Raw genomic sequence first — 103546 nt, 5'->3', positions numbered from 1 at the left:
TTTTCTCCTAGCAGGTGGCTGAGGTGGCACATGCCATGGTGTTGCCAGCCAGATCCCGGGCTCCCACAGAGTGCTGGCTGGGCAAAGGGCACAGCTCTCAGCCCCTCTGCAGTCCACTTGCCAGGTGAGAAGGGCCTGCCTTGTTTTCCCTGTCTCCCCCAATATTTTGAACTCTATAATCAGTTTAGGTGTCTAACGACTCAGTCCTGGCTTAATTGGCCCTTGCTACGAGTTGCTATGGTGATGCAGCCAGGAGCTGTGCTCAGGAAGTTAAAGAAAAGGAAACCTGAGCTGGGAGGGGCGCTGCAGATAGACTGGGCCAGCATGAAGAGCAGAATAGTTTAATTACAGCAATTAATAGCCTTTGGTGATTAAAAGCCCATCAACAAGGACCCCATGGCAGAGGACTCCCCTGAGACAAGCAAACATCTGACACCCAGGAAAACAAAGTCCACTTGAGACTCGGCCAGGAGGTGATCTAGAAGCTAGGAAAAGGCTGCGACGGCTCTAGGTCTCAGGACACGGCTTTCACAAAGACAAGGGCATTTGGGGGATCACGGGCCTTGTGTGGAGCCTCACCCTTCTCAGTCATCACTGACTCACTGGGAAACTGAGGCCCAGGAGAGAGGAGGCAGAATGACGTTCCAAGCTGGATGAGTAGCAGAGCCACGTGGAGTCCTTGGCTCCTGCTGACAGTACAGAGCACCTGATTTTTCAGCAGGTGGCAAAGTTGCTCAGTGACTCTCATTATGGAAGGGAGTCCTTGGCATTCATGGGGGAAGGAGGGTGCAAGAAGGGACACAACGTGAAAAAGTCACAGCCACATCTCCCCATCTAGCGCACGAGTTTCCTGGGAAATAACTTCTTCCTTGAGCACAAGGTGGAAATGTATTCATGGGGTTTCTCACAGGGGCCTTGCTAGAGAACCCTGGGCCTTGTGATGCTAATGTGCAGACTCTCAAGAACCAGCCATCAGGGTATGGGTGGCAGCGGCCTAGCCAGAGTCAGGGAGTGGCATGGCCACCACCAGACCTTGGGTTATTTCAGGGCTCAGCACTTTCAGGAAAACTCCCTTGGGGATGTCTTCTCACCCTTCCATATCAGGGTCTGCACCCCTTGCCCGCTCCTGACAGGACCTGGTGCCCCTCCCTCGGGCCTATGGGAAAAGCTGCATGGCTCTAACCAGGAAGATTCTGTAGACCAGGAGCATGGGGACCGTAGCTACAGGTGACGAGACACATTGAAGAAACAAAGGTAATTTAAAGGGAGAGCCTGCAGGCTGGGAGTTTAGTCTAGTGGTAGAGTGCTTGCCTGGCATGCACAAACACTGGGGTTCAATTCCTTGATACCACAAACGTAGAAAAAAAGCCAGAAGTAGTGCTGAGGCTCAAGTGGTAGAGCTCTGGCCTTGAGAAAGTCAAGCCCAGGACTGGCAAAAAAAAAAAAAAAAAAAAAAGGAAACCCTGCAATGACTGAGCTGATGTGTGGAAAGGACTGTAAAGATGTGCGAGGATTCCCCTGCCTGGCTATGAGGAATCTTGGGAAGTGAGTTAGGGGACCAGTGCAATGCTAGTCTCAGACAAAGTGGTACTGTGTCCCAGGAGGCGCTGCAAGGCACAGCTGGCTGTGGCTGTTGCAGCTGGGCAGTGTGTAGGATGACTGAGAGACACTGTCTGCTGAGACCTGGACAAGAGCAGATGCCACTAAAGAGCTAGAAAGGAGAGAGGGAAGGAGGAAGGGAGAGACATGGAACAGGAGAGAAGACGAATATATATATGGAAGAAGAGCGGGAGTGGAGGAGGAGGAAGAAGAGGACCAGGGAAGACAACGGAGAAGGGGAAAGTAGGCAGAACTTTATTTCTTCCATATTTGTTCCAAAGACTGTACTGTCTTCCACCACAACAGCCAAAGCTAAACAGACTCATAGAACCTTGTTTACTAAGCTGGGAGCAGGTGGCTCACACCTGTAATCCCAGCTATCAGGAGACTGAGATCTGAGGATTGAGGCTCAATGCCTGCTTGGGTATCAAAGTCTAATTAAACACCAGAAAACCAGAAGTGGCGCTGTTGCTTAACGTGGTAGAGTGGTAGCCTTGAGCTGAAGAGCTCAGGGAGCCCAGGTCCAGAGTTTAAGCCTTAAACCAAAAAATAGAAAAATTTAAAATAAAATGAAAAAGAAACCTGTTTACTCAAGTATGTATGTGTATGTATATGCAATGGGTGTGTGTGTGTGTGTGTGTGTGTGAAAAATACTGGTTGAAGCAGGTATGTGTGGTTTATGCTTGTAATTATAGCTACCCAGAAGGCTGAAATCTGGTGATTTACAGTTAGAAGGCAGCCAAGACAGAAAAACTGAGGAGATTATGTCTCTAAGATAACTAGCAAAAATATCAGGATGAAGACATGGCTTAAGTGGTTGCAAACTGCCAATCAAGCAAATAAGCTGAGCTAGTGATAGATCATTATTTCAAACTCAGGTATCAGGAAAAGAGTGAGAACAGGGGAGGTAGGGAATAGGACAGAGAGGAATTGTCCCATTGCTCCCTTAAAATCTTGCCTCAGCTCAAGAACAGGCCTGAAGATCAATGGAATAGAAGTGAGGACCAGATATTGACCCACAGACCTATTGCCACCTAATGTTTGATAAGGGAACCAAATAAACTAGAATGGAAGAAAAACAGACTCTTCAACAAGTGGTGCTGGCAGAACTGGTTAAGCACCTGCAGAAAACTAAAGTTGGATCCTTCTTTGTCACCCAACACCAAGATTAACTCCAAATGGATCAAAGATCTAAAGGTAAAAGCAGATACACTGAAAACTTTACAAGAAGGAATAGGAGATACACTAGGTCTAGGTCTCCTTGGCATAGGTTGAAACTTTCTTAATAAGGACCCAGAAACACAGCAAATCAGAGAAAGTCTGGATAAGTGGGACTGCATTAGACTGCAGAGCTTCTGTATGGCAAAGAACATAGCTAGCAAACTAGCTCATTTGTCATCAGTAGAAACCTTGGGTTCTCCTAGCAGAGATTTACAATAAAACAAAATCTAGATACATAAGGCCATATGGTATGATGCTAAATGAAAGGACCTCCAGGACAGAGAAACAAAAGCCATATAATGAGTGACTGTTGTCCTTAATATATTATGTTAACTCTCATCTCTTTTGCTGTCCCTTGGCTATCTCATATTGTTACAGTATTTCATCCTGTTATCTGATGTATTGTATATATAGGTATTTGGTTATTTGAAATTGGATAGGGAAGGGGGAAAAACAGGATGAGGGAAGGGGGTGGGGGGAGGGAAATGGGGACCAAGACATGAGAAAGGGTATCAATGTATGTAAAGTAATGCACCTTCTATCTGGTGAATATAATGTAACCCTTCTATTAATTACAATAAAAACATATGAAAAAAAAATCTTGCCTCAGGGACTGGAGTTTGGCTTAGTGGTAGAGTGCTTGCCTAGCATGCATGAAGACCCTGGTTTGATTCCTTGGTATCACATACATAGAAAAAAGCCAGAAGTGGTGCTGTGGCTCAAGTGGTAAAGCTCTAGGTTTGAAAAAGAATAAGAATAATGCTCAGGCCCTGAGTTCAAGTACCAGGACTAGCAAAAACAAAAAGGCACTTGCTTGGTGCAAATACAAGACCTTGCATTCACTCCTCAGTCCTGCAGAAACAAAACAAAACGAATCTTGCCTCAGTCTCCCACAAATGTCTGCATACCAATGCTGTCCTGTGTGATCACCAACCCCTATCCTGAGAGTCTGCTGTTGCTTGGAATGAAGGGCTTGGGAGCACTGGCTCATCATGGAATCATCCCTAAGGCTTAAAGACACTCTCTTCCTCAGGCCAGACATTGCTCTCTGAGGGCACCTTGCTTGTCCTGGAAAGGAATACCAGGAAGAGCCAGTCCTACAGCTCCCCCAGGGGTCTGCTCCATCTTCTGCAAGAGGAAGCCACAGCAGGGCCTCTGGTTGGGGGGAGGAGGGGCTTATAGGGGGAGCACAAAGGTCAGGTGAGGGGATCCTCTTAAAGGAAAACAAGCCCCTCCCTCATCAGCTAGAGGAAGCTTTGCCAATCCATGTGACATCTACTCCCCTGTGAGGCTCTGCCAAGTGAACACCAGCTTCTGCAGGGTGGGTTCCCAGGGCACCTGCGGTGTTATTCCAGAGAAGCCAAACCTGTGAGCTCATGACTGTCTGTCTCTAGGAGGCAGAGATGAGTGTTGTTTGAAAAACTCTTACAGCATCCTGTGTCAGAGGGCCATGATGGTTGAGAAACCCAGGAAACGCAATGTTGCCTGGTTCAAGGACAGGCAGAATGCTACAATGCAAATGAAGCCAGAGCCACATTCCACGTGCTTCCAGAAACAGGGCAGCAGCTGTGGAGGTGATGGAGCCTGTCTTCTGTCTGACTGTTTATGCTCTGGATGCCTGTGAGTTGCCTCTAGCCTTGACAACAGACCTCCCACCTGCCGCCCAGGACAGGGTCTCCTGGAAGACTGTCTTACAACAGCAGTAATGTTCCTGCATCTTAACCAAGGCACCAACAAAATCACAAGGGATACACAGCGTGCACAAATGGTACAGGTCACAGGTTCCATCCAAACAAAGTAACTAAATAACAGCCTGGAGCTCTGAACACCTTAGCAAAGTCTAGCACAGTCCTAAGCACATGAGGAGACCATCTAGAGATAGCATGGCTGGCGATGGAAACGTCCGCAGGGACTCATGGGATGAAGAAGAAAGCTTTCAATGAGTCAACAGGGATGTTTCCACACAACTGACCCAAGGTAATTGTTTCTGTCTTAGAACCTAAGGAATATAAATACAATAAACAGTGCAGTAATGAGGTACAGATAACAATTACATGTTCACCGCATGCAGCTTCCTTTTCTGTTGTCATGGGCAGAAACAGTTGTTTTCACTGTCCACCTGTACTGATTTTCTATTTGTCTATTATGCAACTGGTATTCCAAATACTTCATGTGTCAATATATATTGAACTGTGTATGTGACATTTTTAAATGTCAATGTTTTCTTGTCATGGGAGATCTTACATGTTCTTATATATGGGTAGAAGTGGTGAGCTAGAAGTATTGTTTCTGTCCCGGTTAAGTTGCCTAGGCCTGATCCCTCAGGGCTTCTATACATCCTGATCTACTGTGACCTAGTTTGGTGTGGTCTAACAAGGGTGCTTCTGAATTCTATACTAAGATGCTCAGGCTATTGACCCAAGTAGGTATGGAATCTCTGTTCCTGTCTTCAGCTTAACAGTCTTTGTGTCTTGCCTATATCATTTCTTGAGGAAGAAGATACTATTCCTTGCTATCCATTTAAGCACCAATAAGCCACACTTAGGATTCAATCTACTCTGTACTTCCTTTGTATATCCTACTGTTTCCTCACCGACCTCTGACAACTATAATTAGAATATCCCATTCTCTCTATGACTATGGTTATAAAACTTTCAAATGAATGAGACCTATGTGGAATACTCATTGAAGTATATAAATGTAGAGGAATAGAGAGCATGCAGTCAAGCATATATATATATAGTACAAATTTAAGAAGAATGACAGAAGGGGTAAGCAGGGAAGAGATGGATGAGAATGAAAGGGGTAACACTGATCAAGAAGTATTGTGTTCATACACCGCTTTGTTAAATGGCAACTCCTTTGTATAACTACTTAAACGACAATAAAAAGAAAAAAAGGATGGAGGAGGGAAATGGGGACAAAAACATGAGAAGGGGTAGCAATGATTGTTAAGTAATGTACCTTCTATCTGGCAATATAGTGTAACCCTTCTACTAATTACAATAAAAAAGAAAAAATAAGTATAGATTGCTGGCTAATCCATAGTTTCTGATAAAGAAAGCTTGAAATGGGGGTGGGGAGGATCTGTCAATGTGCCTTCGTACTAAATCCACAAGTTAAGATCAGGATGTTGACCAGTGATAACCAGTGAGAAGGGTTTGGGGAGGTAGCAAGTTACAGAAAACAGCCATTTTCTTGACTAGGCAGGTGTCAGTGCACCCATTTTTTACCTGTAAGTACTCTAGACAGTGAAAAGAGTTTGAAGTGATAGACTTTGCTGATAATAATATTACAAATGTGCGTTCAGAGGACCACTCTAAAGGGATCCAATGGCCAACCTGCCAATTATCCTCATGCGCAAACTCAAGCCCTCAATACCAATGGAACAAGAAGAAAGGAGAAATAATGTCTAGCTTCTGCATATCATTCTCCCCCTAGAGACACAGGAAACAAAGGTGAACCAAAGACACTGCATTTGGGTATTGGAATACTTTTCTGTTGATGTCAGAGCTAATTTTGAGGAATAAGAAATTAGCAGTTTAGAACAAATGCAATTAAAGGACATTATATACATGTTTGGAAATGTGACAATGAAGTCCATTTGTACAACTAATATGTGCTAAGGTAAAAGAGGGAATTTATTTTTCTTTTTCCAAAGCTCCACAATTCTACCTAAATGCTTCAGAACTGAAAGTCAGTTTCAGTAAACAATTTTTTTCTCTCAATCTGTGTATGTGTTTATTTTTATAGAGACTTAAACAAGAGTTACATGCTCCTGGTGAAAATTAGAAGGAATTGAGAAGGGATAGGGAATCAGTGTGTATAGGTAAGACAGAGATTTCAAAAGTTAATCTTAATTTCAACAGTGGCCATCAATGACTAAAAGAGCTTCACAAGGAGTAGGGATGGGGAACATCTAGTTCACAGGCCAAAAGGTCTGAAAAATTATTCAGTACATGATGGAACAGACACATTCAAGCTTCTCATATTCTAGTCACCTATCTTTGGCTGCTTGCCTGTATTGATTAGGTTTTTTTTGGAGGTTGTGGAGCTCAAACTCAAGGTCTGGGTGTTGTCCATACGTTCCTTTCCTCAAAGCTAGTGCGCTAGTGCTCTACCACTTTGAACTACGACATCACAATCCTCAGATCTCAGGCTACTGAGCAATTAAGATTATAGACATGAGTCACTGGTGCCCAGCCAGCCTGGCTTTGTAAAAATACCACATTATTAACCTCCAGTAGTTTCATGTTTCAGTAACTAAGTTTGCTACTATATTATTTCTTTCTACATAAAAAAACTTCCATTTAAAGTTTTTAATAAATGTGTATCAAAATGTATGAACAAAAGCCTTAATTAGAATTGAGTTTAATTAATTTGTACTATTTGGCCTTTCAATTAGTAAGCACGGTTTGTTCCCCATTTTTCATACAATTAGATTAAATGTTAACATTTTAGATTTCCTTAGGTTTGTTTTCAGGGACACCAATTTTCAAGCTATAGTAACTAAAACCTTTTCTATTATACTTTATAGTTCTTCATTGCTGTTATTTGGGAAAAGTACTGCTTTTTATATCTTTGTCTTACATTTGACCAATTGTAGATTCTTTAAACAATGAAAAAGTGATCTCTATAGCTTGCCATATTTTTTACCCCAAATTATTTTGTCTTATGGTCTAAGTTATTTAATGTAACTCTACCTGTTTATTTATCTACAAAATATAGTATTTGTAAGACAATAGCAGTGATATTATAGTGAACATTAAATGTATTAACATATAAAAGTCTAGTAATTCTATCCTTTTGTTTAGTCATGAATTTATCAGGAAGACTTCAAATAAAAGTGTATGTGTATTTATAGATTTCTTAGTACATAATTATAATTGTTCTGGGTTCAACTATTTTTATTACTCTGCTGAACTCCACTTATTTCCATTTGATCTAGAACTTGTACATATCAATTTATAAGTGAAGTATAGAAAGATGTGGGGCTTCCTTTGGGTAGTGGGGTATAAGCTTTTTATCCACTAATGGATTCTTTTCTTTTTTTGCCAGTCCTGGGCTTGAGCTCAGGGCCTGGGCACTGTCCTTGGACTTTCTCAAGCCTAGAACTCTACCACTTGAGCCTCAGCACCACTTCTGGCTTTTTTCTATGTATGTGGTACTGAGGAATTGAACCCGGGTCTTCATGCATGCTAGGCAAGCACTCTACCACTAGGCCAAACTCCTAGCCCACTAATGGATTCTTAGATTAAGATATCCTTTATATTGTACAAAATTACAATTCATTATCAAGAAACAAAAATCAGCTGAGTGCCAGTAGCTCACATCTATAATCCTAGGTACTGAGGAGGTTGAGATCTGAGCATTAAGGTTCAAAGCCAGCCCATGCAGTAAAGTCCTTAAGATTCTTAGCTCCAATAAATCACCAGAAAACTGGAAGTGGCACTATGGCTTAAAGTGGTAGTAGAGCAATAGCCTTGAGTACAAAAGCTTACGGATAGTGCCCAGGTGGTGAGTCTAAGCCCCACAACTTACAAAAGAAAGCAAGAAAGCAAGGAAAGATGGAAGGAGGAAGCAAGGGAGGGAGGGAGGGAGGCAGAAGAAGGGAGGGAAACCTAGAATCATTCAAACTAAATAAAGTATTAACATTAAAGGTTATCTCAGGATTCTAGCCTTAAGCACGAAAAGGCTTGGGGACAGTGCATAGGCACAGAGATTACCTCAGGAGCCAGGCACTGGTACCTCATGCCTGTAACCCTAGCTACTCAGGAGACTGAGATCTGAGGGTCAAGGTTCAGAGCCAGCCCGGGAAGAAAAGTCTGTGAGATTCTTACCTCCAATTAATCTCCAGAAACCGGAACTAGTGCTGAGGGTCAAAGTAGTAGAACACTAGCCTTGAGCAAAAAAAAAAAAAAAAAAAAGCTCAGGGTGCGTGCCCAGGCTCTGAGTTCAAGCCTCATGTCTGACAAAAAAAGAAAAAAAGAAAAAAGTTAGTGGGTGCGGTATCTCATGCCTGTAATCCTAGCTACCCAGGAGGCTGAGATCTGAGGATCAAGGTTCAAAGCCAGCCTGGGTACAAAAGAATTTGAGACTCTTACTTCTAATTAACCTCTAGAAAAAAGGGAAGTGGGGCTTGGCTCAAGGGTAGGGCAGTAGCCTTGAGCTGAAGAGCTCAGGGACAGTGCCCAGGCCAAGTTCAAGCCTCATGACCACCCCTCCCCCCACAAAAAAGTTATCGCTGGAGAAATCCACAACAGACAGATATGCCTTACATATATGTCAATATTTTAAACAAAGAATACCCCCCCCTTTTTTTGATGATGATGGTGTTGTTTGTTGCAGTTCTCAACATTTAATGCAGGGCACATACTCTAGGTAAGTTCTCTACTGTGACCTATTATCACTGTCCCAGGAGCAACTATTTCTAAATTAAAAATTATTTCCCCAAACCTAAAACTGAAATTCTCCCAGTCAGTCTTACAAAACAGCCATGACTTCGATGCCAAAATGTGACAGAAAGAAAAGTAATAATTTAGGAGTAATGGAAGCAAATGAAAGAGTAGGCAGCTCACTTATTTCTCCATGGAAATATTTTCTTTAAAAATAGAGACTAGATAAAAAGATTTTACAGAAGCTCTGGCAAACAGTCCAATATACAGTAACCAAGCAAATGCTCAAATACATTGAAGAGCCCACATTCAAAACAGAAGGTATTATGGCATTTATACTCACCATTTCCCCAATCCTATCTGATTATGACACGGCATAGTTCAGAGGAAGTAGCAGCCAGCTCTCAATTCCTTTCCTAAAACCAGAGAGAACAAAGCACACTTCATTTAGAACATTCTAAGTTGTCTCGAGATTGCCTGAAGGACTGGCCTCTCAACTGGAGAAAACAACATAATCCAAATCTCAGCCTAAACAATGCCATGAAAAGTGTGAAGCACTGCTTTTGAAAGCTTGGGGGGGGGGGGGATTGGGTGGGAGACAAGCTGGGAGTATAGACTAGTGGTAGAGTGCTTGCCTAGTATGCATGGAGCCCTGGGTTCCATTTCTTGGTACCACAAACACAGAAAAGGCCAGAAGTGGTGCTGTGGCTCAAGTGAGAAAGCCCAAGGATAGTGCCCAGGCCCTAAATTCAAGCTCCAGAATTGGCAAAAAAGAAAGGAAGGAAGGAAGGAAGGAAGGAAGGAAGGAAGGAAGGAAGGAAGGAAGGAAGGAAGGAAGGAAGGAAGGAAGGGGAAGGGAAGGGAAGGGAAGGGAAGGGAGGGAGCGAGCAAGCAAGCAAGCAAGCAAGCAAGCAAGCAAGCAAGCAAGCAAGCAAGCTTTAGGGGACTAAAGACCTATATATTCCAGAGCAATAAAGTATACATGGAGAAATATGATAGAATACACCTCTGAGGAGAAGCTGAAGTGAGATTTTGGGAAAATAGTTTTTTTTAACCCCTCTTCTTCCTATGTCTCAGTCTGTTTCCTCTCCTTCCCACTCCTTCCTCCCCCTTTAATTCACTCCTCTCCCACCTTTCCCCTCCTTCCTTCCCCACCTCTTTCTTTCCTCTCCCCATTTCCCTCCCATTCCACCTCTCTCCTCTTTTCCCTCCCTCTTCTCTCTCCTCCCCCTTTCCCCTTGCCTCTTTGGAAACTAAGATATCTGAAAAGAGCATATGCTAAGATGAAGTAAGACACACAAAAAATAGCTGAGAAGCCTTTAAGCTTTCACCTCGGGCTAAAGCCCAAGGCTCCTACCACATACTGCTAATTGGCATAGTGAAGGTCTTCCCAGACATTAAGCTAGTCTACAAAGACAAATGTAGTAGCTATCTTTCCAAATAGACAATATTCAACAAACACAAGGCATAGAAACTGGAGACCTGATCATTCAAAGAAAGAAAGTGAAGTATAGCTAGTCTTGGTGACTTAGGTCTCTAATCACGTTAAAGCTAATAAATGATTTTAGTAACATAGCAGGACACAAAATTGACAAGCAAAATGCAATTCATATCTTATACTAACAATGTACAATTCCAAAAAGAAATTAGGAAGTAACTCATTACCGGGGCCAGCCGGCAGCAAACCAGGGTTCGCAGATTGGGGTTCCTGAAATAGGGGGCAAGGACTAGGAAAAAATAGAAGAGAGACAGACACACCGGGTCCGGGATGTCTGCAGCCCAAGTAAAGACTGCCTCATTTATTGTCAACTCCAGCTTATATCCCTTCTTGAAACCAGGGAACCTCCAACTGTTACATTCATATGGTAAATCTCAGGTAATTTAAACAGAATAAGGCCATAAAACAATAAGACAATAAAGCCATGGTCTGATGCAAATCAAGGTACAATTTGATTCTACTCTGGCTCCCAACAACTCATATATAATATTATAAAAAGAAATGAAATACTGGGGAATAAACTGAATTAAACAGGTAAAAGGCCAGGCACTTGTAGCTCCTATATGCAATCCAGGAGGCTGAGATTGGAGGATCACAGTTCAAAGCCAGCTCAGGGCCCATGAAACTTGTTGGTTCAATTAACCACCAAAACACTAGAAGTAGAGATGTGACTTAAGTGGCAGAAAATCAGCCTTGAGCAAAACGCTAAGGGAAAGCACCAGTCTTTGAGTTCAAGACCCTGTTGTGGCATTTAAAAAAAAAAAAAAGTGAAAAACAAACACTAAAAACTGAAAAATGTTGAAAATTTGAAAAGACTCAATAAATGTAAAGGCATTTCATATTTATGGACTAGACCAATTAATATTGTTTAGCTATCTATACTCCCCCAAACAATCTATAGAATCAGTGCAATCCCTAGCAAAATTGCCATGATGTTTTCCATAAGTAGAAAAAAGTATCCAAAACTTATAAGAATCTCAAATAAAACAATTTTGAGTTTGGACATGTTACATTTCTCATTCTAAACTTACTATAAAGCTAAATTAGTGAAAACAGTGTGGAAAGAAAGCCCAGAAATAAACCCTGGTCTTTTGTTAAATGATTTCAATATTCTTGGGACTCTAAGAATAGCCAATGGTTTTCACACGTCAGCAAATAAGTGTTAAGAAATTGGATACCCACACACAAACAACAAGAACAAAAACAACCCTGTAACTCTGGAAATTCCTTTAGACCTTTTAGACTAATCAGTCACTGTTCAAAATTGGAAAACCTGAGCTCCAAGCTGAAGAAAATAGCAGCCCAAATGATAGAATGAATGCAGTAGAGCAGAGTGGCCCACAGGATGTAAGACAAGTATGTCAAGACTATCTAGGCAACAGTGACATAACTTATTATTGTCCTAACTCTGCTTTGAACACTGGGTAGGCAAATAACTGTCAACGCACCATTGGGAATTTATGCTTACAGTTGGGAATCAGATACAGTGGGAAGAGGAATCCCTTAGGCCCTCTTGAAGGGGCCATCTGGCCTGATGTTTAAGGGAACAGGCTATGGTATTAACACCCAGGCTCATGGCTATTCAATTGCCCATTTCTTTCCAGCTAAAACCTGCTTTATTTTCCTTCCTGCAGTCCATCTCCTTGGTTAGTATTCTGGGCTCTATAATCAACTTAGGTGTCTAATTACACAGCTATAACTTAATTGGCCCTAGCTGCTGGTTGCTATGGTGATGCAGCCAGGGGCTCTGATTACTAAGAGGGAACCTGATGTGGGAGGGGACAACATGGGGAGAGGGATGAGGTTAAAATGAAAATACTTTAATAATTCCCCTTGGTGATTGAAATTCCATTTCAAACTCCTGTTACTCTGTCTCTGTGAAATCAAGTCTTAATTATGATAAGATTCTTTCACTGGAGACTATTCCAGGGGTTCACATACTCAGTATGCATGGTGTCCTCACAGAAGAGCTTCGGAAAAGACATTTTAAGGGATAATGACATGATCTTTTTTTTTTTTTTTTTAATTTTGTTGGTCCTGGGGTTTGAACTCTGGGCCTGGGCGCTGTCCCTGAGCTCTTCAGCTTAAGGCTACCACCCTACTACCCATAGAGCCACACCACTTCTGGTTTTTTGGTGGTTAAGTGGAGATGAGTCTCACATATTTTAGTGCCCAGGCTGGCTTTGAACTGTAATCCTCATATCTCAGCCTCCTGAGTAGCTAGGATTACAGGCGTGAGCCACCGCGCCCAGCATCATAATGTTATCGTATATAAGATATTTTGTAGACTGCCTCTCAAGTAATTTTGTATGTGTAGGTGTGTGCGAGGGGGGGAGAGGGAAAGGGAGAGGGAGAGGGAGGGGGAGGGAGAGGGGGAGGGGGAGGGAGGGAGGGAGGGAGGGAGGGAGGGAGGGAGGGAGGGAGGGAGGGAGGGAGGGAGAGAGAGAGAGAGAGAGAGAGAGAGAGAGAGAGAGAGAGAGAGAGAGAGAGAGAGAGAGAGAGAGAGAGCGCGAGCGAGCGCGAGCGTCCGGAGTTGAACTCTGGGCCTGGTCACAGTCTCTGAGTTTCTTGTCTTCAAGGCTAGCACTCTAGCCTTGAGTCTCATGAACATTCCTGTCTGGACTGGCTTTGAACCTCAATCCTCAAATTTCAGCCTCCTAAGTAGCAAGGATTATAGGCATGTGCCCCCAGTGCCCAGTTCCTTTTTTTTTCCCCCCTCATGAGTATTATTAAGGCTATGAATTTGGGATGAACTGCTACAAAGGTAAAGTGCCATTCTCACTATGTATGACACTATCAGTATGATTTAGTGTATTGTATTGAGGGAGAGAGGAGTATTGGGGTTTGAATTTAGAGCTCTGTGCTTGCTAGGCTGGTACTCTACCACTTGTGCCATGTTCCTAGCCCTTATTTTATTTTCATAACAAGGTCTTTTTTTTTTCCTTTTTTTTTTCCGGTGCCAATCTAGGGCCCGGGTTGTCTCTGAGTTTTTTTTACTCAAGACTACATTCTACTACTTGAACCACATAGATCCACTCCTTGATCTTTTGGGGTAGCTAATTGGAAATAATATCACAGATGAACTTTTCTTTTGAGCTGGCTTCAAAGCGTGGTCACCAGCTGTCAAGTAGGATTATAGAGGAGTCATGGGCACCTAGCTAAGGGCTTCCATTTTTGCCTGTGACTGGCCTTGAACCTCACCTACCTAACACCTTTCGTGTAGCAGGGATTACAGGAGACCTCTACCACAGCCACCTTATTTACTGAAGTGTTTTATTAACATTTCTCCCAGGGGGGATTTGAACACCTCCAACCTGCTACCTGAGATTTGTTGTTCTCTACAACACCAGCTATATTGATTCATTACTGATGTTTACATTGACCAACTGACTAAGGGGAAATGTCTGCTAGCTTCTCTAATACAAAGCCATTCCTTTTCCCTTTTGACCCTATACTCTTTAGAAAGAAGTCATTGTGTATAGTTCACATTTAAAGAATTAGGTTTTTTTACTTAATGGCTGGCATCTTCCTAAATTATTCAGAATAAATCTGCATGGAAGATTTCTTCTCAATTTGTTTAATTCAATACTTTAGTTCAGTATGGTTTCATAGATACCTATTTTATAATATAGGCTATCATCCAGTACTTACTTTTTGCTTAAAAATTTTCCAGCTTTAGCTGTTATTATCCCCATAGTTGAATCAACCATTCTTCAAGGAGCTCTTATTCCTTAAGTAGAGAATGCTATTAAAAAGTAAGATCTGATACTTGTTTGTTAAACATGTCATTTGAAATATGATGTAAAAATCAATGTTAAATTCTTTAATAAAAAAAGTTAGATTTGATGGCTAGGGGTGCTGATTACTGCTGGGACACTGTTACTTTTAGACAATCTCTTAGCTAACAAAGCAAGGAAATACTTATCTGTATACTAACTATTCTATAGATGAACATCTGTAAACACTGCCATATGTAGGTACCTGTACCTATGTTAAAACTAAACATCAGTTAATATTCTTGTGTGTGTTACTATTAGTGTTCAACTCAGGGTCTCGGCACTGTTCTTTACAGTTTTTTGCTCAAGACTAGTGCTCTACCATTTCAGCAAGTTTCCTCTCCTGGTCTTTTGGTGGTTAATTAGAAGAAAGTATCCTCTTGGGCTGGCCTCAAATCATAATCCTCGAATCTATCTCCTGAATAGCAAGGATTATAGGAGCAGGCCCCTAGCAACTAGCTCATATCTACTCTATTTTTGTTATTATTTTCTTTATTATTGTTATTTGCAGGGGACATTTCCCACCAGCTAATAACCATTTAAGTTGCATTTAGAGGCTTTCAAGGATCTGACAAGAGCTTTTCAGAATCTCAGGCTAAGCCCTGCACTGGGTTAATGTGGTGCCGATTGACTCTTTTTTATTTCTCCAGTCCTGGGCTTGACTTAGAGCATGGGCACTGTCTCTGTGCTTTTTTTTTTTTGCTCAAGGCTAGTGCTCTATCACTTTCAGCCATAGTTGCTGCTGATGCTTCTTCCTTTTTTTTTCCCCTCCTCCTCCTCCTCCTCTTCTTCTTCCTCTTCTTCTTAACCACCAGATGGTAAGAGTGTCATAAATTTTCTTACCTGGCCTAGCTTCAAACTGCAATCCTCAGATCTCAGCCACCTGAGTAGGTAGGATTACAGGTACCTGGCTAATATTGACCACCATAGGGACTGCTTCCTCCTTTCTCTGCTTATCTGTAGTTTCTAATAAGAAATCTGGTTCCTGGGGTTAGGAGTTTGGCCTAGTGGTAGAGTACTTGCCTAGCACACATGAAGACCCAGGTTCAATTCCTTGGTACCACATACATAGAAAAAGCTGGAAGTGGTTCTGTGGCTGTAGTGGTAGAGCTCTAGCCTCGAGAAAGAACAAGGACAGCGCCCAGACCCCGAGTTCAAGCCTGAGGACTGGAAAAAACAAAAACAAAAAACAAAACAACAACAACAAAAAACCCAACCTGGTTCCCACCAGATGACATAAACTGCTTAAGTGAATACAAATTGAAACTATACTTCCTTAGAGAAATTTGGTACCATCTATGGAATGTATAATCAAAAATACCATACTTTGACAAAGCATTTTCTCAGGAAGAAGAAAAACTGAAGAAATCATTTAGCTGAGCACCAGTGGCTCACACCTGTAATCTTAGCTATTCAGGAGGCTGCGATTTGAGGATAATGGTTCAATGCCAGCCCAAACAGCAAAGTCCATGAGACTCTCATCTCCAATAAACTATTCAGAAAAGGCTGGAAGTGGTGCTGTAGCTCAAGTGGTAGAGTGCTAGCCTTGAGCACAAAGAGGCTTAGGGAAAGAGTGCAGGCACTGAGTTCATGTCCCAGGACTACCAAAAACAAAGAAAAGAAATCATTTAGCCAAATGTACTAAAGTGCATACACAAAGGTATTCGTTACAGCATTGCAAAAATTATACACATGACAAGTTCCATATTGTGAAATACTAGTCATTAACCATGATAGTAAGGGTGTCTACTCCTACTCATGTCTTAACAGAGGTAATCGCTAATTAGTCTAACACAATCACAGCAATCATTTCTTTTCATGGGGACAGATCTGGATTACTCATTTCTATTTTGGGAAAGCTTTTTTCAATTAACTTCATCATAACGATTCTCTTAATCTGTTTTGTACACTCACTTCAGTGGGCTTCATTATATTTTCATAAACATATATAATGTATTTAACCATTTTCAAACTCCCGTGAACCTCTTTTGTCCCTCCTCCTATGGGACTCCTTCCTCTTTATAGACAGTCTTCTACTTTCATGTGCCTTAAAAAAAAATCCAATTTCCACATACAAAATCAAACTTGGAAAGCCAAGTCTGGCTTATTTTTTGCTTAATATGATGGATCTTTAGTTTTCTTCCATTTTCTGGTAAATGATGTAATTTTATTTTGAATAAAACTCCATTTTGTATATGCACATTTTCTTTACTTATTCATCTATCGATAGACATTAGGCTGATTCTTTAACTTGGCTACACTGAACAATGCTATGATAAACCTGAATATACAGGTGTTTCTACTGTATGCCAATTTTAGAAATATAACCAAGAGTAGTACAGAATCATACCATAGTCTATTTTTAGTATTTTGAGGAACTGCTGTACTGGTTTCCTGAGGAATTGGACTAATTTACTATTCCACCAACAATGTATAAAAGGAAGCTTCTTACCCTTAAAAATGAACATGGTGCTGGGTGCTGTTGTCTCACATTGGCCTAGCTAATCAGGAGGGTAAGATATGAGGATTATGATTCAAAGTTAGCCAAGGGAGGAAAGTCTGTGAGACTTTTATCTCCATTAAACTACTAGGAAAAGGGGCCGGGAGTTTGGCCTAGTGGTAGAGTGCTTGCCTAGCATGAACGAAGGCCTGGGTTTGATTCCTCGGTACCACATACATAGAAAAAAGCCAGAAGTGGTGCGGTGGCTCAAATGGTAGAGTTCTAGCCTTGAGAATGCCCAAGGACAGTGCTTAGGCCCTGAGCTCAAGGCCCAGGACTGGCAAACTACTAAGAAAAAGCAAAGGTGAGCTGTGGTTCAAGTGGTAGAGCACTAGTTTTGAGTAAAGGAAGGTCATGGGCTGAGCGTGGTGGCTCACGTTTGTAATCCTACCTACTCAGGAGGGTAACATCTGAGGACAGATCTCAGTTCAAAGCCAGCCAAGGCACTAACTCCTGTGAGACTCTTATGTCCAATCAACCACTAGAAAATCGGAAGTGGCGCTGTGGTTCAAGAGGTAGGGAGGTAGGCTTGAGCTGAAAAGCTCAGGGAAATTGCCCAGGACCAGAGTTCAAGCCCCATAACCGACCAAAAAAAAAAGTTCATGGATAGTGCTAAGGCCATGAGTTCAGACACACACACACACACACACAGGATACAGGGCTGGGTGGGTGCTAGGATCAAGGTTTGAAGCCAGCCCAGGCAAGAAAGTCCATGAGACATATTCTTATCTCCAATTAACTACCCACAAGTCAGAAGTAGAGTTGTGGCTCAAGTAGCAGAGTGCTAGTCTTGAGAGAAGGAGGGAGGGAGAGGGAGAGAGAGGAGAAAAACTCAGAGACAGAACCCAGAGGCTGAGTTCAAGCTCCAGGACGGACTGATGGATAGACACACGAGGACACACACACACACACACACACACACACACCCCAAAACAAAAACAGAACATAAGGACATATGGCTCAAATAGTAAAACAATTTCAATATGTCTCTGAGTTCAATCCCCAATATAAATAACAATAAATAAATAAGATATGGGAAGAAAGAATCTTATATATTCTTTTCTCTTATGCATTGTTAAATAATGTCTTATATGTGACACTTGAATTGTTACAACTTTGCGACCACTAAGAGAGCTAGACAAACCAAAAGCTAATGTGTTCTTGGAGCCTTACTCAGCCAACCCTGGAACTTCCTTCCCTACCTATTCCTCGTATATAAGCAATAAAATCTCTTTGTTGTTTAAAGAAATTTAAGTTGAAATTTTCAGTTATTTTCAATAGAATTAGAACTGATTTACTTTGTAATCACCTTTATATTAATCCAGTTAAGAAGTTAAACAAGTTAGTCCACACCAATAACCCCAGAGCTTAGGAGGCAAAATGATTTTGAGTTCAAGTCTAGCCTGTCAAAAAAATCAACAAAGGAATCAACTGATCATCTTTTTCCTTGCTAAAATCCAGTATAACAAGTAGCTAACACAATACAATTTTCAGAAGAATATATATATATATATATACACATATATACTTATACATACACATATGCCTATATGGACATATATAGCTATATATATGAAAAGGTTCAGTACTAGAAACTACAATATTGTGACCATAAGCTAAACAAATACCAACATGATGTATAAATTTTACCTGGACACTATTTAAACATCTATGAAAGTTCTGTGCTAGCCAAACAGAAAAAAATAAAAATGATAAAGTTAGATTTACTCAAACCAAGCATTAAAGGTAGATTACATAAGGTTGTAAAGAATGGCACTAAAATATATTAGATAGGAAGACACTACAATTTTTAAACAAGGAAATCTATACAAGTAATCAACAATATTAGCAACATTTTTATTATAAAATGTAAGCCAGACACTGGTGACTCATCCTAGCTACTCAGGAGGCAGAGATCTAAGTATCATGATTCAAAGCTAGCCTGGGCACGAAAGTCTGTGAGACTCTTATCTCCGGTTAACCACCAGAAAACCTGAGCTGGTGCTGTGGCTCAAAGTGGTAGAGCACAAGCCTTAAGCTGAAGAGCGCTTAGGGCCAGCACCCAGGCCCAGAGTTCAAGTCCCAGGACAGACCCCATCCTCTCCCCACAAAAAAAGTAAATGTAAATATGCATAAAAAATTAAAAGTAAATAATGGCTTTGTGATCAAGAGAATGAATGTTATCTACACAGCGTCTCTTGTTTTATGGACAAAAGAATGACAGCTGGGCACGTTGGGTGAAAGCCAACTTGCCAGTACTTGGGAGTTGGGTAGGAAGATCTCAACATTTGAGGCCAATGTGAACTGCAAAGCGAGGACCTGTCTTAAAAATATGACAGCTGACCTTAAAAGTTGTGGGAGAACTTGAGTGTAGAGCTGGAAGGAAAACACTAGGGGAAAGGCAGGGAAGGGGCAACACTGTCCAAGAGAAAAATGTATGCCTTAATTGAATTGTGAAATAATAACCCCTTGGAACAACACCTTAGAAACAACAATAAAATTATATATTTTTTAATGCAAAAAAAGGCTGTGGGAGAAAAAAATCAAATAAAGGATGCAGCTAATACCAATTTTTAAACAATAAGTTGGGTGACAGTGACTCATGCCTGTATCCTAGCTGCTCAGGAGGTTGAGATTAGGATTGTGGTTAGACACCAGCCTGGGCAAGAAATTCTATGAGATTCATCTCTCCAATTAACTACCAAAAACCTAGAAGTGGAGCTGTGGCTCAAGTAATATAGTAGTAGTAGAGTATCTGTGAAAACGCTGCAGTATAGCAACCTAGGCCTTGAGTGCAAGCCACAGGATTGGCAAAAACCAAAAATCAAACAATAAACTTTAGCTTGAGATGCAGAATGTATGGGATGGAGGTCAAAGCTCTTAAGAGAATTACTAGTTTGTTACATATTAGAGTGTTTAGGATAATTTAAGACATATAATTCATATGCTAAAGTGAAATGGAGAATTGATTAGGGACATAAAAATTTTTGCTTGTTTGAAAAACCTACAGAGAAAATAAAACACTTTTTTCTGTATATATTTCAGATACATAACAGGATGTTGTGTAACAGGATATTTGATATAAATTCACACAGTAAAATGCATATCACGTTATATAAAGTGTAAAATATGATTTTAAATTATTAGATTTATGAATTAAGTCATAAGCTAGTTAGGCACTAGTGGTTCACATCTGTAATTCTAATCTTATCTACTCAGGAAGTTGAGGTGTGAGGATTGCAGTTCAAAGCCAGCCTGGGCAGGAAAGTCCCTGAGACTCTTATTAACTGGCAAAAAGCCAGAAGTGGCACTGTGGCTCAAGCCTTGAGCAAAAAAGCTAAGGGACAGAGCCCATGCCCTGAGTTCAAGCCCCATTACTAGTACACACACACACACACACACACACACACACACACACACACACACACACACACACACACAAATACCTAAAATGTATGACATGAAAATAGCATAATAAAATCCACCAAAAACTTTTAAAAAGGAAAAAGGAGGAGACAATTAATAAATGGGTGAATTTGATTATATAAGGTAGACTATGTCCACGTCCTTGAGCTGAAGAGCTCAGGCACAGCATCCAGGCTCAGAGCTCAAGTCCCATGACCCACAAAAAAAAGAAAAAACAAAAACAAAAACAAAAACAAAAAAAATAGAATTGACATGCCAATAAAAAAGAAAAATTTACAATATACAAGTTTAACCAAAAATCTAATTTCAAAAACCACTTTCCAGGATGCAGATTGTTCATAATTGATTGGCTAGAAGGAAATAAAGTCAGTAATTACACTGGAAGCACATTTTTGTTTTAATCTATATTTTATTAATATTTTAGAATGTATATAATATAGACACATATTATTTATTTAACAATACATTATCTGGGCCGGGAGTTTGGCCTAGTGATAGCATGCTTGCCTAGCATGCGCGAAGACCCGGGTTCGATTCCTCGGTACCACATACATAGAAAAAGCCAAAAATGGTGCCGAGGCTCAAGTGGTAGAGCTCTAGCTTTGAGAAAGTCCAAGGACAGTGCTCAGGCCCTGAGCTCAAGCCCAGGACTGGCAAAAAAAAAAAAAAAAAAAAAAAAAATTGTTGGTCATGGGCACTGTCCCTGAGCTTCTACATTCAAGAGTAGTGCTCTACTACTTCGAGCCACTGCATCACTTCCAGTTTTCTGGTGGTTGATTGGAGATAAGATTCTCAGGGACATTCCTCAACCTTAATCCTCAGATCTCAGCCTCCTAAGGTAGCCAAGATTACAGGTGTGAGGCACTGATGCCCAGCACCAAGATAACTTTTAATGCTAATAAACTTTTGGGAAAATTCTTAACTCAGTGTAAGATTTAGGGGTAAGAGTTCATTCAGAAAGGAAACAAACTCACTCTCCCACAGTGTTCTTTTGAACAATGGTCTACCTCATGTCAAATACCAGGTCTTTGAAGTAACACTGCATTTCTAATTCATAGGTGTGTGAAAATTAAAATATGTGGTGCATATCAAGCATCAAGCACATACATAGTAATTTGCTGACCATAAGAGTTAAATAAAGTTTTAGTTATCATGACTATTATTAACCTTTGGAGCCATGGATTAAGCATTTTACATGTCTTTTGCTTATTCCTAGTAAATAGTACAATGAAATAATAATCTATGAATATCCCCCCCCCCCCCCAGGAAAAAAAGCCACTTGTGAGTCTATTGGCTGCTGGAGTAAACTCAGGGATTCCCTAGAGACATGCTGAGATAAGGATGACTATAGTTATGGTGAGTTGATAAGCCTTATCTTGATTAGTCAAACAAAGCTGTCTTCTTTGAAGGCTTTCATGTATATCATTTAAAAAATGTCCACAGCAAATTTCAGTAAAGACCCAAATATACTTACTGCTGGCAAGACTGCAAATTTAAACAAACAAACCCCTCTGAAAACTGGCCTTTTTTTAAATTTTCTTTTTTTCTGGTTCAGGGCCCAGAACTTCTTTTGCTTGAGCCACAGCTTTCCACATGTGACTTTTTCTGCTATTAGAGATAAGAGACACATTCCCTCTGTCTCTGTCGTCTCTCTCTCTCCCTCTCTCCCCCCCCCTCTCTCTCTCTCACACACACACACACACACACACACAGAGAGTCTCATAGACTTTCCTCATCTTCAAACCATGATCCTCAGATCTCAACCTCCTGAGTAGTCAGGATTACAGGGGTGAGCTACTGGCACCCAGCAACAACTAGATATTTTATATATACACACACACACACATATGACTATCTCTATATTAAAACATTCTATATACTTAATAGTTATATAATGTGTATATACCTATAAAATATGCCTATGTACATACACATATATGTACAAACTAGAAGTACTTCGCCTAGGTATATAGTTTAATAGCTACTGAACTTGTAGAGAGCCAGGCACGGTGGCTCACACCTGTAACCCTAGCTTCTCAGGAGGCTGAGATCTGAGGATTGCTGTTCTAAGCCAGCCCTAGCACTAAAGAATGTGAGATACTTATATCCAATTAATCATAGAAAATGGGAAGTGTGGCTGTGGCTCCAGGAGTAAGGTGGTAGCCTTGAGCTGAAGAGCTTAGGGACAACATCCAGGCCCAGAGTTCAAGCCCCATGACCACAAAAAAAAAAAAAAAAAAAAAAAAAAAAAAAAAAAAGTAGAGAATGAGTTAAGGCATTGTTTGCAAAAGGAAAGGCATTAAAATAACACATTCCTAAAAACAGAAAAAAATGCTAAAGTATGGAGAATTCCAACAATGGAATATTATAGAACGATATAAATGAATAAACTATAAATGAATGCAATATAGATTAGTTATAGTAAAAACTAGTACTCTATGAGAGAACCAAGTCCCAGAAAAATATATATAGCATAATACTGTTTATCGTGAACTGCTTAAATTCATAAACATGTACCATTATACAAACTTTAAACTTAGGAAATTTGTAGAAAAAAAAAGAAAAGGGGGAAAAAAGCCAAGTAAGGATAATCAGAAAATCAGAAAATTCAGGATAATGGTTTAGCTCCTAGGATGAAGTAAGGAGATAGAACAAGGGGCAATACATTGGTGGTAAGCACTGTAGTACTTGGATCCAGTGGTTGGTTAATTATTGTAAAATCCAATGAAGAAAAAAACACTGATGACTCTCAAGAACTGGAGTCTTGTTGCAAGCTTGCCAGGTATTCACAGCAAGGCCTTGTTACTCTTCCATGGAGAGACACTATTTCATAAAACACCAATACAAGAAAGAAAAAAGAAACTGCTATAGGCAAGGCAGACTAAGCTCCCTGCCCATATCTGGCTCAAACTGTAAACAGGTTCATGTTGCTTCCTTTGTCCTCCTCCCTTTCTCCCCCCGCCTTTTTTCTTGGTGTTTATGTGCAAGCGCGCACACACGCACGCACGCACGCATGTGTGCACATGCACCAGTGCACCAGTATTGGGGTTTGAACTCAGGATTTCAAGCTCTTACTTGGCTTTTGTGCTCATGGGTAGCACTCTTTCACCTGAGACAGGTTCCCCAGTACAACTATTTTGCTGGTTATTTGGAGATGGGAGTCTAGGAGTTTTCTGCCTGGGCTGGCTTCAAACTAAAATCCTCAGGTCTCAACCTCTGAGTAACTAGGAGTATAGGTATGCCACTGGTGCCCAATTCTTCCTTCCCATTTTTTTGCTTCTTGTTTTCTTTTCTTTTAAATAAGGATAGTCTGTAGCCTATGTTGGCTTTTTACTAGAGATCCTCCTACATCAAGCTCCCAACTGCTGGGATTACAGCAGGAAACACTGAACTTAACTCATTTTTTCTTAATGTGGGTGAGCATTTTGGACCCAGAGCTAAGGCCTTATGGCTGGGAGGCACCAGTAACAGGCCCTGAGTAACATCTCTTACACCAAAAAAAAAAAAAAAAAAAAAGTTATAGAGCCCAGGAAAACATCAGACACCAAGCTAAAGCCTTCTTAAGTTAGTTACTTGTGATTTATCTATTTTTCAAACAAAATCTTTCACATTGTACTGGGTAAAGAAGAAAAAGCCTGTGGCCCTGAGGGTATGTACGGTATGGAGGAGTCTAAGTACAAATCCAGTCTATTATAGAAAAAGACAAAGATGGAACCAATTATGAGCACAGCAGTACCATTAAGAGCACTAACTGTCAGTGAAAATAACCTCATGACTCAAAGAGTGGCTTTAGGTCTGAGAAAGACATTCCAGTGGCTCAAGCCACTGCTTTAATGACTATGCTTCTGTTCTCTTACTCCATGTCTACAACTCCCAGGAAGGTTTTCTTTTTTTTTTTTTAAGTTATGATTAAAAGAGAAACAAGTGGGCCGGGAATTTGGCCTAGTGGTTAAAGTGCTTGCCTAGCATGCACGAAGACCCGGGTTAGATTCCTTGGTACCACATACATAGAAAAACCCGGACGTGGTGCTGAGGCTCAGGTGGTAGAGTTCTAGCCTTGAGAAAGTCCAAGGACAGTGCTCAGGCCCTGAGCTCAAGCCCAGGACTGGCAAAAAAAAAAAAAAAAAAGAGAAACGTGGCCTAGTCTGCCTGAGGGGATGAGAGAAGAGGACAGTAAAGATATTGATGGATCTAACTATTGCTTGTTTGTCTTGCTTTCAAGGTTGTCTGGTAAGGTACACTAACAGGAGAAAGAAGGATCGGAAAGCAAAGCATGGAGGCTGTAGGCAGTGAGGGATGTGGCTTCAAATGAAAAACCATGTGAAATCAACTGCTAGGGACAGGAGTGTAGGACTACAAGTATGCTTCATGACACTGCTGTGATCATGGCATGCTGACGTTTACTAAATCTGAGACCTATTTATTAAAAAAAAAAAATCCTCCCTCCAGAAGTTTACACTAGTTTGTTCATTCTGCAGGACAATTCCATTGAGGAGAGATGATAGCACTTGCCAAGGAATAAGGTATATAAAACTGTACATGAAACTTACCTATGTGGCTGGCAAGGGTATGCTATGTGATACCTACCAGTAAATGATCTCAGTGTCCTTTCACTGCGATTTTCACTGTTGCTGGGACTCTTGTCATTGGATCTTTAACCTTCCATCGGAACCAAGAGCCTTTTGATTTGTAATCAGATCTGGTGGTCAGACTGTCCACCACTCCAATCCTAGGAAGGGACAAGAAGGAAGGGTTTTTATTTGGCTCCCATCCCATCCACAGAAAACAAAGCAGTTTTCTATAAAACATATTTTCAAGGATGGGGAAGAATGATGGAAGGGGTAATACCGAGGCATTGTACTCAAATCTGATTTGTGGAATTAAGACCCCTTTGTACAACTACTTAAATGAAAGAAAATTTAAAAACATATACTCAAGCTGGGCACCAGTGGCTCATGTTTGTAACCCTACCAACCGAAGAGTCTAACATCTGAGGATTACAGTTTAAACTCAGCTCCAGCAGGAAAGTCTGTGAAACTTATCTCTAGTTAATTACAGGAAAAGCCACAAGTAGAGCTGTGGGTCAAGTGATAGAGCACAAGACTTGAGTAAAAATAGCTCAGGGACAGCACCCAGGCCCTGAGTTCAAACTCCAGGTCTGGTGCATGCATGCATGTTCTCAAGCGCATGCACGTGTGCATGCACAAACACACACACTTCATTCCAAAAAAAAAGAGCAGGAGAGCAGAGGTATGGGGAGACTACTGAAATACTGAGATCCTCTGGCTGGGAAATCTGGGTTTCCAAAGTCAAGTTGGGAAAAGATTCTTCTTGCTTTTAAAAGTTAAATTTACTGTAACGTATTATAAGCAGAAATGAGCAGGCTAGAACTTTCTGGGAGCGAAGAAGCAGGATGAAAGGGTATAGTAATTGGATAGTAATTGGATAGCTGATTATAAAATGCTTTTTTCTCTAAAAAAAAAAAAAGAAATGAGCCATTTTGAATGATTGTGTGCTGGCTTAGACTCAGGCAAGGAGAGAGGCTTCACTATATATGATTCAGACAAAGTAGCAGGTATAGTGAGTGGATCAAACTATCAGGAAGTTCCCATAGTTCAGCTAATCACTTAGCAGACAAAGAATGAGAAATTGGAGGGTTGTTTGGCTTTGTTAAAGGCAAAAGAGGTCATACCTAAGTCACATGGGATAGTATACTTCTTCAAAATAAGCATTTCCTGAAAAAGAAAGAGGTATGTGTGCGTCTGTGTGTGCTTGTGTTAATATTGAGGCATGAACTCTGGACCTCACTCCCTCACTCAGCATATTTGTACATTGTGGGCACTTTATTATGAGGCACACCTCCAACCTGGCATTCTTTTCTGGTCAATAGGAGATGGAATCTCATGGACTTTTCTGCTTAGGAAGGTTTTTAAACCAAGATTGTCTGATCTTAAACTCCTGAATAGTTACAATTCTAGGTGGGAATAATCGGCCAGTTTTGGGGGCTTGAACTCAGGCCTTGAGCTCTGTCCTTGGGCTTTCTCAAGGATAGCACTCTACCACTTGAGACACAGCACCACTTCTGGCTTTTTCTATGTATGAGGTACTGAGGAATCGAAACTGGGTCTTCATGCATGCCAGGCACTCTACCACTAGGCCAAACTCCCAGCCCCAAAGTATATTTTAGTGTTTTCTTTTGCTTCTTTTGGGGGGGGGGAGGGATGGAGGTAGTGCTAGGAACTGAACTTTAGGCCTTGCACACATTAGGGGAGCACTCTACCACTGAGCTACATTTCCAGTTCCTGGAAGGCTTCATTAATTGGCCCAGTTTTCTAGAAGCATAGGCCTAAGGTAAAATCTAACACTGTCAATCCTTTCTTTTGTTCAAAATGAGTATTATTCGTTGCTGGGCAACTGAGAGGTGATTGCAAACGTCTTGAGTTGTGTGAGACACAAGATCTCCCAGTATTTCACCAGTCATACTTGGCAGTCAAGACAGTGGCTTGTGTGAAAAGCAATCCAGCCTGTGTCCTGTCTGCTGCAGTGACAAGTCTATAGCAAGTCACTGCAAAGATGATGAACTGCAGCAGTGAGAGACCTGATACAAGACTGAGTAAAGAGCCTTTTTTTTAATAATGTGAATGAAAACTGTAATAACAGGTGACATTTACATAGCACTTACTTTATAACAAGCACCACATCAAACACTGTTCCATGTTCCTCTAATTACATTTAAAGAATAACTTCTGAGGATAGGAATATTTGTGAGAGAGACCAGGATGTGAAGCTGATCATTAAAGCAGTTGCCTCGATCTCTAAAGCCCCTTTGTGAGTACTGAGGTTATTCGCACTAATACTTGCTTTTTATTATTATTCAATATAGATTATTATAAAGGTGATATATAGAGGGGTTACCATTTCATAGTCAGGTAATGAGTACATGTCTTTTTTGGACAATGTCACTCCTTCCTTCAATCTCCCTATTTTTCCCTCCCATCCCCACCACAAGTAATAGAGTTCATTTGCAGCAGTGTCTACTGAGTAGCACCACTGCATTTGTTCATCTGTTTTCCCTCCATTTCTGTGCATAGTTGGTTTCTTGATGCCACTTACAACTTGTTTCTTCTTTATGTTTCTTTTTCAATAGTTCAGAGTCCCTGTTCTAAAACTTTATCTTAGAAGACATATGTGGTAGGACATACTAGTAAGCCTAACACTTCAGAGACTGAGGTAGGAGGATTCCAAGTTTGAGGCCAGCATAGGCTACCCACTGAAATCTTGTCTTGAAATTGTTTCTCTTAGGTTTTCTTGCTTTGGGGTTGTTTTTGATTTTGTTTCTATGCCAGCCCTGGAGCTTGAACTCAGGGCCTGGGCGTGATTCCTGAGCTTCTTCAAAGCTCTACCACTTGAGCAAAATCTCCACTTCTGGCTTAGGGCTAGCACCTAGGCACTGAGATTCAATCTCTATGAGTGACACACCCAAACAAATTACTAACAAGTACTCTCATTCAGAAAACAATGACCTGAACAATAAGGATAAAGTTTTATCTCAGAATCTCATACTTCATATTGTAATAATTTTGACTGCCTACAACATTACCAATATTTCTCCTTACTCATCAGGTATCTTTTCTTTTCTTTCTTTCTTTTTTCTTTTTCTTTTTCTTTTTTTTGCCAGTACTGGGCTTAAGCTCAGGGCCTGAGCAATGCCCTTAGACTTTCTCAAGGCTAGAGGTCTACCACTTGAGCCTCAGCACCACTTCCGGATATTTTCTATGTATGTGGGACAAGGAATTGAACCATCGAACCTGGGTCTTCATGCATGCTAGGCAAGCACTCTACCACTAGGCAAGCTCCCAATTCCCGGCTGTTTTTTTTTTTTGTTTTTTTTTTTTTTTGCCACCCTTTGGGCTTGAACTCAGGGCCTGGACACTGTCCTTGAGCTTTCTCTACCACTTGAGCCACAGCACACTTCTGACTTTTTCTGTGTATATGGTACTGAGGAATTAGGGCTTCATACATGCTTCAAAGCATTTCCTGTGTATATAGTACTGAGGAATTAGGGCTTCATACATGCTACGCAAGCACTCTACCACTAGGCAATGCTCTGGCCGGTATCTCTGCTTTCTATGTACTGTTCTCTCTCCACCACCAGGCAGCATCTGTCTAGATAAAAATAATGTCTAAAATGAGATAATCATAAGGTTTGGCCTGTTTTCACACTTGTATTTGAGCAGTTCAGTCTTTGGGATTTCTTTGGTGCTCCAGCCATGCCTCAGTTTCCCCCTAAATAAAATTAAGAGAGTAAAAATACATATTTCACAGTTGTAAAGATTGAATGAATTTATGTAAATTCTTGATTTCATTGCCTGACAGTGAAATTCAGTAAAAATGTTCACTGTTGTTTTTACCACCATAAGGAGGTTCTCTGATACTTATAGCCAATGTGATTTACTCTCATGTCTACATCATTAGGGGCAAAATTCAGTAGGGAGGGTCTTTATGTGAAGCATATGGATCACAAGAAGACAACTTACCACATTACAAAAGAGTCTCAACTCCTAAACTTAACTGTTACCTCCTAGAATTAAACTAGGATTTAGTTCCAATATTTTTTCTGTCTCTGAAACATGGAACGAATACATTTAAATATTAATACTAGTTACTTTGTGAGCTGTTAGTGATTTTTTACTATCTTCTTTAATAAATGTTAAAATATTTTTGGTACTTTAACAATAATGGTTAAATACATTTATAATCAGCCAAATGAGAAAACAAAACTAACGGAAGAAAATTGAATCTAAAACAACTGAGAACAAAATATATCTCTAATTAAGGCTTAATATACACAAAATAATGTGGAAAAAGAATTTTAAAGTGCTATTAGACATAATAAACAGATAAAGTGCATAAAGGATGGAATTAAGCTCCTATTGAGCTTAAAAGTTATTAAAGGCAGGTGCTGATGGCTCATGCCTGAAAGTCAAGATCTGAGGATCACAGTTTGAAGCCAGCATGGGTTGGAAAGCCCATGAGATATTCTTATGTCCAATTAACCACCAAAAAGTCAGACATGGAGTTGTGGCTCAAGTGGAAGAGCACTATCCTTGAGCAAAGAAGCTCAGGGACAGTGCCTGGGCCCTGAGTTCAAGCCCCACGACCAGCATACCAAAGAAAGGTTATTAATAATTTTTAAATTAATACAAATATTAGGATACCATTTTTCACCTTAAAAAGTATATACAGGGCCGGGATATAACTTAGTGGTAAACACTTGACTAGCAAGTATACGATCCTGAGCTCAATCCCCTCAATCCCCAGTACTAAAAAGGAAGACAAAATAAAAGTTTTCATATTTAATTTTTTTTGGGGGGATGTCAGTCTTGGGGCTTGAACTCTGGGCCTGGATGCTGTTGCTGAGCTCTTCAGCTCAAGGCTATCACTCTGCCTCTTGAGCCACAGTGGTACTTCTGGTTTTCTGGTGGTTAAGTAGAGATAAGAGTCTCCGGTCTTTAGTGCCCAGGTTAGCTTTGAACCGTGATAGATTATAGGTGTCATGTTTAATTTTTAAGTTGTTATTATAAAGGCCATGTACAAAGGGGTTACAGTTATACAAGTCAGGTAAAGAGTACATTTCTTTGTGGACAATGTCACCCCTTACCTCACATTCTCCAAGTTAGAAAATAGATTTTGTTTTGTTTTTAAGTATTTAACAACAACAGATCCTTTTACGTAAGTTTATTTCTATGGCATTTTTTAAAATGGCAGTAATATTTTACTCAGTAATTTCACATCAGGAATTTTTTAATAAGGAAAGAATCAGAAATTGAAGACTTTTATATTCAAAATTCCACTGTGACATAGTGTTGAATAATGAAGTAGTAGGGTAATTTTTAATAGTCATAACAATGGATTGCCAAAGAGATTAACAATAAATTAACATATGGCCAATAACAAACATAATCCTTTAAAATAGTTTTAATAGCACATGTAAAATTTAATAATATTATATGTAAAACTGCACTGTATCACAGTAATGATATAAAAATCTATCATTCTTACATAGAAAAGGGGCTGAAAAAATACATTGAAAGATTAAGAATAGTCATTTCTGACTGCAGGATTATATTCTTTTCTTTTGTGTGTATGTGCCAGTACTGGGGTTTGAACCCAGGGCTTAGGCACTATCCTCCTTAATTAGCTTTTTCACTCAAGGCTACTGCTCTACCACTTGAGCCACAACTCTACTTGTAGCTTTTTTGTTGTTGTTAGAGGTAGGAGTCTCCTGGATTTTCCTGTCCAAGCTGTCTATAAATTACAATCCTCAAATCTCAATCTGAGGCATTAGGTTTACAGGGATGAGCCACCAGCACCCAGCAACAAACTGTTTCCCTAAGTAGATTATTTTAGGTTTGTCAAGTTTTGAACAGTACTAATGAAACTCAGGGTAGGAAGCACTGCTCAAGCGGTAGGCCACCTGCCAATGAGTGATAAGCATCAAATACTGAGTTGGAGTCCTGTTCTTGAACAAAAGAGGAAAAAAGATAAAAATCATAAAGACATTAAAAAATCATTAACAGTATAGGAAATATTACCATATAATTATATGAACAAAACATCATAGCAAATTTATGTACAATGTGAATTAGGTTTAAAAAAAGAACAAAACGAAAAAATCACCTACTATTTGACGAATGTAACTGTAACCCCTCCATACATTATTCCAACAATAAACACACACACACCCCCCAAAAAAAACTAAAGCTGCCATCTTTGTCATTATTCATGTGTGCCCTTTAAATTTTCTTTTTAAACTCAGTTGTCTATAGTGCAGGATGTATTTTTCTTTTTCTTTTTCTTTTTTTGGTGGGTCATGGGACTTGAACTCTGGGCCTGAGCACTGTCCCTGAGATCTTCAGTTCAAGGCTACTGCCCTACCCCTGAAGCCACAGCCCCACTTCTCAGGACATATTATTTTTTTAACGAGAGAAAAGTAAAGGCCACAAAATTAAATCTCAACATAAAGGTAAAGGATATAAAAATCATTCAGGGAAGAAGAAAAGCTTTGAGGCATGCAAAAATTGGGTTAGCCTCCCTGTTTATGAAAGAAATACAAATTAACACAATGCTGAGATGAGAGTTTCACCAATCACACTGATAAACAATTGTTTTAAAGATCATAATCAATGGAGAAAGGAACAGAAAAACATCTTATCTTTTCTGCTTGGAAACGTTTTCTTCCAAATCTAAAAGGGGAAAAAAAAACATGCAGACAAATATAATTCAAAGAATACTGCTGCTACCTTCAGGAACCTGGTGGAATTAACACACAGGTTTGTTTTGTTTCTCAGTTGACTTTACTCACAAACATGAAAGCCTTTGTGAAGGCGTTTTACTAGGGGATTTCATGAGTTCTGACTCAGGTGGGGCGCGCTGGTGGCTCACACCTGTAATCCTAGCTACTCAGTAGGCTGAGATCTGAGGATTGCTGTTTAAAGCAGCCCGGGCACCAAAATCCAAGACTCTTATCTTCAATTAACCAGTAGAAAACTGGGAGTGGTGCTGTGGCTCAAGCGCCTAGGCCCAGAATTCAAGCCCCACAAACAAGACACACAGACTGACAGAGAGAGAGAGAGAGAGAGAGAGAGAGAGAGAGAGAGAGAGAGAGAGAGAGAGAGAGACACACACACACACACACACACACACACACACACACACACACACACACACACACACACACACATGAATATGGCTCAGATGATGGGGTCATTAGGATTTTTATGTCAAAAACATGAAGAGAGAGCTGGGAGTGTGGCCTAGTGGTAGATTGCTTGCCTAGCATGGACGAAGTCCTGGGTTGGATTCCTCAGTAGCACATACACAGAAAAAGCCATTAAATGGTGCTGTGCTTTGACAGGTAGAGTGCAGGCCTTGAGAAAGCTCAAAGACAGTGCCTAGGTCCTGAGTTCAAGCCTCAGGATTAGGGGAAAAAAAAAACAAAAACAAAGAAAAACACAGTCATATGCCAGTGGCAAGAAAGCCAGTAAAACTCTTATCTTACCTTCAATTAAACAGTTTTGAAGTCAAGCCCAGGCAAGAAAGCCAGTTTTTTTTTTCTTTTGTGGGTCATGGGGCTTGAACTCTGGGCCTGGACATTGTTCCTGAGTTCTTCAGCTAAAGGCTACCACCCTACCCTAGAGCCATAGTGCCACTTCCAGTTTTCTAGTGGTTAATTGGAGATGAATCTCACGTTCTTTAGTGCTGGGGCTGGCTTTGAACCACGATCCTCAGATCTCAGCCTCCAGGATTACAGGCATGAGCCACCTCACCTGGCCCAATGTAACTCTTATCTCCAAATAAACACCAAAAAGGCAAGAAGGGGAGCTGTGGCTCAAGTGGCAGAGCACTAGCCATGAGCAAAAAAGCTCAGAGACAGTGATCAGGCCCTGAGTTCAAGCCCCTAGGACGAGAGGGAGACAGGGGGATGGGGAAGGGGAAATTTGTTGTATAAAAGGTAAATAATTTGTCTATAATGCAAATTTGTCTATAATGCAAGGGAGATCATTTGGTTGAATTGTCAGCACTGTAACTTCCTTATATTTCTTTTTTTTCTTCCCTGTTCAGTCACAAATTCAGGGTCTGGGTGCTGTCCCTGAACTTTTTCACTCAAGGCTAGTGGTCTACCATTTTGAGCTTGCAGCTCTCATTTCACTTTTGAGTAATTAATTGGAGATAAGCGTCTCAAGGACTTTCCTGCCTGAGCTGGCTTTGAACCACAATCCTCACAACTCAGCCTCTTGAGTAGCTTTATAGGCGTGAGCCACCAGTGCCTGGTTTTTTCCTTCTATCTCACTGAGGATGTTTTCACATGCTCCTCTCCCTCCTCTGCAAAAGTTCATGCTGTTAGGGATTCCGGCCCCCTCCTCATGAAACAATCTGAGGATGATAACATAAGTACAAGACTACAACCACTAATAGCTGGGGAAGCAAAGCAAGAAGGCAGTTGCACTGGAAAGAGTCCAGAGATTGGCTAGTTTTAGTGCATTGTAATAGTAGAGGTATTGAATAGCAGAACAAATTCTGGACTAGAAAGCTCCAGGCTCCGAACCCAGCCCCAGCCTGGAATGAAGCCTAGCATGCACAAAGTCCTGGGTTCGATTCCTTGGTACCACATACACAGAAAAAGCTGGAAGTGGTGTTGTGGCTCAAGTGGCAGAGCACTAGCCTTGAGTGCCTAGGCCCTGAGTTCAAGCCCCCAGGGCTGACACCCCCCCCCCCCCCAAAAAAAGCTCCAGGCTCCCTTCCCTCAAAGAAACATAAAAAGTTATTACAAGAAGGAATAGGAGATACACTAGGTCTCCTTGGCACAGGTCGAAACTTCCTTAATAAGGACCAAGAATCACAACAAATCAGAGAAAGGCTGGATAAGTGGGACTGCATTAAACTGCAGAGCTTTTGTATGGCAAAGGACATAGCTAGTAAATTAATTAGGAAGCCTACAGAGTGGGAGAAGATCTTCACCAACCAAACAACAGACAAAGGCCTCATATCTAAAATATATCAACAACTCAAAAAATTGAATCACTCCAAAACTAATCTCCAAAGTAACAACCATCCCATTAAAAAATGGGCCAAAGACTTAAAGAGAGTCTTCTCTGAAGAAGAAACAAAATGGCCTATAGACACATGAAGAAATGCTCCACATCTCTGGTCATAAAAGAAATGCACGGGTGGGGGGTGTGGGGGGGGAGGGAAATGGGTACCAAGACATGTGAAAGGGTATCAATGTATGTGAATTAATGCACCTTCTATCTGGCAAATATCATGTAACCCTTTTACTAATTACAATAAAAAAAATTAAATAAAATGTGATGTAAACATAAAAAAAAATAAAATAAAAGAAATGCAAATCAAAACAACTCTAAGATTCCACCTCACTCCAGTTAGAATGGCCAGGATCAGAAAAACGAATAATAACAGATGCTGGAGGGGATGTGGCCAGGAGGGATCACTACTACACTGTTGGTGGGAGTGCAAACTCATTCAACCACTATGGAAAGCAGTATGGCAGTGCCTCAAAAGGCTAAACATAGAACTCCCCTATGACCCAGCAATTCCACTACTAGGCATTTACCCAACCATCCAGAATCTAGGGCATACTAAATCCACTAGCACAACAATGTTCATTGCAGCATTATTCACCATAGCAAAGATATGGAACCAACCTAGATGTCCCTCAGTTGATGAGTGGATCAACAAGTTGTGGTATTTGTACACAATGGAATTCTATGCTGCTGTCAGAAAGAATGACATCGCCCCATTTGTTAGGAAATGGAAAGACTTAGAAAAAATCATATTAAGTGAAGTAAGCCAGACTCAAAGGAACTTAGGCTCAATGGTTTCCCTCATTTGTCATAATCAGTAGAAACCTTGGGCTCTACTAGCAGAGATCTGCAATAGAGCAAAACCTTGATACATAAGACCATATAGTATGAAGCTAACTGGAAGGACCTCCAGGATATTGAAACAAAAGCCATATAATGAATGATTGTTGTCCTTAATGTACTATGTTATCTCTCATCTCCTTTGCTGTCCCTTGGGTATCTCATATTGTTACAGTATCTCACTTTGTTATCTGATATATTGAATTTATTTGTATTTGGTTATTTGAAACTTGATAGGGAAGGGGGGAAAACCAATACGGGTAGTGGGTGGTGGGTGGGGGGAGGGTAATGGGTACCAAGACATGTGAAAGGGTATCAATGTATGTGAATTAATGCACCTTCTATCTGGCAAATATCATGTAACCCTTTTATTAATTACAATAAAATATATAAAAAAAGAAACATAAATAGTTAAAAATAAATAAAAGGGAGCAGGGTGCAGTGGCTCATGCCTATAATGCTAGCTACTCAGGAGGCTGAGATCTGAGGATTGAGGCTCAATGCCAGCTCAGGCACTAAAGAACATGAGAATCTTCTCTCCAATTAATCACTAGAAAATGGGAAGTGGGGCTATAGCTCAAGGGGTAGGTTGGTAGGCTTGAGCTGAAGAGCTCAGGGACAGCACCCAGGCCCAGAGTTCAAGCCCCATAACCCACAAAAATAAGTAAGTAAATAAATAAATAATAAAAGGGAGGGGAGAGCAGTTGAAGATGTATCACAAATGTTACAGCATCTGCCTGACAAGTTCTGTGCTCAAATTTCAGTTCTTCAAATCACACACACACACACACACACACACACACACACACACACACACCAAACCAAACCAGAAAAATAAGCAGGAGCTATTTGAAAGAACTTTGCCAGTTTGGAAAACAAACAGCCAAAGATAGCAGACATTCAATCAAAATTTAAACGTTCATATTCAAATTCAAAGTGAAGGTTATGTGCTATTTCGCTCACCTTTGCTCCTGGCCCTCCCCAATGAAGGGGATGATGATTCTGGTCTTGAAGAGATACCAGCTGATCTCAGTTTCTGCCTTTCAATAGGAAGAAGCAGACCATATCTTATTTACGAACTATTGTGTACAATTACTTGGTCCTTCATAGGAGTAGCTAAATGATTGATGCAACAAGGCAAGCTGGGAAAGAAGACACTATGTGCAAGATCTGCAAAGAAAACTAGAGAACCACAGCCCTCTGGGACAAGAGATTAGGAGTACAGACATGGATAAGAATATGAAGACTTGGAAATTAGGGCACTATAAAGCTGCCAAGTTCATGTGGGGATTAGAGAACCAAGGGAATGATAAAAAAGACATATGCTCAGAAATACCTTACAAGACCTCAAGCTTCCATGTGGGGCTGACCTTTTAGGCTCAGCAGAAGCCAAGTCTTGAAAGTCTGCCGGAGCACAGAGCCAATCTGCAAAGACTGGAGAAATCTGAAATCTGTCAAAACATTCCTTTAGCTGACCACAAGGAACAAGATATCATGAACACAAATGACAAGGGATAATCTTTATAAATAAAGTTTGAGGCTGGTGGTTTCTGGCTGTAATTCAAGCTACTTGAGAGGTAGAGATTGGGTAGACCGCAAAATTTTGCTGGGGGGAAAATGTTTGTGAAACTCTATCACAATGAACATCTGCACATGGTGGTATGTGCCTACCGTCCCAGCTCCATAGGGAGCTGACATTGGATTATGGTTCCAGGCAGCCCAAGGAAAAGTTTGTAAGATCTCACGTATTCAATTAAGAAAGTTAGAAGACATATAGGAAAACATGGCCTAAGGAGACAAAATAAACTAACAAAAAATTCTATATCCTAGATATAGAATATAATAAAGACTCCCCCCTCTCCCCCGAGTCCTGGGGCTTGAAATCAAGCTTGGGCGCCATCCCTGAGCCTCTTTGTGTTCAAGGTTAGAGCTCTACCACTTGAGCCACATCACCACTTCCAGCTTTTTCTGAGTAGTTTATTGGAGATAAAAGTCACACAGACTTTCCTGCCTGTGGTGGCTTCAAACTATGACCCACAGATCTCAGCCTAAGTAACTAGGAAGAACTTAGGGACACCAAGCAAATGATGTCCTAAGAACAGAATAAATCTATCAATGGAGAACTTATAAGGAACAAAATAAATTCCAGAAGGGATCTATTTTAAGGAATTGGCTCCACAAAATCTCCAGGTTGGGCTGGTAGGCTAAGAACCAAGCACAAGCTGAGATTATTACAGTTCCCAAGAGAAATCTGATACTACAGTTCCAGCCGAAGGACTGATGACAAAATTACTCTCACTCAGGGAAAGTCAATGTCCCATTGATACAGTACCAGACATGTGTGGCACATTCCTTTCTTACAGCAAAGCCCCATTCTGAATTAAGCTAGAAGGATAAAGTTCTAGGATCCACAGGGCAAAGTCAGGAGGGAACATAAGCCATAAGAGGAATGGGAGCAGGATTTCCAATAATTGCATTTTGGGAAATTTGAAGAAAAGAATAAAACTTAAGTACTTAAGGCTATAACCTAGCAGTTTTTGTAGTCCATGGTTTCAGAAAGTTATTTCTAGATCTTCTAGACCCTGTATTTTCTTTTCTTTTCTGTTCTTTTCTTTATTTTGGACAGTTCTGGGGCTTGAACTCAAGATTTGGACATTGCCCCCGAGCTTCTTTTGCTCAAGGTTGGCACTCTACCACTTAAGCCATGATGCCACTTCTGATTTTTTCTGTTTATGTAGTACTGAGTAATCGAACCTAGGGCTACATTACTACTAAGTCACATTCCCAGGCCTGGATCCTGTATTTTGTAACATAATCTTATCCTTAGCAGCCCAGAAGTACTGGGCTGTTCCTCTGTATTTTAGCATGCAAAATCTATTAGTGAATTATACTGCCCCATAAATGCAGTAAGAAACACTGATTCTCACCAGGCCTGGGGGCTCATGCCTGTAATCCTAGCTACTCAGGAGGCCAAGATTTGAGGACTGCAGTTGGAAGCCAGTCTGAGCAGTAAAGCCCATGAAACTCGTTGCCAATTAATCACAGAAAAAGCTAGAAGCGGAGCTCTGATTTAAGTGTTAAGAGAACTAGCCTTGAAGAAAAGTTGCTCAGGGACAGTGTCTAGGCCCAAAGCTGAAGCCCTAGGGACCTGTGAAGAGGGGAAGGGAAGAGAGGGGAGGGGAGGGGAGAGGAGGGGAAGGGAAGGGAAGGGAAGGGAAAGGAAGGGAAGGGAAGGGAAGGGAAGGGAAGGGAAGGAGGGATGGAGGGAAAAAATACTGATTTTTAACAAGATTCATACTGTTTTCATTCTATGACTCAGAATAATGATTTCATTCTGATCACTTCTTGCAATGTATAATGTAAGTTTTTTACAATGTATTTAACAAAGGAGGTAATAATATGCTGTTATTATTAGAATATACTGACTGTACAAAGAGGTTTCACTGTGACATTTCCAATATTATGCATACAATGGACTTTGATCATATTTACCTCCTCTATTTACTTTCTTACATCCCACTATCTCCCCCCTTTCCCCTTCTCTTTCAGGTCCAAAGAAGAACCCCTTTTACTTAAACAAGAGAGATAACACACAATATTTATCCTTGTTACTGACTTATGTCACCTTAATAGGATCAACAGTTCATCGATTTTCCTACCAGTGACATAATTTCATTTTTGTAGCTAAGTGTGTGTGTGCGCATTACTTTATCCATTATCTGATGGGCACCTAGGCTGATTCTATGATTTGGCTATTGTGGAAACTGTGACAACAAACATGAATGTGTAGGTATGTCTACAGTAAGCTGATTTTGATTAGCTGGATCCTGTGAGAATTCTATTTTTAATTTTTCCATAGTGGCTAAACTAACTTACATTATCACCAGCAGCAAGCAAGGGCTTCCCTTCCCCCTACCCGCCCCCTCCAGTCGCCACACACACATATCCTTGCCAGTCTTCCTGGTGTTCTTGATGACAGCCATTCTCAGGGGAGGGGAGAAATCTCAGTGTTCTGTGATTTGCATTTCCCTAATGGCTAAGGAGGCTGACTGTTAATTCATGTATTTATTGGCCATTTGTACTTCTTGATTTGAATAGTAGCTATGTGGTTTCATTACTCAATTGTTGATTGGATTATTTGCTCTTTTGCTGTTTAATTGAGTTCTTTACATACCCTAGATATCAGTCACTTGTTAGCTATCTGGCAAAGATTTTCTCTCATTGTGTGGGCTATGGCTTCACTGATTGTTTCTTTTGCTTACTGAAGCTTTTTGGTTTGAGGCAATCCCATTAGTTAATTCTTGCTCATCTTTCCTAAGCTACTGGAGTTCTCTTCAGAAAGTTTGCTTATGTCTAGTTTTACCTTAAAGTTTCCAAAAATTATTCTTCTATCGAGTGAACTATAGGGACCCAGCTTCTTTGTGTGTGTGTGTGTCTATGTGCATCCTAGGGCTTGAACTCAGGGCCTAAGCACTGTCCCTGAGCTTTTTTGCTCAAAGATAGCTCTCTACCAACGGAGCCATAGCTCTACTTCTGGCTTTTTGGTAGTTAACTGGAGATAAGAGTTTCACAAGCTTTCCTGCTTGGGCTAGGCTGGAACAGTGATCCTTAGATCTCAGTCTCCAGAGTAATTAGGATTATAGGCGTGAACCACTGGCATCCATTATATTCTTTTTGCTCAGCTCTACTCTTTTGTATTTCCATTTGTATTTTAGGATGATTTTTATACTTGGGGAAAGAATGTCATTAGAGTTTTGATGGTTATTGCTTTTCAGTGATTTAGCCATTTTCACAATATTTATTCTGCTGACCTATGACTGTAAAATAGACATTCATCTCCTAGTGTCCTCTACAGTATCTTTCTTCAGTGTTCTATAGTTTCCACTGTAGAGGTATGTGGTTCTATTATTAGATTCCATTAGCTAGGTGGGCTCTAGTAGTTAGTAAGGAAAAGGTATCACATCATTCCTCCTCTGGTTTTGTTGGGGAGGAAACAAGGTATGAAGGCAAGTTTTTCTCTTGCAACACCTGCCTACTGTTGTGTTTTTTTAAATCAGATTTGCAATATGCATTTAATTGTTGGGGACCGACTGTGGGGTCAATGACCTTGGACCTGACCTTGGACCTACACAACTGTATACACAAGGAAGTAACTCTTATCAGGATAACTTTAAGCAATGTCAATCAGTTCTTATCAGGATGACTTTAAGCAATGTTAATCCTTTCTCATTTATCCTATATGTGACTTGTTTACTATTTTGTATGAATGTAGCCTCTGGCAGTTCCCTAGTTTTAAGAAGAGTATTTAAGGTCGGAACTTGAAATAAACTGGGCTGCAGTCTTTACCTGGGCTGCAGACCTCCCGAACTCCATCTGTTTGTCTCTTTTAATTTTTCCTAGTCCTTGCCCCTATTTCAGGAATCCCAATCTACGAACCCTGGTTTGCTGCCGGCTGGCCCCGGCATTTAACGGCATGAGATTTGCCTTTTATTTAACTTTACAAACATGTACATGTCTAAAACGTCCTTGAAGTAATTTGGTGCCTAACTAGCTGAGTCAAAGGTAGTTATGGCAAGATAGGGGTCAGGGACCAGTAGAGTATAGATGCATTGAAAGACCCCAAGTCAGAATCATAGGACTGCCATTCTAAGTTTTAGCTCATGCTTATAACCAGGTGTTTTGCTAACTAAGGAATTGGAGCCTGCAGGCCATAAAACTACTCCTTGACAACTGAATGAGAACTTCCCATCAGTTCCCCCAGCTTGGGAAGCTCCCTAATCCTTATCTCATTCAACCACCTGATGGGTGTAAACCTGAGATTTAGCCTATTCCAGTATTTTGATTGTTACTTAGCTTACTTTTGTATTCTTTGGCTATTACCAAGTTCCAGGTAAGATCATGCTTGGAAACTATTTCTATGTTGACCACTTTGTCATTTCTAAATTGGAGTAAAGTGGCCTTTTTGTAGGACTCATTGATCTGAAAGCCGCAGTTCTGAGCCAGCCCGGGCGAAACAGTCAGTCCCTGTGAGACTGTGGTGTCTAATCTGACAGGGGAGTGCCATTAAGGCAGAGTTGCTTTGGAGCTCTAAGTGACTGCTAGCTACAGCACTCAAGCACCAAGCTCGGGACTCACAGTGGCAGAGTGCAAGCCTTGAGCTGCAGGGCTGGGGAGCGGCACTCAAGCCCTGAGTTCGGGACTGAAGTGGCAGGATTCTAGCCTTGAGCTGAAGAGCTGAGGGACAGTGCCCAGGGCCTGATTCAAGTCCAGCAACCAAACAAGTATTCCTGTGTGGAGAGACACTATGGGGACACAATGTGGAAAGCCATATCCAAGAGTCACTTGTACATGGTCACTAAAAATTAATCAGAACCAGGAGGTCATAGAATAGTTTGTAAGCATGTCTTGCTAATGCCCGTGCCTTTCATAACTGGGCAAAAACTTGTGTAAAGCCTAAACCTACCCTTTTCCCTTAGTAGTAAAAATGGATTGCAGCAAGAGCCCCTCACCCTCCAAAGCAAGAGCTCACATCTTGCTGAATACCAAGGATTGTTTCCTCATACCAAGGATTGTTTCCTCATACCAGGGGCCAGAGATGTGCAACTTAGCACGAACACTATCTAAATGGTGATTGGTCAAATTGTATGGTTTGTTCTAAAATTATTGGCTGCCTGCGTGCAGACCTTGTTGTAATGCTTTAAACTTATTGGCTAAAGAAGAACGGGCTCTGCTGTATCGGAGTGTGTGGACCTATAAAAAACCAGCCCCAGGACAGTTCGGGGCTCTCAGCCACTGACCCGAACCTTGCGGATCTGAGGTCACGTGTACCTGGGAGCCCGAGCATGCCCGAATAAAACCCTCTTGCTCATTGCATCCAGTGGTCCGTGTGTGCGTCCTTGGGTGCGGGTCTCCGCGGCTCTTTCAGCATAAGGTACTTGGTACTTAGCTAAAACTTCCTAAGAGTTTGGTAAAACTGGTAAGCAATTCTTAGGGTTTGGTTAGAGTGTTACTGCAAGCTTTCAGGAAAATTCATGATGAGCTTTTAGGGGAGAAATAACTGCTTCAAGTAGAGTTGGGGGGTACAGTTGCTTCTAATGATCAAGTAAGATGACAGATGGGAAAGTTTTGTTGTTAACTAAATTTAGAAATTTGGGATAAAACTTGATTTTACTTGCAAACTAAAGTGTCACAGAGATATGCAGTGGCAGTGAGTCTCTCATCTAACACAGCTCCTCTAGCATGGTTTTTCCATGGTAAGCAGAAGTGAAGAGGCAGATTGCAGGAGGCTGTGAAGTAAGATAGAAAGCAATTAAATAGAGATGTTCTCATAGAGGAAGAAAACAGAAGAGAACAAGAGGGGAATATAAAGATCAAAGGATGGGGCCAGGAGTTTGGCCTAGTGGTAGTAGAGTGCTTGCCTAGCATACACGAAGACTCGGGTTCAATTCTTCCATACCACGTATTTAGAAAAAAAGCCAAAAGTGGTGCTGAGGCTCAAGTGGTAGAGCTCTAGCATTGAGAAAGTCCAAGGATGGTGCTCAGGCCTGAGCTTAAGCCCAGAACTGGCAAAAAAAAAAAAAGAAAAAATCATCAAAGGAGGGGGCAGGAGCATAGCTTATTGGTTGAATGCTCATCTAACATGCACGAAGCCCTGGGTTTGATTCCTTAGTATCATATACACAGAAAAAACCAGAAGTACACTTGTATGTTTAACTTGTCATTTAAAATACAATGTAAAAATCAATATTAATAAATTCTTTAAAAAAAAGTATTTTTGAAAAAAAAAAAAAAAGCCAGAAGTGGCTCTGTGGCTCAAGTGGCAGAGCACTACCCTTGAGCAAAAAGTGTCCATGGATGGTGACCAGACCCTGAGTTCAAACTCTAGGACTAGCAAAAAATAAAAAATAAAAAAATTAAAAGATCAAAGGATGTGAACATTTAAACCATTTCTGAGGGAGCTAGGAGAGTGTCCTAAAGGCAGAAGTGGTGCTGTGGTTCAATCGATAGAGTAGTATTGAGAAAGCCCAAGGACAGTGTCCAGGTCTGAGAGTATCCTGCAAATCATAATAAAAGGGGTGAGGAGTTTAGCCTAGAGGCAAAATGCTCGCCTAGCATGCACAAAGACCTGGGTTCGATTCCTTGGTATCACATACGCAGAAAAAACTGGAAGTTGTAGAATGCTAGCCTTGAGAAAGTCCAAGGGCAGTGCTCAGGCCCTGAGTTCAAGCCAGGACTTGCAAAAAGAAAATCATAATAAAAGGTAAATACACTAGATAAACAACAATGCCTTCTGCAAGGGGATTAGGAAAACCCTAAGAGCAGGGGTTGGGGATTTAGCTCAGCAGAAGAGCAAAGCATTACTTTTGTTACTGCTCTTCATGTATCCACCTCTTCTCCTCTACCTCCTTTCCATCCCCTCCCCTCCCCATTCTTTTCTTTTCTTTTCTTTTTTTTTGCTTTATTACTTTATTTTTCCAACTCATAGTAGTAGGATTTAAAAATATAAATCAGGTAAGAAGATAAGGAAGGCTAATACCAATTTCAAAACAACACAATAGTCAAGAATGGCAAGATGGAAACAATAATCATATGATACTAAACCAATGGGGAAATGACATTAGCCCCATTAAAGTAAGGAGTGCCTTGGAATTTCAAGAGCTTCAAGATTCAAGGCAATCTAATCTGGGGGCTGGGAGTATGGCCTAGTGGTACAGTGCTTGCCTAGCATGCATGAAGACCCGGGTTCAATTCCTCAGTACCAAATACATAGAAAAAGACAGAAGTGGTACTGTGGCTCAAGTGGTAGAGCTCTAGCCTTGAGAAAGCACAAGGACAATGCTCCAGGCCCTGAGTTCAAGCCCCAGGACTAGCAAGGAAAAAAAAAAAAAAGGTAATCTAATCTGGGGAATTAATGAGTAAATCATAGAATAAAAAGGATTGATATTCTTTATCAGGAACATAAAAAAAGCACAAGTGTAGTAACCTTTAAATTTGCATGCAGGCCATTTGTAGAAAAGTGTCACTAGACTATAACCTCATGTGAACAGGGCACTTTGTAATGTTCACCTTCACCAATGCCTTCTCCTACCCCACAACAACAAGCACTTAGCACACAACCAACATTCTATCATAGCATCATGAAAAACGTAAAACCCTATAATCAATATGGAGACAGTAGTAATTTTCCATTGCCATTGGATACATCCCAACAACTTTTAGGAAGTAAAGATGTCCTAGGGCTTCTATTAGGTACTATAGGAAATCTATGAAGAACTTGTTCTTCTAAGTATTTCAAAATCCTCATTTGTTGTATAAGGTCAGATGAGAGCTATCAGGGACAAAGGAGCCAGAAAAAGAATAACCAAGAAGTAGGAACATTAAAAGGCCATAAAACAATTTTCACTGGCAGGGGAAGTGGAAAATTTCAGACTTGAAAATGTGTCTCAGACAAATTAACCTGCTTGGCGAAGGAACAGGCTATTAGAGATGTTTTTCAAAATGTTTGGGAAGAATAGCCAACCTTTTCCCTATTTATAGCTATTGCAAAAGGAAGTAATAATTTTATTATTATAGGAAAAAAGAACTCTTAATAAGTACTAATGTAGGTCCAGCTTTCTCTCAGAATTTCTTTTTGTACCAATCCTGGAGCTTGAACTCAGGATCTGGGCACTGTTCATGAGATGTTTTACTCAAGGCTATGTGGTCTACCACTTGAGCCACAGCTCCACTTCTGCCTTTTGGTGGATAATTGGAGATAAAAATCTCACAGACTTTCCTGTCTGGACTACCTTTGAACTGTGAGCCTCAGATCTCAACCTCTAGAGTAGCTAGAACTACAGATGTGAGCCTTGGGAATTTTAAAGGTAGAAACATTTCAGTAGCTACAGGTACACTCACCCCTAGGTTTGGTTCTTAGAGAAATGGACAAAAATAGTATGTTACCAAATACCTAACCAGTATTCTCCAACAGGTCAAGGTAACCAAAAACAAGACCAACACCTGAGTACTGATGGCTCACGCCTATAATCCTAGCAACTCAGAAGGCTAAGATCTGGCCATTGTGGTTCAAAGCCAGCCCAGGCAACCAAACCCAAGAGACTCTTATCTCCAATAAACCACCAGAAAACTGGAAATGGCGCTGTGGCTCAAAGTAAAAAGAGTTTAGGGACAGTGCCCAGGCCCAAAGTTTAAGCCTCAGGGACAGCTGGTGCAGAGGGGGAGAAGGAGAAAGAAAAGAAGCAAATAGACCTTTTGTACTCAACAGCAAAATTATGACTGCAAAGGAAAAATTCTTGAAGTAGTACTAGTCCAGTGAACAGTACAGATAATAAGGAAGTACACACTTCTCAGCCACACTGCTGAGATGGAAAGAGAATTAGTGATCTGAATAGAAGGGCAAACCTGCCACAACATTCCCTTAAGCCAAGGCCTAATCCATAAAGAAGCTGCAACTGTCTTCAACCCAGAGAAGGCTGAGAGGGGGAAAGAGATGCAGAAGTGTGAAGCTAGTAGCAGTTGGTTCATAAGGTTTTTAAAAAGCAGCTCTATCCATAACATAAAAAGTGTCAGGGGAAGAAGCAGCAAAGTTCCAAGACTGTAGCAAGTTATCCGGAAGATCTAAGGGAATTGACAAAGGTAGCTACACTCAACAACATATTTTCAATGAAAAAGAAAATATGGTGGGGCCAGGAGTTTGGCCTAGTGGTTAGAGTGCCGGCCTACCATGCACGAAGACCCAGGTTCGATTCCTTGGTACCACATACATAGAAAAAAGCCAGAAGTGGTGCTGAGGCTCAAGTGGTAGAGCTCTAGCTTTGAGAAAGTCCAAGGATAGTGCTCAGGCCTTGAGCTCAAGCCCAGGACTGGCAAAAAAAAAAAAAAAAAAGAAAGAAAGAAAAGAAAAAAAATATATATGAAGATATCATTTAAAATAAGACTTTCACAGCTACAGAGAAGTCAATGCCTGCCTTCTAAGCTTCAAAGGCTAGGATGCCTCTTGTTAGGATCTGAGGCAGCTGGTGACCTCAAGGTGAAGCCTACATGTATTTACCATTTTGAGAATCCTGAAGCCTTTAAGAATGATGCCAGTTCCACACTGCCTGTAGTCTGTAAGTGGAAAAACAGAGCAAGGGTGACAGCACATTTGTTTACAGCATGGTTTCCTAAATACTTTTAAGTGCTGTTATTTTTAAAAATGTTATAACTTGGTGATCCAAGAGCTCGGGTGGAGATGCACAAGATTAATGTTGTTTTCGTACAAGGTAACACAATATCCATTCTGCAGCCCGTAGATAAAGTAGTCATTTCAATGTTCAAGTCTTATCATTGAAGAAATGTATTTTGTGAAGCTATAGCTGCCATAAACAGTGAATCCTCCAATGGATCTGGCAAAATAAACAGGAAAAGCTTCTGGAAGGTATCCATTCTAGATGCCGTTAAGAACATTTATGAGAGAAAAAGCTATGAGTAAGGCCCTGAGTTCAAGACCCATTAGTACAAGGAGAGAAAAAAAATAAATATTTGTGAGTCATGGGAGATCAAAATATCAACATTAGCAGGAGTTTTGAAGTTGACCTTAACTCTCACAGACATTTCTGAAGAATGTAAGACTTGGGTGAAGGAAGTAACAGCACACACCATGGAAACAGTAAGACTCTGAAGAGGTGGTTCCACTGCTCCAAGCGCATGATAAAATGTGAATGGAAGAAAAAGAAAGTGGTTTCTGAAATGGAACTGATCACTGGCAAAGATGCTAGGGATACTACTGAACTGATAACAAAGGATTCAGAGCAGAACATAAAGTTACTTTCTAATGCAGTAGCAAGCCAGGTGCCACTAGCCCAGGCCTAAAATCCTAGCTACTAAAGAGGCTGAGATCTGCAGGGAGAAGTGGCTCACGCTTGTAATCCTAGCTACTCAGGAGGCTGAGATCTGAGGCTCACAGTTCAAAACCAGCCCAGGCACTAAAGACCGTGACACTTTTATCTCCAATTAACCACCAAAGACTGAAAGTGGTGCTGTGGTTCAAGGGATAGGGCGGTAGCCTTGAGCTAAGAGCGCAGGAACAATACCCAGGCCCAGAGTTCAAGTCCAGCTACCGACACACACACACACACACACACACACACACACACACACACACACACACACGCACACACATGCACACAGAGGCTGAGATCTGAAGATTGCAGTTCAAAGCCAGCCTGGGCAGAAAAGTCTACATGATACTCATATCTCCAATTAACTACTCAAAAACCAAAAGAAGAACTGTGGCACTAGCTTCATCAAAAGAGCTCATGGACAGTGCCCAAGCCCTGAATTCAAGCCCCACAATAGACAAAAAGAAAAGAAAAACAGGCCGGGAGTTTGGCCTAGTGGTTAAAGTGCTTGCCTAACATGCACGAAGACCCGGGTTCGATTCCTCAGTACCACATACATAGAAAAAAGCCGGAAGTGGTGCTGAGGCTCAAGTGGTAGAGCTCTAGCCTTGAGAAAAATCCAAGGACAGTGCTCAGGCCCTGAGCTTAAGCCCAGGACTGGCAAAAAAAAAAAAAAAAAGGAACAGGGAAGGAGGGGAGGAGGGGAGGAAGGGAGGAAGGGAAGGGGAGGGGAGGAGGAAGAGATGGACAGATAAATAAGAAAAAGGAAAGAAGAAAGGGTAAGGAAAAAAGAAAAGCAAGCAAAGCAACAGGGGTCTTTGGGAGGATGGATTCCAATTCTGAGATTCTAGTGTGGGTAAAAATACTACCAAACAGTATTGCATACTACAGAGAAATCTTTTGTAAAAGAGTTAATCAATATAACGAAGCTTATTGTTGCCTTGTCCTAATAAACTGTGTACAGCCACCTTAACTGATTATAAACCAGTGGCATCCAAACTTACACTGCAGACTTCCTGTTTCTTGAGCCTCAACTTTCCATCCTAAGGGTGCTTCTCCTCCAGTCATCCCCATGTCTGTCAGCTTCATGGCCCTGCACACAGCCACTTAAACAAAACACCTAAAAACAATCCAAGACTTTTATCTCTCCCTCATCCTCAACACTTAATTTACTGCAAAGTCCACTCAGCTTTCTAACTATATCATGAAGCTACTTATATTTCAACCATCTCAGCTGCTCCTACCACATCACAGCTATCTAAGGCACTGTCAGATATATTAGCAAGAAGAGCTTACCCCCAGACTCCCTCGCTGCCATCTCTTGGTCACTTCTGTTCTCCGCACTGCAGCCAAAATGATCTTGTAATACATATGACCTGAACCAAGATACTCTGACTTAACACACTTCAAATGATAGGCTTTCATATTGTGGATTCTGGCTGTGGGTTTGCTTTTCTTCCTGCCATTTATTTAGTCCTTGGATCAATATAATTTGGCTACTGTGACTTTATTTCCTGGGAGTATGTCAAATTTACTCTTATTGAACTTCTGCAATTGTGGAATCTCTTACCCCCTGGATGCCTACCCTTTTTGAAGCATATGGAAAAACACTTCAACTTCATCATCATCATCAACAACAACAAATATTACCATTTTCTTAGCTTCAAGCACTTATTATTTGAAATTATCATTTTAACGCTTTGCATCCTTAATAGACTGAAAGTACTATGAAAATAATAATCTTCATTATTAACTTTCCTACACTGAGACAATACCTGGCACTTATAATATAATATATGCTCAATTATTGATAGCTGAATGATTTGCATGTTAGTCCTGTGGTTCCAAGGAGGCAGAATAACCCAATAGAATGTGTGCCAGGATCATAGTTTTCTTCTCACCTTGGTATACATTTCCAGAGTCCAAGGGTGCAAAATCATCTTGCAGACAGTAATTTTAGAAAGTCAGAGTAGACAATTGGAGGTAGTACTGTTTCATTTACTGCTACAATCTGTTCTTCTCCCTTGCCCTATGTGCTTGGATCAGAAAAGCTAATGTAGCACAAATCAAGCAAGAGCTGTCCGGGAACAGAGAGCCACCAGCTTCTCAATGTTCCTTTTTAAACCTCTGGCAATCACTATGAGTACAGAAATTTCAACACTTTCAAGTCTTCAGCATGAGCATGGAATATCTTTCTATTTGTGTCTTCTTTCAGCAATGCTTTGTATTTTTTCCCACTGCAAATGTCTTGTCTCCATGGCTAAATTTATTCCCAAGTATACGATTCCTTTCTTATGCTATTTGATGTTATTCTCTTTGAGATACACCTTTTTACCTAATTATCTTTTCATATTGTTCCTTCTGAGTAAGAAATGCAAATAATTCTTTTATGTTGAATTTATGTCATGAAACTTTACCGGATTCGTTTATTAGTTCCAACAGATGGGGTGTGTGTGTGTGTGTGTGTGTGTGTGTGTGTGTGTGTGTGTGTGATTTAAGATTTTCTACATAAAAGATTATGGGGTGATTTTTTTTAACCTTTACCCTCCCAATTTAGATCATTTTATCTTTATTTTTGCTTGTCTATGTGTTCTGGCTAGGGCTTCCAGTACTATGTAAACAAAAAGCAGCTACAGTAGGCATTCATGTCTCCATCTTAGAGAAAAAGCTTTTGGCTTTATATTGTTAGTTGACACTTTCCTACATGACGTTCATGACAGTGAAGTAATTTTCTTTTATTTCTACTTTGTTAAGTGTTTTTTACCATAAAAGGGCATTGAAAGTTGTCAGATCCCAATCAAAATCCCAAAGGCAGTTTTTACAGAAATAAAAATTCCTATGCCAGGCATTGGTGGCTCACACCTGTAACCTCAGCTACTAAAGAGACTGAGTTCTAAGGCCCACAGTTCAAAGCTAGCCAGGGCAGGAAAGTCCGTGAGACCTTATCACCAATAAACTATTCACAAAAAGCCTTGGGAGAAGCACTGTGGCATGCTTAGAGCTGAGCAAAAAGAGCTCAAGGACAAGGCCCACACCCAGAATTCAAGCCCAGGGATCAAAAAAGAAAAGAAAAAATTCCCATAGCTCACCCCTATAATCCTAGCTATAGGAGGCTAAGATCTGAGGATTATAGTTCAAAATCAGGCCAGGCAGGAAAGTCTTCAGGATTTTATTTATTTATTTTTGCTGGTCCTGGGACTGAACTCTATGTGTGAACACTGTCTCTTGAGCTTCTTTTGCTCAAGGCTAGTGTTCTATCACTTGAGCCACAGAGCCACTTCCAGCTTTTTCTGTGACTAATTAGAAAGAAGAGCCTCACAGAATTTCCTGCCTTGGCTGGCTTCGAACTGTGATCCTGAGAACTCAGCCTCCTGAATAGCTAGGATTACAGACCTGAGTCACCAGAACCTGGCCAGAGATTCTTATCTCTAATTAACCACCAGAAAGCCAGAAGTGGAGCTGTGGCTCAAGTGGTAGAGTACTAGCCATGAGCAAAAATATTCAGGAACAGCAACCAGGTCCTGAGTGCAAACCTTAGGACTGGCATGCAACATGTGCATACACATGCACGTACATACATGCACCCAGATCCAAAGCAAGCTTTGCAGACTCTTGCCCATAAATAACCTTGGCTACTCTGGAGGTACAAATTGAAAGACTTGTGGTTTGAGGCCAGCCTAAGGATGAGAAATATGTTCAGGAGACTCTCAATAAAAAGGTAGGTATGATGGTACCTGTTATCCTAGCTATGTGGAAAACATGGTCTAGCTCAGTCCAAGTACAAATGAAAAATAACTAAAGCAAAAAGAATGAGGATGCTGGGCGAGGTGGCTCAGGTCTATAATCCTAGCTACTCAGGAGGCTGAGATCTGAGGATTGCAGTTCAAAGCCATCCCAGGCAACAAAGTCTGTGAGACTCTTTATCTCCAATTAACCTCTAAAAAACCGGAAGTGGTGCTATGGCTCCAGGGATAGGGTGGTAACCTTGAGCTGAAGAGCTCAGGAACAGTGCCCCAGGCCCAGAGTGCAAGCCCCTTGACCCACCAAAAAAAAAAAAAAAGCTTAAAATAGAAGTATGACTCAAGGGCTAGAGTGCCAGCCCTGAGCAAAAAAGAAAAAAACAAAAAACAAAAACAAGAAGCTGGTAGCTCACGTCTGTAATCTTATCTATTCAGGAAGCTGAGATCTAAGGATGGTAGTTTGAAGCCAGCCGGGGCAAAAGACTGTGAGACTCATCTCCAATAAATCACTGAGAAAAAGCCAGAAGTGGTACTGTGGCTCAAGTGGCAGAGTACTAGTCTTGAACAAAAATGCTCTTGAGACAGGACCCCAGCCTTTGAGTTCAAGTCCAGGGATGGCACGCACATGCGCGTACGTACACGCACGCGCGCGCACACACACACACACACACACACACACACACACACACACACACACACACACACACACACAAAGTAAACCATGTTTAAAGAAGGAAGATATGAAGATAAAGTCCCATGAAATTAATATGAATTTAAAAACTAACATACAAAATGGAAACAATGGAAATTCAAAAGATGAATATTAAAAATCCAAGTGGAGGTAGTACAGCTGTGGCTCAAGTGTACAGTGCTAGTTCTCCGAAAAAAAAAAAAAGGAATTCACCAGGTGCGGTGGCTCACACCTGTAATCCTAGCTAGTCAGGAGGCTGAGATCTGAGGTTCACAGCTCAAAGCCAGCCCAGGCACTAAACAGTCTGTGAGACTCTTATCTCCAATTAATCACCAGAAAACCGGAAGTGGTGCTGTGGCTCAAGGGGTAGGGCTGCAGCCTTGAGTTGAAGAGCTCAGGGACAATACCCAGGCCCAGAGTTCAAATCCCACAATCAATAAAAAAAAAAAAAAATAATAAAAAAAAATAAAAATAGGGCCTGGAGATTGGCCTAGTGGTAGAGTGCTTGCCTAGCATGCATTAAGTCTAGGATTCAATGGCTCAGTATCGCATAAAGAGAAAAAACTAGAAGTGGTGCTTTGGCTCAAGTGGTATAGCTCTAGCCCTGAGACAGTCCAAGGACAGTGATCAAGTCCTGATCTCAAGCCCAGGACTGGCAAAAGAAAAAAAAAAAGAATGTGCAAGGAGGGGAAGGGAGAGTGACAGAGGTTTATGCTGATATATTTATACAACAGTGGAAATATCAAAATAAATTCCCTCTTTGTACAACTAACATGCTAATAAAAAAGAAAACATAATTTCTGGAAGCTTCCCACATTTTTCAGGATTCTGGAGGGTTTTTTTGTTTTGTTTTGTTTTTTTGCTTTTTATATAGTGCTAGGGATTGAACCTAGGTCCTCACACTTACAAAATATATGCTCTTCTATTGAGCCACACCCTCAGGGGCTTCCCACATTTTATGAAAGAAGAAAAAAAAGTATTAATATCCAGAAGGGAGATTTAGCTTCATGGAAATCACTTCCTTGCCTAGAAAATGCAAGGCACTGAGTTCAGGCCTCAACTCTGGGGAAAGGGGAGAACTAAAAAGACCTAAAAACAAAACAACACACACACACACACACACACACACACACACACACACACACAAGCAAAATATGAATCTCTACATCCTAGAAAATCAAATGAAATAAATCCACATCCATGTATCATATAGGACTGCGGTGTGAACTCAGGGCTTTACTCATGCTTCCACTCGGCTTTTTTGCTCACATCTGGTGCTCTAGCACTTGATCCATGCCTCTAGCCCACAAGAATTTTTTAACAAAATAGCAAAAAGTACTTACTGTTTACAAGAGAGACCTACACAAATCAATAACTATCAGAAACAATGTGGTCCAAGCTGACTTCAAATCCATGATATTTTTTCTACCTTAGCCTCTCAAATACTGAGATTATAGGCATGCACCATCATAGGTGATTGAGCATGTGGACTTATCAAAATGGACAACTTTCTAGAAAGGCAAAAAGAACTGAAACAAGAAGAAATGGAGAGCTGAGAATGTAGCTGAAAATAGAGCTCTTCCTTAGCACACTGAAGCCCTGGATTTAATTGGCTCTTCATAAGAGACACAAAAATCCTCAAAAATGTAACAGCAAACTGAAACAAAGAATATATAAAGAATTATTTAGCTAGGCACTGATGACTCAAGTCTCTAATCCTAGCTACTTAGGAGGCTGAGATCTGAGGATCTCCATTCAAGGCGGCCTGAGCACTAAAGACTATGAGACTCTTATCTCCAATTAACCTCTAGAAAAGGGGAAGTAAGGCTGTGGCTCTAGCATTAGGGTGGTAGCCTTGAACTGAAGAGCTCTCTGGACAACGCCCAGGCCCAGGAGTAGTACGTAGCCTTGAGCTGAAGAGCTCAGGAACAGTGCCCAGGCTCCGAGTTCAAGCCCTATGACTCCCACAAAAATTTAAGTTAAATCAAATAAATAAACAATGAGTCTCCCATTCTTTAGTGCCTGGGCTGGCTTTGAACCACGATCATCATATCTCAGTCTCCAGTCTCCTGAGTAGCTAGGATTATAGGCAAGCCACTGAGCCCGGTTAAACTATATATTTTTAAAATCTAAACTAAAATATTTTTCCTTCAAAGGAAAATAAATGCTGGGTAGAGCTAGGAGGGAAGTACTAGGAGAAAAGAAGACACTGTATGAAAGGAAAAGCACTCATTACCTGACTCATTTAATTATAATCCTTCTGTATATATCACCTTTAAAATAATAATAAAGTAAAAACAAAAAAGAAATGATGTGGTAAAATGCACATATAAAACTTACTTCTTAATTGTGTTTTTTCTTTGACCCAGTACCAATTAATCAAAAAGCGCCAAGCCTTCAGTCCTACCACTTTATGACTGCGATCTTGACCCCCTGTAAGTAAAGACTATCAATAGAGTCATAAGGTGTTTGTCTCTCTGAGGTTGGCTTGTTTCACTTAGCATGATCTCCTAAGGTTCACCTACATTGTAGCATGTCATAGTATAGTTTCTTTTGAGGCTGAGTAAGATTCCACTGCTTATATATATGTATATATAATATTGCTTGTATATTAGTCTACTCATGAATATTTGAGCCATTCCTATGTTTTCGGTAAAGTCACGCTGCTAGAAACATGGGTGTACACATGTCTTTTGTCTTTTTTTCCTTTTTGCCAGTTCTGGAGCTTGAATTCAAGACCTAAGCATCGTTCCTGAGCTTTAATTCAAGACTAGAGCTCTACCACTTTGAGCTACAGTGCCACTTCTGGTAATTTCTGTTTATGTGGTACTGAGGAATTGAACCCAGGGCTTCATGCATGCTAGGCAAGCACTCTACTACTAAGCCACATTCCCACAGTGCCAGCCCCAGTATCTGTGTGTGTTTGTCTTTCTTTCTTTCTTTCTTTCCTTTTTTCTTGGCTGTAACTGGGTTTGAACCCAGAGCCTGGGCACTGTCCTTGGACACTTTTTGCTCAAGGATAGCACTCTGCCACTTGAGTCACAGCACCACTTCCGGTTTTTCTCTGTATGTGGGTACTGAGGAATTGAACCCAGGGCTTCATGCATGCTAGGCAAGTATGCTACCACTAGGCTATGCTCCCAGCCTCTGCTATGTTTTTGTTGATCATGGCTAGGGCTCTACAACTTGAGCCAGCCTCGCACTCAGCTTTTTGCTTATTTTATCCCTCCTCCTGCCCCTCTCTACCTCTCTCCAGTCCTGGAGCATAAACTTAGGGCCTGGGCACAGTCCCTGAGCTTCTTTTGCTTAAGGTTAGTACTCTACCACTTGAGCCACAGTGCCACTTCTGGCTTTTTCTGTTTATGTGGTACTGAGGAATCAAACCCAGGGCTTCATGCATGCTAGGCAAGCAGTCTGCCACTAAGTCATATTCCCAGACCCTTGTTGGCTATTGTGATGATGGAGTCTTGAGAACTTTTTTTTTATCCAGGCAGGCTTCAAATCACCAACCTCAGATCTTAGTTTCCTGAGTAGCTAGGATTGCAAGCAGGAGCCACTGGAACCTGGCCAATATGTCTTTTTGAGATCTCAATTTCAGTTCTTTTGGGTATATGCCCAGAAGTACAATTTTTGAATTATATGATAATCCTATTTTTGCTTTTTGAGGAGCTACCATACAGTTTTCCACATCAGCTGTACCATTTTATATTCTCAGACCCCACTGCCAAGTGTTCAGATCTCTACACCCACAACAACACTTCTTTTCTTTTTTTTTTGTTCTGTATGACATTCATTCTTAAATATTACATTTTATGTTCATTCCAAATCTATGAAATCTAGGATCATCTTGGAGCCTAGGCTCCAAAATATAAGGACAATTCATAACTAGTATGTGGCCACTATAAAGGTCAAACTGTTTCTTCTTGACATTAAAGCATATCTTCTTAATGACTAGTATACTTACTTAAAACCATATGGATCGGGGAATTTCTCTATTTGCAAGTATGTATGAATTCTGTATCTATTCCAGCATCTCAATTACCTTACAGAAATAATAAGATAAATAAACATTACAGATTTTACTCTTAAAAAAATGAAGTGAAAGACACCTCACAGGAAGGGAGTATTTCCAAATCATTTATCTCATAATGTATTTATATCTACATAGACCTCCTAAACTTATTAATAAAAACAACCCCCTGTTTTCATGTGTGAGACTTGAATAAACATTTCTCCAAAGATTTACAAATATCCAAAAACACACATGAAAAGATAAACACCATCATTTAGTCATCAGAGAAATGCTAATCAAAACTACAATCAGATACCACTTCTTACTCACTAAGATGGCTAGGACAGAAAATACAAATACAATAATTGTTGGCAAGAGTGTGGAGAAATCAGGAATCTTTTAGCTAGTGGTGAGAATGTAAACTGGTATAGCTGCTTTAAAAGCAGCCTGGCAGCTTCTGGAAATGTGAAATATTTGGCCCAGCAATTCTACTTCTAGCTATAAACCCCAAAACAAATGAAAATATATATGCACAAAGAAGAATCACAGAAATGATCAGAGTACCATTATTTACAATAGCTGAAAGGTGAAAAGCTACCCAAATATTTCATCAGATGGTAAGTGGTATGTAATTACTGACCCAAGCTACAAGCTGGATGAACCTGGAGGAGATTATGTTAAGTGAAACCAAACTGTCAGGAAGGACCAAATGTTGCATATTCCATTTATCTTAAATGCCTAGAATCAGCCGGGTGCTCACACATCATGCTTGTAATCCTAGCTACTTAGGAAATTGAGATCTGAGGATCAGGGTTTGAAGCCAGGCTGGGCAGGAAAGTCCATAAGACTTTTATCTCCAACCAACTATACAGAAATAGACAGTGGCACTGTGGATCAAGTGGTAGAGCGCTAGCCTTGAGCAAAAGCTCAGGAACAGTATGCAAGTCCTAAGTTCAAACTCCAGGATTGGCACACAAAAAAAAATAAAGGCTGGGAACATAGCCTAGTGGTAGAGTGCTTGCCTAGCATGCACAAAGCCCTAGGTTCAATTCCTGGTACCACATACAGAAAAAAAGGTGGAAGCGGTGCTGTGGTTCAAGTGGTAGACCACTAACCTTGAGAAAGCCCAAAGATAGTTCCCAGGTCCTGAGTTCAAGCCCCAGGACTAGCAAATAAAGATGGAAGGAAAGAAGGAGAAGAAAATGTCTAGAATGAGCAAATACATAGACAGAAAAGAGATTAATGATATCATTAGGCCGAAAGTATGGTCAAATTGTACATGGGATAGCTAAACTTGATGGATTATCTTGTGAGGACACTAAAAGTAGCTGGGCACCAATGGCTCATACCTGTTGGAAACTGTGGTTTGAAGTCAGCTGAGCAGAAAAGTCTTTGAGATTCTGTCTCCAATTAACCATGTGGTAGACATTTGAATTGTTTCCTCCCAAATCTATAGAACAAGTAGGAAAAGCACAATAATTAGTGGTAACAAGAATCTGAATAGCATAATTATAAATATTAATAGCTAATGCTAAACGGGCACACAATGCATTCTCTTCATACAAATATGAAAGACTCAAAAATAACTAAGAGGATAGGCGCTGGTGGCTCATTGTCTATAATCCTAGCTACTCAGTAGGTCAGGATCTGAGGATCATGATTCAAAGCCAACCTAAGCAGAGAAGTCTATGAGACACTGATCTCTAATTAACCAGGAAAAAGCCAGAAGTAGTTACAGCTCAAGTGGTAGAGTGCTAGTCTTAAACAATAATAATCAAAAACACAAAAAACAAAAAACATTCTAGAGTGAACCATGATGAGTGAGACAAGTTAAGACTAAAAGAACAAAAGGCACATGGTATCCTTAACATGTGGCTATTAGATCCAAACAGTACAAGAGCAAGAACTCAATATTTGCATACCCGATGCTATGGACATGGTATTGGAAATATAAACAACTACATAGACATAAAAATTTATGACTCTATTACATAGATTAATATGTATCTATGACATACAAACTCTCAGCCTAATTTTAATTTTGTTCTAAAATCTAAGTGCCAGTGATTATATAGATTCCCTCCTTGAACATTTGTTTGTTAAACACGTCATTTGAAATATGATATAAAAATCAATGTTAATACTTAAATTAAAAAAAAAAAACCCAAAACAAAAAACACCCTCTGGAACAGTGCCTAGGTCTTGAGTTCACACCCCAGAATTAAACCATATAGTGTATGTGTGAGAGACAGAAAGAGAGACAGAGACAGACCACCACACCCCAGAACTAAACCATAGTGTATGTGTGTGTGTGTGAGAGAGAGAGAGAGAGAGAGAGACAGACAGACAGACACACACACACACACACACACATACAAGTGCACGCATGCATGCACACATGAGTGGGGTGAGGGAGAAAATGCTACAGAGGGCCAAGTAAAGTTGCATATTTAAGTAATGAACTGTTAGTACTAGTTGTCTGGTTCCGGATGGGGCTACTAAGAATTAAATTTGTGAAAGGCAAAAATCTGTACTTTTTCTTTTTATATCTTGACACATTTTCTACACTGATTTTTTTTTTTAATTTACTGCATGTTGGTCCTGGGACTTGAACTCAGGGCCTGAACAATGTATCTGGGCTTTTCTGCTCAAGGTTAGCACTCTACCACTTGAGCCACAACTTTACTTCAAGCTTTTTTGGGGGGGAGGGGGAGGAGTGTTTAACTGGAGATCAGAGTCTCACAGACTTTCTTGCACTGGCTGGCACCTGGTGGACATTTTTTTTTAGAAGCATGTTTCCATTTATAACTACATTACTATGAATATATGTATTATCTGTGTGTGTGTGTGTGTGTGTGTACGTACACATGAAGAAACCCCAAAAGAATACAGAGGAATTATATAGTTTCCAGTTGACAGCACGTTGGAAATCAGTGATGACCATTTTTCTTCTTTTCCCTTCTCAGCATTGCCCAATATTTCAAAAATAAATGATTATTACTAAAAATATTATAATAAAACAAGTTTCAAGCCAGGTGCTGGTGGTTTATGCCTGTAATCCTAGCTATTCACAAACCTGAGATATGAGGATTGTGGTTCAAAGCCAGCCCAGGCAGCAAAGCCCACAAAACACTTATCTCCATTAACCACCAGAAAAGAAGTGGCACTGTGGCTCAAAGTAGTAGAGCACTAGTGTAAAGGAGACAAAGCTCAGGGACAGCACTCAGGCCCTAAATTCAAGCCCCAGGACTCCCCCCCCCCAAAAAAAAAGAGTTCCAATAAAGTGAGTACTAAATTACAAACTGAAGACATATTAATCATTTCATTCAGTACAAGAGCAAATTAATGGGCAGTCATTTCCCCACTCCTTGTCAAATCATTTTCTAGCTACTCTGTGGGAAACAGAAAATGTTAAATGTATTTACGAAGAAATACTCTGTATTTAAATACAGGAAATGACAAAAGTTTACTGGAGAGAATAAAGGTGATAAATCAATAAGGAAAAGAATAAGTCTTGGATGGGAAAACTAATTATTTTACAGAGGTAACTTCTTCCTAAATTAATATGGATTTCAAGCAACATACATCTAAAAAAGTCCTAAATGGGAGAGGTATTGTCAAAATTATTCAAACATAATTTGGAAGGATAACTATAATCAGACAAAGGGTAAACAAATACAGCAGTGGTACTCACTAGACGCTATGTTGAAAATGAACTATACAAGCCAGGGGTGGTGGCTCACGCCTATAATCCTAACTACTCAGGAGGCTGAACTAAAGACCAGGAGACTCTTACCTCTAATTACTCACTAGAAAACAAGAAGTGGGGCTGTGGCTCAAGGGGTAGGCCTGTAGTCTTGAACTGAAGAGCTCAGGGACAGCACTCAGGCCCAGAGTTCAAGCCCCATGAGAAAGAAAGAAAAGAAAAGAAAGAAAAAGAGAGAAAGAAAGAGAGAAAGAGAACTATACAACTTGTGGGTGGAGATGGGAGGAGAAAAAACTTGGCAAGAAACAACGGTAGGGGTGACACTGTCTAAAAAGAAATGCATTCTTTACCTGACATATGTAATTGTAACCCCTCTGTATATCACTTTTATAATAACAATTTTAAAAAGTCACCGCAAAAGAAAAAAATCAGACACAGTAGTTCAGATTAGTAATCATAAGTACCAGGGACACAGAGAAGGAGGATCATGAATCAAGGCCAGCCTGAGCAAAAAGTTAGTACAAGCTCATTTTAACTAATAAAAGCCTGGCACTGGTAATGTGTGTCTGTCATCCCAGCTAGCCAAATAAATAGGAATAGTGTAGTCCAAGCAGGCCTGGCATAAACTCAAGATCCTATCTGAAAACTAAAAAGTAGAAGGGCTGAGTGTGGCTCAAGTAGTAGAGTACCTGTCTAGCAAGTATGAGGCCCTGAGTTTAAATTCCAATATTGCCAAAACAGAAAATCAACGAATTGGGGCCGGGAGTTTGGCCTAGTGGTTAAAGTGCTTGCCTAGCATGCATGAAGATCCGGGTTCGATTCCTCGGTACCACATATAGAAAAAAGCCAGAAGTGGTGCTGAGGCTCAAGTGGTAGAGCTCTAGCCTTGAGAAAGTCCAAGGACAGTGCTCAGGCCCTGAGCTCAAGCCCAGGACTGGCAAAAAAAAAAAAAAAAAAAGAAAATCAACAAATTACAAATATCTAGTTATTATTTTTAAATCTTTAATTAGTTTAAAGGAAAAAAGTTTTGGGAGGAAAAGTAGGAAAAAAGTAGGAAGGGGGTAAAAATATTCGACAAGAAATGTACTCATTACCTTAAGTATGTAACTATAACCCCTCTGTACATCACCTTGACAATAAAATTAAATTAGAAAAAAAGTTCAGTGAGATAGAGAAGATCTGATATTGATTTCACTTCAAAATCTGGAAGCAAAACTGATAAAATATATAATTTTTATCCTTAGGTTTTGTATGCTCCTTACAATGTTTCTGACATTTTTAATTTTTATGTGTGTGCATATATATATACATATATGTAGGATATATATACATATATTTGTAGAAAAGAATTATGTTTTAATCTATAATAATAATAAGGAAAATCAGTTATCCTCTGCAGCAAGAATATTAACAATGAAAATGAAAAGATAAATTATGGGGAAAAATGACCAATAAAAACACATAAAAGTAAATTCAACCTAACAATTTTCAAAAGGCCATTTAAAAATAATAATCTTTTTCATCTCTAAAACTGGCAAAGACACTTAAAAGGGTTATTTTCCAAGGGAATATTCCAGCTTTCAAAACAGCAGAAATGTAATCATTTGTATCTTTCTTTAAAACACAAAGGGAGGAGGAAAAAGTTGTTTTACTTTTTGTGTCCCTTTGCTACCACCTACAGGAAACTATGTAAAATGAAATTAAGAAACTGAAGCAGAGTGAATAAAATTGATACTTACCATGAGACTGGTTTCTGAGCAACTACAGAAGAGATTACAAGAGTGTAATTCTTTGACTTATATCACAAATGTAATTTTTTCCAATTACTGCATGGAAGAATTCAGATGAATAGAAATAGGTACATCAAATCATAGAGAAGAAAAGATATTCTCTTGGGTCAATAAACAAGCTTTGACAGTTTTTTTAAAAGTGTTATTAAAGAATTGAATAAAGTGGTCACAATTCCATAAATCAGGATGTGAGCATAATGCTTCTTGATAATGTTAACCCTCCCTTGTTTTCCCCCACCCACAAGTGACATAGTTCATTTTTTTACCTAGTAGATATTGAATACAGTAACTGCATCTGCTCACTATTCCTCCCTCTATTACTGTTTCCTCTTTTGACCCTCACCCAAAAACATGTTTCCATGTCCCTTCCAACCCCACTAGTCCTAAGGCTTAAACTCAGGGTCAGGGCACTGTCCTTGGGCTTTCTCAAGTCTAGAGCTCTACAATTTTACACCACAGCGCCACTTCTGAGGAATCAAACCCAGGGCTTCCTGCATGATACGACATAAGCACTGTACCAGAAGACCATACTCCCAGTCCTCGTATTCTTTTTTTTTTTTGATAAACAGTACTTTAGTTGTTCAGAGGATTTCTTCCCTAAGTATATCCTCCTTGGTTCAATCCATTTATGTGGAAATGCATGAAGCACTGTGTATATTATCATGCATAGGTGTATTTTCTAAATTTTTTTTGATTGATTGACTGATTTTTGGTTGGTCATAGGACTTGGACTCTGGGCCTGGGCGCTGACCCTAAGCTTTTCAGCTCAAAGCTACTGCCCTACCTCTTGAGCCACAGTGCCACTTCCACATAGTTATATTTTTTGATCCACTTCTATATGAGAGAAAACAAGTCTCCGAGCGTGGCTTATTTCATTTAGCACCATTTGTTCTATGTCGAACCATCCATTTCCCTGAAAATAACATAAAAGTATTATTTCTAATAAAGGAGTAAAATTCAATTATGTATATGTACCACATTTTCTTAATCCTTTCATCTGTTGTAAGGCATCTAAACTTTGGCACTTTTTTTCCATATATTTTTTATTGTAATTAATAGAAGGGTTACATTATATTCACCAGACAGAAGGTGCAATACATCACAAACATTGATACCCTTTCTCATATCTTGGTCCCCATTTCCCTCCCCCCACCCCCATCCCTCATCTTGTTTCCCCCCCTTCGCTATCCTATTTCAAATAACCAAATAAGCATATATACAATAATATATCAGATCACAAGGTAAAATACTGCAACAATAAGAGATAGCCAAGGGACAGCAAAAAGGATGAGAGATAACATTAAGGAGAACAATCACTCATTTTACAGCTTTTGTTTCTATATCCTGGAGGTCTTAAACCAATTTAGCCTCATACTATATAGCCTTATGTATGTAGGTTTTGCTCTATTGTAAATCTCTGCTAGGAGAGCCCAAGGTTTCTACTGATTATGACAAATGAGGGAAACCATTGAGCCTATGTTCTTGAGTCTGGCTTACTTCACTTAATATGATTTTTTTCTAAGTCTTTCCATTTCCTTACAAATGGGGCGATGTCATTCTTTCTAACAGCAGCATAGAATTCCATTGTGTATAAATACTACATCTTGTTGATCCACTCATCAACTGAGGGGCATCTGGGTTGGTTCCATATCTTTGCTATGGTAAACAGTGCTACAATGAACATCGTTGTGCTAGTGGATTTAGTATGTCCTTGTGTCTGGACGATTGGTAAATGGCAAGTAGTGGAATTGCTGGGTTATAGGGGAGTTCTATGTTTAGTCTTTTGAGGAGATGCCATACTGCTTTCCATAGTGGTTGAACAAGTATGCACTCCCACCAATAGTGTAGTAGTGATTCCTCCTGGCCACATCCCCTCCAGCATCTGTTGTTAGTAGATTTCTTGATCATGGCCATTCTAACTGGAGTGAAGTGGAATCTTAAGAGTTGTTTTGATTTGCATTTCTTTTATGGCCAGAGATGTCGAACATTTTTTCAAGTGTCTATAGGCTATTCTCATTTCTTCTTCAGAGAAGACTCTCTTTAAGTCTTTGGTCCATCTTTTAATGGGATGGTTGTTTCTTTGGAGATTAGTTTTAGAGTGATTCAATTTTTTGAGCTGTTGATATATTTTAGATATGAGGCCTTTGTGAGTTGTATGGTTAGTGAAGATCTTCTTCCACTCTGTAGGCTTTCTAGTTAATTTGCTAGCTATGTCCTGCAGTCTAATGCAGTCCCACTTATCCAGACTTTCTCTGATTTGTTGTTTCTTGGTCCTTATAAAGAAAGTATCAACCTGTGCCAAAGAGATCTAGTGTATCTCCTATTCCTTCTTGTAAAGTTTTCAGTGTATCTGCTTTTACCTCGAGGTCTTTGATCCATTTGGAGTTAATCCTGGTGCAGGGTGACAAAGAAGGATCCAACTTTAATTTTCTGCAGGTGCTTAACCCATTCTGCCAGCACCACTTCTTGAAGAGGCTGTCTTTCTTCCATTCTATTTTTTTGGCTCCCTTATCAAAGATTAGGCGACCATAGGTCTGTGGGTTAATATCTGGTCCTCAGTTCTATTCCATTGGTCTTCAGGCCTGTTCTTGTGCCAGTACCAAGCTGTTTTGGTCACTATAGCTGTGTAATAGAGTCTAAAGTTTGGTATTGAAATTACTCCTGTACTTTTCTTTCTGGTACGAATTGTTTTTGCTATACGGGGTTTTTTATTATTCCATATGAAATTTTGGATTGCCTCTTCTATTTCTTTAAAGAATGACATTGGGATATTGATGGGTATTACGTTGAATTTGTAGATAGCCCTTGGCAAGATCGCCATTTTCATGATGTTAATTCTTCCAATCCAGAAGCATGGAAGGTTTTTCCATTTCCTCAGTTCTGCTTTAATTTCCTTTTTCAGGGTTTTTAAGTTTTCATCAAAAAGGTCCTTTACATTCTTAGTTAATTCCTAGGTACTTTGTTTTCTTTGAGGCTATTGCAAAAGGAGTTGCTTTTCTGATTGTTGCCTCGTTCCTCTCATTGTTGGCATATAGGAAGGCAGTTGATTTTTGAGAGTTAATTTTATACCCTGCTACCTTGACAAATAAACTTTGGCACTTTTATCTTTTTTTTTTTTTTTTTTTTTTGCCAGTCCTGGGCTTGAGCTCAGGGCCTGAGCACTGTCCTTGGACTTTCTCAAGGCTAGAGCTCTACCACTTGAGCCTCAGCACCACTTCCGGCTTTTTTTCTATATGTGGTAACGAGGAATCAAACCCGGATCTTCATGCATGCTAGACAAGCACTTTAACCACTAGGCCAAACTCCCAGCCCAACTTTGGCACTTTTAAAAGCACTGAAGTCAACTAGAATATTATCTCACCATTATGAAATTAACTAGAAAAGTACAAGGAAATAAGAAATTCTATCAACACTTGAAAAAATACACAACATACCAATATCTACGGATCAAATTGGAAATAAAAAAGGCAATAAAAAAGATAGAATGTAATGAAAAGCCTACCAAGAATTTGTGGATAAAGCTAAAAGTTCTGAGAGGGAAATTCACAGCATAAAATATATCTGGATGAAAAGAAGACCTTGAACCCATAATCTAACTTCCTAACTCAAGACAATCACATATTCTTGCTCATTTTGTGGAACCTAGACCTAAAACTATGATAATGATGAAAGTGATAATGATGGGACATGAAAGTAAAACAGAAGACTGTCCAGGGGAAGAGAAAAAGAAAGTACATTAATGGGTGAAGAAGACTAAAGTTCTCTCTTCTTCCACATATATCTATATCACACATATGTATATATGTACATATATATACATATGAAAGTAGCATAATAAAACCTATTGAAGACTTTGAAAAAAGGGGAAAGAGGGAAGGGAGGAATAGAAATAAAATGAATTTGTTCGAAGTATATGTATATCTATATAGAATTATCACAATGAAATCCCCTCAAATTATTAATAGATAGCAATTTAAAATAAAATACAACACACACACACACACACACACACACACACACACACACACACACACACACAAAATAGGAGGCTGGGAATGTGGCTTAGAGGTAGAATGCTTACCTAGCATACATGAGTCCTAGGTTTATTTCTTCAGTACCACATACACAGAAAAGGCCAGAAGTAGTGCTGTGTCTCAAGAGGTAGTGTTAGAACTCTTGAGCAAAAGAAGCTTCGGAACAGCACCCAGGCACTAAGTTCAAGCCCCAGAAATGGGAGGGAAAAAAAAGGAGGGAACGGAGAGTTTGGCCTAGTGGTAGAGTGCTTGCCTAGCATGCACTAAAACCCGGGTTCGATTCCTTAGTAGCACATACGTAGAAAAAAGCTGGAAGTGGTGCTGAGGCCCAAGTGTTAGAGCTCTCACCCTGAGCTCAAGCCCAGGACAGGCAAAAAAAAAAAAAAAAATCAAAGAAAAAAGAAAAGATGAAGACCAGAAGCTAGTAAAACTAAAAACAGGAAAATAACAGAGGAATTGACTTTTTTTTTTGCTGGTATTGAAATCGAAACTCAGAGCCTTGCATTCTCTCAGATTGTTTGGCTAAGTGCCAGCTCAGCATCTGGCTAGACAATATTGTCCCATTTCCAATATTATATAATTGTATAATCTTGCACTTGTTATGTTTCTTCCTAAATATCTGATGCTATTCTAGCAGAACTATTTTTTTGCCAGTCTTGGGGCTTGAACTCAGGGCCACTGTCCTTGGACTTTCTCAAGGCTAGAGCTCTACCTCTTGAGCCTCAGCACCACTTCCAGCTTTTTTCCTATGTATGTGATACTGAGGAATCAAACCTGGGTCTTCATGCATGCTAGGCAAGCACTTTACCAGTAGGCCAAACTCCCCGCCCCTAATTTTTTTATTCTCTATTACATACGACATAAAATGACCACTTCTGGGCATCTACCCTAAACATCATAACCCAAGATATGATAAGGACACCTGCTCAGCTATATTTATTTCTGCACTATTCACAATAGCCAGGCAATGGAAACAATCCAGATGCCCTACTGCAGATGAATGGATACAGAAAATGTGGTATATATACACAATGGAATTCTACATAGCCAACAGACAAGATAAAATAATGGCAATTGCAGGGAAGTGGATGAATCTAGAGTGAATCATGTTGAGTGAGACAAGTCAAGACCAAAGGAACAAAAGGTGCATGGAATCCTTAATATGTGGCTATTAGATCCAAATAGTGCAAGAGCGAGGACTCAATATTGGCATACCCAATGATATGGGCATGGTACGGGAAATATAAACACAACATAGACATAAAAACTTATGACTCTACAGACATAATGTTTTATTACATTGATTAATATGTATCTGTGATATACAAACCCTTAGCCTAATTTTGATTATGTTCTAAAAACTAAGTGCCTGTGATTGTATATAGAGATTCCCTTCTTGAATACTTGTTTGTTAAACACATCATTTGAAATATGATGTAAAAATCAATGTTAATAAATTCTTTAATAAAAAAAAGTAAGAAAAGAAAAGAAAAAGAAAAACAGCTAGTTCTTAGGGAAGAGTTAAAATTTATAAACTTTTGGAAGAAAAAAATAGAAGATATAATTACCTTATTAGGCATAATTCAGGGGATATCCTTACAGCATCTAAAATCATTAAAAAGATTATCAATAACTTCACCTTCAAAATTTGGTAACTTAAAAGACATGGGTTCTTATGGATGGGGAACAGGAGGAAAAATTGGGAGAGACCAAAGGGTATTGTCCAAAAAAAAAAAAAATGTACTCATTACTTGACTTATATACATACATATATCACTTTTATTAAAAATAAATAAAAGATGCAATTCCTAAATACCCACAAGCTATCAAACTCAACATGAAATTAAAACTCTTGAATAGCTGAAAGAGCTAAGAGAAACCACATCTAAGTGGTCCTGTGGCTCAGGGGTGGAATGGTAGTCTTGAGCTGAAGAGCTCAGAGACAGTGCCCAGGCCGAGTTCAAACCCCATGACCCACTAAATAAATAAATAAGGAATTGAAAATCAATTCCAAAGCTTTTTAAAAACACAATTGAACCAGGAGCAAATGTAATACTACCTACTAAAGAAACTGAGGTCTGAGGATTACAGTTCAAAGCCAGCCCAAGCAGGAAAAGTCCCTAGCTCAGTCATGAGAGCAGTAGCCTTGAGCAAAAACGCTCAAAGGCATCAGAGACACTACCGAGGCCCTGACTGGCACACACACCCAACCACAACTAACATACACATTAGAAGGTCACCATGACAGACCTCAGCTGCTGTAACATGGATGAACCTCAACATTCTTTTCTATCACTTTTTTTTTTTTTTTTTGCCGGGCATGAGACGCTGTCCCTGATCTCTTCATCTCAAGGCTACCGCCCAACCCCTGAAGCCTCAGCCCCACTTCCTGTTTTCTAGTGGTTAGTTGGAGATGAGTCTCTCTCATTCTTTAGTGCCCAGGCTAGGTTTGAACCATGATTCTCAGAGCTCAGCCTCCTGAGTAGCTAGTATTACAGGCGTGAGCCACCACACTTGGTTGAACTTCAGCACCCTTAATTAGTGAAAGAAGCCAAACATTAAAGTTTATGTATTAAACAATTCATTGCAATGAGTTCCCAGTTGTCAGAGACAGACAGAAGCATGAATGAGTATTGGGTCTCTTGTTTGGGATAATAAAAATGTCCTGGAATGAGCACACCACACTGTAAATTTGTGAATATTCGAAAAACAAGTCAATTGCCCACATTAAAAAGAGTCTATGATGGCCGGGAGTGTGGCCTGGTGGTAGAGTGCTTGCCTAGCATGCTCGAAGACCCAGATTTGATTCCTCTGTACCACATACATAGAAAAGCTGGAAGTGGGGCTGTGGCTCAAGTGGCAGAGCACAAGCCTTGAGAGAAGCCAAAAGATTCTATGGTGTGCAAATAATGGGATGGCTGATATAAAAACAGTGGTAACATCAATGTCCAGAATGTGGGGGTCTGGATCATTCCTAAACTGCTGGTGGGAATGTAAAATGCCCACCACTTCTAGAACATTATTTGGTAATTTTGTATAAAAAGTTAATGTGGGGCTGGGAGTTTTGCCTAGTGGTTAAAGTGCTTGCCTAGCATGCGCGAAGACCTAGGTTCGATTCCTTGGTACCACATACATACAAAAAAGCTGGAAGTGGTGCTGAGGCTCAAGTGGTAGAGCTCTAGCCTTGAGAAAATTCAAGGACAGTGCTCAGGCCCTGAGCTCAAGCCCAGGACTGGCAAAAAAAAAAAAAAAAAGGTTAATGTGGAAGGCACAGAAATGGAGGGACAGTTCAAAGGGTGAGCAAATGCAGCAGTAGTACTCACTAGACACTATGTGGAAAATGATCTACAAAGGGGCTGGGAATGTGGTTAGTGCTAGAGTGCTTGCCTAGCATGTATGAAGCCTTGTGTTCAATTCCTCAGTACCACATAAACAGAAAAGGGCAAAAGTGGCGCTGTAGCTCGAGTGGTAGAGTGTTATACTTGAGCAAAAGCAGCTCAGGGACATTGCCCAGGTCCTAAATTCAAGCCCCAGGACTAGCAGAAAAGAAGAAAGGAAGAAAGAAAGAAGGAAAGAAAAATGAAAGAAAATGAACTATACAAAAGTATGTGGGTGAGGATGGGAGGAAAAAACTGAGAGACAGCAAGGGAAGGAGTGACACTGCCCAAAAAGAAATTGTGGTGAGATTATATGATGGTTTTAGATGTTAGGATTAGGGGAATGATACATGAGTCCACAGAACTGCATGTGAATTACAATTATCTCAAGGCTGAAAAATGCCACTTTAAAAATACAGGAAAAATTGGGGCCAGGAGTTTGGCCTAGTGGTAGAGTGCTTGCCTAGCATGCACGAAGACCCAGGTTCGATTCTTCGGCACCACATACATAGCAAAAAGCCGGAAGTGGTGCTGAGGCTCAAGTGGTAGAGTGCTAGCCTTGAGAAAGTCCAAGGACAATGATCAAGCCCTAAGCCCAAGCCCAGAACTGGCAAAAAAAAAAAAAAAAAAAAAAAAAAAAAACCAGGAAATTATGTGTAACTTAAGAATTGTAGAAAGTCAAGGGTTCTAGAAAGACAAGGGTTCTAGAATTCAATAAAAGGAAAAAAATCACATTTTCAACTAAATAAACATTATCAATTGTTGGTCATCGGGCCTGAACTCAGGGCCTGGGCACTGTCCGAGCTTTTTTCACCCAAGGCTAGTACTCTACGACTTTGGGCCACAGCACCACTTCCAGTTTTCTAGTGGTTTATTGGAGATAAGAATCTCACAGACTTGGGCTGGGAGTTTTGCCTAGTGGTTAAAGTGCTTGCCTAGCATGCATGAAGACCCGGGTTCGATTCCTTGGTACCACATACATAGAAAAAAGCCGGAAGTGGTGCTGAGGCTCAAGTGGTAGAGCTCTAGCCTTGAGAAAGTCCAAGGACAGTGCTCAGGCCCTGAGCTCAAGCCCAGGACTGGCAAAAAAAAAAAAGAATCTCACAGACTTTCCTACCCAGGCTGGCTGCAAACTACAATCCTTAGAACTCAGCATCCTGAGTAGCTAGGATGAGACATGATCCACCAGCACCTGGCTAATTATTCTGAAATGACAAAAAAATACCATAAGCAAAGTCAAAGAATATTTGCAGAAAGATTTACAATGTCTCTAACAGATAAAAGGCTAATTTGAATACTACATAAAGAGGTCTTACCAGTTTGTTTTTTTAAAGGCAGCTCAATTTTTAAAAATATGCAAAAGGTATGAACAGCTAGTTCACACATTAACAAATTCAAAATGCTCAGGACACAAATGAAAAGGAACTCCTCATTAACAGAAAAATATAAAATAAACTCTCCTTTCTCACCCTTAATTTGGCAAGAGCTTTCTGAGGGGGAAAATAAGCATTGTCAAATTTGTGCGTGGGAAATAATCTAAGAATATTGTATTGTGAAACTATGGACACTCTTCCACATGGAAATCTGGGAATTTAACCCAAAGAAACAGGAATAAAGCCAGGTGCTAGTGGCACATGCCTGTAATCCTCAGCTACTCAGAAGGCTGAGATCTGAGGATCATGATTTAAAGCTAGTCCTGGGCACAAAATTTCATTAAACTCGAATCTCCAATTAACTATCAGAAAACCAGAAGTGGTGCTATGGCCTGAGTGTCCAGTCTCAGGTCTAGCACCCCCTCTCCTCTCCCCCCAAAAAGGGAATGTTTATTGTAATATTTTTAATAGTAACCAAAAAAAAAGCAGGAAATGAGAAATGTTTGACTCCAACTGAGGTATTCCATGATATCAAATATTGTGGCTATTGAAGAGTGCGCATGCGCTAGGGAAACAGTAGTACAGCAAGTGCTGAGCATGTGTGATTTTGTATGTCCAAGAGGGGCAAGTAAAGCACATAACTGAGAGGAACTGCCAAGAGGGTAATGCAAATTGTAATCCCGGTTAAAACAATGCTTACTTGGGATCTGCTTAAGACACAAACAGCAGTATCAAAGACTTCTAACGTGGTCTCTTAAGTCTTAGACCAAATGATGCTTTAAGAATAAAACTCTGTCCATCTGGTGAATGTAATGTAACCCTTCTATTAATTACAATAAAAATATATGAAAAAAAGAATAAAACTCTGTAAGACTCTTATCTCCAATTAACTACCAAGAAAAGAAATAAAACAAAAAAGGGGGGGCTGGGAGTCTGGCCTAGTGGTAGAGTGCTTGCCTAGCATGCACGAAGACCTCGGTTCAATTCCTTGGTACCACATAGAAAAAAGCCAGAAGTGGTGCTGAGGAAGTCCAAGGACAGTGCTCAGGTCCTGAGCTCAAGCCCAGAATTGGCAAAAACAAAAACAAACAAACAAAAAAGGCCAGAAGTGGAGCTGCCGCTCAAGCGGTAGAAAAGCTCATTGGTGGCATCCGAGCTCTGAGTTAAAGCACCAGGACCAGCACCAAAAAGGAAAAACAAAACCAAACAAAAAACAGGGAAGGTGAGTATAGCAGCACTTCTCCTAGAAAATGATTCTTACCCTTCCAAAAACTGTAAGATGTATCTGAGCACACTCATAAGACAGGCACCCTGGTGTACATACTAGCTTTCTAGCATCGTGACATAATATTGAAAGCCAACTTAAAAAGTTATTTTTGGCTCAAGGTCTCAGAGGTTTTACTCCATGGTCATTTGGTCAGTACATCTAGCCTGTAGCACACAGTACAACAAGGCAGTGGTGTGAGGTGAAGAGCTGTTTTACTGCATGGAGGTTGGTAAATATAGGACCAGAAGGGGTGGGATCCAAATGTCCCCTTCAGAGACATGCCAACAACGGCCTCTCTTCCACCAGGTCCCATCTCCAAAAGGCTCCACCACAGGCTGGGGACAAATCTTTTGCCACATGAGCCACTGATGATAGCACTTAGGGAAATCCATGTCATAGTCTATGTGACCTTGGGCTATATACTTAGCCTGTCACAATGCAAAACGGGACAATAAACAGTACCCACTTTACAGGGTTGCTTTGTAGATTTGATCATCCAATACACGGAATAGACTTAGAAACTGTGCCTGCTTCAAAGTGTGTTAAATAAAGGCTGATGTGAGTCACAGTGATTCCATCATAACTATTAGAATGTCTTTTTTTTTTTTTTGCCAGTCCTGGGTCTTGAACTCAGGGCCTGAGCACTGTCCTTGGGGCTTTTCTCAAGGCTAGCGCTCTATCACTTGAGTTACAGCACCACTTGTGGCCTTTTCTATATATATGGTACCGAGAAATCAAACCTGGGTTTTCGTGCATGCTAGGCAAGCACTCTACTTACTACTAGGCCAGACTCCCCACCCCACACTGCCTTTTTAAAATCAATGTCCTGTCCTTGTGCCATCCTCTTCCCAGTATGACATGAGTAAAAAGGATGGTATCAAGGGGGAAAGAGCAGAACTATAAACCACAGGGGATACACTGGATAACTAGGCCAAAGCCAGGCTCTTAATGGACAAATGCCCTTTCCTTTCTGCCTCCTATTCAGAGGATTGTTTCAAGGGGTTTACAAGGTATACTGTATGTACAATAGCAGAAAGGATCCAGAGGGTCTTTCCGGAACTGCTCAATAACATAAGCTCTCTAGCAGACACAAAATTCTATAGAAATGGCAGGAATGAAGTCCACATCTTTAAGAATTTTCCCATGATTCTGACCTCCCTCTGGGAAGCATAATGAGGCTCACAGGATAGTTTCAGTCTCAGCACTTGGAAATGTTTCTGAGTCATATACTGATTCTTCTGGTCTATATAAGCAAGTCTATTTTCTGAATGCACATAAAAGGTTCTCCTCCATCCTTATTCATCTTGTTTTTGCCTATCTCCAATGCGCTGAAAGGCAAGAGACATGCAATATGGTAGACAAGAAATCAACTTCTAGATGTAAAAAAAAAAGACTCATGTCTATAATCCTGTCAGATGGCTGACATCTGAGGATTGTAGTTTGAACCCAAGCTTGGATAGGAAAGTTTGTGACACTCTTAACTCCAATTAAGCATTTAAAAAAATAAAAATAAAAAAGCTGAAGTGGAGCTGTGGCTCAAGTGGTAGAATGCTAGTCTTGAGCAAAGAAAAAGGTCAGAGACAATGCCTAAGCCCTGAGTTTAAGCACAAGATTTGGCATAAAAATAATTAAAAAATAAATGTAATATATGTGTATGTATGTGTGTGTGTGTGTGTGTGTGTGTGTGTGTGTGTGTGTGTAATCCTCCAGATACCAGTGGCTCATGCCTGTGATCCTAGCTCCTAGCTACTCTCTCTCTCTCTCTTTCTCTCTCTCTCTCTCTCTCTCTCTCTCTCTCTCTCTCTCTCTCTCTCTCTCTCTCTCTCTCTCTCTCTTCTCTCTCTCTCTCTCATTGCCAGGTGGCTTTTGTCTGTAATCCTCAACTACTTGGGAGGCTGATATTGAGAAGACCTCAGTTCCAGACCAGCCTGGACAGAAAAGTCCATGAGGCTTCATCTCCACAAAGAAAAGGTGAACACAATAAAGTACACCTATAATCCCAGTAAAAAGAAACTTAAAGTAAGCAGACTGCTGATCATGCACTGGCTTATGTGGGAATAAAGACTCTACTAAAAATAACCAGCAAAATTCAGGGTTAGAAGCATGGCACTGCAGTAGCACAACAACCTAGCAAGCCTGAGGCCCTACTCTAGTTCCTCTAGTACTGAAATTAAAAAATATCTGTGCTTCATAAATGACTGAGAGGCTCCTAGAAGAGAAGGTTCTACTCTTCATCTTGGCCAGTACTGGCTTCTCCATTTGTTGAAATCTTTTATAAGTTGAAGCTTGGGGATGTAGCTTGTGTGGCAGAGTGTCTGTTAAACAAAGTCGAGACCCTAAACTCAAACTCCAATGTCACCAAAAATGTCCTTTACTATTTGATAAAATATGATCCTATTCCTATTTTTCAATTATTTCTGAAATTTCCAATTTTGACTAAATTTCTTTCATGTCTTCAACATTTACTACTATAAGTTATGAGTTTTCACAAAAATTGAAAACAGTGACATGTCACTGTTAACACTCATCAGCTTTGTACGTTCTACCTCACTCTGTATTGAATCCCAACACCTCAATCTGAATTAGCTGACTCTTTTCCAGAAAAAGTAGGTATTTAGTAACAAAGGTGATCACAATTCACTGGTCACATTCAGGATTCAGGACTTCAGATTTCCTGGACAAGACTGCTTAGCAACTCTTCAATAGGCATCTGTGTCTATTAATATATTGTTAAGATTTTCCCATAATGGCCACCAGAGGGCATCAACCACCTGAAGCATTCAGAGCCTTAACTCCGCATGAATGTGCTTAAATTAATGAGGTTCTTTTTTTCTGAGGTTCTTTTTTTCTATTTAAGCACAATTATGTCTTTTATCTTTATTTATTTATTTTTTTGATGGTTGTGGTACTTGAACTCTGGGCCTGTGCGCTGTCCTTGAGCTCTTCAGCTCAAGGCTACCACTCTACTCCCTGAAACACAGCTCCACTTCTGCTTTTCTGGAGGTAATTGGAGATGAGTCTCATGGACTTTCATGCCTGGGCTGGCTTTGAACTGTGATCCTCAGATCACAGTTCCTTAGTGGCTAGGATTACACGTCTGAGCCACCAGCGCCTGGCCTAATTATGTCTTTTAAATGGCCACTTTTGAACCTCCTTCCCAATTATTAAGCATAGCAATTCAGATAAAGTGCTTTACAGTGCCTACCAAATAGTCAGGTCTCCAACTTCCAATTCTCCTTTCCCAGTCTCCTGATTGCTATGATTACAGGTTTGCACCACCATTCAGGCTAGGTTATTTTGGTTATTATCACTCATAGCTCTCTTTTCTGTTTTCCTGAAGGACATGAGAAGAGGTTGGTGCATCCTTCTTCAGCTATTCTCCTAAAATATACAACCTTACTCATATCTGTTAAAAAGTTGTCTGTTAGAAAGTTCCAATACAGGGGCCGGGAGTATGGTCTAGTGGTAGAGTGCTTGCCTAGCATGCAAAAAGCCCTGGGTTCCATTCCTCAGTACCATATATAGAAAATGCTAGAAGTGGTGCTGTGGCTCAAGTGGCAGAGTGCTAGCCTTGAGCAAAAAGTGTCCAAGGGCAGTGCCCAAGTCCTGAGTTCACAACCCAAGACTGGTTTAAAAAAAAAAAAAAGTCCCAATACACAATCACCATACTATTCTTTTGAGAATTACTTCATTAATTCCAACGTAAGTGTGAAGGTCGGGTTGGGTTTATTTGTTTGGGGTTTTTTTTTTTTTGCCAGTTACGGGGCTTGAACTCTGAGTCTAGGAACTGTCAATTGAGCTCATTCTTTTTGCTCAAGGTTAGCACTATACCACTTGAGCCACAATTCCACTTCTGGCTTTTTTCTGTAATTAACTGGAGTCTTGAGTCTTAGACTTTTCCCACTCAGGCTGGCTTCAAACCATGATTCTCAGAGCTCAGCTCCTGAGTAGCTAATGCTATGAGAAACCAGTGCCTAGCTGCTTACTTTTTAAATGTATTTTCATTAAATATGAATCACAGGAGGCCAGGCGTGTAGCCTAGTCGTACAGTGCTCGCCTAGCATGCACAAAGCCCTGGATTTGATTCCTGGGTACCAAAAACACAGAAAAAGTCAGAAGTGGCATGCTGTGGCTCAAGTGGCAAAGGTGCTAACCTTGAGCAAAATGTGTCCAAGAATAGTGTCCAAGCCCTGAGTTCAAGCAGCAGGACTGGCCAAAAAAATTAAAAAATGAATCACAGGATATGCTCTGCACATCCCTAATAAAATGCAATTTATGAAATACAAAAAAAATTTAAAGCTAAGAAATGACTTCTGAATTTTTTGTTTATTATCTACTCGACTATAATTAAAATGTCTGTGACGTTTTCTTTTCTTTTCTTTCTTTTTTTTTTTTTTTTTTGGTGGGTTATAGGGCTTGAACTTGACCTGGGCGCTGTCCCTGAGCTCTTCAGCTCAAGGTTACTGCCCTATCCTGAGCCAGGACACTGTCCCTGAACTCTTCAGCTCAAAGCTATCACCCTACCCCTGAACCAAGCCCCATTTCCCATTTTCTAGAGGTTAGTTGGAGATAAAGAGTCTCGGGTCTTTTTGTGTCTGGGCTGGCTTTGAACCTTGATATTCAGATCTCAGCCTCCTGAGTAGCTGTGATTACAGGCATGAGCCACCATGCCTAGCAGTGACCTGTTTTCTAATGGTGTTCTACATTCTAAATAAATGTATGTTACCTTCTCAACATCATCAAATTAAAATTAGTATGTCACCATATTAATTTGAAAAGTTCATGAATGTAGAAGATATGGAAAAAGATCACTCATTATTATTTTAGTGAGTTCATGGTGTGTTGTCTATTTGAAGGCTATTCATAGTTGCGCGTACATGAGCCCAGCACACATAATGAAATGATTTTACTACTTCACAGGTTTCGATGTAGTGTCTTGAATTAGCACTAATTATCATTATCATTAACAAAATGCAATGATTATTTTTATGTAATTCTGAAAAATGTACTTTGTAAACTTAACTATAGGATAACAAAATTAACCATTTATGTACATTTCAAACTAAAAAAACAAAAACAAAAACAAAAACCAATCTTTTTCTTAATCTATGAAGGTCTCTCTGAAGATTTCAGTAACTACTCCAGCTGGGTACCAGTGGCTCATACCTATAATCCTAGCTACTCAGGAGACTGAGATATGAGGACTCTGGTTCAAAGCCAGCCTACACAAAAAACACATGAGACTCATCTCTAATTAACCATCAGAAAAAGCTGGAAGTGGTACTGTGGCTTAAGTGGCAAAGTGCTAGCCTTGAGCAAAAAAGCTCAGGGACAGTGCCCAGTCCCAGAGTTCAAGCCCCAGGACTGGCAAAAAATAAACAGATTTTTAAAAATACTTCAGAGAAGGTAAAACCAGCATTGTACTCACATAAAAACAAACCCAAACTCCTATGGACCGGTAGAGAAGACTAAAGAATTAAACCATACAACTATAGCCAAACTAATTTTTGACAAAGACGCAATAATATCCATTGGAGAAGACAATTTCTTCAACAAATGGTACTGGGAAAATTGGTTACTCCTTCCAGGAGAGCAAAAGTAGAACCCACTGTCTCACAATTATTTTACTAAGAGTGTTAGAGGGCAGGACAAAGATAAGCTAACCAGGCTGATAAATCAGACTTGCCCTGAGAGCAAACTTTAAGGACAGAAAACAGAAAGCATATAGATAGAAAAGCTTAAAAAGCAATCAGTGCTATGAAACTATATTCACTTCCTATTAGATGGGAGAGGGGAGAGGCTGCAAGGAAGTTAAAGAAAAGGAAGACAGGGGCCGGGAGTTTGGCCTAGTGGTAGAGTGCCTGCCTAGCATGCATGAAGACCCGGGTTCGATTTCTTGCTATCCCATATACACAGCAAAAAGCCAGAAGTGGTGCTAAGGCTCAAGTGGTAGAGCTCTAGCCTTGAGAAAAATCCAAGGACAGTGCTCAGGCCCTGAGTTTAAGCCCAGGACTGGCAAAAAAAAAAAAAAAAAAAAAAAAAAAAAGAAAGAAAAGGAAGACAAAGCCGGGAGTTTGGTCTACTGGTAGAGTGCTTGCCTAGCATGCACAAAGACCTGGGTTCAACTTCTCAGTACCACATACATAGGAAAAGCTGGAAGTGGTTCTGTGGTTCAAGTGATACAACTCTAACTTTGAAGCCAGCCAGGCACAGTGGCTCATGGCTGTAATCCTAGCTACTCAGTAGGCTGAGATCTGAGGATCAAGGTTCAAAGCCAGCCCAGGCACAAAAAGACCTGAGACTCTTATCTCCAATTAACGTCTAGAAAATGGGAAGTGGGACTTGGCTCAAGGCGTAGGGTGGTAGCCTTGAGCCAAAGAACTCAGGGACAGCACCCAGGCCCAGAATTCAAGCCCCATAAATGAAAGGACCTCCAGGATATGGAAACAAGAGCTATATAATGTGTGCTTGCTGTTCTTAATGTACTATGCCATTTCTCATCTCTTTTGTTGTCCGTTAGTTATTCTCATATTGTCACAATATCTTACCTTGTTATCTGGTATATTGTGTATATGTTTATTTGTTTATTTGAAATGGGAAAGGGAGGGGGGAAAGAAAGATGGGGGGTGAGGGAGGGAAATGGGGACAAAAACATGAGAAGGGATATCAATGTGTGTGAAGTAATGCACCTTCTATTTGGCGAATATAACTGTAACCCTTCTATTAATTACAATAAAAATAAATTTAAAAAAAATTCAAGCCCCATGACCACCTACCCCCGCCCCACCAAAAAAAAAAAGAGAACTCTAACTTTGAGAAAAGACCAAGAACAGTGCTTAGGCCCTAAGTTCAAGCCCCAGGATTGGGGGTGGGGGGAAGCAGTAGGATAGAAGGTGGATTTTAATCAACTGTATTGTGTGCACAATGTTGGCGAATGTAATTCTCTCCAGGGGGAACTGTATGAGTATTCAGCACTGACCAGACAAGTATAGCAGCACTGCTATGGGTACGCTAGCAATGTATGTACCACTTAAGGATACAATTGACAGATATGTTTAATGTTTGTAAAAGTTTTAAATAACAATTGTATTTATTGAATGTGATGCTTTGATATATGCATATAAAACAAGAAACTAATGAACAGATCACCATCCCTTTTTCAAAGTACGAGCGTTATTAAAAAACAAAACAAAACAAAAAAACTACTCTTAAGTCAGCATTATAGGCATGAGCTACTAGCCTACCCTGAGCCAAGCCCTACTCCATAACGGGTTTTCTTTATTTCTGCTCTGCTATAAGGAATGCTATTCACTGTCGTGTTTGTTTCTTACCACTTCTTACTCATTGCCTGTTACATATATGAGGAATATTTTTGTGTGTTTGGATTTATCAGTGATAGTATAACTATGAGAGAAAAGACATCTCACATCTTACTCTCATTCTTCATTTAAAACAAAAATCCAGTAAGCCAGGCATCACTAGCTCATGCCCATCATCCTATTAAAAAGCCTCAGATCTGAGAATCGAGGTTCAAAACCAGTACCAGAAAGAAAGTCTATTGACTCATGCCTGTAATCCCAGCTACTCAGGAGTCTGAGATCTGAGGACCACCAACCTGGGCAGGAAAACTCCATGAGACTCTTTTTCTCAAATTAACTACTCAAAAAAGCCAAAATTGGTGCTTTGGCTCAAGTGGTAGATCACTCACCTTGAGCAAAAGAAACCCAGTGGCAGTGCTCAGGCCCAGAGTTCAAGCCCACAGACCAGGAAAAGAAAAAGAAAAAGAAAAAGAAAGAAAGAAAGAACAATAACTAGAAGTAGGCCAATGTACAATGTAGGACAACAATGTGGCACAAGCAAAGCACATTATTTTAGAACAGTTGAATCTATTTCAGCACAAAATGTGTGAGTAAAGTTCAAATTTCTTTGTCAGGAAATATAGTCATTAACAACTTTGATTTGGAAACTGGTGTTTTAAGCCAGGTGCCAGTGGCTCACACCTGCAATCCTAGCTACTCAGGAGGCTGAGATCTGAGGATCATGGTTCAATACCGGCCTAGACACGAAAATCCATGAGACTCTTATCTCCAATTAACCGTCAGAAAACCAGAAGTGGTGCTGTATTTCAAGTAGTAGAGCACTACCCTTGAACTGAAGAGCTCAGGGACAGTGCCCAGGCCCAGAGTTTAAGCCCCATGACAAAAAAAGAAAAAGAAATTTGTGTTTGCCTGATATCTGGGTTTGAACTCAAAAGTACTGTGTCTTCTCAGTTTGCTTGTTCAGCTGGCATCAAACCACTTGGGCCATGCTTCCAGTGCAACTTTCTTGCTTTTTTTTTTTTTGTGATAGAAACTGGTTATCTTTTGTGCCTGGGGTCTTCTAACCATATCCCACCAGATCTCAGCCTCCCGAGTAGCTAGGATTTACAGGTATGAGCCAACAGTATAAGATGCATTTGTGTGTGTGCTGTACCACTGCTTGAACTAAGCCCATGTACTGGAATAAAAAAAAAAAAAAACCCTCAACAAAGTAGCTATAATACTATTTAGTGCCAAGAAAATCAATTGGCTATATCCTATATGTATCTAGGTAAAAATATATCTTATAATACTACAATATTACATTGTCTTAATTCATATACTTATAATAAATTATAAAACCTGTAGTAGCCGGGCATGGTGACTCATGCCTGTAAATCTAGCTACTCAGGAGCCTGAGATCTGAGGATCCTGGTTCAAAGTCAGCCCAGGACTCTTATTTCCAATTAAACATTAGAAAACCAGAGGCACAAGGGGTAAGGTGGTAGTCTTGAGCTGAAGAGCTCAGGGGCAGTGACCAGGCCCAGAGTTCAAGCCCCACGACTGATTTAAAAAAAAAAAAAAATCTATAGTAAAGTAATAGTAATTGTAGCAACAACACAACATGCTTACAAAAGGGGGAAATGAAGAGTCTGCAGGGTAGACCAAAGGAAATAGCAAGATGGGGAAAAAGAGGGTGATGAGAGGGCAAATATGACTGAAATACATTACATACATTATGAAAATATAACAAGGAAACCCCTTTGTACAGTTAATTTATGCCAATAAAAATTAGACATTTAGGGGCCAGGAGTTTGGCCTAGTGGTAGGGTGCTTGTCTAGCATGCACGAAGACCCGGGTTCGATTCCTTGGTACCATATACATAGAAAAAGGCTGGGAGTGGTACTGAGGCTCAAGTGGTAGAGTTCTAGCCTTGAGAAAGATCCAAGGACAGTGCTCAGGCCCTGAGCTTAAGCCCAGGAGTGGCAAAAAAAAAAAAAACAAAAAACAAAAAAAACCAAACATTTAGGCTGGGAGCGTAGCCTAGTGATAGAGTTTGCCTAGAATTCACGAAGCAAGCCCTGAGTTTGATTCCTCAGTACCACATGCACAGAAAAAGCTGGAAGTGGTGGCAGAGAGCTAGCCTTGAGCAAAAAGTGTCCAAGGACAGTGCTCAGGCCCTGAGTTCAAGCCCTAGGATAGGCAAATAAATAAATTAAATAAAGACATTTAAAAGCAGTAATCATATTCATGAAAAAAGAAGCTATGAAGTAGAGGCATTTAAGTGGTAGAATGTCAGCTGTGGACTAAATACCAAATGAGAACGTGAGGCCCTAGTTCAAGCCTTAGTACTGGCAGAAACCAAAACCAAAACAAAACAAAACAAAAAAGAGCCAGGCACCTGTGACTCACACCTGCAATTCTAGCTACTTGGGAGGCTGAGATCTAAGAATCATAGTTTGAAGCCAACCCAGAAAGGAAAATGCTTGATTAACTATCAGAAAAAGGCAGAAATAAGGCTATGTCCCAAATGGCAGAACACTAGCCTTGAGCAAAAAGGCCAGAGACAGCCTGGTCACATACACATGTGTGTGCTCATGCACATGCATACGTGCGTGTGTGCGTGCGTGGACACGCACAGAGGCCATAGCTACACTTTATCAATAGCTGTACTCACCTAAGACACACACACACACACACACACACACACACACACAGCACAGTACAACACACCTGGACTCAGCAGTTCAATGAAAAGAGGTATTAAATACAACTACTCAAAATGGTAACATAAAAGCTTGTTCTAACCACACTCTAGGTGCTGGTACTTTATGATCCCAGGAAACTCCTCTACTTAGAATTTCTATTTTGATAGTAGTTCCTTTTACTTTGATATTTGGATTGATCTGGGCACTGTCTCTAAGATTCTTTGGCTCAAGGGTAGCTTTTTACTATGTGAGCTATAGTTTTGGGGTAGTTAATTGGAGATGAATCTCAAAGACCTTCCCACTCAGGTTAGTTTAAAAACTTGATGCTCAGCTCTCAGCCTTCTGTGTAGCTAGGGCTACAGGCATGAGCCACCAGCACCCAGCTTTGAAGTTTTGGCAAGGATTTATTTTTTAAAAAAAAAAACTCAAGGACAGGGCCCTGAGTGCCCCAGGAATGGCAAAAATAAATACTGCTTGGTGCTAGTTTTGAGAGCCTGGAATGAACTGTTAAGGAATGAAGCAGGAAACATACCAGCATTCACCAGCGCTAATCTAAGTCTGTTGGTAATGCACAAAATATGCAACCATAAAGAAAGCTTTTCTCTAACAAGTTCATCACTGTGAAACAGGTATACCCCCAATATCTCCAGCTCTCATTTCTGGAAAAAGCACTTAAAAACCTAGTCTAAAGGAGGCGATATGGGGCGGGAGCGTAGCCTAGTGGTAGAATGCTCGCCTAGCATGCACCAAGCCCTGGATTCCAGTCCTTGGTACCACATATACAGAAAAAGTAGGAAATGGCGCTGTGGCTCAAGTGGCAGAGCACTAGCCTTGAGTAAAAAGTGTCCAAAGGAGCCAGGCAAAGAGGCTCACGCCTGTAATCCTAGCTATTCAGGAGGTTGAGATCTGAGGATCACAGTTCAAAGCCAGCCACAGCACTAAAAAGTTCGTAAGGCTCTTATCTCCAATTAACAACCAGAAAACCAGAAGTGTCACTGTGGCTCAAGTGGTAAGCTGAAGAGCTCAGGCCTAGAGTGCAAGCCCCACCACACACAAAAAAAAAAGTATCCGAGGACAGTGCACAGGCCCCGAGTTCAAGCCCCAGGGCTGACAAAACTACTATTACTAATAATTAATAATAAAGCGAGGGAAGGGTGATTGTGGCTCCAGTGGTAGGGCAGTAGCGTTGAGTTGAAGAGCTCAGGCACAGCGCCCAGGCCCAGAGTTCAAACCCCAACCCACCAAAAAAAAATCCATATAATAATAAAGCGATACCGACCGTGTCTTTGTTAAATCCTTCCCCCGTTTTGCTTTGTTATTGTTACTTATCCCTTTCTGAAACTAACCTTGATAATTTATTTTGTGTCTCCACCCACTAGAACCAGCGGTACCTGGGAACTGGGCTCTGAATCCTGACGTGTCTCGGTCTCTGGAGTCTGTTACAAGCGTGAACACGAAAAGATGTCGGTTTTGGAAGGACGGCTGGCTAAGTGACCACCCACTGGGGGTAACCATAGCCGCTGGCTTTCTCTTTCTCCCACTCCAATAACCAGAACTCGACCACAAAGGGACACTAGAAACTTCCCGCCAAGTACAGCAAGGCGGAGACTGCCAGGCCACCATACAGGCTAATGCGCATGCTCAGGTATGACCGCGCTGCTCCTTCGCATTACTCAAGATCACCGTTAAACAGGTTCCCGGAGACAAAGATATTCCGCCACTTCTCTCCATTCATCCAAGAAAAGTCGGCGACAGTAAGAAATTCAAAGGAAAAAAAAATCGTCTGTGAATTAAATTCAGGCGGTCGGAACGGAGCACAGGGCCGCGGTCAGTACATCCGGAAATTCTATTCCCATCAGCCACTACGTCCCCGGAAGTGCGTAGTCCAAAGGCGGGACTTCCAGCTACCGTTGCTATGGCTTCAAGGACGCAAAGAAACACGCAATCAGCAATGGCGAGCCTACTTCCGGAGCTTCTCCGCTAGCTACTTTGGGGGCCCCGCCCCCAGTCCCCCGATCAGCTAGCTATTTCATTCCCCTCACCGTGAATCTTGCTCTAACCTCTCACTAGTCTACCCTGATGTAAAGCGAATGAATCAGGGAAAAAAGAGAGCCAGCTCTTTGGCTTTTTTTCTTCGGCTAGTGAAGTTTTGGCCTTATGGTGGCAGTATAAGACTACAAATATGAGCCGCTCGGCTCCTCTGCCCCCCTCCCCCTTGGTGCTTAGAAAACACAAGTAAAAAAAAAGAAGTCTTCACGCAATTCTTGTGTAACCTCACAGCTACATTTTCCTTTATATTTTATGCCGATTGGATGAGCAGACAGTGATACGGGAGAGCTTCTAATGTACGTTTAATTTCTAAACTGTTGTTTTTTATTTTTTATTAAATAATTTATTAACATTGATTTTTAACATCGTATTTCAAATGACATGTTTAACAAACAAGTGTTTAAGAAGGGAATCTCTGTATACAATCACTGGCACTTAGATTTTAGAACATAATTAAAATTAGGCTGGGGGTTTGTATGTCATAGATACATATTAATCTATGTAATAAAACATTATAGTCATAAATTTTTATGTCTATGTAGTTGTGTTTATATTTCCAATACCATGTCCATAGCATTGGTTGCGTGAATAATGAGTCCTCCCTCTTGTACTGTTTGGATCTAATAGCCACATATTAAGGATACCATGCTCCTTTTGTTCCTTTGGTCTTGACTTGTCTCACTCAGTATGACTTGCTCCAGATTCATCCATTTCCCTGCGAATGCCATTATTTTATCTTGTCTGTTGGTTATGTAGAATTCCATTGTATATATATATACCGCATTTTTTTGCATCCATTCATCTGCAGTAGGGCATCTGGATTGTTTCCATCACCTGGCTGTTGTGAATACTGCAGAGATGAACATGGCTGAGCAGGAGTTTTTATCATATCCTGGGTTATGATGTTCGGGATAGATGCCCAGGAGTGGCATGGCGAGATTGTGGGGAAGGTCTATTTTCAGTTCTTTAAGAAACCACACTGCTCTCCAGAGTGGCTGAACTTGCTTACAATACCACCAGCAGTGCAGTAGGGTTCCTTTTTCTCCACAACCCCGCCAGCATCTGTCATTGTCTGAGTTCAAAAATCTTGGCCAGGTCTTCATGTATGCTAAGCAAGCACTCCTACAACTAGGCTAAACTCCTGGCCCCACAATTTCATTTTTTTAAAGCAGCTCAGAGACAGCACCCAGGCCCTGAATTCAAGCCCTAGGACTAGCACAAAAGTAAGCAAAATTTAAAAATTAAAAAAAGAAAGCTGGGGCCAGGAGTTTGGTCTAGTGATGGAGTGCTTGCCTAGCATGCATCGAAGATCCAGGTTCAGTACCACATACATAGAAAAAAAGCAGGAAGTGGTGCCGTGGCGCACGTGGTAGAGTTCTGGCCTTGAGAAAGTTCAAGGACAGTGCTCAGGCCCTGAGCTCAAGCCCAGGACTGGTAATAAAAAAAATAAAAGCTGGGTGCCAGTGGCTCACACCTGTGATCCTAGCTACTTAGGAGACTTAGATCTGAGGACTGCCAGCCTGGTTAGGAAAGTCGTTGAGACCCTTATCTCTAATTAACCACAAAAATCTAGAAGTGGAGCTGTGGCTTAAGTAGTAGAACACTAGCTTTGAGCAAAAGAAGCTCAGGAACAGTACCTAAGCCCTGTGTTGAAACCCCAGGACTGGCATGCACACACACAAATAATTAAATATAAGCTAGGTGCTGGTGGCTCATATATGTAATGCTAGCTACTCCGGAGGCTGAGATCTAAGGACTGTGGTTCAAAGCCATCCTGGGCAGCAAAATCCATGAGACTCTTATCTCCAATTAACACCCCCTCAAAAAAATAGTTGGAAATAACTCAAGTGGTAAAGTGCTACCTTTGAGCAAAAAAAATTTCAAGGACAGCTCTCAGGCCCAGGCCCAGTACCAGTACAAAATAAAGTGAATTAAAAGGCAGAAAATTCAACATCCAGTCCGCCAACATTAGTATAGTATCCAAGTGCTTACTGAAATAAAAGACATATTGGGCTAGGAATGTGGCTTCGTGGTAAGAGTGCTTGCCTAGCATGCATGAAGCCCTAGGTTCTATTCCTCAGACCCACATAAACAGAAAAAGCCAGAATTGGTGCTGTGACTCTAGTGGTAGAGTGATAACCATGAGCAAAAACAGCTCAGGAACAGTGCCCAGGCCCTGAGTTCAAGACCCAGGACTGCCAAAAACAAAAAAGACCTATTGAGTCTCTTTAATATATACCAGTTTGGCCATCAGCTAGAGTCTACTCCATTTAACTCTTGACTATTGAATACTTAATCAGGCCTCTCCATTTTCCAATAGCATTCATATACATGATCCCCTTCACATTCAGAGTACTGGGTAACACACACAGAAAGGAAGTAGAGCTGTGGCTCAAGCAAAGCACATTGTCCTAAGTTCAAGCCCCAGGACCCTGCACAAAGCCTGATCAAGAAGGCAAAAAACAAAAAAGAAAGAAAGAAAAGAAAACCATATTGATGATATCATGTCTATCAGTTATAGATGTTCCTTGAAATTTTTGCACCTTCTTGTTGGATTGATTCTTCCACTCTTCTGAACTGATATTCCAGACTTCTCAAAGACATTCTGCTCAAGGAAGAACTTTTAACACATCTCTTCTTTATTTTAGTTGTTCTCTTACACTTTATAAATAAAACAAAAAGCATCTGGAGCCAACAGCTAAATTCCTACCTTTGCTACCTGTCTTCACTCATTTCTCTAAAAATACACCTAGCAAACTCCAGGACAGTCTCTAATTTAAGGCCCGTCCCTAGTACATGTAAGTCTCTCTAAAGCTAAAATCATAATTTTACAAATTTCCCAGCAGGGCAGTGGTGGCTCATGCCTGTAATCCTAGCTACTCAAGAGGCCAAGATCTGAAGGATCACAGATCAATGCCAGCACAGGAAAGCTGTGATTCTTATCCCCCAATAACCACCAGAAAACTGGAAGTGGAACTGTGGCTCAAAATGGTAGAGTGCTAACCTTGAGTGAAAAAGCCCAGGGACATGGACAGGGAGTGTGATCTAGCAGTACAGTGCTTGGCTAGAGCATGCATGAAGCCCTGGGTTTGATTCCTTGGTATCATATACACAGAAAAAGAGGAAGGTGTAGCTGTGGCTCAAGTGGTAGATCGCTAGCCTTGAGAAATCTCAAGGATAGTGCCCAGGCCCTGAGTTCAAATCCCAGCACTGGCAAAAAAAAAGAAAGAAAAAGAGAAATCTCAGGGACAGTGCCCAGACCCTGAGTTCAAGCCCCATGACTGACAAAAGTAAACAAAGATTTAAGTCTCAGAGACTCCTTAAAAATTAAAAATATAGCAGGACACTAGTAGTTCATACCTGTGATCCTAACTATTTAGGAGGCTGAGATTTCAGAATTGCAGTTCAAAGCCAGCCCAGAAAAAAAAGTCCCAATGAACTGTTTTGTTTTTGTTTTTGTTTTCTTTGTTTTTTTGCCAGTGCTGGGGCTTGAACTCAGGACCTGGGCACTGTCCTTGGGCTTTCTCAAGACTAGTGCTCTACCACTTGAGCCACAGCACCACTTCTGGCTTTTTCTGTATATGTGGTACTGAGGAATCAAACCCAGAGCTTCATGCATTCTAGGCAAGCACTTTACCACTAGACCATGCTCCCAGCCCATTTTCTTTTTTAAATTTTTTTGGCCAGTCCTGAAGCTTGAACTCAGGGCCTGGGCATTATCCTTGAACTTTCTCAAGGCTAGTGCTCTACCACTTGAGCTGCAGCACCACTTCTGGTTTTTTCTGTTTATGTGGTACTGAGGAAATGAATTCAGGGCTTTGTGCATGCTAGGCAAGTACTCTACCATTAGGCCACACTCCCAGCACCAGTGAGACTCTAACCTCGAGTTAACCACCAGAAAACTAGAAGTGGCAGAGTGCTAGCCTTGAGCAAAAGAGCTTCAGAGACAGTGCCCAGGACCTGAGTTCAAGCCCTATGACAGCAAAAATAAAATAAAAACAATTCATTAAAAGCATGATTACACATGTAATCCAGCAATCACATTTATGGATATATATCTAAAATAAGTGAAAGTGAGATCAATATGTATATACTAATACTTGGGCTTCAACTCAAGGCCTCATATTCTCAGCTGGCTGGCATTCCACCACTTAAACTATACCTCTACTTCCAGCTTTTCACTGGTTAATTGGCTTTGAATCACTCACATTTATCTGCCCAGGCTGGCTTCAAACTGGGATTCTCAGATCTGCCTCCTGAGTAGTTAGGATTACAGAGGTGAGCCATGCGTGACCAGGGACGGTAGAATCTTAAGTGACATTTAAATATCAATGTTCATAACACCATATTAATGACCACCAGGAAGTGAGAGCAACAGGTGTTTATGAATGAATAAATTGTATTTATTGACTATAGAATATTATTTTTATTGCTAGTTGTGGGGCTTAAATTCAGGGCCTGGGGTGCTGTCCCTGGGCTCCTTTGCTCAAGACTAACACTCTACCACTGGAGCCACAGTTTCACCTCTGTTTTATGGCAGTTAATTAAGATATAAGTATCTCACAGATTGCCCCTCCTGGGCTGGCTATGAGTACGTTCCTCAGATCTCAACCTCCTAAGTAGCTAAGATTACGGGCATAAGCCACCAGTGCCCAGATAGAATATTACTTTATGGAAAGAAAATCCTGTTGCTAGGTGCTGGTGGCTCATGCTTGTAGCCCTAGCTACTCAGAAAGCTGAGATTTGAGTACTGCAATTTGAAGCCAGCCCAGGCAGTAAAGTCCAGTAGAGTCTTATCTCCAATTGACCTCCAAAAAGTCACAAGTGGAGCTTTGGTTCAAGTGGTAGGGTGCTAGACTTGAGCAAAGAAACCTGAGGACAGTTTCCAGGCTCTGAGTTCAAGTCCCAGGTCTAACACAAAAGGAAAAAGAAAAAATCCTCTCAGGGACATACCCTAAGATAAATAAGCCAATAACAAAAAATATTTAAAACCACCTATATACAGGATCTAACATAAAAATTGATAAAGCTGAGAATAAAATGATGATTGCTAAGTGTTTAGGAGGAAGGAATAATAATTGTGGGGTTTCAGTTTTGCGATATGAAAGAGTTCCAGAGATCTGTAACACTATTGAACTATGTATGCAAAAATAGTTAAGATAGGGGCTGGGAATGTAGCTTAGTAGTACAATGCTGGCTTAGCATGCATGAAAATTCAGGTTCAATTCCTCAGTACCACATAAAAGAAAAGGCTGGATGTGGTGCTGTGGCTCAAGAGCTAGAGTGCTAGCCTTGAACAAAAGAAGCCCAGGGACAGTGCTCAGGACCTGAGCTCAAGCCCAGGACTGGCAAAAAACATGGTTAAGATAAGCATAGTGGCTCACATCTGTAATGCTACTAATGCTACCTACTCAGGAGGCTGAGATTTGAGGATTGCCATTTAAAGTCAGGTAGGAAAATCTGTAAGACTCTCATCTGCAATAAACTACCAAAAAAGCCAAAGTAGAGCTGTGACTCAAGTGGTAGAATGACAGCCTTGAAAAAAGAAGCTCAGAGATAGTGCCTAGGTCCTGAGTTCAAGCCCAAGGACCAATACACACACACACATACACACACACACACACACACACACACACACACACACACACACACACACAAAACACAACACACAAAGTTAAGATCTGCTTGGCTATCCAGTGGCTCATCCCTGTAATCCTAACTACTCAGAAGTCTGAGATCTGAGGACTACAGATCAAAGCCAGCCCAGAAAGGAGAATCTGTGAGACTCATCTCCAATTAACCCCACACACACACACACACCAAAAAAAAAAAGACTGGGGGCCTGGAGTGTAGTCTAGTAGTAGAGTCCTTGCCTAGCATGCACAAAGCTCTGGGTTCGATTCCTCGGTATCACATACTCAGAAAACACTGGAAGTGGTGATGTGGATCAAGTGGCAGAGCACTAGCCTTGAGCAAAAAGTATCCAAGGACAGTGTCAGGCCCTGAGTTCAAGCTCCAGGACTGGCAAAAAAAGGACTGGAAGTAGTTGCTGTGGATCAAAGTGGTAGAGTGCCAGTCTTGAGCAAAAGAGCAAAAGAGCTCAGGGAGAGTGCCCAGAGTTTTCCAGCCCCATCACTGACAACAACAAAAAAAGTTATACTGGGGCCGGGAGTTTGGCCAAGTGGTAGAGTGCTTGCCTAGCGTGCACCAAGACCCGGGTTTGATTCCTCGGTACCACATACATAGAAAAAAAAAAAGAAGCTGAGGCTCAAGTGGTAGAGCTCTAGCATTGAGAAACTCCAAGGACAAGTTTTTTTGGGTTTTTTGTTTTGTTTTGTTTCTTTTGCTTAGCTGAGACTTGAGGATTGACTTTGAAGCAATCCTGAGCAGAAAAGGCCATGAGACTCTTCTCTCCAATTAATCACCCAAAGGCTGTACTAAAGTTGTAGCTCAAGTTGTACAGTGCCAGCCACCAGAGCATGACATCAAACCCTAGTAGCAGCATACACACAAAGAAAACAGTTTTAAAAAATAAAATCTTGAGCTGGGAGTTTGGCCTCATGGTAGAGTCCTTGCCTAGCATGCATGAAGACCCAGGTTCGATTCCTCGAACAATAAAAATCTTGTTAGCCAGGCACCCCATGGCTCACTCAGAAGGCTGAGATCTGAGTGTCATGGTTCAAAGACAGCCTGAGCACAAAAGTCATGAGACTCATCTCCAATTAACAACCAGAAAACCCTCAAAGTGGTAGAGCACTAGCTTTGAGCTGAATTGCTCAGGGACAGCTCCCAGGCCCAGAGGCCAAGCCCTACAGCCAACAACAAAAGATTTTTTTAAATTAAATCTTATTATTTATTCTTTACTGAAAATAAAATAAGTGCCTAGAATTTATGTCTCTTTATAGCTTTTTTTTTGCCAGTCCGGGGCTTGAGCCCTGGGCTTGAGCACTGTCCTTAGACTTTCTCAAGGCTAGAGCTCTACCACTTGAGTCTCAGCACCATTTCCAGCTTTTTTCTATGTATGTGGTACCAAGGAATTGAACTCAGGTCTTCGTGCATGCTAGGCAATCCCTCTACCAATGGCCAAACTCCTAGCCCCTGGCTATAGGTCTTTGGGGAAACTTTCTACCTTCTCTTCTTTACTTCCAAGGCCCTTTTTAATCTTCAACCCACTAACATCTTTTTCCCTTCATCATTTCACTAAAGCTGTTCTTGCTAAGGTTATTGAGGACTGTTCAATATTTCTAGGCTTTGCATACTCAGGATATTGTCTCTATTCACATTTTGCAGGAACTTTTGGGGTGTGTGTGTGTGTGTGTGTGTGTGTGTGTGTGTGTGTGTGTGTGTGTACTGGGGCTTGAAATCATGGCCTGGGCTCTGTCCCTCAGCTTTTTGTTTAAGGTTAGCCCTCTACCACTAAATCCATAGCTTCACTTCTAGTTTTTTTGTGTGCTCCATTGGATCTAAGAGTCTCACATCATAGGCCGGTGCTAGTGACTCATGCCTGTAATCCTAGTTACTCAGGAGGCTAAGATCTGAGAATCACAGTTCAAAGCCAGCTGGAGAAGACATGTTTGTAAGACTCTTATCTCTAATAAATCACTCAAAAACTGAAAATGGTACTATGGGTCAAGTGGTAGTGTGCTAACCTTGAGTGCAAAGAGGCTTAGAGACGGCACCCAGGCCTTGAGTTCAAGCTCCACAACCAAAAAAAAAAGTCTCAGTATTTTCTGCCCCAGCTGGCTTTGAATTGAGATCCTCAGATCTCAGCCTCAGAGTAGGTAGGTAGGATTAGAGGCTTGAGCTATCAGAATCCAGCTCAGGAATTTCTTTTACCTTTTATCTTCTAGGAGATACTGCTTTGTTCTATGTTTATGTCTCACTGTCATTTTTTTCTACTTAGCCTTTTTTCCCCTGCCTTTTTTTCATAATAATTTTGTGATGTGCTTATACACTTACATGTTGATCGGAACTCCTTTGTACAACTACTTCAATGAAAATATTAAAAAAATAATAATAATTCTGCCCTTAGGCTGATTATCTGTGTTTTGGGTTTTTTTGGGGGGGAAGCAGTACTGAGGCAAGGTTAATTCAACACCACTTGAGGCATGCTTGCAGTTCTGGCTTTTGGTTGATTAATTGGAGATATGAGTCTCACTGATTTGTTTGCCTAGGCAGCCTCTTTTTTTTGTACCAGTCCTGGGGCTTGAACTCAGGGCCTGAGCACTGTCCTTGGGCTTTTTTTGTGAATGCTAGCACTCTGCCACTTGAGGCATAGCATCACTTCTGGCTTTTTCTATGTATGTGGTACCCAGGAATCGAACCCAGGTCTTTGTACATGCTAGGCAAGCAGTCTACCACTATGTCAAACTCCCGGCCCCAGATCTCAGCCTTCTGAACACCTAGGATTTTCAGCATGATACCCAGCTTGTCTTTACAAAATTCTTTATCTTCCCTTTGTGGAAGCCCAAATAAACCTTAATTACTATCAAATTTATATCTGCCTCTGCTTTATCAATCCTATATGATGTCACATATACTCTTCAAATACATTTTTGAAATTAAACTCATTTGGCTTTTGGCTAGGTGCCATCCCTCAAATCCTACTGTCAAACCTGGCAGTCATAGTAAAATCTTAATTCTTTATCCTCCACATACAATGAACTAGAAAGGCCTTATTTTCCTAAACCTTACTAATTTTCCAGAAGTCATATGAACTGTCACTATGTTTTCATCACCTACGGCCTACAAGTTGGCCTGTCTCAAACTGTCTTCCTTAAACTCATTTTCTAAATCTGTTGGAGTCGTTTTAACTTTTAAGCTTTCTGGTCTTATGCTGATGGCTCATGCCTGAAATCCTAGCTACTCGAGAGGTTGATATTTGAGGATCTTGGTTCACAGCCTGCCCCTGGCAGGAACTTGAGACTCTTATCTCCAATTAACCATCAAAAATAGCCAGAAGGAGCCGTGGCTCAATTGATAAAAGTGTTAGCCTTGAGCAAAAAAAAAAAAAAAAAGCTCAGAGACAAACCTCAGGACTTGCACAAAGAAAAAAAATTAAGCCTCTCAAGAAGGTGGGCTAGCACGGAGCTTCTTAAATTCTAAATTATGTTCACTATACAAAGGTCCTGACTGCATCCTTGTTCCAAACTGTTCTCTATCTGATATGTTTTTATGTTTTTCCTTGCCGGTAGAGCTAAATGTCCTCCATGCTCAGCTCAGGTATGCGTCCCCTCCCCACCCTGACCTGCGCAATCGTGCCCCGGAAGACTTCGTAATCTGCTCCCTCCCTTTATCTAGTTCTTTCAAAACTAGGACTAAATTCGTCCCAGCATTCCAACCCCCAACAGCAGCAAGCGGGCCTGTGATTTCCTCCCGGTTTAGCCGTACTGTGGGTGAGTGCGCGCATGCAAGAATTTTTGATGGGCATATAGGACACTGGGGACAAGAAAGCGGCGTTCTTTTTACCTCAGGCTTTTCCTCTGATCATCAGCAAATTAACCTTGCAGTTCAGTACTTCGGCTCTCACAGGTAGGCCAGACTGCGCCACATCCTACTACGCCTGCGCGAGACAGAGGAGGCGGGGGCAGCAACTACCTCCGGCGTGAGGAGGCCTTGCGCAAGCGCAGAGTGAAGAGCATGCCTGTGCTCTGGCACCTCTGCCTTTCCTAATCCACTGGGCTAGGCATCCGAGAAAAAAAAAAAAAGAATCAATCACTTCCGTTAGGGGAAGGCACGCCTTCCACGCTGCAACATGGAGGCTGTCAGTGAGCTGAATGAACCGGTAAGATGCTGCCCTGTGACTAAGCGAAAACACAAATCGAGATTTGAGCCAAGTCGAACCTTAAACTGTCCCCTCTCTCCCTTCGTTCCCCCCCCCCCCGCCTCAGGTTTCCGGGGAGCTGATGTCAGTAGCACATGCTCTTTCTCTCCCAGCAGAGTCTTACGGCAATGATGTGAGTATGAGCCGTCCACAGCTCCCACCCTTCTACCTGGGAATTCTGCAAAGCCTTAAATTTATAAATCTCTTTTTGGTATCTTCTGCAGATCCTCTCCATGCCTTCTAACAATCGCATCTTCTTTCAGTTCTTTCCGATCTTGGTTGCCAAACGCCAGACTAACATCATGTAAAAATGGTTTCCTAACTTTACAAGTCTGTTTTTTCTTTTTTCTTATTTAACATCCCTTTCTCTAAAGCCCAAATCAGAATGTCTGGAGGGTAAGAGCCAAGAACCAATGTTTTTGAAAGAATTCTCCAAATGATTTCATTCTGCAACAACATTATCCAGATTTTGCATTGCATGTGGTTTATACCATTATGGGGAAAAAAACATATGATGTCATTGTGAGGAACAGAAATGGGATAAGAAAGTAATAGCAGCCTAGTAAGAATGTAAAGTATACTGGGTTAGTGGGTCATGCCATAGGATCAAAAGAATTTAGCGCAAGGAAAGACTTCTGAGGATGGGGCCGGAAGACTTCACTAAAGAAGGTGGAGCTTGAACTGGGTTCTCAGTAATTGGCAGGTAGGAAATCTCGTGGTCTCTCGGAGATACAAATGTTACTGCATGCAGTGAGCTTCTTGCGTTTGTATCAGTTTGCTGGAAAGAGTCTTTCCTGTGGAACACTTCCCAAAATTTGGTAAGATATAATTTGGTCCATTTTATGGTACTGGCTTTAGTTTTACAGTAGTTTAATTCATTTCAGAAAAGCTAATTTATCTGCTGTTCTATGCTGGGAAAGATAGGGGATACTGGGACCTGAATTCGGAACCTCTTGCCCTCCCTTGACTTTTCTGCTCTTGGCTGGCACTCTACTATTTGAGCCACCACCCCACTTCCAGCATTTGTTTTTGCTAATCCTGAGGCTTGAGCTTAGGCCCTAGGCACTGTCCTTGGGCTTTCCGCAAGGCTAGCACTCTACCACTTTGTTTCTTTTTCTTTCTTTCTTTCTTTTTTTTTTTTTGCCAGTCTTGGAGCTTGAACTCAGGGTCTGAGCACTGTCCGTGGATTTTGTTTTTGTTTTTTTTCCAAGTCTAGAGCTCTACCACTTGAGCCACAGCACCACTTCTGGCTTTTTTCTATGTATGTGGTACCAAGGAATCAAACCCGGGTCTTCATTCATGCTAAGCAAGCACTCTACCACTAGGCCAAACTCCCAGCCCAAGGTTGTTTTTTTTTTTCCCCTGTGTATGTGGTACCAAAGAATTGAACCCAGGGCTTCATGCATGGTAAGACAGCACTCTACCACTAGACCATATTGCTGGCCCCAACTTCTAGCATTTTTGTCTGCTAGTCCTTGGGCTTGAACTCAGGGCCTGGGTTCTGTCCCTGCTTCTTTTGCTCAAGGTTAGCACACATACTACTTGATCCATAGCATCAGTTTGGGCTTTTTCTAAGTACCTTGTTGGATGTAAAAATCTCACAGACTTTCCAGCCGGGAATGGCTTTGAACTGCAATTCTCAGATCTCAGCCTCCTGAGTAGCTACCCTTATAGGCATGAGCCACCAGTGCCTGGCCCACTGTTTTGGGTGGTGCTTGTTGTTTTGGTCTGTGTCTGGCTTAAACTCAGGGTCTGGATGCTGTCTCCAAGCTTTTTTTGTTCAAGGCTTTCTGCCACCTTGAGCCACAGCTCCACTTCTAGGTTTGGAATAGTTAACTGGAGATGAGTCTTGCAGACTTTTCTGCCCAGACTGGATGCAAACAGCAGTCTTCAGATCTCAACCTCTTCAGTAGTTAGGATTACTGGGTATGTACCACCAGTGTGTGGCTTCACTGTTTTTACTTACTATTTTGGGTAGGTAGCTTCTTTTGTCATGAGAACAGGATTGTGTTATCCAAACCCATTATCCTAAGTGTGTGCATGGTTGGGGGGGCGCCCATGTGCTCCTGTGTATTGGGCTTGAACTCAGGACCAGGGCATTCTTCCTTAGCTCCTTTTGCTCAAAGCTGGCCCTCGGGCTTTTGCTCTGATCTCCAGGGAATGAAGAATTAACTGAGCAGTTCACTACCTGCAATCCCAGGGTTAGGCTCTCTGGTACCACAACACACCAAGCCTGGGAAACCTGTGAAAATGGGGCTATCAACTACCTCAACCTCTGCCTTTACTTCCAGCTTTTTCTGACTAATTTGCTCTTGGACTGGCTTCAAACTTTGATTCTCAGATCTCAGCTTCCTGAGTAGCTAGAATTATAGGCGTGAGCCAACAGTGCCCACTATTGCCTTTTTTTAAATTGCTCTCGAGCATCAACTAGACTCCACCAAGATCCTTGATTTGTTGTCCCCAATAATAGGATTGGGATACTTCTGACCTAGCATTCTTTACCCTCTTTGCAGCCTGATATTGAGATGGCTTGGGCCATGAGAGCAATGCAACATGCTGAAGTCTATTACAAGGTAAGTCCTCTCTCTGTCTTCATTGTTAAGTAGAGTTAAACATGTAATTATAGTGTATGGTTCTCTGCTAATCACTGCCTCAGCAAATTAAACAGCTATGTTTTAGAGACTGTTTTCAGCACTATAAGATCTTATCTCTGTAGACAGAAGACAGAGACAGAAGTAAATTTATTTTGACAATGAGAGATTCTGCTTCTTTTCCAAGTGCTCTAACTACCTAGCAAAATGGTGCCTGGGCCAGACATGGCAAACCACTTAATAAATGTCTGGTAAGTGAACAGTCCACAGAGAGTATAATAGGGCCAAACAGTGCAATTGACAAATTAGTAGACGAGACTGTAGCGTGTTATGACTTCTTAAAACTTAATGGTGATTTTATGCAACACTGTTCATGCTTCCCATAAAACGTTCTTTATAACCTTGTAACCATGAATGTTTTCTGTGGAGGGGAGGACATCGAGGTATATAAAATGTAATAGATTGGAGACTAATCTCTGTATGTTGTTTTACTGTGGCAGCTGATTTCATCAGTTGACCCACAGTTCCTGAAACTCACCAAAGTAGATGACCAGATCTACTCTGAGTTCCGGAAAAGTTTTGAGAAACTCAAGATAGATGTTTTGGACCCAGAAGAACTTAAATCAGAAACTGCTAAAGAGGTAAGAATTCTTTCTTAAATATTAATTACCGCTATCTGGCCAATCATTTTGTTATATTTTTTAACTTTTTGAGGAAAAAAAAAATGAAGCAGCTGAGTACTAGTGGCTCGTGCTTGTAATCCTAGTTACTCCATGAGGCTGAGATCTGAGGATCATGGTTCAAAGCCAGCCCAGACAGAAAAGTCCATGAGACTTCTTCCTCCAGTTAACCACCAAAAATACAAAAGTAAAACTGTCACTCAAGTGGTATAGCACCAGCCTTTATTGAAAAAGCTAAAGGACAACCATGCAGGCTGGTTCAAACTCCCATACAGGGCCAAAGAGAATTTTTTTTGGTTGAAGGAAAATAAATAAAGAATCAGGAATTTTTGTTGTATTGATTTGAAACATACTTTACTAGTACTAGTGATGACTTAAATCTCAGTACCTTCTACTACATATATTTTTCTTAATGAAAGACTTGAAGCCCCAGCCCTGGTATGAGCCTCTTGGGTTTGCCAGCTAAAGCATCTTTTTTTTTGCCTTTGTTAGAATTGGAGACCATTCTGCTTGAAGTTTGAAGGCCTCGTAGAAGACTTCAACTATGGCACTCTGCTGCGACTGGATTCTTGCAAGGGCTACACTGAGGAAAACACCATCTTTGGTGAGTTTCTTGTCTCTGGAATTGTTTCTGTACCATGTGATAGAAATCTAATATTACTAATGAGTCAATGTGTGTAATTAGGTTGGAGATCATTTTATTTGTTTTATCTTTAAAGATCTTGGTGCTGTTTCTTGAATAACTGTATGAGTGATAAGTATTTTCAGTTTTAATAATGTGAGTTAGATCTCTGAGGCTTATGACTACTTCAGTGCTTCGCATTTTAGTTAAGATTTGTCTGTAGATTTCTAGTAGATTGAGAGGGTTACTTGAGACTAGAACAATAATCGATTCTTTTTACCTTCCAGCACCCAGAATACAATTTTTGGCCATTGAAATTGCTCGGAACCGGGAAGGCTATAACACAGCAGTTTACAAAGCTCAAAACAAGGGCGAGAAGGGAGTTGGCAATAGAGACAAAGGAGAGAAGGAAGTTGGTAGTGGAGGGAGTGGAGAAAAGGAAGCTGATAGTGAAGGGAAAGAGAATGAAGCTGACAGTGGAGAGAAAGTTGAGAATGGAGCTATTGATAGTGAAGATGAAAAAGAGGAAAGTGACAATGGAGAAGACAAAAGCCAGTAAAAGAAATCAGTGAAATTGGTACATGGAAAGCAGCATTCCAGAGCATGTAACTCAGCTGAAACTATGAGTACCATGAGTCCGCTTGCACAGAACTCATCTTTCTGACCTGATAACCAGGAGCTGCTCTGGTTATTTCCCCACTCCATTTGCTTCTTAGTGGCATCCCTTTGTTTATTGTTTCTTGAGTCTCACTGCTGGTTAAATAAACAGTTTTATAAATAAATTTGTTTTGGTTTTTATGATTATCTCCATGTGTACCGGACTTAAAAAAAATAGAGAGGCCAGGTATGTAGCCTATTGGTAGAGTGCTTGCCTAATAAGCACAAAGCCCTGAGTTCTATTCCTTGGTACCATATGCACAGAAAAAGCTGGAAGTGATGCTGTGGCTCAAGTGATAGATCACTAGCCTTGAGAAAGACCAAGGGCAGTGCCCAGGCCCTGAGTCCAAGCCCAGGACTGGAAAATTAAAAAAAATAGAGCCAGGCACCTATGGTTCATGCCTATAATCCTAGCAACTAAGGAGCCTGAGATCTAAGGATCATGGTTCAAAGCCAGCCTTGGCACAAAAAGTCCATGTGACTTTTACCTCCAGTTAACCACCAGAAAACCAAAAGTGGCACTGTGGCTCAAAGTGGTAGATATCTAGCCTTGAGCTGAAGACATTAGGGGCAGCACCCAGACCCTGTGTTCAAGCCCCACGACAAAAAAAAAAACTCCAGCTAGGCGCTGATGGCTCATGCCTATAATCCTAGCTAGCCTTGAGCTGAAGAGCTCAGATAGTGCCCTTTCCCAGAATTCAAGCCCTATGACTGACAAAAAAATAAAGACAAGACCAAAAATACACCCAAAGATATATTCATTACCTGACTTAACTGTAACACCTCTATAATAAAAATAAAGCACGGGGGATATGGCTTAGTGGTAGTGCAATATGCATAAATGCTTAATTCCTTGAAGCCTTCAATTCCTCAGTATACCATATACACAGAAATGCCTGAAGTGGTGCTCAAGTGGTAGAGTGTTAGCCTTGAGCAAAAGCTCAGAGACAGTGCCCAGGCCCTTAGTTTAAGCCCCAGGACTAGAAAAAGAGAGGTACTAGAAAAGTGTCCATAGAGAGGAAAGAGTAACACACAGATAAGTCAAGGTCAATATGGGCAGTGTTCATGGCTCTACTCCTCTGGCCAAAATTATCCCTGTGTTTAAACTGTAATAAGGTGAGAATTTACAGATTATATAGAAAATGCTTTGTGGGTTCCAATCTCGGAATCTTTATTAAAAGGCCAGTGACTGCATAGCAGACTTTTTAATCAGATTTTTTTTAAAGGGGAAAGAGTAGCTGGGCACTTTGGGTCATACCTGTAATCCTAGCTACTCAGGAGGTTGAGATCTGAGGATTGCAGTTCAAAGCCAGCCTAGTCCTAAAGTCCTGGAGACTCTTATCTCCAATTAACCACTAGCAAGCAAGAAGTGATACTGTGCCTCCAGGGGGAGGGTAAGCTGAAGAGCTCTAAGACATCATCCAGGCCCAGAGGTAGGGCACTAGCCTTGAGCTGAAGAGCTCAAGGACAATGCCCAGAACCAGAATTCAAGCCCAACCACTGACAAAAAAAGAGGGAGGGAAGAGTAGGCAGAATGATGCTCTAATTTAAAGAATTCCTAAGACGGCCCCAATATTCCAACTCTAGCATGTATGTCCTATATAATTTATACCTATTCCAGGTGGCAAAGGATGTAACTCCACTGATTGTTCAGGACAAATGTTGCCTGCTTTGATGAGTCCTTCAGTGAGGCAAGGAAAAGCAACAGAAGTCCCACTGGCCTTGTAAAAGCAAACAACCTTGAAGAAGGGATCATGTGACTAGAGCAGAAGGCTGGCCCCTCTGCTGACATTGTTTCCTAACAGGCAATTCCTTGGTTACAAGAAATTGAACTCTGTCCACAATCCAACTCCTCTATGGCCCTGACCCTTACATGAGATTGACATTGATATCAGCCCTGTGAGAGACCTCAACTCTTTGAAACCCTGAACAGAGGACCCTAATAAAGTGTACCCAAACTGCTACCACGTAGGGCAGAATTAATACATGGGAATGTTGTCTTAAGGTACTATCTGGTATTTCTTATAGACCTCCACTAGCAAAAGTAGGATATGGGAATTGGCCTTGGAATCAGGCTATGAGTGAAGGCTGGAAGAATTTTGACAAGCTTAGTAGAAAACCCCTAAATTGCCTTGAAGAAATTGTGGACAGGACTATTAACTTTAAAGATGCCACTAGGAGCCTGGAGTGTGACCTAGTGGTAGAGTGCTCGCCTAGCATGCATGAAGCTCTGGGTTTGATTCCTCAGTACCACATACACACGCACACACACACACAAAATCTAAGGAAGCTCAAGGACATTGCCCAGGCCCTGAGTTCAAGCCCCAGGATGGGCCAAAATAAATGATGTTGCTGGTAGCTGGATGCTGGTGACTCACGTTTGTAATCCTAGCTACTCAGGAGGTTGAGATCTGATTTTCAAGGTTCAAAGCCATCTTGAGCAAAACAGTCCATGAGACTCTTACCTCTAATTAACCACCAAAAAAGCAGGAAACAGTGTTGTAGCTCAAGTTGTAGAGTTCTAGCTTTGAACACAGACACTCAGAGGTAGAGCCCAGGCCAATAAAGGGAAGGGAAGGGAAGGGAAGGGGAGGGGAGGGGAGGGGACGGGAAGGGGAGGGGAAGGAGAGGGAGAGAAAGGGAGGAAACTAGCTGTGTTGATGAGGAAACTTGTAAAGAAGGGAGAAATCCGTTCTGGGAACTGGAGGAAAAGGGTTTTTTTTGTTGTTTGTTTTGTTTTTTTTTTTTGCCAGTCCTGGGCTTGAGCTCAGGGTGTGAGCACTGTCCTTGGACTTTCTCAAGGCTAGAGCTCTACCACTTGAGCCTCAGCACCACTTCCGGCTTTTTTCTATGTATATGGTACTGAGGAATCGAACCCGGGTCTTCATGCATGCTAGGCAAGCACTTTAACCACTAGGCCAAACTCCCGGCCGGAAAAGGGTTTCTAGAAGATGGTAGCACTGTAGTTAGCAGCCAGGAAGTCTGAGCTGAAGAATTATATTTGGATGATGTTGAGAAATCATGCATGTTTAAACATCATGATTGCCTGGCACTAGTAGCCTACTCCCAAGTCAGCCCAGGCATGAAAATCCCTGAGACTCTTCTATATTTTTTGCCAGTCATGGGGCTTGAACTCAGGGCCTGAGCACTGTCCTTGAGCTTTCTCAAGGCTAGAGCTTTACCACTTGACCCACAGCACCACTTCCAGCTTTTTCTATGTATGTGGTACTGAGGAATTGAACATGGGTCTTTGTGCATGCTAGGCAAGCACTCTATCACTAAGGCCACATTCCCAGCCCCCAAAGACTCTTATCTCTAATTAACCACCAGAAAACCAGAAGTGGCAGTGTGTTCAAGTGGTAGACTGCTAGCCTTTTGCTGAAGAGCTCAGCGATGGCGCCCAGAGTTCAAGACCTAGGAGGGACAAAAAATAAAATAAAATAAATAAACATCATGCTTTATTCAAAATGTGACTATTCCAGTTACTTAGCTCCATGAAATCTTTAGAGACAGGAAAAGGGTAGACACTAAGTTTTGTGCTTGTAGATGGAGAGACTCCAACCACATTTAAGTTTTAAGTCACTGAATGTGTGACAATTGATTAGAGAAGCAGAAGCAAATAAAGGAAACTTGTCTCCCTCCAGTTAATGTATGTACTCTACTATCTTTCCTTTTTTTGTGCCTATATAGGGGCTTGAACTCAGGATCTGGGCACTGCCCCTTAGTTTTTTCTTTCAAGATTGGCCCTCTATCACTTGTCCCACAGCTCCACACCTAGCTTTTGCTGGTTAATTGGAGGTAAGTGTTTCATAGACTTTCCTGCCTGAGCTGGCTTAGAATCATAATCCTCAGATCTCAGTCTGTCTAGTAGCTAGGATTACACCTCACTTCTTAGTTTGTTTGATACTGTGGTTTTGAAGTAAGGTGGATGAGCCTTACTGAGTCTCAGTCCTGCCAGCACCTGCCTAGGTGCTCAGGGCTGATAGCTAGGGCCAGCTATCCTGAGACCTCTGGCTAGGGAGAGGAAATTCTCCACCCAGTGCTGGAAAGCCTAAAGATTAGAGGCTATTCATTAAATGCAGATGTCTATCATCCAAGTGAGCTGGGAAGGCTCTGCTTATGAGAAAACAAAAGCCTTACACAGTATTTAAAGTCTAGTTCTTGTCCTCCTGCTGAGGGAACGTGAAGCCCCCGGTGATGGGTGGTGCCTGCATCCCTGGAGACAGGGTGGGCACTTGACTGATAGGTTACTAGGCCTGTCAGTCTAGCATCTGGGACTGGGAGCTTCTTGTGACCCTGCCCCCTGCCCTAAGACTAATATTTAGGCCTGAACCACTTTAGGCCCCATTATGTCATGCCACCAGTCCATGTGTTCAGGTCCTGTGTCCTGTCTCCTGGCTGTTCTACAGTCACCAAGGCATCCCAGTTCACCTCTCTGTGCAGTCAATCACGTTTTAATAAAGACTCAAAGACTGGATCCACAAAGAGTGGCTTCTATATAGTCTGTAAATTCTCACCTTACTACAGTTTAAACAGAGATATGTTTGGCCAGAGGAGTAGAGCTATGAACACTGCCCATATTGACCTTGAATTCTCTGTAGGTTGCTTTTTCCTCCCACTGGACACTTTTCTAGTACCTCTCTTTTTTCGGTTGGTAGTTTCTCTGCCTTCTTTTCTATGCATTTTTCCCCTGGATTATATCCATTTTACAAAATTGTATTGACATACCTTAATTGTACAAGGGGAGTGACACAAGCATACAATGTGTCCCAATTAAAATACCCTTTTTGATTCTAGGAGGCTGAGACCTGGTTTAAAGCCAGTCCAAGCAGGAACTTCCATGAGACTCATATCTAAATAAGGAGCACAAAGCCTGAATTCAACACTCCAGATCTAGAGGTGCTAGACACACACACACACACACACACACACACACACACACACACATACACACACACACTACCCAATTTATATTCTCCTTTACTCTTTTCCCCTACCAAAACAATTTCAATAGGTTTTATTATTCTATTCTTATCCATCCAAGCAGCCTTTTAACATCTAGATTTGGCCTGAAGGTTGCAATTTAGTCAACTCTTGTAGATGGTTCTGGAGTGCATACTTAAGTCCTGATCTCTTTCTTTATTCTTAACTCATCCTTGTGATTAATGGATGTCCTCCACAATCCCCTGCCACAATGGCAAAACTCACTCAGAAATTTTAGGAAACACAGAAAATTATGTGTATGTGTATACATATATATACATATACATACATATACACATACATATATGTTATACTTTTGGTTAAATATCTCCCATTCAGTTAAACAAATCTGCCAAATTTCTCAGTTTTCTTCTTCTTCTTCTTCTTCTTCTTCTTCTTCTTCTTCTTCTTCTTCTTCTTCTTCTTCCTCTTCTTCTTCTTCTTTTTGCCAGTCCGGGGACTTGAACTCAGGGATTCTTTTTTTTTCATATATTTTTTATTGTAATTAATACAAGGGTTACATTATATTCACCAGATAGAAGATGCATTACTTCATATACATTGATACCCTTTCACATGTCTTGGTCCCCATTTCCCTCCCCCCACCCTCACCCCTCATCTTATTTTCACCTCTTCCCTGTCCAATTTCAAATAACCAAATACGCATTTATCCATTATATCAGATAGCAAAGTGAGATACTGTAACAATATGAGATAACCAAGGGACAGCAAAAGAGATGAGAGATAACATAGTACATTAAGGACAACAATCACTCATTATATGGCTTTTGTTTTTATATCCTAGAGGTCCTTTCGTTTAGCATCACACTGTATGGCCTTATGTATCTAGATTTTGTTTTATTGTAAATCTCTGTTAGGAGAGCCCAAGATTTCTACTGATTATGACAAATGAGGGAAACCATTGAGCCTATGTTCCTTTGAGTCTGGCTTACTTCACTTAATATGATTTTTTCTAAGTCTTTCCATTTCCTTACAAATGGAGCGATGTCGTTCTTTCTGACAGCAGCATAGAATTCCATTGTGTATAAATACCACATCTTGTTGATCCACTCATCAACTGAGGGACATCTGGGTTAGTTCCATATCTTTGCTATGGTAAATAGTGCTACAATGAACATCATTGTGCTAGTGGATTTAGTATGCCCTTGTTTCTGGATGGTTGGGTAAATGCCAAGTAGTGGAATTTCTGGGTCATAGGGGAGCTCTATGTTTAGTCTTTTGAGGAACTGCCATACTGCTTTCCATAGTGGTTGAATGAGTTTGCACTCCCACCAACAGTGTCGTAGTGATCCCACCTGGCCACATCCCCTCCAGCATCTGTTGTTATTAGATTTTTTGATCCTGGCCATTCTAACTGGAGTGAGGTGCCAAAAAAATAGAATGGA

The 103546-nt window shown here is 40.9% G+C and overlaps 1 protein-coding gene and 1 long non-coding RNA gene across 7 annotated transcripts; one reads left to right on the top strand and one right to left on the bottom strand.

Annotated features, from left to right (window-relative positions):
- Positions 1 to 8727: 8727 nt before the first annotated feature.
- LOC150041016 (uncharacterized) lies at positions 8728 to 92320 on the bottom strand. 2 transcript variants are annotated; one of them, XR_016533894.1, is made up of 5 exons: positions 92253 to 92320; positions 56531 to 56631; positions 25003 to 25144; positions 9559 to 9631; positions 8728 to 8788 (listed from the first exon to the last, which is right to left on the bottom strand). It is a non-coding gene; the product is annotated as an uncharacterized LOC150041016 (long non-coding RNA). The 2 variants fall into 2 exon arrangements; XR_016533895.1 differs by lacking the exon at positions 92253 to 92320 and adding an exon at positions 82127 to 82616.
- On the top strand, positions 92082 to 97282 carry Pbdc1 (polysaccharide biosynthesis domain containing 1). 5 transcript variants are annotated; one of them, XM_090327056.1, is made up of 7 exons: positions 92100 to 92179; positions 92316 to 92568; positions 92675 to 92740; positions 95121 to 95180; positions 95699 to 95839; positions 96371 to 96482; positions 96788 to 97282. In XM_090327056.1, exons 2-7 carry the CDS (start codon positions 92539 to 92541, stop codon positions 97057 to 97059), a joined length of 681 nt encoding a protein of 226 aa, XP_090183182.1. In that variant the 5' UTR covers positions 92100 to 92179; positions 92316 to 92538; the 3' UTR covers positions 97060 to 97282. The 5 variants fall into 5 exon arrangements, with proteins under 5 accessions (XP_090183185.1, XP_090183182.1, XP_090183181.1 ...); XM_090327055.1 differs by having other exon boundaries at positions 92106 to 92179; positions 92294 to 92568; XM_090327054.1 differs by lacking the exon at positions 92100 to 92179 and having other exon boundaries at positions 92223 to 92568.
- Positions 97283 to 103546: the final 6264 nt, after the last annotated feature.

Source organism: Megascapheus bottae, chromosome X (assembly GCF_031878675.1).
Source record: "Megascapheus bottae isolate mThoBot1 chromosome X, mThoBot2.hap1, whole genome shotgun sequence".
NCBI classification, from domain to species: domain Eukaryota; kingdom Metazoa; phylum Chordata; class Mammalia; order Rodentia; family Geomyidae; genus Megascapheus; species Megascapheus bottae.
This window is presented reverse-complemented; position numbering and strand designations above follow the sequence as displayed.

Excerpts from the sequence above, each read along its gene's own strand:
- Pbdc1 (XM_090327056.1), top strand. The coding sequence starts at position 92,539 with ATGGAGGCTGTCAGTGAGCTGAATGAACCG. Across the intron at positions 95,840-96,370 it reads AATCAGAAACTGCTAAAGAG|AATTGGAGACCATTCTGCTT; the intron begins GTAAGAATTCTT and ends TGCCTTTGTTAG. Across the intron at positions 96,483-96,787 it reads TGAGGAAAACACCATCTTTG|CACCCAGAATACAATTTTTG; the intron begins GTGAGTTTCTTG and ends TTTACCTTCCAG.